Raw genomic sequence first — 121896 nt, 5'->3', positions numbered from 1 at the left:
TTGTAATAAAGTCAATTTATTCCTCCCTACATGATATTTGAGCTCCTAATTTTGCTAAGACTCAAAATTATTGTGCTTTATTATTGTTACTGTTATATCCACTGGAATCTTCCTGTAAGACACTTGGAACCCAAACTAACCACAGAATCCAACATAAAAACCCTGAGTTACTCCAATTCTTCATTTGTAAACCCACACATGTACAGCAGCAGCCTATGTGTTACGAGGGAGGGCTCTCTCCATCACTAAATGATTTTAAATATCTAAATTGTTCATCAATAAGAGGAAGTAAACATTTTATATTTGAAATTTTATGGGCAGTTTATTAAGTTCAATGTTGAAAGCTATCAGAAGAATATTCTCCTGAAAAATATGTTTTTTTCTTAGAAAAAAATGAAAAGAAGATCCAAACGCTCTCAGCATAGCCACAGATGCTGTGGCAGTCACGCCTCTGGAGTCAGGGACAGTCTGTTAGTCTGAGGAGTCGCTCCCTGGGGCCACAGGATTGTAGTCGGGGTCGTCCTCAGCATCCTCCAGTTCCAAGTCATCCATTTCCTGGAACAAGGACTCATCCACCTCCACGTTGTTCCCGGCTGTGAAAAGCAAGACAGCCTCGCCTTACACTCCAGAACACACAACCACGGTGTAGGGGGTGAGTGGTTCTCCCAGGCTCCTGGTGCAAATCTTTCCTAAGTTCATCAGCAGAGACTCTGACAACACAAGAGCAACTGCAGTCTTCATGCTCATCGTGTTTTAAAAAGAAGGCTCACAGAACACTTCAATGTAGCATGTTAGAGTAGAAAACAAGACTCACTGTCTTCTACACAGTGGACCATCACTGAGCCCAGCCCCCCAGATCATCTCATCTAGTGGTGGCGGATACACATATCATCAAGCTCTGCTGCAATTCTTAACTTTCTGTCAGATACTTGTATGCTTGCCTAGTTCCCTTTACATACAACAGAGGGCAAAGGTTCTAATGTGGAACCCTATGAGAGGCACTGGCCAGGCTCTGCTTCAGCATCACCACCCTGAGACAGCCTGAGGGAGATACAGTAGGATCCACAGCACTCCCCAATCTGCACAAATGTTATCTTCCTTCCCTCTCGGAGTCTAGCTAATGTTATCTTCCTTCCCTCTCGGAGTCTAGCTTACTGACATTCAATCCATAAGAACAGAGAGAGCCTTGAGCAGTTCAGAACTAAAACTATAATGTACCAAGTCCAGGCCAAAGAATAACGGACTTAGGAGTAGCAAAAGCTTCTCAAATATCTTCAGGGAACATCTAACTCCACCAAGAATGAAGCGATTCTAGACGTCTAGAAAAGGCAGAAGAAAAAGTAAGATCTTCATACTTCTAACAAGACGACAAGATTCTTGAGGGAAAATACCTGGAGGTAACACAGGCAAGGCCAGACTGAGAGACACTGGCGAGTCTTTTTCCCCTAGCGACAAACTTTAAAGTTTTACGTTTAAATAGGAGTTTCACCTTCTCAGAGGCAGAGCAGTAACTAGAGACTACTGAAGGTCCTGAGAAGGAGAGATTCAGAGGCTGCAGAGAAGGTAAGAGCACTGGCTGCTCTTCCAGAGGACCCACATTCAATCCTCAGCACCTACATTGTGGCTTACAGCCATCTGTAACTCCAGTCTCAGCAGATGTGGTGGCCTCTTCTGGCCTCCATGGCAACTAAGCACACATGCAGTGCACACACATACACACAGTCAAACACTCATACACACAAATAAACAAATCTTTTTAAAAAAGGAGAGAGGTTCAGAGAAATGATTTAGGAGGCTACAATAAAAGTTCAGGCAGAAATAATAGAGTCTTCAAATAAGAGGAAGAGATTGCTGGGAGACATTTCCACAGTAGACTTGGCAGGGCTCTTTGGGAAATCCAGAGATAAAGAGCTACCCTGACCTAAGAGAAGAAAGGAGTCAAGAACAAGGGAAGCCAAGCATGTTGGAGCACACTGCTAATTCCAGCACTTGAGGTGCAGAGGCAGGAGGATCTCTCCAAGTTCAAGGCTCGTCTACAGAGCAAGTTCCAAGCCAGTCACTGCTATACAGTGGGGCACTATGAAAGGGAGGGAGGGAGGGAAGGGAGAGGAGGGAGGGAGAGAGGGAGGGAGGGAGAGGAGGGAGAGGAGGGAGGGAGAGAGGGAGGGAGAGGAGGGAGGGAGAGAGGGAGGGAAGGAGGGGTAAAGATACTAAAGTTCCTAAAGCACAAGAGAATGAGATGAGGCTTTGGGCAGCTGGAATTCCTCAGCAAAACCAGAGAGAACACCCTACTGAATTTCTGCCTTTTTTTGTTTTGGCTTGTCTGAGAGAGTCTCACCCTGTAGCCTAGACAGGCCTGTAACTCACAATGCAGAATAGTATGGCCTCAAACTTGGGCAATTTTGTTCAGTCTCCAAGTACACAGATTACAGGTGGTAAGCTACCATGCCCAGCTTTGGGTTTTGTTTTCAAGACCATAAAAATAGAAACCTTGACCTATCTGCTAGAGAAGGTAGTAATATACATTTGAGGGGAAAAAAAAAAATCGAGGGCTGCCAGTGTAGCTCAAGGACAGCATTTACTTGCATGCACATGGCCTGGGGTTCAGTTCTTACCACCACAAAGAAAGGAACAGGGTGAGTGCCAGTAAGCCCTTGTGAGGTCTAGAAGAATGGTTTAGCAGTGAGCCCCATCAACAGTGCCTACCCTTCTCCAGCAGATAACCCAGGGCATGTCTGAGAAGCCAAACCTAGACAACTCCAAATGACAGGGTAGATGTGAGAGAAGGTTAAGGAGACCTACAACCCTAAGAAAGTGCGACTGTGACCAGGCGTGACTAAGCATGGCGGCCAGTCTGAAAGCACAAGGAGGCTAACAGCTGCGTGAGGCAGGCAGTGGTCCGTGCTACCCTCTGCTGGGCACCGTGGAAGGAAGGAAGGACAGTCCTATAAGCATCTGTGGATGGATGGGCAGCTGGAGATGCAGAAAGAACAGAGGAGGTAAGGGAGGAGCACAGGACAAGATGCTCCTCCAACTGCACACACCAGAGGAAGGGCCGGCTGCCCAGCAGAGGATGCTGGGAGTTCCACACCCGAGGCTCCTCTAAACCCAGAGCAGATCGTGGATTCAGTTCTCCAACGTCTGATACAGACTTGTGAGGAAAATGTCACCTGAGCTACGCTGTCCCAGTTTTCCAGCTGACAAAGGCTCGTGTATTATAACTGCCACCCTGAGAATTCTGAAGTCATCAGAAAACTTAAAAAACACACATCACTATACAATTTAAACATTTAGATAGAGTATATAAATTGATCATCTATTAGAATTTATCTTCAAAATGCCATTTTTAGCAGGTTTGACAGGATAAATTTCCTCTCCATAGATTAAAAGACGACACATTACACCCACAAGGAAGTCTAACGGTATCTTACCGTCCTCCAGGAACTGGATATCAGATGTGTCAAGATTATGATCTGTTTCAAATAACTGTTTCCCTAAAAGAAATAAATATGCTTAATTCAAATGGCACAGCATCCCTTCATCCCCTGCAATCACTTCAAAGGGTAAGAGCTCAATAAAACAAATCTGAACATCTGTATTTCTGGGAATTTCAATAAATTTATGAATTTTGCAGTAGCTTAGAAGTTAAGACCTGTATTCACACTAAAACAGAAAAAACGAAAAACCTAGGTTCCTCGGGCCTGGAAAACTATGGGTTTGATTCTTGCACTCTGAAGTCTTTTGATCCTCAATATTCTTATTCCAGGATCCAGAAAACAAATCCAGAGTCACCAATAGAAAACAAAGATACAGCTCACACAGTAACTATGACTTGTGTGTGAAGAGATACACATTTGCTATGGCAATCTGTCCTGATCACCTTTGCTGTCAGGGAACGGCACGGGGTGCGGGGTGAAGGAGTGACTATGCCAGAGAGGCAGCCATACCACTTAGTTTATTTTTCCCGGCTTGTTCTTCTTCTTTCATCCGTTTCTTTTTAATTTCCAGGAGTTCTGCATCAAACTTGGCCTTCCAACTCAAGAAATTCTCAATCGTAACAGGAGTGCCATGGAACAGTTTCTTAGAAAATAAAAGATACAGGCATCCTGTCAATGAGGCAGTAATTTAACAAATAAAGCCAAGGGGTTTTGTCTTTTAGATGTACCCAACCACGAAGGTGAAGAACATTACTCATTTCTGCCTGGACTAGTTCTCTTTAGTTTCAGCAGCTTACTCTGCAGAAGTCAAATTTTAAAAATATTCTTCTTCTAAAAATTCAAAAATAAAGATACTATGCAATGTACTTCCTGTACTCGTCATAGTTATTTATTATTAAGAAAGCTCTTGGTTGTATTATGTTTTGGATACATATCAACTCACAACACTGCCATCACTTTTTACTTTACTCAGAGCTTGGCTGGTCTCTGTCTAATTAGCAGCTCACTGTGCCAGGGCTTGATAGTTCAATACTACACACCGGCGGCTCAAATGATTTGCAATTCTTGGTCTCACATGATTGAGCTTTACCAGTCTGTCACTTGTTACTCACAATATGTCACCAACCAAAATTTCACTCGTAGTAAAATTTACTTATTAGTTTCACTATTGTGATTTCCAAAAGCAGGTTGCTAAAATTATCAGAAAAAAGAAAAGATAAATATCAAACAAGCCAACAAAGAGATGTGAAGAAAATGAAAAGATTTTCAAGTATACCTTCTCTGCTTCTTCTGCTTCCTTTTCTTTCTGTTTCTTTTCTTCCTCTCTTCTGGTTTTTATCTGATCGACAATCTCATTTAACTTTTCCTGAACGGCTGTCACAAGAGTGAAGATCATCACCATGCCAAGATTCTCCTCAGCCTGCATAAAACAAAGAGCGGTGTCGAGAAACACACTCCTCAGGAAACAAAAGCTGCCCAAAGAACCAAAGTTTAGTATAATAACTAAACCCCATGTTTAGAACATGATTCCTCATTCAGTTATACCATATAATTGGATAAGCGAACATTTAAAATTTGAGTATAGAGCCAGAAGTTGTGGCCTGTAAATCCCAGCACTTGTGAGACGGAAACAAAGGATCAGAAATTCTTGGCTACATAGGGAGTTCAAGGCCACCCTGGGCTACATGTGCCCTTGTCTTTAATGACTAAGACGTGGTCACAGGACACAAGGAGGTATTGTTGTTCTAAAATCTGACAATATAGACTTCAAACCAAAACTAGTGGGAAAGATAAAAAAAGGGTCATTTCTTAATGATTAAGAGAATTTCAAGAGGACATGTATGTCCAGAACATGGATGGGTACATGCAATTTTATAAAAACAAATACTACTAGATGTAACATCACAGACTAATCCCAGCACCACAGAGTAGATGACTTCAATACCCAAAAAGAGTTGTGAGCTGCCTTGTGGGTGCTAAGAACCAAACCCACGTTCTCTGCAAAGATCCAATTCTTGTTTTGTTGATTCTCTGTATTTTGTTTTGTTTCGTTTTGTTTCCACTTCACTTATTGTGGCCCTACATGTAATGATTTCTTTCAGTCTACTGATTTGGGGTTTGGGTTCTTCGTTTTCTATAGCTTTGAAGTATCTTTTAAGTTATTTGAGATCTTGCTTATTTCTTAATGTAGATAAAGCTATAAACTTCCTTCTTAGGACTGTTCTCATATTCTAAAGGGTCTGGTATGTTGTGTTTTCATTTTCATTTGTTTCTAGGAATGTTTTTATTTCCCTCTTGATTTCTTCAAGGGCTTATTAACCACTCAATAGTTATTGTTTAATCTCTATGCATTTGTGTGTGCTCTAGGGTTTCTCTTGCTGGAATTATTTCAGTTTTCCGGTATATTCTGAGACTTCATCTGTGTGCTAATGTATGATCTGTTTTAGAGAAAGTTCCACAGGATGCTAAGAAAATGTATATTCTTCAGTGTTTGGATAGAATGTTATATAGATATTTTTTAAGTCCATTTGATCTATGATATCATTTAATTTAAATATTTCTCTGAAACTCCAGCTCCAGGGGGTCCAATGCCCACTGCTGGTTTTCATAGGCACAGGTATATACACAGTGCAAATACATACATACAGTGTAGTACTGTAAACCTGGTCTAAAGCCCAAGACTGGGGAAGTCACAGATCCTAATGGAGAACCTACTCAGCTAAAGTTAAATAGTCTTCTAAGTATTTATGTTTGTACTTATAGATCAATGCTGTTCCCAATCTTGGAGAGAATCATAACTGCCCAAAGTGCTAAAAATAAGTGACTGCTGACTCCTCATCTCTAAATGGCACATGTATATCAGCCCATTCTATCAAAGTTCAGGGACCATCATGGAAAAAGGTATGGAAAGAGTAGGAGCCAGAGGATAGGGAGGTGTTCTGTGTCTTCTGAACATGCCATGCCACTGAGCTCATGAACTCACGAAAGCTGTAGAGACATACACAAAATCTGTACTAGATCAAACCTGTCAAAATCCCAACACTGAAGGTAGAGGACACAAGGCTCCACCCTCAGCTGAGGAGCTATGGGCAGCTGATAACTTCTACAGGAAAGAGTCATTTTCCTTCGGGGTATGGCCAACGGTGGCTTGCCCATGCTCCCGTGAACAGCCCCTAGCCAGGTGAATAGATAACACTAACTGGTCTTCGTGAGCTCTCTAATGGAAGGGCTATAGAGATGGTTCAGTGAGGTTAAAAGCAAACTGCTCTTTCAGAAGACGAGAGAGCAGTTCCACGCCCCTGCATCAGACAGTCACAACTGCCTGTAACTCCAGCTCCAGGGGGACCCAACATCTCTGTGGGAACCTGCTCTCCACGCACAGGGACACACATACATACACACAATTAAAAATAAATCCTTAAAACAACAAAAAAGGAAGAACAGGATGGGAAGGTGGGAGGGGTTTTGTTAAGAGAGGGTCTGGGGTAGCATCATATACATGCATGAAATTCTCCAAGAATAAAAATCTTGTCTTTCTTAAAGATGCTTTGTGGTTGTGTATCATGAATTCTGATTGGTCAATGTACTATTTACATACATTTAAAAACATTTTTCTAACCAACATTTAATAGTAAGGCCAATAAAATATGCTACTATAAAGCAAAATTATTTCCTTACCTGCAATGCCAGTAATTTTAAAATGTCTGAGACATCATTATCTTCTAGATTTTCCTGGGAGAATATTTCATAAAGGGGAGCTTCATCAGGGTACTTTTCACTATATGTAAACTTGAGAGTAGTCTGGACAGCTAAGGTACAAGAAAAAAGTTTAATGGAAATACATTAAAAATATAAATAAAAAATCAGTGTTTCTACTGAGTCAATAATTTATAAAATGAGTAAAAAGTAGTACAATAGAATTACTAATTTAAACAACAACCTCAAAGAAATGAGTGAAACAGATCAAGGAAAGGCAGAAATCCCTTCCTGCCCATGAAACATATTTACCACCTAGTGGCATTTAACTATACTGAATTTCAGAAGACAGGCAATATCATTTTGTAAAAAGTCCTGGCAAACAAAAACTTAAGTGAAAATAATATTAGTATTTTGTTGTTGTTGTTGTTTTGTTTTTTGAGACAGGGTTTCTTTGTGCAGCCTTGGCTGTCCTGAACTAGCTCTGTAGACCAGGCTGCCTAGAACTAGTCTCACATTCAGACTTTACTAGAGGAAGAGGAAGTTCCCGACTGCAGAGGACTTAGCGGTAGACTGATTCATATTCAAATTCGCACAGTGATAGCAGGATGCTGATAACTGGGTGGCTAGGTGACACATTTTTACACTGGGCAGGTTGAGAGGTTAGCTGGGAATTTTTCAGCTAGACTCATCTATACTAACAGTCTTAACTTTATGCCATTTAAAGTGCAATTGTCATGAGCACACTAGGGCAAGATAAACGCTGCGGCCCGGCACATGGGTACTCTGGTCCATGAACAGTATGAAGGCAGTCAAAAATGATAACCCTCTGTAATTCAACCTATGATCTTTTATTTAGAGTTTATCATTCCTGTTATTCACATGTTTATTATTAAAGCCTAGGCGCTCTGGTCCATGAACAGTATGAAGGCAGTCAAAAATGATAACCCTCTGTAATTCAACCTATGATCTTTTATTTAGAGTTCATCATTCCTGTTGTTCACATTTTTATTATTAAAGCCTAGCAATTAACAAATATATTTCTTTGCTCTATAAGAGGGGGCGTGCCACAAAGCACATGTGGAGATCAGAGAACTTACAGATGTTGACTTCCTCACCATGTAGGTTCTGAGAATCAAACTCAGGTTGGGAGACTTAGCAGCAAGTACCTTTTCCCACTGATCAGCCCCATAACCCACTAATTAAGATGAAATAATTCAAGTCCATGTTGCTCTCAACTAGAAGACCAAAGCCTACAGGACTGATACTGTTTTAATTTTCATGTTAAATTTCAATAAGTATTTGTATGGGCCTCTTGTGGTGGTACAACTTTATAAGCTGAGCACTCGGGGCTGACCTATGCGGATCATGAATTCCAGAACAGCCGCTGGGAATTTTTTTTAATATTAATCAAATTAGATAATTTTTAAAAGCACTAATGATCCAAAGCTGGGAACACAGGCAGCTCAGTGGCAGAGTGCTGCCTGTGTGTTCAAGGCCTTCATTCAATTGCAGTACTGTAAAATAAAAAAGCACTTGAGAGGCAGGCACAGGCAGAGGGGCTGAGTGTGCAAGGCCACCCTGGGTTATACAGGGAGATCCCATCGGACCTAGATGCAAGGTTTCGTGTGCACTAGGTAAATTCTTAACACTGTGCTATAGTCCTCAGCCAATACCAACAAATGAAAACCAGTAACTACCAAGAGATTAAAATCACAAAAAGTAAATTTAACACATAAAATTCACCACAGTCGGCATATTAGTATTTACCTCTACTCTCTGGAATTCTAGAATTTATTGTTTTCATGTTCATTAACCCGAGAATATTTTTAAAGACACAGTGTAAACAACTGCAATGAATTTTATCTTGCAGATACATTAAAACGCACTTAACTATTTTAAGTAGTTAAATTTGTTGTTTGTTTTTAAGTAGGTATTCTTGTTGCTACTGCGTGTGTTATAGTTTCACTGCCTAGCTCAGGCTGACCTTGAATTGAAAATTGCCTTGCCTCAGTCTCCTAAATGACGGGACTATAAGCATGTATTACTATACCTACTAAAAAGCATAAGCTTAAAAAAAAAACAAAACCAAAACAAAACTTACTGCTTCTACTATAAGCAATACCAGATATCCATTATAGAAAAGACATACCTACAATCTCAAACCTAACAGGTACATCATTCCAGTTCCTTCAATATTAAAAATAAGCGAATTTCCTTAAGTATGTCACCATTTACTGGCTAAGACAGAACCAGTATGATTATTATGATTATTATAACATCCCATGCATCATTTACTTTCCTTATAATAATATCCTGTAAGTAGAAGTGCACAGAGGGTTATTTTCTTATATCCCTTGTTCCATGATCTAACAAGGTTAATTCTTCAGTCGTGCTGCTCCATGATCTTACACATGTAAGTTTCTACATCCCTTGCTCCACAATCTAACAGGGTAAATTTTTACATCCCCTGCTCCATGACCTAACAGCTATCCTGTACTAATCTAAACTCAAAACAGCATATTTCTCCTTGCCAACACTGAAAATCTACTGGATAAGATGAAATATCTTCGTTTTAATTTGCCTTAAGTACTAATGACTAGTTTTTAAGTAATCATTTATAACTCCATGTCTAGAAACTATGCATCAATTTCCTGTCTACTCTTTTACTAATTGGTTCATTAAGATGAAGTATAGGCCCAGAACTCAGGAGGCAGAGGCAGCAGATCTCTGTGAGTTCGAGGCCAGCCTGATCTACAGAGTGAGTTCCAGGACAGCCAGGGTTGTTACATAAAGAAACCCTGTCTTGGAAAAAAATTTAAAAACAATAAAGTAAAATGAAGTATAGGAACAAAAACAGCATGATCTAGGTACTGTTTTAAAACAGTTAAGAAACATTTCTCAAATTAAGGATGAACTGTTCACAACTACTATTACAGGAGTGTTAATAGCTCCCAACGAAGGTACTGTTCAAAATATGGGAATGATCTCCAGAAAGTTTAACAAGAAAATTAAATTCTGTCTCAGTGAGCGCTGCCATGCCATTCTGCATACACACACAACATACTGGTTTCACATTGCCAACTGATGCTGGAGATTTGGGGGGTGGGGGTGAGAGCAATATTTATTTGGAACTTTAATATACTAACATTGTAGCAACTTACCTATAAAAGTACAGAAAGAGTAACTTTAACAGTCTTTTTTTTTTTTTTTTTTGGTTTTTCGAGACAAGGTTTCTCTGTGTAGCTTTGCGCCTTTCCTGGAACTCACTTTGTAGACCAGGCTGGCCTCGAACTCATAGAGATCTGCCTGGCTCTGCCTCCTGAGTGCTGGGATTAAAGGCGTGCGCCACCACCGCCCGGCTTTAACAGTCTTTTCATTGAGATTGCAAAATATCTCAATGTGAAACTCATTTTCCATAACATAACAGTTTTCAAGTGATACCACTAAAACTGACTGATTCTTCCTGACAGAACTTGTTACCACCTGAGAAAAACATTCTGGAGACTGTCAACTTATATGTAACTTTCAAAATTATTAACTGACTTAGACCAAAAATAGATAACCTTCATATTCTCACTAAATTTAACTTATTAGCTTACTAGTTTTATCAGGGGGGAGGGAGACAAGGATAAGCAGATAGGTGCACATCCCGCCTGTTTGTAACAGCAAATGCTCAATAAATAATCTACACTTCCAAAGAAAAGAGCAGCATTTGAAAGGCCGTAGTCACTTGACAAATGCTCTGAACAAAAATCTCCACCTTCTCTTCATCTGCTGTACTATCAACCTAAATTCTTCATTTTTAAACACCAAGCATACTGGCCAGACTAGAGAGCCTGGACTGCCTCTGTCCCCAGGAGTCACACCTCCACAGTAAACACGGGCTTCAAACATAACAGTAGTGGCGCCTCAGCACCTCCACCCCTGCGATACCCTGCACAACGGCTGCAGAAGGAGCCCAGAAAAAGCAGAGGAATTTCATCGTGCTTACTTTCATCATTTTCTCCAGCCTCTGACGTCACAGTAATGGTGAAGCTGGGCGGATTTTCTGATAATACTGCAAGAAAATATACGCAGCAGTTAGTAGGATGCTTCTTCCTACAGCAGACTGTAACTAGAGTTTTCCTGCCTGGCTCACAGTCAGGACAAATCTCTTTCACCTGCCAGTCCCCCAGCCACTCAGACCCGACCAAGTAAACACAGAGACTTATATTGCTTACAAACTGTATGGCCATGGCAGGCTTCTTGCTAACTGTTCTTACAGCTTAAATTAATCCATTTCCATTAATCTATACCTTGCCACATGGCTCGTGGCTTACCAGCATCTTCACATGCTGTTTCTCATCGTGGCGGCTGGCAGTGTCTCTCTGACTCAGCCTTCCACTTCCCAGCTTTATTCTCCTCCTTGTCCCGCCTACACTTCCTGCCTAGCCAATGGCCAATCAGTGTTTTATTTATTGACTAATCAGCAACACATGTGACATACAGAACATCCCACAGCAGCAGACACTCCCAGCGGTTTACCGCTGCTCAGCACTAGAAATTCATACCTCACCTGTGTTTTCATTTCAACCAACACAGTCTAACAGAACACTGAAATGAGAAAGCCACCACTTCAATCGGGAGTAATCTTAATCTGCAAAGAAGTACCTTTAGTCAAGCAACTCTCTAATGAATTAAGTATTAGGTCACTTATATTTTATTCCACAATCTACCAGTATTTGAAATGCATTCCAAAAAATCCCAAACAGAATGGTAAACAAAAACTTTGGCATTTTTTTTTCCACCAGCCACACTCACTGATACATTCATGTTATGATGGATTATTATATTATCTTGTTATTTTCTATATGTTTAAGTGAAGTCAAATCTAACCTTTCCAAAAGTCTGGGCCTTTACCATCTTTCACACAATTAGAAAAGAAGTTAAAACTTACGAAGCCAGACATGTAAGTCAACACTTACATAGACAAGGAAGCTTCAGAGACCACTTTAGAACATGTCCAATAACATGTCATCATCTACTCTCACACAAGAGTATTATAAAATGCTTGAGGAACCCCAAATCAGTGACCAGCGGGGTCTGGAAAGTGAGCAAATACTGACTTAATGGACAAAATGGAAAAGGTAACAAAGGAAACACTAAAAACCAAGTGAGAAGTAACCAGGAAGCCTCTAGCTGCAGGGGTGGCGACAGCCTCTAAGCTTTGCTCCGCCCCTGGGAAGCATGGCCTCAAGGTTGACAGCAGCTGTGTGAGAGCTCTAGAAGAGCACAGATCACTCAAGAAGCCACTGTGGAGACTGCATGGCTTCAAACTGCCAGGCACATTCTGAAGCCACCACAGACACGTGTTATCAGTAATGTTTTTAAGATGGAGACCCTCATTGTGACTCAGGTTTAAAACACAATGATGAGTCGGGCGGTGGTGGCGCACGCCTTCAATCTCAGTACTCGGGAGGCAGAGGCAGGTGGATCTCTGTGAGTTCGAGGCCAGCCTGGGCTACAGAGTGAGTTCCAGGAAAGGCGCAAAGCTACACAGAGAAACCCTGTCTTGAAAAACAAAACAAACAAACAAACGAAAACAAACAAACAAACAAACAAACCCACAATGATGCCCAAAAGATGAAGCACTCTCCCTGGACTCAAATTGTCCATCACAGTCTCAGACAATATATCCCTTACTGAAAAGGCATTTGAAGCTTCTTAAAAGTTCCCAAATAGGTTATTACCGATTTTAAATGTTTATTACAATACATTACGTACGTTTCATTATTCTTCCTTAGCATTAACATATCACGAAATGTAAATACTGTGACACGGAAATAAATGACAAACCAACCAACAAGGACTCCAGGAGGCTATTAGCCTAACAAACACAGCCATGCTGACTAAGTACCACAGTGTACTTGTGCTGTGCCATGCAGTTTAACAAAAATCCTTTAAATCCAATACCAAGATCATAGGTTTATACTCTTAATACAGTCCACCTAATTTAAGATACTAAATTAAAAATAATTTACCTTATATACCACTAAAAAAGATGACAACTAAACCATGATACGTAAGTTCTTATGTTAATCATGTTCAAATAAACGACATGCGTCTCAGAAACAGTTACATCCATCATCACCTCAAGGTCACAGATGAGGACACTGAACCGCAGAGCTCTCACATAAATTACCTCCATGCACCTCTGCAGTTGTAAGTGGTAGTGCTAAATAAACCACACAGGGCTTCATTTTAAAAGGAAAAGAACATTTCCAGCTGATGAATTTCAGGACTGTTACTTGAATGAGGCTGAAAGCCATGAATGGCACATTAGGAAGTAAAGGGGAAGGAGGGGATGTGTGTGAGGGTGGCGGATCACAATGGCTGGGAAGCTAACTGTTGTCAACCATGGGATGGATGGACAGACATAAGTGGAGCAGTGCAAGGACAGTTCACAGTGCAAGCCTCGACAGGAACAGCTTCAGCAGCTGGAACAGTGTCTCTGCACAGGACAGTGCATCTAGCGAGTACACAGGATAGGAGGCAGACGGAACCAGGCAGCTTGTACAAGCAATCAGGCACGGCTAATAAGGCCCTGAACTAGGACGGGAGCCATGGGAACAGCAGGAAATTGCGATGACAGCTGGAGCGGGCAGCTGCGGATATGGTGCCACTAAACCAAACAGGAGCGCAGAAGGGATCAGCGTGCTATGTTTGAATAGAGGGAGACCTGCAGGGAGATGTGGGCAATCAAAACAGCCAACAGGAGAACCAATAAGGCCTCAGTTCAATCTGGACCTTCCGGTAATAGCTGAAGCTATCAGACCAAGGAGATCCTTAGAATTAGATAATGGGAGCATTAGAGACACATGATAAAAGACAAAGGCCAACAATTTAGAGAAAAAAGTGAGGGGGGGGGGAACTGGCGGAGAGTAAAAGCGGCAGCCACAGCAGAGAGTAACAAACCATAAAGCAGCAGCATTACACAAATCACAGGACAGGCGTCTCAGGGTGGAGGATAGCCCCGTTCTCCCACCCCACCCCTCTTCCTAGCATGGAGGTTTTATCACACTACCTGCTTTTATAAGCAGTTCTCAGGACAGTCTGGTGGCACCTGCCTGCAATCCCAGCATTTAGGAGGTGGAGGGAGGACAGTCAGGAATGCAAGGATGTCCTCAGCCACAGAGAGCACTGGGGGCTAGCCTGAGCTATGTGAGGACCTGACAAAGGTAGGGAGGGTGGCAAACAACAAAAACTAAAAGCAGCTCTCTATCTGTCCTCAGAGAGTTAGGAGAGACGGGGCTATACAGTCTACACACTAGAAACCCTAGTCCTGGTGAAAACACCAGTCTCTATAGTATGCACTGTACAGTTTGTGCACGGAGGACCTACTGACAGATCAGCTCTAACCCCGACAGGGCCGTCAGTCGTCTGGTTCCTGCTCCCCTGTTAGTGCTCTCTCATTTCCTCATTTCCCACTTCTGACTTCAGGCTCTAGCAATGCCATCACTTGTATTCAGCACAGTGTGTCTGCTGCGGAATGTTTAACTAGGCAAAGATGTGTTACATATGTTTATGCTGCATTTGTTTAACGATGTGCTGCTTTGCCTGCCTAAGGCACCCGATTGGTCTAATAAAAAGCTGAATGGCCAATAGTTAGGCAGTAGAGGGATGAGGGGGCTGGCAGGCAGAGAGAAGAAGTTGGAGGAGGAATCTAGGCTCGAGGAGAGGGAGAGAGAACAAGAAGGAGAGAACAAGGGAGAAAGAGGGAGACTCCTGGGGCCAGCCAGACAGGCAGCCACCAGCAGCCAGACATGAGTAGGACAGACAGTAAAAAGCCCCAAGGCAAAACGTAATGCTGAGAAACAGGTTAAATCAAACTGTAAGCGCTAGTGGGACATGCATAAACTAAGGCCAAGCGTTCATAACTAATCATAGGTCTCCATAAGTCTCCATGTCATGATTTGGGAGCTGGTGGTGGCCAGAGTCCTGCTTCTGCACATGACATCCTTGGGAAAGACTGTTTCCCTAGTTCCACTTAGCTCATCACCTCTGTTTTCCAAAACTCTCCTTCCCTACTTCCCTAGAAGACTGGGTTCTTTAATGTGTAACTAACAAATACTTAGTAAATGAAGATGCCGAAGGGACACAGAGAGGCTAGCAAGAACGACACCGAACAGCTAACCTCCGACAACAGACTAGGGAGGAAAGGCGGAAGCGAAGGAAGAAAAACTACCAATCCACAAGAAACCACAAGAGCCCTGTAAGGGCTGGGAACAAAAAAACACGGGACCACAAAGGTTACAGAGGCAGGAATCTACCTGGCAGTTCTAAGGTGTGCTGATGTCCACATGCAGCAGGAAATCAAAATCATTAGCTAATGCAGACAGAGGAGAATGAGGCCCCGTTACCAGAAGGAGCAGCAACTCACATGGTCTGTTTCTAATAAGGAATATCTTATGCTTACTGAACTGTTATGAAGTATTTACATTTACATTACTTCCCATCAAACACTTGAAGAAATCCAGGCTTGCAAAGGTCACCACACCGAGCTGCCACTTTAAGGGGGGGGGGGGGGGGAGGAAAATAAAGGCTAAGAAAGAGAAATGCCAGAAAACTCTTACGTGATGAGGTAAGTTCCTACTACAAAAATGAAGACAGAAACGCCTTCTGACAGCTACCAAGAAATTTCCTTTAAAAACAGCTAGCTCCCCACCCTAACCCTCCCTCAATTCTTTATCTATGCTGCTGCTGCTACCAACTTGATCAAGACGATGAGACCACACCTTAAGGATGACAAGTCCAGAAGCCCCTTCCTGAAGGAACTTTCCTGAATGGGTGCTGCCATGAGACTTTTACATACAATAAAAATAAACTTTTACTTCTAAAACCTAATTTTATTTAGGTTGTCTGTCACAGCTGAATCTAAAATAAATAAATAATAAAAATAAATAAAATGAGGGGAATCAGGGGATAGTGCCAATGTAGGGATGAGAAAATTACTCAACTGTATTTGCAAAAATTAACAATCCCTAAATTCTGTTTTGTTTAACATGAGATTTCACCATAAAACCCAGGCTGGCCTGGAATGCCCAATCCTCCTGACTCAGGCTTCCAAGTGCTTGGATTATATGCATGTAGCACACCTGGTGGGTTCCTGAGTTCTGCTGATGGAGCAATCCCATTCTAATGCGCTGCTTGCTCCAATGCACGGCTGTGGGTTAGGATATGCCTCGGGTGCTGATGGAGCAATCCCATTTTAATGCACTGCTTGCTCCAATGCACGGCTGTGGGTTAGGATAAGCCGCGGGTGCCAGACTTCTACCACTGTGAAAATACTTTTGAAGTTTATTGGTGTGTGTGTGTGTGTGTGTGTGCACTTGTGTGTGCTTATATGTGTATGTGGTGTATGCACGTGTGTGGTGTGTAGTGTGCACGAGTGTGCATGTGTCCCAGGTGTGAAGAAACCTGCAGAGACAAGAAACGATGTTGGATCCCAAGAGCTGGAGTTACAGGCAGGTGTGGGGCATCTGATATGGGTTCCTAGACAGTGCAGAAGGTGTTCTTAACCCCTGAGCATCTCTCCAGCCCAAGATCAAAGTACTTTTGAGAAAAGTAGTGGGTTTCTGGGCATAGTGGAAGGAATTAATGAACAATCAGAAGAGATGCTAGGTGATACAGAGAACATGTAATAGATGGAATTGAGGATTTTGTTTAAAATATATTGGAGATAATGTCTAAAAGCTATGCCAACAGGCTATATACAAACAATGTTGGTTTCTTTCTCTCTCTCTCTCTCTCTCTCTCTCTCTCTCTCTCTCTCTCTCTCTCTCACACACACACACACACACACACACACACACACACACACACACACACAAAACCAGAAAGCTCCTATTAAAAGAGGTTCTTTGCTTGACAGGGGGTACCTAACCTTTCAGAAAGCATTTCTCAAAAGTCTACTTTCACAACACACTCTCTGCTCTTCCTTTATGATACTGCCGTAACTACTGAGTGCTAATGACTTCTATCAAAGGAGACTGACAGAAGAAATACAGGATTACGTTCGCTCTTGGTAAAGCCAACAGAATTAAGGGAACTTGGTTTTGGTTAACTGAAGGTCAACCACTGACTTCCAAAAACCTCCCCCACTATCATATATTCTAACACAGAAATGGAAATAACTAACTTCTACTAGCTGAGCAGATCTTTGTCAAGTGAAGCACCACTGATAGAGAACGGTATCAAGAGTCTATTTATACTTTGGAAAGCTACTTGTCAGGAGGGTGGGTCAAAGTGCAGCCAAGCTACAGAACAGGCAAAAGGAAGAAACTGTAGTGTGGTGATGGTTCACAGCAAACACAACACTGGACCAAAGGGTCATGGCAAATATAACAGCAGCAGACTCTAAGTTTCAGCGAGGTCCATGGGCCAGAAGTTGCCTTTCTGATATCACACAAGGTCAGGCGTTCCTAACAAATGCTTCTCTCCTAGTTCACAAATATCCATTACAGAGAGGGTAGGGTGAGGCAGGGTGGGATCCAATTCCTTCACCAGATGGAGCATTTGCCAAATCTAGTACTAAATGTGATTCAAAATCAAGTGAGAAATCTGCAAATTAGTGTTCTTGACAAACCGACACAGGGTAACTTTCTTAAACCTAAATGTAAGTATGGAAACATAAATCCAACAAGCCACAAAACAGACCTTAGAAATCCTCACAATTTCCAAGATCAAGCACAGAAATATTTTATTTCAAAGTCCTACCGTTTCCCTAAAAGGTTTCATATGAAAATGATCAAAAGCCATGCAAAAATCCCTAACAGGTATAAATCAAGATGTTTTATTTATTGCAAAATGTGTACGGATGCTAACAGGAATTACAAGCAGGATCAACTGGTAACTATGGAAGCGTTGAATGCATCAAAATAGTCACAAATTGTCACCTATTACCCTGGCTCAGGCTCCTCAGGCACTTATGCGTCTTGACAAGAATTTCAAATACTACAGTTATTGGGACCTAGTAAAATTTGACACAATACTGCTTTAGGACTTACAGTATATCACCTTGTAAGATGCACATGGACAGTATTTAGCAAAGGGTACCTTTACATCAAAGACAAGTTAAGAATATTGTACACCGCATGCATTTTTGCTTCTGCCTACAAAAGGTTTGTGCCTGTTATATTTCGAAAGTACTAGAAAGGTCTAAACATCATGATTAAGACTATCTGACAACTGACCCTATTTTAGTTTGACATCGACATATAAGCAAGGATAGAGAAGGGAGCCAGATTCCATACACACTCACCCAGGTAACGACACTCTCAAACCCCTCTTCACTCATCCCCTTAACATCCTCAGCACAGCTGTACTGCTGGTGAGAGAACATGAACACCACAGGAGCTACACAGGGGTAGCTGAGACACATCTGCCTGTTGGCAAAGCAGAACAAAATTTGCTACCATTGCAAGCGGTTGATCAAAAGGTGAAGGCAAGAAAAAAACTAAACAATGAGAAGGCGGGTTTGGAGTTCAGGAGTTAAAGCAATACCCCTTAGGCTCTTAATCCAGACAATCACTGACAACATTGGGAAGGGCTGTGGAATGTAAATCCCACCAAACTGGAGCCTACACTACGCCTTCAAACTGGCTTCACCTCGACGGCTCTCCAATCCTGAAAAACCATAGACAGGTTATCCACGAAAACATAGGCTCACACAGAAGAATTCTCCTATTGAATTAATTTCTCACACGTTTTCCCTTAGCCCAAATCTGCTCTTCCTTCACCTCAGCTGGAGCTGGATCCCAAACCTAAGTCTGCAGGGTGAAAGAACAGAGAAGAACTGGGGACCTCTGGCAGGAGGACCCAGAGCACAAGCCACTTGCCTTCCTGAGCCTCCAGAACCTCGACGGAGTCTAAGACACCGTGCAATCCTAACACCTAAGATCCACGGCAGCCACATCGTACAGCAGGCATTCTGCAGAATGCCCGATCATTCTTATACTTAAATAAAATAGACAAGCCCGAGTGCTCGGCTCTCAAAACTCAGCATGTCAACCACCACTGCAGGAAAAACAGCTGCTACTTCATAAGAGGGTAAAACGAGGAGAGAGAGAGAGGGAGGAAAAAAAAAAAAAAGAAAAGACACTCGGCGGCGCAGGCGAAACTCATCGCACTCCGAGAGTTTCTTTCCTCGTGCTTCAGTGAATCTCGGGTGGCTGCGGTTACGTGAAACCAAAGCGCTCGGGATCGACTCCAGGGCCTCCGCCGGGCCACCCGGACCTTCCGATCTCAGGACAGGGGAGAAGGGAGCCGGCAGGGTGCTGGGAACTGACTGGGGAGCCTGGGCAGAGGGGCGGCAGGGAGGGCCGCGCGGCCCCGGCCTCCGCCCCAGCGCGGGCGGCGGCCCCAGTCACCTGTGAAGGAGTCGGGATAGATGGACTCCAGAGCCTCCAACTCGTTGCGTTGCTCCTCGCCGTAATCTGTCATCGTGGCCCGCGCGGCTGCCCGTGCATCGGCGCGACACCCTGGCGGCAGGCTGCAGCGGACACCGCGGCCGCCGGCTGCCGGGCGGGCGCACGCGCAGAGGCCCGGGTCGGGGGAAAGGACTGGACCCACGCCTGGCCCCGGCCTCGATGCCAGCGTCGGAGTTCGACTCGTCGTGCCTGGAGTGCGGGCCGCTGATTGGTTGCCTGCCCACGGCCCGCTCGGGATTGGCTGGAGCGTGACGGCAGCCGGTCGGGCGTTCCGGAAGGCCGGCCGGGGCCTGCCGCTGGGCCGTGCGGGCTTCGGCTGGAGATGCCCGGCGGAGCGGCATCCTCATTCTGCGCTCGAGAAGTCTGGCCTGAAAGTCTGGGTCTCGCGTAGGGCGCGGTGGCGTCATCGAGGGCGGGGCCTGGAGGTCTGCCGGCTTCCGCCTTTCCGGGTTCCCAGCCCAGCTCGGGGTCCGCGGCTGGCCGGGTTCTGGGGTCACTGGAGGCCTAGATCAGGGCGGACTCTTGTAAGCCGGGCTGGGAGGTCTGGGGAGCCGCGGGGCGCGTCCGGGGTCGGCCGGGGCTGCTGGGGAAGCCGGAGATCCCCGGTCGAACCGGAGGCTGGACGTCGAGCCCCGGGTTCAGCAGATCTTGGGCGTCACGTGAAAGCTGTGAAATGAACGAGGCGGAAAGCTGGCCTCAGGATGTCTACGGTTGTGTGTCAGCGAAGGGATGGGGGTGCGGGTTTTAGTCACAGTTTTGACATTGTAAACATTGCGGTGAAATGCCGAGGAAAGTACCCAACCCTTGATCTAGTTCCACTTCTGCTAATAGACTGGTCAGCTTCAGATTCATCACAACAATCAAAACGTCAGTAACCGTAACAGCAAAAAAAAAAACCTAGGATAACAGTTTACCTACGTTTTTTGTGAAATAAGTATTCAACAGTTAGTTGGGTTTGTATTTGTTTATAATAAAGGAGCACGTGTTAGCTTAAACAAAATGTGGGGAGATGTGCCTCAGGGAAAATAACCCAACATACTAAAAATATTCCCTCAAGATTTCTTTGCCTTTCTTGTGTATTAAAGCTCGCTTTACTTGTATAGTGTTCTCTTGCTAAATTATGATGGTTCCATAAATGAGTTTTGTAGGTTTTCTAGGTTTTGACTGTGGTCATTGCTTGCATTAATTTTGCTGTCTAGCTTGGGATTGCTAGAATTTGTGATACCCCTAATCTGGCCTCAGTAGTGCCGTGATTGTAGGTTTGAGCCACAGTGCTCCACTCACACATATGATTTTGTTTTGTTTTGTGTTTGTTTATTAGCAAGTATTGCTTACTTACAGCAGAGAAATAAATTATATCCAATGTATTCAGGCACATTTTACTTCTGACTTCTTGTTTCAGATATGTTAAGGGTTGATTTTTGTCCCCTTTTAAACTTTAAAGGAGGGAAAAGGAAACTCTTGAGATACTGAGTATCAAGGTCCACGAAGTAACATTTCAATGATAAGCTGCCTATTTGCTTATTCAAAGGAATTCCAATGATTTGTTACCAGATGGACTATGGGGAGCAGCTACTTCACAGATTTTGGTTTTGGTTTTTTTGTTTGTTTGTTTGTTTGTTTGTTTCCAGACAGGGTTTCTCTGGCAAGCCCTGGCTGTCCTGGAACTCTGTAGACCAGGTTAGCTTTGAACTCAGTGGTCTGCCTATTGAGTGTTGGGATTAAAGGCGGGTGCCACCACCACTGGGCTGCTTCACAGTTCTTAAGGAAACAGTTCACCTGGCAGGTTGGAGGCCAGTGGGGAGCATGCACGGTGAGTGATCTGTGTGCATACTGTGAGGAATTCTTTTTTTTTTTTTTTTTGGTTTTTCGAGACAGGGTTTCTCTGTGTAGCTTTGCGCCTGTCCTGGAACTCACTCGGTAGCCCAGGCTGGCCTCGAACTCACAGAGATCCGCCGGCCTCTGCCTCCCGAGTGCTGGGATTAAAGGCGTGCGCCACCACCGCCCGGCTGAGGAATTCTTGAAGTGTTGGAGAAGTGGCGCAGACTTTGCATCTGAGACAGTGGCATTTGAGACATGCTACTGTGGCTGCCACTCCATGACACAGATCTGAGTATGGAGGGTGCTATGGCCATAAGCCAAGCAAACGGATGCTGATTTGAACAAACATACGGATCAAGTTCAAGGTATATTTTGAAAATAAAAGTGTCAGGATTTGGTGCTGGTGAGTAAGGGAAGAATCAAGATGACTCTGGCTAGACAAACTTGGAAGATAAAGTTCTGACGATCAGAAATGTCAGGTGAAGAAGACAGCGTGCATTTGACAAAGACGATGGCACATGCATGTTTTAATGACCCTGAGTCAAAGGACATGGCAAACAAATCCTAACAGAATAACAATGAAAACAACCTGCCAAAATAGGTGAGGTACAAACAACCAGCGTAAAATTCACAGAATGGCTACTATTTGCGTGTTTCCGTCTTGTAAGTGGAATGGCCCTTTGTTTGGTCACCACTTTATGAAATGAAGTTGTGGTACATCCCTAACTTGTCTACCCAGCTCAGAGACACAGATAAGTATAGTCCTCACCCCTCATCAAAGAAGCTGCAGAGAACAACTGACTGTGGGGTATCCAGCCCCAACTGACGCGTCTTGCACACAGCCCATACACCTAAGGCCCAGGGAACATGGCAGAAAAAGGAGGGAAAATTGAGGGATCCAAAGGACCGGGAAGTCTGCTGCAAGATTGTCTTCTAGATAGGACAAGTATCTATGCCCAGCAAATCTCAAAAATATGATCGCTTAAACAAGGCCTGAACAATGACAATACTAATTGACAAGCCAGCAGGGAAGGGGGAAATCCATAGGGCCTCACTCACCACTTGATGAAAAGCCACAGACAATTACCAGCTGCTGAGAAAGAGAGAATTAGTCTTCCTCACAGATGCACCCTAAATGATTACCCAATCCCAAGTGGTCAGCCCAAAAAAGTACACTTATAAGCAACACTAAATAGACTCAACAGATTGCATTTTTATACATATTCCCATATATATATATATATATATATATATATATATATATATATATATATATATATATGAAACAATAAGGAATAAGAGGTCATTGATTTTAAAGGGTGGTGTGAAGCGTTAGAGAGGGGGAAATGATGTAATTGTGTTTTAATAAATAAATAATAAATAAAATTTTAAGAACTACAATTAGCAAAAAATAAAAGGAATTCTGGGTAAACTTTTTCATGCCTATTATATGTCAGCAAACTAAAGGTTTTTATGAATGATTGTGTGTGTGTGTGTTTTGCTGGAGATCAAACCCAGGGATTTGCACAGACTTGGCAACTCTCTACCACTGAGTTACATCCCCAGTTCTTGAGGGAGACAGTGCCTTAGGAGAGTTCCAGGACTGCTGTTATGAAGAAACCTGCAACTCTTACTTTGTCGTACGTGGATGGAGATTATTAAGCATGTTCCGTTGATCTCTTTTTTTTTTTTTTTTTTTTTTTTTTTTTTTTTTTTTGGTTTTTCGAGACAGGGTTTCTCTGTGTAGCTTTGCGCCTTTCCTGGGACTCACTTGGTAGTCCAGGGTCCAGGCTGGCCTCGAACTCACAGAGATCCGCCTGGCTCTGCCTCCCGAGTGCTGGGATTAAAGGCGTGCGCCACCACCGCCCGGCCGGTTGATCTCTTGATTTCACTCTGCAGTAACGGGCACTTGTAGGACAGGAAGCCCTTAGCTATAATTGTAGAAAAATTCTTGAAGGGGAAATGATCCTTTTAGTGTTTCTGTTTTAACTTGTAGTTAATGATGTTAGGAGCAGGCCTATTTCAGGCTCTGCCAGGCGACAAACGGTGTAATGGAGTGGTCCTCATGGTTCAGGGGAAAGAATCAAGGAATCTCTGCTTAGTCATTTACAGCTACATAAGCTTGTAAGACTGCAGAAAGTCCATGAAGTGCTGTGTATTATGCTGCAAACTCAAAAATACAATACCAGCTTTATTAATAATTTTTAAAAATACAAAATGGACCAGAAACAGCAGGAATAAGGGGCCTGAGGTGAGGTGTTGAGAGGACCAAGGATGATGACAGGTGAAGATGAAAAATGAAGAGAAAAGCAATAGCTGGGACCAGGAAGTACTGCATGTGCTGATGACTCATGCTAAGTTAAGTTTATTAAGAAGTACAACATCCTATTGTTTTTTTATCTGCGGTACAGCACCCTCACCTGATCCTATCACTGCCTCAGCTGCTGACTGGGCCTGTACAGCCACTGGAGATGCAGCCCACCCAGGGGAGCCTTTGTGTCCTGCAGCCACCACCTCAGCTGCCTCCACTTAGGGAGACAAATATTGTTTTAACTAAATCTCTAACTTCTTATTTTACCAATAAAGACTCGGGAGCCAGATGCTGGAGTGAAGACCTGCTAGCTCAGAGAGGCAGAGAAAGCAGCCTGCTGACCTTCCTCCTCTGCTGTTGTCCTAGAAAGAGCTCTCTTCTAGGCCATCTGAAACAAAACCTCCAACCAGATGTCCCTCCCTACTTCCTGTGCCTCTCTCTCTCTGACCCCACTCCCCTCACTCTCTACGGTTACTTCCAGTCAACTGGTTGCTTGCTCCACCTCTCGAACTATGGTTGACTTTATTTAAATAATGCAACTTTGGGGTTCACAGCGTGATCAAATGTCTCACAACATCGTATATACTATTTGCAGAGGGGAAATGGCCAAGGTCAACAGAGAGCTAAGTCAGACAATGTTGGCAAAGAGAACATGATATGTTTATATGATAAAAACCTGTAATCCATAGCAAGCAGGGAAATACGGAGCAGAGGAGTTAGATTGTAGCAGCACCATGGGGCAGCTGCACCGTGTCATAGACTTAGGGTAAGGCTGGAAGCAGAGAGGCCAGGTATGGTAGACCAGATGACAGACAACGCCACCTCTCCAGGGGCTGACAGTGGACAATGAAATGAAATGTCATGTGATTGTGATTAGTGATGGGCCTTGGAGACACCTCAGTAAATGAAACATTAGCCACATGGACTGTTTGAGAACCTAAAAGTAAGCTTTGAAAAGGCAAGGCTCAGTTCTGGGTTTGTGAGCACTAAGGTTGCCTTGGAACCTCACAGCCACAAGGCAAAAAGAAACACCAACTTGGATTGGTGTTTGGATTGGAGTAAGAAACACCTAGAGCATTATTAGTGCTCTGGGATATGTTTGTGAGGGTGTTGCCAGAGAAGACTAACAGCAGGGAAGAACTAGCCTGAATGTGGACATTACCATCCTGCGGGCTCAGGATGAGTAAGAAGGGAGACAGGAGTAACACATTTCCTTCCAGATCCATGGAGATGTGAGCAGACAGCTGTGGCACGCTCCTCCTCCCTTCATTACGCTCCCTGCAGTCCAGCCTTCCTTGCCTGAACTTGCCCATTAGAACCATCTTCATCATGTCCCGTAAGTTTGGGTATGTTGTGTATTTTCACTCAATTCTAGAAAGTCTTTAATTCCTCTCTCAATTTTGGCCTTGACCCATTTTTCATTTAGAGCTGATGTTTCGAGGTCTCTCACCCTCTCCATATTGTCTGGCTGTGGATCTCTGTACGTGTCCCCATCTGATTCACCAGGGAGCTTCTCTGATGATGGCTGAGCAAGGCACTCATCTATGAGTATAGCAGAATGGCATTAGAAGTCATTTGGTTTTGCCCCAGGTCCCTGGGCTATGTAGTTTCAGGTCCTTGGTCACCCAAGGACCCAAGCAGTGTTGGTTATGGGTTCCATCTTGTGTAGTGGGCCTTAAATCAAATCAAATATTGATTGGTTACCCCACAAGCTTTGTGCCACCATTACAATAGCATATCTTGCAGTCAGGACACTATTGTAGGTCAAAAGGTTTGTGATTGGGTTGCTTGTTATTTATTTCCTTTGGTAGCATGCAGAGTACCTTCCTGTACCAAACTCTAGCACATAGGTGTGAAGGCTCTATGTAGGCACCAGCTCTACCTCTCCATGTTCCATGAGTTGTGTAGGGGTGTTGTCTTCAACAACGGGAGCATTGCTGTCAGTTTATGGAGAGCAACCTACAGTCTTGGCAACAGCCTGGGCTGTTTGGGGGTTCCCAACAACTCAATCAGATGTAACCAAATCCCAGTATTGGAAGCTTCATTTAGTGACAAGAGATGATCAGTTAGAACTCTGTCTCTCTATTATTTGGCTGCTGTGGAATAATCCTTCTGTACATTATGAAAATGTATTGCTCTCATTGTTAATAAAAAGCTGATTGGCCAATAACTAGGATTTTGGGGGTAGAGAGAATGCTGGGAAGAAGAAGGGTGGTGTCTGAGGAGTTGTGAGCCAACTGTGAAAGAAGCAACATGGAGAGTTCATAGATGAGGTAAACAAGCCTCAGGGCAGCACATAGATGAATAGAAACAGACACGTCTCCTGGTTAATGTAAGTTGTAAGAGATGTGTCTCCTCACTGCAGCTGGCATGAGACTGAGACTAGGAAGCCATGCTTGGCTCCGTTTTTTGTGTGTTTGAAACCGTTTTTTTGTTTTGTTTTGTTGTTTTGTTTTTACCTTTCTCAGGTTTTATGTGGATCTACGTAGTTCCACATTGGATGCCATATGTAGGTGGCCTTTTCTATCCCTCCAGCCAGTTCCCAAATAATGACACAGAGAATTATTATTAATTATAAATGCTCAGCTGATAGCTTAGGCTTGTCTCCAGCTTGACTACTTACTTCACAGGCCTGCTTGAGTCTCTGGCAGGCTTGACTGGTGGGTTCCCAGGGAATGCCTGTTGGAGGTGGGGCCTGGGGTAACAGGATGAGTGGGGAGAAGGGTTGGAGGAGAAAATATGATCGATGGAAATGGGTCAGAGAGGAGGGGGAGGCGCCAGCATGTGGTTTACTACAGAGTTCAGAGTGACACTGTGGAGGATTAGATCTGGAGGGAAGTGGAAGAGGTGAAGATCTGGTTAGGCTACTTGCTTCTCTGGTTGGAGTGCCTGAGGGTTGCTAGGGAATGCCTGCTGGAGTCTGGAGTCTGGAGTGGGGGTTGGGGGGAGGTGAATAAAGCAATGGGGGTGGGGAAAGGAATCTGTGTGATCCACTGGAGCTGGGGGGAAGGGTGTGTGTGTGTGTGTGTGGAGAGGCCACAGCAGGTGGTCCAGCTACAGAGCTAGGAGACTTGGAGGAGAGGAGGAGAGGTGAAGATCTGAAGTTAGGCTACCTCCTTCCCTGGCTGGAGTGCCTGAGGGTTCCCAGGGCATGGCTGCTGGAGTCAGGGTTGGGGGGTGAGGGGGTGGAGAGGTGGGGGGTTGGGAGGGTGGGGGTGGGGTGGGGAGCTGGGATAAGGCAATGAGTAGGGAAGGGAATTTGGAAGATAAGATCTGTGCAATTTATCCGCTGGAGCTGGGGGCAGGTCCCTGCGGAGGAGAGGCCAGGGCAGCTGGTCTGCTGCAGAGCTGGGGTGAGACTGGGGGATTGGCTTTGGAGGACAGGATGGAGAGTGGAGATCTACAGTTAACCGAGCTGAGTCCCTGGCCGAAGTCAAATGCCACTTTATTTTTGAATCATGCAGATGACGGGGACCTCTCCATTCTAGGCAGCAAAGCAAGGGCCATGGCTGTGTAAGAACAGGAGTGAGGCCGGTAGACCAGGAGTAAAGTGTGCACACATTACTTCTCTCCTGCCTACAAGGGACAACTTCCATATCCTCCCTGACCTTCTTCCCCAACCACCCCCCCACCCCTCTCCCCTGCACCCAGTCTCTGGTTAAAGTTGTGCTTCAAATTCTGGTGCTTAAGAGATCTATAGAGTAAAAATGCCCGTAACCTATAAGCCCCGCTTGCCCAAGGGCTGTTGCTCATGTAAGCTAACAAGCCACATGTTTTTGCTTCCGTAAACAAGCTTGGTTGCCTGGGCTACACAGGATATGCTTGATCACACATAAGCAGGAAGTACATCAAGACATATGCTTGCCCATGATTGGACAAAGGCAGGAAGGCCTTGTGAGTTTTTCCTAAGTCTCTGACTAATGTAATTCAGTGCCATTCTCTGGGAATCCCAGGAATGGACCTGGGCAGTGTCCATTGTCCTGGCCACCAGTATTTAATAAAGCTTGCTTCAAATTTGATTCAAAAAATGTGGTAGTGGTCTTATTCTCACTTGGTGGGATTAACATATTCTCTTTCTCTCTCTCTCTCAAAAACAAAGGAGCAAAAGAACAGGAAAGGATTCGTGAAATGAAACACAAATAGCTTCAAATGCACAGAATGAAAGTGACTAGAGTTCAAACGAAAACTTAAATAGTCAGCCCTTCCTGTGAGGAAAGTGAAGGATCTAGGCAAGGTCATGCCTGAGGCATACAAGCTCCAGCTGGAGCATCAAGGTGGTGGAGAAACACCCCCTCCAGCTTTCCTTGCTCTTGGTTACTTTGGTTTTAGCTGGCTTTAAATGCTCCTCATTTAGAAGGTGTCAAAGCTCTGGCTTCTGGCTTGTGGGAACAGGAGCCTGAGTCATTTCTCAGGAGCATTGAGGCCATTTGATTGAAACTACTGACCCTGCCGTTGGGCCTAAACAAGGGTAAAATTAGTGATTTTTTTTTTTTTTTTTTTTTTTATGTCAGGAAGCCCCACCAAATCTTACTAACACCTTCACTGTCTGTACAGGCTCCCTTTCAAGGGCCATAAAACTGCCTGTATATCCTGTAAACGTATTCAAGCTCTGTCTTGGGGAGAAAGACTTGAGGCTTCTGTCTCCATGCGTGGCCCCTTACAAATAAACTCCTTTGCAAAGTTAATTCGTAAACTGTGCAGTAATAGGGCTCCCTGTCTTTCAAAGCAATTCATTGCATTAAAATGTGTTTTAAAATTGCATGGGCAGGGGCTGGAGAGATGGCTCAGAGGTTAAGAACACTGACTGCTCTTCCGGAGGTCCTGAGTTCGATTCCCAGCAACCACATGGTGGCTCACAACCATCTATAATGAGATGTGGCGCCCTCCTCTGAATAAATTATTTAATAATTAAAAAAAAATCGCATGGGCCCTTGAGGTTCTCATAATGTAGCTCAGGCTAGCTTCAAACTCACGGTCTCTCCTAAATCTTGCGTGGCTGAGATGACAGGGTTGAACCACACGGAAAGGCTTAGAATTATTTTGATGTTGTCACTTCTGTTATGACTAAAGACTGTTTGGACTTGGTTCAAGTTTACAGCCGGAAAACAAACAAACAAAACAAACAACCCACAAAAATACTACTGCAGCCAGGTATGGTGGCACATGCCTTTAATCCCAGCACTCAGAGGCAGGGGAACCTCTGTGAGTCTGAGGCCAGCTTGGTCAGGATAAGCAAGTTTAAATCAACCAGGACTATGTAATAAGACCCTGTCTCAAAAAAAACAAAAAAAAAGAAAAGAAAACAAAAAGAAAATGGCATGGTGGTATACAAAATTACAGATGAACATTTGACATTTAAGAACAGGAAGAGGTGGCTGCTTAGCCTGAACTGGAAGATAGGACATAGACTGTGTGTGTGTGTGTGTGTGTGTGTGTGTGTGTGTGTGTGTGTGTGTGTGTGTGTGTGGTGGGGGGCAGATTATGAGGGTTGGAGATTTTCTCCTTTTTAAAGTGGTCTGCAGAAATTCGAATCTTTCACGTTAGGTTCCGGGGATCCCGCAAGTGCTATCTCTCAGGCTACAGAACGTAGGGTTTTTGTTTTGTTGTTGTTTAGTTGGTTTCTCTCTCTCTCTCTCTCTCTCTCTCTCTCTCTCTCTCTCTCTCTCTCTCTCTCTGTCTCTCTCTCTGTCTCTGTCTCTCTCTCTCCCTTCCCTCCCTCCTTCCTTCTTTCTTTCCTTTCCTTTTAGAGACAGGCTTTCTAGAACTCACTCTGTAGACCAGGCTGGCCTCGAACTCTGAGAATCCACCTGCCTCTACCTCTAGAGTGCTGGGATGTGCTTTCTTGATGGCAGCAAATAGAAATCTTACCCATTATACAGGAAAATGTGAGCGACCATCTATTCAAAATATGCAGGAAGATGGGAGCGATCATCTATTTTCCAAATCGGCTAGATTTGCTACGCGTCTCCCAAACACTTTCTTCAAGCGATGCTCATTGCATCCTGGAACAGGGTCTCTTTTGATGTTGGTTGCAAGGCACCTAACACATCGAGCCAGGTAGGAGGACCTGGGACAGACCAGGGGGCGCCTCTTGCCTCGGTTTCATTCCAGCGTGAGGAAGTCCTTGATCCACCCCAGTGCATTCCAAATTGATCCGTGGGCAGAGAAGACGGCGATCCGACACGAAGACTCTTAAGAAAGCCCCATCTCGGGCTGCTGGCGGCTGGGACAGCCCACCCGGGGTGCCAGGGTGCAGCGGGAACTGAGTGCTGGGGATGCAGAGTTGGCCCCTGAGGGCGTAGCACCCGGGAATCTCTGGCCACGAGGGGGCGTAAAGCCCTCGATCCAAGCTGCTGTGCCACCGGGCTTCACAGGCGTGCTTCACCCGGTACCCAGGACGTTTCAGAGAAAGTTCAAAGGCCAGGACGCTGGGATGGTGAGTGGGATAGAATTCTATAATAATCATTACCTCTTGTTCTGGCTGCAGTAACCTGTTTTTTTGGTTTTAGGGACAGAGGAGAGATGCTTTGGGCTTTATTTTCAGAAAAATAAAATAAAATAAAATAAAACCTTTCTCAAAGTCTTTCAATTAGTCTACTAAGGATGTTTATTTCGCCGGTGGCTTTCTTCAAAGGAAAGGACAAGAGTGTAGTCTTTGCAATAGCAAGCCAGCTTAACGTATGAAACCCATAATCCATATGTCCCACAGAAATTGAGATTCCTTTACATTTCTTTTCTTTTTTCTTTTTCTTTTAATTTTAGCTAGGCGTCGTGGCACACGCCTTTAATCCTGGCACTTGGGAGGCAGCGGCAGAGGCAGGCAGATCTCTGAGATCGAGACCAGCCTGGTCTACAGAGGAGCTCCAGGACAGCCAGGGCTACACAGTGAAACTCTGTCTAGAAAAAACTGTGTGTGTGTGTGTGTGTGTGTGTGTGTGTGTGTGTGTGCGCGCGCGCGCGCGCGCGTGTACATGTATATATGCATTTGGCATGGCATTTGCTTTCCTACATTTCAAAAAATGAAATACATATGATGAAATTAACTTTTAGTACACAGTTCTGTTGATGCTAACTACCAACTAAAAGAAAATATATTTTTAATTATATTTGTAGCTTACAAACGGAGCCTGTAGGCTAGGAGTGATATAGTTCTGTAATCCCAGTATTCGGTCAGCTGAGGCAGGAGGATCATTATTTCAGGCTACTGTGTAGCCTGGGCTACATAGTGAGTTTGAGACAAGCCTTAGCTTCACAGTGAGATCTTGTCTGAAGAGAGAGAGAGAGAGAGAGAGAGAGAGAGAGAGAGAGAGAGAGAGAGAGAGAGAGAGAGAGAACACATCTATGAATCCAATAAAGTTAACATGAGCTCTTCTTTTTGCAGTTTGCAACCAACACCTTAAAGTTGGATTACATTGTAGTTTATTTCTTTACAAACCATTATAGAGATAGATGAAAATAGATGATTGGCAGAAAGATAGGAAATTGATAGGTGGGTAGGTGATAGATTCTAGGAGCAACAATTTTGCCTAAGAGGACTGCCAGGGCAGACACAATATCATGCTAGAAACAGCCTTGACGAGAATCCATAGCTCGTGGATCCCTAAGCTCTTGAGATGTGTTGGTAGTGTCACCACTATACCACACTATCACCACTACAACACATTCCTAGAGACTCTGTGGTTTTAAGAAATGCAAGTTTAACATCTTGTAGTTTATAAGAACGGTATAAAATTCTTGCCAGTCTGACACAGGTTCCCACTGGTCAAAACCAAGCTGTCAGCAGGGCTGTGTTCTCTCTGCTGGCCCTCAGAAAGCATCGACATCTTTGTCCCTTAGTTTCTAGAGGATGCCCACATCCTTTAGCTCATGGCCCTCTTCATCTGCGACGCTGGACACTCAGTGATGACTTTTCCTTTTCCCGCGTGGAAATAGACTCCAGATTGAAACATTTGCTCCAGGAGGGAGGTTCCTCAAGTCTCAGGAAGTGAACATTTCATGAGTCCTGGGCAGCCTCGAAATTTGCCTGATTCACAAGACTTCTCCTCCTCCAAAGTTGCATCAACAGTGAAGACGGTGCAGAGAACCCCAAGGGTCTAGCTCCTATGAGTTTTCACCCATGTATGGGTGGGCTTTGGGTGATGCACAGCCTTTGAGTCAGTCACCCTACTCCTGTAAGCAACCCCTCGCTTATACTCCTATGAATGGTGCCAGTCAATTCCTTGGCTTGCCAAGTTGCACATGGTAGAACTGAATCTTTGCTCTGTTTATTGTTAGTTCCCTATCTGTGATGAGTAAGCATTATTCGTGATTTCCCAGGAATAGCCACACACTTCAATTGATTCCTATTGTGGGGAAATGACTTATGACTACACGGAAATAGATCCTCCTCTAAAAATGTTTAACTTGGCCACATCTGCAAAGTGTCTCCTTTCATAAAAAAAATTACTCTGACAAGTTGCAAGGGCTAGGATTTGGAGATCTTTGAGTATAAATTCTGTGGCATGTGAATGTGTGTGTGTGTGTGTGTGTGTGTGTGTGTGTATGCAACTTTGTAAGGTATTTGTTCAAAATAGGTTTCTCCAAAACTACTCTCCAAATAAGTCTGTGATCAAAATGGTTTACTCAACCATCCTTACAACTTAATCATCCTCTCCTATCTCATATAAAGGAAAATTAAGGTTCCAGAGAGACTTACGTCCATAACGTCGTATGAGTAATGAGAGACAGTTTCCCTGACCTCTGCTTCAACCCTTCATAATCATGGCCTCCTGAAAACAAATCAGATCATAGTGCTGTCCTGACTGGGCCCTTCGTGTGTGTGTGTGTGTGTGTGTGTGTGTGTGTGTGTGTGTGCGCGTGTGTGTGTGTGTGTGTGTGTGTGTGTCTGTGTGTGTCTGTGTGTGTGTGTGTGTGTGAGAGAGAGAGAGAGAGAGAGACAGACAGACAGACAGACAGACAGACAGAGACAGAGAGATACACGAGAGAGAGAACCTGGGACTCTAGGACAGGCTTATGATTACTCTGGGAATGGTAGAATCATTGTTGCTGGCTACTGTGTAGTCCATACAGAGTCGCCAGGAGGTATGAAGCAGCCACTGTGGGAAGAAAAACACAATGCCTTGGCAGTGAACCTTTATGTATGCAGATGAGGTTTGGGTGGAAAAAGGGGGGTCTCGAATGTGATATTGCACCTTCTTCTTGGAGCCAAGGGTGAGTATGAGGTGACTGGGCACACCTACAAGACTTGAGAAGGACCAATGAGCTTCGTCCCTTGCTGCACAGCTCAGCACTACGGAATGCAGGACTGGACGTCATACAGCCGGGCTGCACTCTGCCTTCCCCGCATAAAGTGATGTGACCTTCCGCACAATTTCTTGACCTACCTCTGAGTGTCTCAACTGTTTCATTAATAAAATAGGGAAAGTGACACTGTGAGTGTCAAACAGGCTGGATTCCGAAGACTGATGAATTACTTGCAACCTAGTAAAAGAATTGTACATATAGGAACGTACTCTGTTCATGTCAGACTAAAAAAATCTGTCAACCCTCGCATTATTTAATGTCGTTTTGTGAAGCTGTTCCCTGATATGCGGCCCCATTTGCCATAGTTACAAATCACTGGCACATGGCGAATGTCGTGAGCTCCTCTCCTCTCCTTAAGTTGGGCCATTGATTATTCTCAAGCATTATTATTATATGCTTGAGATCTGAAGAGCTTCAGATGTCAGAGGCTTTTTTTTTCAGGTTTGGAATATTTATGTAGAATTGCTGACTGGGCATACCTAATCCATCGTATTGCTGTTTTAAATGTTTCAAATTTTGGAGCACTTCAGAGTTGTGTTTTTTTGGTTTTTTTTTTAATGCTCAGTCTGTACTGCCGCCACCCACTACAGATAGGTGCATATGCTCGTGTAAACCACTAGATGGCAACAGAGGAAGCCATACGTGAACACTGTAGACTCCCTATCCACTGCATTTAGAAGTCTTGAGCTTAGCACACACAAATGATTTAGACCAAGAATACAGCGGTTTGTCTATGTAGGACCACCATCCGTGGCTTGTCTATGTAGGACCACCATCCGTGGCTTGTCTATGTAGGACCACCATCCGTGGCTTGTCTATCTAGGACCACCATCCCTTGTTCCGTTCAGAAGTCCCATTTGTGCACTTGTCACCATCCACGTCACCTTCTGCTCACACAACTAGTTTAAAATCTGTCTTCCCCCAAGCCTGCCGCTCTTCCCTGATCCTGTCTAAATTGTGGTATGCTGCATTTTGAAACTAAAATTGTGTCTCTATACCCAGCATGTTTTGAGATAGCAAATGTATATGCACTCTGCATTCAGAAAGCCTTTAATCGGTCATGTTATTTCAAAATGTGAATGCTAATGTGCTTGCCTTCTAGTACAAACTGGAGGTAAGGGGAACAGCAAATTCTCACAGGTGTTTCTTTTTTCTAGTGTTTTAAAAATATTCGTGTGTGTGTGTGTGTGTGTGTGTGTGTGTGTGTCCACGTGCACACGTGGGTCATATTTGTACAGGAGCGAGAGGAGAGCAGCAGAGGGTGATGGATCCCCTGGGTCTAGAATTACAGGTAGTTGTAGACTACCACGTGCAGGTGCTGGGAACAGAATGATGATCCTCTGGAGGAGCACCAAGCACTCCTCAATGTTGAGCCTCCACACTGCCGTTTCTAATTAACAATCATTAGTTTGAATTTTTAAACAAAAATACAGCTGGAAATGAGCACAGAGCACAGAAACCGGAGGATGACAACGTGTAAGTTCCCTACAGATCAGCGTCGATGACATAAAGGAATCAGGATCTGCCGTCGCTGAGCTTTGGGAAGGAGGCGATCTGAATCCTGGTGGAGGAGTGAGTGGGGTTGACAAAGCAGCATCAGCAAGTCTGTCTCTGCCAAGCCAGAGTCACTTGGCAGCAAAATACAAGGTGTGTTAGCACATATAATTGTTTTTAATTACATGTTTTATAATTACATAAATCCATTAAGCATAAAGGGAAGTGCCATGTTCTTAATGAAAAAAAGTTTTACCTAACTAGCTACGGAACAAAAGAATACACCAAAAGTGTGTGGTTTGTGTATGTGTGTGTGTGGGGTCAATTTATTTTACTTGAAGTGGATGATACACAGTACAACGAAATCCCAAGAATATATACTTCAAATGTTCATATAGATGCTAAGAATTCTTTGAAGCTGTGTAGATGAGGATTTCTCCATCTCCTTTTACCCAAAGCCATGATCACGCTTAACTGGCTCAGAAGGTAGACTTTCTATGTCATGCTCTGAGTTTGATGTAGAAAGGGCTTCAGAAGGCAGCCCAGGCTGTTTCCTGGTGCTGTCATAGGCAACTGTTAATCTTCCTGGTGAGGTAGTGTTCTAACTTCATACATTCCTTGGTTGTGCGGTTAATTGAAAACCTTACTGAAGAGTCTCTTTTCAAGGTAAAGGTCCTGAAAACTAATAGACTAAATCTGAATATGGTGAAAATGATTCATTTTCTAGCAAGTCCCAGAACAGAGGAAGTTCAAAAGCTCTTGTATCTGTGGAGACTGGGAATTCTAGAGCTTTGAGAGAATTTTGAGAATAAAATAGATAATGCCTTCCATATTTACTAACTTTGGCATTAGAGGGAACTAGAACCAGCGTGGCCTTTCACAGCATATATCATCTTTGTTTTCAAAATTGCTTTTGTAACATTATATCATCACTGAGCACACAATTAGTTGACATTTGAGTCAGCTTTCCCAGACCCCCTGAAATGCTCTTTCAAAAGTAGAATGCTAGTAGATGATTTTAGAGAACGCTAAAGATTCAGCTCGGTGAATAAGCAACATGAGTCTACTATCATTCCAGAAAAGTCTATATACATTAATTCCCCTGTATACAATAAACATAAACATTCTATCAGACTAGGAAGGGACTTCAACAGTTCATTTGGTTCAGTTCCTTACCTTCCAGAAGGTAGGGTATCATTAATTTTTCTTTAAAACCAGAGTTAGTCCCCCAGTGAGATGGTCCGACTTTGGTAAGGTTGATGGTGATGCTGGTGAGGACAGGGCAGTCTCCTGACCTAGCACAGGGTTATACTCAGCAATCTTCTGTTGGGGAAATGCCTGCAAAGGTTTTGTTTTCTCAAAAACCCTCTCTTGTTTCTATCAAGCCAAAGTACCCAGAATTTGACATAAAATATAATCCTCCATAATTGTATACAGACTTATTACTAAGAAATTGGTGGCATTTCAAACAATCCAGTTATTCTGATCTCCTTGAAGGCCAAACTGGCCATTGGCCATTGGTTCACTGGCAATCAAAAATCATTTTGGCTAAAGAAGTGAATGAACAAAAGTTTTCAGATCTCTCTATGGTTCAATGAGCCAGGTGCTTAAGCGAACACGGCAGAAATCGGGTTTGAAGCAACCCTGATCAAGATACACTAGAAGATGTCAGATGTTAGAGGTTGCATTTAGCAAAGCCTGACAGAGAAAAGCTGGCCCCTCCCCCAGGTTCTTTTTACTTATTTTTAAAATTGTGCTCATGTGTGTGTCACTGTGGGGTTATGGTCCTGTGAGGCAGGTACCTATGGAGGGCAGGGGCATTAGATACCCTGGATCTGGAATTTCAGACAGTGTAGGCTGCCTGACATGGGTACTGAGAACCAAACTCAGGTCCTCCGAAGGAGCAGTATTTGATCTTACCCAGTGAGCCATGTTTCCAGCACCACCACCACCCTCGCAGTTCTGAGTTCTAGAAACAACTAGAAGTTGTACTTCACGCTTTAGTTCCTCAAATATATTTTGTCTTGTTTTTGTTTTTTGTTTTTGGTGGTTTTTTTTTTTTTTTTTTTTTTGGTTTTTTTGAGACAGGGTTTCTCTGTGTAACTTTGCGCCTTTCCTGGAACTTGCTTTGGAGACCAGGCTGGCCTCGAACTCACAGAGATCCGCCTGGCTCTGCCTCCCAAGTGCTGGGATTAAAGGCATGCGCCACCACCGCTTGGCCAAATATATTTTGAGCATAAAGGAAAAATTTGGCAAAGAAAGGACACAGCGGGGACCCCTGGTGTGGAGCAGAGAGGGGACACTTTTAGGGTAAACTTTGTAAGAAATTGTCTTACAGACACCTCTGCTGTGATGCTGAGAATAGCATAACACTAATGATAACGTGATGGTGTGTCCTCTTCCCTGAGCACAGGACGACACTCAAAACCTTCCTCACCGTTACCACTTCAGAAATGCCATCTTATTCTACCTTCCCCTCTAGTTGGCTACATATTCAATGTGAGGAAAGAGGAGAAGGTAATAAAAAAGTATCATCTAAATAAAGACGAGGAGTAAACCAAAAATTAGCGTGAGGGAAGACAGTGATAGAAGACATAATTCAGAGAGGAAGGAGGGAAGTGACTTTGGCTTGCATTCATCGTATGAAAAGCATAGTTTAAGTGTTTCCTGACCTTCTCAACAGCCCTCCGAGGTAGCTAATATGGACATATGACAAAATAATACTCAGAAATATTGATTTTTCACACAGCTACCCAGTAACATAACTGAATTCCAATTTGACATGACTTAAAATTTCGTACCCATTTAAAATGAACCAACGTGACACACTAGTCGTTATGAACACATGATGAGACTTCATAAGTATGGGGAGGTTGTCTCTCTATAAATGGATTTTGGAAACAAGATTTTGGATGGACTTCTGTAAGTAAGTGTTAGAGAGATAGCAAAGGAAGAGGTTGCCCTGAAACTCTAGCTTCAGGAAATCAAGCACCCTGAACTTTGAAAGGTGCAGCTCTCAAGGCTTCATTTCAATACCTTCTTGTCTGTCTTCCTCATGTTCCTCAACCACCCTGTCTCCGAGGAAGCTATAGGGACCCTGGGAGGTGTCACCCACACACAGAATATTGGGTATGGAAATCTCTCTCCAGTCCTGGCACGAAGGAATACGGATATGTTTGATGTCTTCACTCCCAGGAATGAACCCAAACACTTTCTTGATGCGATGTCTGATGAGAAGCCGTGAGTGCTCCTCTGCAGCTTGTTCAAAGAGCGCTCTCTCATTCTGGAGGTGGTTGGTCCAATAGTGATGCTGCATAGAGGTGAGGGGAGAGCAACATCTTGCCAGACAGCTGGAGGCCAGAAGAGCAATGGTTGCCACGATGAGCAAAATCCAGCCCAGCATCTACACATAATTAGTAGGAATATAATTAGTAGACTCAAGCATCAATCAATACAGCAAATCTTCAAGAAACAGTCATGGTAGGAGGGAGTCCTACAAACCTCAGAACTAAAATGTGGGTCTTTGCTTCCGGTTTTTTCATATATAATATACAGTGGTGGTCATTTGATGTGGAAATAGCCACGATGGAAAGACAGGTCAAGCCATTTCAGTGGAGCCCTCATATTACAAAGGAATTTGACCTGTTCATGTGGGATGGATTCTAAGTACTGTCCTTGAAGTGATAGACGCTATAAACCACCAATTACCCTTATATAAAATGCTAAAACCTTGTCCTTTGCTTATAACCCGATCTTGCTTCTCAATCATTAGGTACAGACCCAGGCATTTGTTGGGGGCTTAATTAATATTTGATAATGATGCTGTTGTAGGCACTAATGGCAACCTCCCAAGATGTCTTCAGTGATCTGCTACTAAGTACTCACAGACATGCCTTCCTGCATTCCCCTTATCTTTTGCAACCAAAGAAATCAGCAAACAACGATAGGCTATACCTTGAAGCTCCTTATTGTTTTCCATTTTTAGATGAACTAGCTTTATTTTGACTACTTAGTAACTGCTTTTGAAACACTGACTTTTTTTTTCTTAGATTCTTTTTGTTCCTTTCTGTATTATTCTTTAAAAAAAAAAAAAGCATTCAGCAACTGGTAGGTAAAATAAAGAAGATGAGCTTTTAGGAATGCTAAAAGGAGCTTTTAGGAATGCTAACAGGATCCAGTCACAGCTGGGCAGTATGATTGTCCTCTGCATCTGGCCTTTCTCCTACAAGCTTGCTCAAGCTCCTCTGGCTGAGCTGGTTTTGAGACTAGTCAAAACAAACAACAACAAAAGAAAACCCAAAACAAAAAAAAAACAATTGTGACAAAGTATATCTTAATGGAAATTTTCTGATTTTTCTTCAATTGAGTGTATTATTGCAGCATTTCAGGATTCCATGTCCTGACTGCAATTTTTCTAACTGAACAGTATCTATATAACTGAAGGACAGCAGGTCAAAAGCCACAGAAGCCTTTGCAATTAGGACTTTAAGACAGAAGCTGCTTTTATGATACGTGCTTTGAACATTTATTTTAACTCATCCCTTAGAGAAGGTGATGGCTTTTTCGTGCCAAAATGAAAAATTACACTTCTGAAATTGAACCTAAAAGTATCACAGCCTCGTCTCTTCCTCCTATCCCATCCCACTCGCTGACACTAATTTGTCCATGAAGATTGTATTTAGAGCCATCATTGGAGATTTTAAAACATAGTTGAGCTTCCTGTAATTTCAGAAGAGATTCTTAATATAGAAGAACATAAAGGTGAAAACACAGAAAAATGAGATTTAGTAATAGAGCACTATTCTGATAATACTTATGATATTTATAATAACACTGACAGTCATTGTTTTAACCGAGTCTAGGCACAGTCGTGAGCTCTTTAAATGTATTAGTTAATTTTCTCATTCATAACCGTTTAGGTGACAGATTCTATGATTATCTTCCTTTCACAGCTCAGGAAAGTGAAGCATTGAACAACTGTACAACTTAATAACAAACTTGTCAGTTACTAACTGGTAAAGCACCAGGAGATAAGCAGGCCTACTGACTCCCAGCATCCTAACTGTGTGCATGCAGCTTTCCAGTAGAATTCATCCAGATGCATGGGATCTAACCTGTGCTCTGTAGTCAGATAACACGAGCAACAGCAAGCATGCGATATGTTCACAGGAACTGTAATAAGTTTGGAATAGTACAACAACAAAAAAAAAGTCATAAACTTACTTGTGACTGGTACCTGTGCAGAAGAGCTACCTCATCTCTTACTGGAATGACATCAGAAGGAGCTGACGTGTAGCATGGAAATCCAGCTAGGATCTCTTCCCGTTTGCTGGCAGTGACATTGGCAAACATCGGGTACTGGTCCACCGAGGCAAATTCACTCGCCGCACATTCATAGTAGGTGCCTGTCAGCAGGGTCACCGTCAGCCACGTCAGCGGAGCCACCAGTGCCCTCCCGGTGATGTTGAAGAACATGAGGCAGGCCAGCCTCCTCTCCAGAGGGCTGCTTCTCCGGTATGGAGGGGTACAGCTGCAGCAGCAGTATTCGCTGGCAACTGTCCACATCTGGCCTCTTAGAGCATAGCCAGCGATCAGGAGGATCAAGGCAGGAACCAAGAGAAAAGCTGAACCGTAATAGAAGTTTTTCCCAACTTGACACGGACAACTGAATGTGTAAGAGGAGAACAATTGTTGCCCGCAAATAGTCAAAATCGCTATCAAAGTATTGGTGCACGCTCCACCTCTCTGCAGAGACGAGAGAAGACAGTTGAGATTTGAGCTCATCGTGGAAGCTCTGACCCAGCCAGCTGGTGGCCCTTTCTGATCTCTGGACTCCACCAGCTGTGACCGTTTTATAGGAGTGCACTGGTTTAACTGGTTGTATCAAGTGACCCGACATCCTTATATGTTTAAAGGATCCTCGAGTCCTCTCAAGTGCTCTGTGAACCCTGAGCTCATAAATTCACACCAGAGAGGAGCTGGGAGAAAGAGAAGGGATCTCAGTTTTGTCTGAAAGAGAGAACTTTTCAACATCCCATCGTGGATGACCACAGCACACTTGCCAGGCAAATACCCTCCATCTAGCTCCACACCACCTTGTACAACAAGAAATGTTAAGCATCAACCAACGCAGCCTAGGAAGCAAAGCTGAGACACTCTTACCTCAGTGACAAACAGATTCTACAGCCAAAGCATTACAAAACACAGAGAAATAGAAACTAAATATTAGAAGAATCCAAAGTTTCTAGGAGGTCCCATAACATTTTCTAAGTGAGGGGGCCGTGTACAACAAAGCTACATCAAAACAAAGATGTTTCTCGACAGAATATTGCTATGTGTTGATTTAAAAGTCAAATTGCAAACATATAGTTTTAAATAAGAATGAAATGATCAAACATGTGAGCTATTTGTGCTATTTAATTAGGAAACATTTAACATACAATTTCTATGTACCAAGTACTGGACAAGGGTTGGTTGGATTTTAAAAATCTTTTTTCTCAGATTCTAGGGTGGGTGTGGTGAAACACATCATTAGTGAACTGAGACAGTATGCTAAGAAATTCATACAAAGTGCAACACAGAAAGATAAACAATATAGTTCACAAAGCACATGAAGACACAGAAGACAGGCCAACCCCAGTGTGTAATGGGAATTCCAACAGAAAAAGAAAAGGCTAGGCAGAGAAGCAATACTTGAAAAAAAAAAAAAGAATCAAAGTTCTCACATAGTAGAAGGTTGGTATAAAGGAGTATAAAGATAAAATCAGAGAGAAGCTACAGAATGTGAAAACAGCCGTTCTTAAAAGGTATCAGACAGAAAAAGTAGATATTGCACCAAAGTATGACACTTGATCTAGAGTGGAGTTCACATCAATGACAAAAGGGAGTAGAAGACATATATCTTCAGAGGGGTTAGTAGCAGCAAGACATCATTCAAGACAGAGCAAAATAAAAACAGATAAAGATGAAGAGAGTTTGTTCGTTAAGAGGATTACAAAAGGTTGTATTTCAGCAAGAGGTAGATGAAGCCTGACGACAGACCTTAGAGCACAGATAGTGATGAGCCCAAAATGCTAAGCAATTCTCTGTTAGGTGTTGAAGCTATTATTTTTATTTCAAAAAACAGAACTATGTATTATTACAATATTAATATCATATTAATATATAACAATATATTATTATAGCATTCTATCACTACTTATCTACCAAAAATACTGAAAGTAAGATGATTAACCGGCCAGATGTTGCTGAGGTTGTACAGCAGCTGGAGTTCTCACACGCTAGTAGCGGGAATGTCAGGTAGGACAACTCCCTCTGGAAAATGGTGGTTTTCTTAAAAGTAGATCTATTCCCACATATAATGGTCACATGTGTTAGTTATTTTGTAACAGATAAAGGAAAGCATATGTTTACATGAACATTTACACCTGAATATGCATAGAAACTTCCTTCATAAAAGCTGTTAACTAAAAATAACCCAAATGTCCATCACCATATGACAAGCTGGTATATATCCATTATTACTGCTCTCGGAAAAATCAAAATGAAAAAAGCTTGTATATAACAACAGGAATGAATTAAGAATAATTTTCTAGATGAAATAATTAAAAAAATAAATATGTATGATTTTCTTTATATAAAACTCTAGAAAATATAACTAGGCATGTGGTACGAGCCTTGAATTCCAGTACTTGGGATGCAGAGGCAGGTGAATCCCTGCAAGTTCAAAGCCAGCCTGGTCTGTGTAGTTGAGTTTTGGGACATCCAGTGCTACATGTAGAGACCCTATCTCAAAACAACAAGAAAATAAACTCTAGAAATATAAATGTACACCAACGGAAAGTAGACCTGTGCTTGCTGAGACAGTAGGGAAGGAGGGATACAAAGAGAGGTAAAGAGCCATGAGAAATCCTTTTGGACTTATACATTTCTACGCCTGTGTTTGGATTTGTGGAAGAAATGCCAACACTGTCAAAAGATTTATTCTTTTTCTTTCCCCAGGAAACTAGGTCAGAGAATGCCAAGCAGGGTCACACCAGGAAGCATCAGCCTGGGTCAGAAGGTGGGAGAAGGAAGAGAGAGCCTGGGCCAGATCCTTTACTAGGAGATCTGTAGGGAACACAAGGCAGGGCAGGGGAACACCTAAGATCGGCCTTTAAACAAATCAGTGGGCTTTGGGGCATAGAGATTACCCCTATATGTCTGCAACCTGGCAATGGTTGATTTAGGGCAGGACGATATTAAGTCAGTCTGTGAGCATTCGATAAGGTGATGGCCCTGGCGCTTGACCTCTGGCTCACAGGGGAAATACAAATAGCTTATTATCTGGCCCTGTAATTAATGGATACCAAATAGATAAACATAGAACAGGGTGATAGCAATGTTAATTACATTGATTAAAAACTTGATCTATATACTTATCAAACTGTGTATCAAACACATCTTGATAAACCATAAACATTTTAAGTGTGACCACTGAAAAACTAGATTAGATATGCCATCTATAGATCATTTAAAACATAGAGGGAGTAAAAAGAGAATCTTCATAGGAAAGGAGAGAGTAAACCAAGACAAACGAATGATAAAGAGAAAAGACAAAACCACAGTATAAACGAGACCAGACGCATCAACAATAACAACAAAATAACTAACAACGACGGAGTGCTTACTATCTGCTAGGCCCTGTGTTTAGAACACACAATCTGCTCAACAACCTATCTCCAGTCTTGAGATACAACGAGATTAAAGATCTTGCCTAGCACCACACACAGATGAATGGAGGAGTCAAGACTAGGACCCAGGTAGCCTGGCACATGTCTTTAACCACCATAGCAGAACTGGTTTAAACCTGCCCGTGCAGTGTTTTTAAAACAGCCATGCTGCTTGTAAGTGACACTCCCCAAACTATACCACACACGAAGCTTGAAAAGAAAGACATGGAATCATGGACCACTGAGAATAGTAAATGGTATTAGGAGAAGGCAAGACTGGCTATAAGGAAAGAGGTAAAGGGCTAATTGCACACTCCATCATAATAAAAACAATGCATTAGGAAGACATGAAAGTGTCAGTTTGTATGTCCATGATTGCATAACTTTAAAATATATAAAAGGAAGATCTGGCTGAATAAGAAGGAAGAATCCCTTCACAGAAAGATTTTTAATGTAACACTAACAAGTGTGTTGATCAAATAAACAAAAGTAGATAAAAGATAAAATAAATTTAGCAAGTTTTGCCTAAGTCAGATCATTAAAGATGCATGGCATTCTATGAACTAAAAGTAGAGGATAAATACTTTATTTTATAAGTTCCACAAATAATTTCCCGTTAAATTGTGTGGGAGATGCAAAGGATCACCAAGGAAATCTCAGTATCGGCATCCAATAACAAGGAAATGGATTCAGAAATCATGACAACGGTATATTGTAGTGGTGGGGTTAGTAAAATATGGTACAGAAGCCAAATTGCCCACTGCTTTTTTTTGTCTGGCTTAGGAGTTAAGAATGACTTCTGCATTTAAAATGGTTGAAAAAAACTAATATGTGACATGAAAATGAAATTAAGTTCAAATGTCAGTGCTTATTAATAAAGTTTTATTGGAAAATAGCCATGTCTACTTGGGGATGGCTGCTTTTGAAATTGACAGCAGGATGAAGTTATTACTACAGAATCTGTATGGCTGCAAAATCTAACTTACTATCTGGTCCTTTACAGAAAGTTTTGCTAACCTGATGTTAATCTATATAAATAAATTATCTACAATGGCAGGTAGCATTGTGGAGAAACCTCAACAAACAACCTTGAGGGAAAAGTTCTGGCCATGAGATCCGAGCTGTATGGCACCACTCTAATATAAAGTTACAAGTACTATTACATATTCTGTAATGTATCTGGATGGTAATATATGTGGATCTTTAACACATGCATAGGAATGATAAATACAAGGTCCACGGAGTGGTGACCACTAAGCTGGACAGGAAGACAGGGTCTAAAAGAGTCCCGAATATTTTAGCTAGTTCAGCCTGAAGCATATATAGCAAAGCTTGGTAACACATACCACATCCTTCTTCTGTGTTTATTATCTCATATCTTAAAATCCATTTGTTACAGTATCTGGTATATGAGGAAATCGGGAAGAACATTATAGAGCATTCCCGCTGGGAGCTGCGTAGGACACAGTAGAGCGCTGGTTGAACCCTACTAGAGAGCAAGGGTTTTGTTGATGCAGATCTGTAAGGATTTGCTTTGTAGATTCCTTTATGGCATACTGTAGATGAACAGTCTTGTTAAATAAGAAACACAGAGCCAATGCAGAGATGAAAGGCCAAGAGGTCAGAGCTAAAAACCTCACCCTTCACTGCTGCTGTTGTCCTCTTCAGCAAGAGACCTACTTCCTGTCTGTTTGTCTTTATATAGACTTTCTGTTCTGCTTTCTCATTGGTTGTAAACCCAACCACATGACCTCCTCGTCATTGCCCATCTACACAGACCTCCAGGTCTTCTATGGTTGGTATTGAGATTAAAGGCGTGTGTTTCCATGCTGGCTGTGTCTTTGAACACACAGAGATCTGCCTAGCTCTGCCTCCCAAGTCCTGGGATTAAAGGCGTGCACCACCACTGCCCAATTTCTGCTATGGCTTGCTATTAGCTCTGACCCCCAGGCAACTTTATTTATTAACATACAAATAAAATCACATTTCCGTACAATTAAAATATCACCATATTTCCCCTTTTCTATTTTAATAAAAAGAAAAAAGGAAAAAGGTTATAACTAACATAAGAAAAACTACATACAAAAGTACAATAACTGTATACAATATATACAATTAATAAATACCTAAACAATGTCTCATCCATTTGTATTTGACAAATTCAGAGAAAATAATTCCATTATTTATCCTATTTTGGTAAGTACAAAATGTATCTAATTCACTTTCTATCCTAACTAATCTTCAACTATAACTAACTAATCTTCAACTATAACTAACTAATCTTCAACTCCCTCAGAGACCCAAGAACGAAATAATATTACCTATAAAAAATAAAAACAGGAAGTGCATGCAAGCAGCTTCCAAAAAAAATGTGAGTTCACAGAAACAGTCAGCTGCCTGGACAGTCACCTGAGGTTTCTCTGCAGTGTTGGGGCATCATCTTCAGCCTATAGGCTTAGCGTATCTGACAGACTCATTTGTGAAGTAGGATGTACACAAGGTCAACAGTTCAACCTCACATTGGGTGAGAGAAGTCCATGTACTAGAAACACCTGAATTCCACTAGTGTCATGTCATGATTCAGGATTTTAAATTCTGGAAATTGTTGATGTTTTTTGAATTCAGCTGTCCGTTCTTCTCGGCTGTGTATATGTGGCTTCATCTCAGCATCCCGTTCTTCTCCATATCCCTCTATTAAATGCCAGTCTGCTATTGAGAGGCGTGAGCTTAGTTACTCTTCAAGAATAACTGTTTCAGCTGCTGTTCCATTGCACATCAGAAGCCATCGGCCCACTGCCTGTTCAGCTGCCTTCCAAGAAAAGGGCACTGTACCTTTTCCAAATTGCAAAGGCCACTTCAGGGATGGTGCCATATTGTCCTGGCCTCAGAAGATACCTTTTGATAAAGCCATAACCACACTTGTTTTGACAAGAATCAGTAGTCCTTTGTTTCTTGTCCTGTCTGTCCTGTTCGTCAGCAGTTGATTCGAGGATATTTTGTTGTCCAGTGGCTAACTTTTGCCACAATGAAAGCTAACTCCATATGCAGTTTCTTCAATGCCCATATCTTCTCTGAAGTAGATTGGTACTGCCAGGAGCCGACATGTCTCATAGTCATAACAAAAAGAAAAATTTTCTAAGTTATTAAAACATTTTAAATGTCATATTCTGTAGATCTCTGAAGGGTTTGAAGATGACCTGTCTATCTAAAATATATCTGCTCAATATTGAAAACATATCTAATATGACTACAAGTTCTATTGTAATGTCTAACTACTAACTTTCATTTCTTTTTATCCTAATAGTTGGTAATAATAACATTCGAGGATCAGCAAATTGCATTACATTGTTAAATGAACGGTATAAGTACAGTATCTTGAACAAGATTAGAATTATATGTATGGCATTTTCTAACAGCATACCCACCTGTGCTAGCTTTGAGTTAACACTCCCTTTGCCCCTCCTCCACCTACACTTAAGCTTTTCTGCCCCCCATGTTCTCCCATTCACTTTAAAATCATGTGTGCTCAATCACCCCACCTTTGCCTCTCCTAGATGCCTCTGGTGACCACACACATGTGGTCATAATGCACCTGTATGAAAATTCGAAGCTAAAACCCACATAGAGAAAGAACATGCTTGTCATTCTGAACCCGAGTGTCCTCACTTAATATAATACATTCCAGTCCCATACATTCTATAAATGTCTTAATTTTAGTTTTCTTTATTGTTTACTTTGATAGAAATGAATCCCAAAGTTAGTTTGCTGTTGTCTGTCCTTCTTGTAGCTCTCACATGTATACTACTTGGCGAGACCCATTTTCACAATCTCTCTCACAGAGCACAACCAAGTGTATGACTGGGAAAATCAGATCGGAGCATTACACCTATCCTTAGGGGGCAGGGGGCCACAGGACAAATCATATATTAATGTTATATAAGGAAATCAGGTTAAAATAAACACGAAGATCAGCTTAAAGTAGAAATGAGTGTGTGGTTTGTGTGTGTGTGTGTGTGTGTGTGTGTGTGTGTGTGTGTGTGTATGTATTCATGCACATATATATAGAGGCCAAGTCTTCCTCTGTCACTCCTTACTTTCACTAAACTGGATTTTCATTGGTTCAACTAGGCTGGCTAACCTGTGAGCTTGCAGAATCTGCCTGTTTCAGCCTGCCAATGCTGGGTTTATAGGCACAAGTAGCCACGCCTGCCTTTTCAGGAGGATGCTGGGGATCTGAACTCAAGTCCTCTTGCTTTTACACTGTTATCCACTGAACCATCTCCCTAGATCCTAGAGATTTGTAGGAAGACATGAGACTCCATACAGGTGTTTTGGTAGCTGGGGTTGCTACTGTCTTCTGTTAGGATTTTCCCAAGTCTTTATTCAGTTGTCCAGCTGCCTCTGAAAGGACCTGGGTAGAGGTGTGGTCTGAGACACTGTTTACTTGTGTTGACTGGCAGCTGAGAAAATCTGACAAGATTGAAGAATGCTTCTTTCTCTCAATCCCAGCTCCAAATTCTATTCTAGCCAGCGTAACGATTCTTAGTAAAAAGTAGAAACATAACACTTGGGCATTATTTTGAACCAATTCTCTCCTCCCTGCTCTAGTGTCAGGGCAAACATGGGTCATTTACCTTCAGAAGCACCAAACTACATTTTTTCCCTTTTTAAGAGTGGGGTATTTTTGCATAAAAGAAAGGGCCCGGGAAACGCAAGGTGTACTCAGATGTCAAGAAGTGTTGAAGGATGCTGAGTTTCACAGTCTGAAAAAGAGCAAACCAGTGTCCAAGTGACAGTGGCCCACGGCTGTGCTTGCTCATGAGTGTCTGCCAGGCACTCAGCTCCTTCCTCGGTCAGGTCCTGGGTCTGATGTGGAGGGCCATTGACTAGCCAACAGCCTGTCAGCCTGGAGGAAGGTGTCACCTTTTCTGAGGTACCCCATGATGTCTTGAAGCTTTGTAGTGGTCTTGATGTGACCACCACACAGCCATGGTCAGGTATTGTTGTTCATTACAGTGCCACCTTTCCCTCACTACAATCACATAGATCTTTCCTGTTTCTCTCAGGGCTCTCTTACCTTGAAGCCCAAATTACCACCAAATTGACAACGTGCTATCGATTGCACATTCATAGTTGTTTGGTGTCTACTTCTAAAATTTTTCATCAACTATGTTGGAATGTATATGATAGATAAGGGGTGGGTGGGTGTTTGGAATCTGCAAATGTAGTTCTGTTCCCTACCATTTAGGTCAGATCGAAGAGCTTTATCAGTCCTTTTACTTTCATATTTCTATCCTGTAAAATGGCAACAAGTATCTAGTGACTATTTCATTGACTGTAGTTGAATTAAAATGATATAGACAGTGAAAACCATGCTGCAAACTGTGAACTTGCAAATGTAAGTTATTGGTCTGCCCCTAAGAAAGCCGTCAAATCCCAAAACCCAGTATTGCTGATTTCCCTGAGACCATGGTTTCATAGAACACAAATAGGTGTGGAACTACTTCACATGGTATAGAATTCCATCCCATATATCCACCTGTAAGAAGAGCCTGCAGTAATTACTTTTTATACAGTGCATTATAATGTGTTTTACGGTGCATATCATCTCTTTGATAGTCAAATTACTTTGTGAGGTAGGTATTACTATTGCCATTTCACAGATGTGAAAACTGAGCCACAGAGCAATAAAGTGGCTTGTCCAAGGCCACACAGCCAGTAATCAGGAGACTTGCAACTGAATCGGAGCCTCACCAACCATCCTAGGCTCTTTCAACCGTGCCACACTTGTCTTCAAAGTGCTTGCCCGTCTTCACTTTGCAGGACGGGTGCTCCAGAACCAATGGGACTAATTGTCTCAAGATGTAAGAAGCAAAGACTGTCTTCTCAACTGAATTTTCCATGTCTATTTCTGGAACAGCTTTGAACTCCCGCACCCTGCATCTGTCACGATGAGACTTATTTCAACTTTAAGTGTATGTACTTTTGCATAAATAAGGAGAGCCTCCAGTAGCTCAGGAACTATCAAAAGAAAGCTAAGGGCTTACTCTCTGTGCCAGAATCATTATACATTATTAAACTGCGGAGCACCCATTCTGAGCAATAGCTCTGTAAGAAAATATCATCTGCTTTATGACTCCTTAAAATTGCTGATTGCTGCTATGAAAACTTATCTTTTCAAAACAAGATGCTAGGTATATTTGAGTGCTATAAACACACACAGTGGGGGCAGGAAGTGTTCTGGGGACAATGTGAAACTCGTTTGTTGATCAGATTTAAACTCAGGATTTAGTGCCCAAAGATTGCTGATCCTGTCTCTGTAATTCATAGAACAATCAATACGGGAGTGAATAATGCTAACATTTAGATCTGTCTTGGATTGCGAAGGTTTCTGTTTGTGATTTTAAAACAATACCTTGGCATCCGAACAAAACACCACTCATCAACTCCCTGGGGCTAGAGAGTTTTTAGTGGCTTGGTGCTTTGGGTCTGACTTCACACACACTGTGAGCTTTTATGGGTCTATATTACAAGTGAGGCTGTTCCTTGAGCAGGTTACGAGGTACAAGACAGCGCTGCTGTTCCCGAATTTGGGTGGTTTTTTTTTTTTTGTTGTTGTTGTTGTTTATTTTTTCTCTTCCATTCAGCAGAGAGCAAAGGCAGTAGAGAAGACTCCTGCAACAAAGCAAGGAGGAACTTGCTAAGACAAAGGACTAGTGGACTGCTGGTGCATGTCTAAGTCACAGACCGAAGAAAAGAACTGAAGATCATTCCTCACATACCAAGAGAGATGTCTCGCCCTGCACACAAAAAGCCAGAGTATCACAAAATAGTAAGACCTTTTTTTTTTTTTTTTCAAAGAACCTTGCTTCTACTTCCCAGCCAATGTTTCCTTGAGGGATGCTTTATGTATTTTGGGAAATGATGCTAAAAGTAGAAGGTTTCAGTGAGGCAAAGACGGTGTTTAGTGTTTAGTGAATGACCCTGCTGGGAATAGTTACAAGTATCTTTTAATAGTGTAGTGGAATAATCAATTCTTTATACAGATTTTTAGGATCTTCTTTTCTGATGGATGACTTGAATACAGGTATCAAATATTCCTTTTGCCTCTAAGATAAAATATGGAAACATCAATCAATTCTTTGTATTGCATGTTATATTAAATAGCAAATGAAATGTGTGATCAATTATGTGTAAAATTAGGAAAAGACCATCAAAACACTAGGAATCCAAAGATTGTCATTAAAAATACATTCCCTAGTCTTCAATGTGTTCGTATTTGCTGTGCGCTGTTGTCTTTTTTACATCTTCCAAAGTTGCTTATTTCTAAAACTTTTTTTGGCACATTTAATTTGAAGCAATACTCCTTTTTAAAAAAAAAACTCCTCATTATAGCTTTAGTAATTCAGATATTACAGGTAGGAAAACTTACGGTTATGTTTAATGGTGTTTTAACTATTTCGAGGACGGGTGGGCGTTTAGTGTAATTAGGTGATTTCAGACCTGTGTTCTCAAGGATGCATTGACTAACTGGTGTGTACCACAGCTGGAAATGCCTACAAATAGTTCATCTGGCATTATGGAGTCTTGAACCACTTTCCTGTTGAGATATCAAATGACAAAAATGTATACTAGATAATTCATATTGTGCCTAACTCACTACACACACACACACACACACACACACACACACACACACACACACAGACACGCCCAGTAAACCTTTTAATACTGGCGTACCACTGGGAAAAATTACTGGAGTTCTATTTTTCACATGAAAATGATTGATTTTATTATTTTTAAAAACCAAAAGGAAATTCCTGTTATTATTTCTTGGGATCTGTAGTATGGACTTGAGACCTACAAAGATATACTAGATATGCTATTCACAGTACAACCTCTGGTCATGAAGCAACATAAAGACGTGGACCTTTATGGACAGTGTACTTGAAACTCGGGTGGAAGTGAACATGTTTCAAGACATATTAGTATGTGTCATGGGAAAGAGAACCTGAGACTCCAGGGCAGGAATCACCTTGGCACAATGCTCAGGCTGTGACAGACAGGAAGGACACAATTTCTTCTTTCTTCTCTGTACAAATTCTTATTTGTGTACAGTAGCAACAAACACATCCTTGTCTTCCTTTCTCTTCCGCTCCCTCTCCGCCTTTCCCTGTCCCCTCTCCACCCTCTTTCCTCTCTCTCTTTCTCTCTCCCTCCCTCCCTCTTCCCCTCCTCCCATAATCCTTTGTTTCTGTCTCCAGCATTGGTACATAGCAATGCTTAGATTTCTGCTGTTGGGCATAAGCTTTGCATATATACACAAGTATTTGTTGTAGTCTATGTTGAGCCTCTTGGCAAGTTTATATCACAAGAACAGGAATAAAAGTGAGTATTTGTAACCCTCAATGATAGGTTAACATTATTTTTGTTCAAATCTCTTGCTTATATCCCCTATTTCCTGGAAAAAGTATTAACATCTTATTTTCCTAGACATGAGGTGTGTGTATTATTATAATACCAATTAACATGCAATATAAATTAATTTATAATGTCTATTCCACATATACTGATGGCATTTTGTTTCTAGTTTTCACATAAATAGGTCCAGATGTACCAGCTAATATTTAGATTCTTTTAAAATGTATCAATAATAAATATTTTCACTTGACAAAGAGGCATGTTTGTCATGATATAAACCCACATAGATGTCCCCCAGGGGGGAACACTGAGGCATTGGGCTAATTTTGGAATTATTTGCATCAAAATTCATGGTGTTCTATAGACACTATTGGGTTGAATAAATAATTTTATTGTTTTTTAAAAGACATTCATATCCATCTTTTAAATATAAACCCATACATTATCAGGCCTCTGGTCCCCTACCGTATGAAGTTAAGACACTTGATGGTAGAGGTAAGGATGACCCTCCTTGCCTGAAATCCACATTGACCGCTCACGAAAATCTAGTAGTCTGAGTGAAACACGCTCATTTTCAATAGTGGTCCCACTTCCGCCTCCTCTTCCGTTTGTCCCTGCTCCCGCCACACATGTGCCTCAGTGACTGACTCTGTGTTAGAGTTGGAGCCTGGAGTCGGAGGGGCCCTTTGGGCCCCAGGTGGCTGGGCATGTTTCCCCATCCTCTGGGGCCTCCCTTGCTCTGTAGGGTGGACAGTGTAGAAGGCGTTCTCAACAGGCTCCCCTCCCGTTCACAGACAGCACTTCTCGGCGGGTACAAGACCGGCTTTCAGAAATAGGTTGACCAAGCTTAGCTTTCTGCTTCTTTTATTTTCATCTTCTCTGGACTCACTGAAGCATGACTGGACCTCAGTTTTCATTTTTGCTCGTAATTCACTCTAAAAAGTGGAACATAATTTGGAGTTCTATTTTTTAAAAGGTACTAACGTTTATATTTGGGTCCTCTAAAAAATCTCCTCTTTTCTCTAAGCAAAAAGCAAAAGCAGTTCCCACCAGCTTGCTGCTGTGGTTGGGATCATCCTGAAGCCCTCTTTGGTAGATCTGGGATTCAGATGAGGGCTACCCGGACTCACAATGAGTCTCACCAGTTATCCCTTCCAACTGAAACAGGCAGTGTAAAGCACAAGGCATTCCAGAATAATAATAATTGCACCAGAAATGAGTCGTTTAACAAAATCTTCCTGCATGAAAATACACATCAAGGTATGATAGACCAAATGTGTCGGGAGAGGTTCTCATGTGAGAAAACAGACTTCTCAGTTCTTCTCCCAGCCTAGCCATGTGTGAGAATAAATTTAAGTGGTGACTGGAGAGTACAAATTGTTGTAGTCATGGGAGAGATGAAGAAATGGTCTTTGGGTGTGATTAAAATAAATAACACAGCAATATACTGTCATAACTGCCTGTAACAAAACCGTGTGCCTTCCCCCTACAGAACAAAGACCTTTTTGTACTCACTTATGGAGCTCTGGTTGCCCAGCTATGCAAGGATTATGAAAAAGATGAAGATGTGAACAAATACTTGGATAAAATGTAAGTAGATGTCTCTTTGCTGTAGAATATCTATTGCGTGTTAATATCACCTGCGTTTTCCAGCTTCTAATGGCTTGCTCCACCTCCTCAGCTCCTCCTTGGCTTCGACGAACCACATCTAAAAGTGGGACATACATTCTTACAACTCAGCCTTTAAACAATAGGAAGGAACGCTTCCCTATTTCTATCAAATAGAAATTTTTCAGATTGGAAACGATATCTGCATTAGTCACATATGAGCAGCCGACGTGATGAAACCAATGTGTTCTCTTAGGAAGATGATGGATTATTCAATTGGATTTTTAATTTTCACAGTTCCTTACAATGAAAATGTTTGCTTACATAAGCGTAGGCCACCTATTGGGGCCTATGCAGCAAACAAGCAGACAAAAAACTAACAGTGGGAGTTAGATTGAAAGGGGGTGTCTTTTTCTTATATAGCTTTCAAGGCTTGAGTGCTTTTAAAAAGATTTCTAATATAAAACCCAATCTCTCCTTTTTAAGTAAAGCCCATTTTCCTGTTTTATTTCATTAGTGAAGATTCCTCCAGTTTATATTCAACCTTCTAGTTTCCCCCAAATAATTATATGATCACCAAATTATTGTAATATTACCACTATTTGTAACTTTTTCTTTCTTAGTGTTTTGCGAGCATGTATTTATTATGCATAAGAACGGGTTTTATTATGACACTTTCATACATGTTCACAGTGTATTGTGGTCATATTCAGTCTCTTTATCCTCTCACCCCCACTAATCCCCTTCCTCTCTCACCTAGACCTACTTCTTCCATGTCTTTATTATACCCGGTGGGTTTCACTGGGGCTGTTTACAGGGGAATGAGTGCCTTATCAGTGGCTATTCCACTGGACAAAAATGTCCCTCCTTCCTCCACTACTCATTGCCTGCATAAAAGCAGAAGGAAGGGACCCCAGGAGCCCCTCCCCCTTCCATAACAGACTGCTGGTTGGCCCACTGTTCTACAAACTGTGTGTGGGTAGTCACAGCTGCTGTGAGTGTGAATGTCAGCTCATGCCCGGATGTCAGCATTCCCTACCTCTCCCCAGCTCTTACATTCTTTCTGCACTTTCATCTTCAATATCCCCTAAGCCTTGAAAGGACTGATAGTGAGGCCCCAATTTTGGCAGGACATTCATTAGTTAATTATTTATTTTCAGTATTTTGAGTATTAAATGAGTCACTACTGACAACTTAAAAAAAAAAAAAAGCCTCCTTACCCAAACTGGGAGCAGCAGCATTATACTAGTCATACAGGTATAAACGTGGTTATTTATGAAGCGGTTTGATATGTTCACCATGCCCACTTGGCAAAGCGACCACAGTAGCTTTTCTGCTCGGGTCTAGGACCTCTCCAGCCACAGGCTTTTGACTGGGTTTACAGTCTTAAACATGACTTCCTTCCCATGGAGAGGTCATCAGATCCAGTCTGAAAGTGGTTATCACATAACAGACTTGCCATTATGGCACCAGTGCGTTCACCTTGCCTGGCTGGTCAGTATTGTTGTACCCAGGACCCACAGCTGAGTAAGACTGCTAGTGATAATTCTCCCAGCAGCCTGCATAACACCTGGTACTGTAACGGTGGCCAGGAGGAAGGAAGCTTCTAGCCCAGTTTTGGCTTGATTTATCTATGTCTTGCAACTAAGATGCGTGGTGTTTTCACCAATAATTCCTGACTAGGATATCTTAGCTTTGATGGAAAACCTACAGCAATTACTTGTATTGTTTTAGGATGTCAGAGATCTCTATGACCCACAGCTCATAGAGAGGGAGCCCAAATTTGGCTATTTTTGTTTCATAACCTATGGCTTCTGGGAACAGTTTTATCCATGCACATAGGGTACAGTCTTTAAAACTTGTTTTTTAAATATTTATGTATTTAGGGGTGTGTGTGTGCGTGCACACGCGCATGCATGCATGCACCTGACACAGCATGAATGTGGAGATCAGAAGACAACTCTGGGGAATTATTTCACTTCTTCCACGTTATGGGCCCTGGGAATTGAACGTAGATCATCATCCCTGTGCCCTGCCTGTTAACAGCAACCTCTGCCTGTTAAGCTGTCTTGCCAATTCTCCACCTTCATTTCTTATTTATTTTCTTTAGACAAACTCTCTCACTGAACACAGAGCTCACTGATTGTCAAAAATGGCTGGCCAGCAAGCTCCTCCCATCCCATAGTGGTAGAGTTACAGAGTTAACTGTGGTAGAGTTACATGCCACTACGCCTAGCTTTTACATATGATTTTCAGATGTGTTACATTTGTTTATGCTGTGGAATATTTGTTTAATGATACAAAGATGTGTTGCATTCCTTTATGCTGCATTTGTTTAACTCTGTGAAACTGTTTTACTTTGCCTGCCTAAAACACCTGGTGGTCTAATAAAGAGGGAGCAGCCAGTAGCTAGGCAGGAGAAAGGATAGGCGGGGCTGGCAGGCAGAGAGAATATATAGAGGGAGAAATCTGGGAGGAGCAGGAAGAAAGAACAAGAGAACAAGGAGATGAGGACTCTAGGGGCCAGCCAGCCACGGAGTAAGTGTGAAAGTAAGATATACAGAAGTAAGAAAAGGAAAAAGCCCAGAGGCAAAAGGTAGATGGGATAATTTAAGAAAGACTGGCAAGAAACAAGCCAAGCTAAGGCCAGTCATTCATAAGTAAGAATAAGCCTTCGTGTGTGATTTATTTGGGAGCTAGGTGGCAGGCCCCCCAAGAGAGCCAAAGAGCAAAGAGCCAAAAGAGTAAAGAAAAAAAAAAACCAACAACATTTTGGTGCCCAGCGTGGGGCTAGAGTAAAAGAAAATCTAAAAACACGTATGTGCTGGGGATTGAGCTCCAGCCTTCACGCTTACACACAACAGGCATTTTATTGGCTGAGCCATCACCCCAGCCAGTCCATAACTTTATTATTTGACTGGCTTATCAAGTACCAGATTTCCTTGTAGCTTTTTCAGGCACCATGAGCTTTTTGGTTCACCTCTATCACCCCTTCTCTCCCCAACTGACCTTCCCACCTAAAATGTTCTAGCGCTAGAGGATTTTTTTGTTTTAACCTGTTAATGATGGACTCTGAAAAGAGCTATCACCAAGTAATTACTGGGAAATACAGGAGGATTATAAGATTTATTCAGGCAGGGCAAAGGGGAAATTGAGCCTAGGTTTTTAAGAGTATTAAAAAGGGTCCATATGTTTTTTTCAGAAAAATACATAGTAAGTCAATACCAAGGAAAGCTTGGGGGGGGATTAAATTCTTATTTTCTTCCATTTCCATGTATTTATACTCTTCTTTTGGGGAAGTTCTTTCAGTTTAATACACGTAGTTCTGTTGCATTTCTTGATAGTTGTATTTGCAAAGACACAAACTTCCAGACAGCACCTACAGCCTCGTCTCTTTCTTCCGCAGCTGGACTGATACTGTTGGTTATGCTTAGGACACACACATCCGATGTAGCATTTCCAGGACCTACTCCAATTTATTTGACATATGTTGATAATTTTGTATTATTTTGTCGAATGCTGTAGAGGACAGAGAAATTCCCCTATATGATTAAAAAAGTACACTTGGTGAACCGACCTTAACAGATGTGAGTGTACTAGTAGGCAAAGAATAGAGTTTGAGATGCTGTACCAAGGCCTTGCTTAAGAAAAAAATGTTTCACATTTGCTTGTCTTGAATATCTTCTGAGAGCATTTCACATTTTAGATTTCACATATAAATATGAACTTTGTAGAAACATATCCTTTGGTAGAAACCAAATATACACATACAAATACATACATACTATATATGTACAGTATGCACACTGCTCATTACATTCTTTTCATCCCTGTCCCCCATGGCTGAGCCTATATAGACATAAAGATAAATAACAGATATTGGACTGTTTGAAGGCCCCCACTCAACTGTCCTTTGGAGAAAACTCTTACCTCTTTGGCATAGCCTTGAATGACTGAGCTCTCTCTCTCTCCCGCACAGATGCCCTGCTCTTAATAAATAGAATATCTCAGTAGAGCTGGTGAATTATTAAAGACTCTGACCTCAAAGCCATTTTCCCATAACTGCCAAGCTACCTGACATCTTCCCACTTGCGTTTCAAGGCACAAATATTGCCTTGGAAAACTCCAGTGCTGATTTTCATGGGTTTTCTGTTGCTCTGTCCAAGTGGTTTCACTTGTCTGTGAAAGTAAAGGCCATTTTGTTTTGGCTGGTGGTTAGGGAAAAGAATATTCCTTTTTGCTCCTAGTTTAAGGTCTTATTTCTGTAACTGGCTTAGAAGTTCTTTTAAGACGGAGACTCTGGCATCTCTTGGTGTCCTTCTTAGAAATGTAAGTTTCTCAGGCTATCTTGTTCAAGGAGGCTGCTGGGCCACCTCAGCCACTTACTCAGTTATGACACCTCCATAAATGGCCTTCTCAATAGTACGTCGGTTACTGCTACAGGTAGTTGATTGGGAGGAGTTGGTGAGTGAGCTACGTGCCCTTCCTGTACCCATCATTCCAGTTTCTATGGAGTGAAAAATGTGTCTTCTGAAGCTGCTTGCCCACCTCTACACACACACACACACACACACACACACACACACACACGTGGAAATGAGGGGGGATGGAAAGAGAAGGAGGTAAACATAAGAAACTTCAACGCTGAAGCTTTCACTGACAATAAAAGAATCTTTCTCTGCTCTCTTCCCCTCTTCCTTGCACAGCTCTTCCTGTAAAGGCTGCTTCTCCGACACGTACACTAAGACAGGCCCGAGTATCCAGGTGCCACACCGAAAGCAGAAAAGTTAGCAAGCATCTTTCCCCATTTCACAATAGTTAACAATGAGAAACATTAGGCTGCAGGCAACCGCCCTTCTCTGAATTTACAGTCAAGTTTGGGCCAGTCTCAACTCCAGGCAGATTCCTCTCCTTGCAGAGACTAATTCATATTTCCTAGATATGCTGGCCTCTGCTCCTGTGGTCTGTGGAACAGACACAAAACCCGTTACCTAAGACAATTTGACCTGTTACATTGGGCTTAGTTTGTTATCTACTATGCAAATCATACTTTCCTTCATCCACAGGGGTTATGGAATTGGAACACGGCTGGTGGAAGATTTTTTGGCTCGATCCTGTGTGAGAAGATGCCATAGTTATTCAGAAATCATAGACATAATTGCCCAGGTAAATGCATTTCTGGCTCTGTCAATGTGTCTTGAAAACATGTCAAGCATGAGGGTACACAGCTACAGTCCATATAATACTACCATTTGGGAGGGTGAGGCAAGAGGATTGTGAGTTCCAGGTCTGTCTGGGCTAAATAGTAAGTTCCAGGCCAGCCTAAACTAAGTTTTTGAGATTCTGTCTCAAAAATAAGACAAACAACAAAACAACTTGAGTTCTTTCTGAGTTTGGTAGTTTTCAGTTTTGACTAGACAGGTTCCATCTACATATGTTGTTAGGGGATTATGATTGAAAAGCTTTGTCTTCTTCTTCTTCTTTTTTTTTTCAAGACAGGGTTTCTCTGGACAGCCTTGGCTGTCCTGGAACTCATTCTGTAGACCAGGCTGGCCTTGAACTCACAGAGATCCACCTGCCTCTGGCTTCTGAGTGCTGGGATTAAAGGCGTGTGCCACTAGCACCAGCTTAAACTTTTTATTTTCATACATACTCTTATGAACTGAAGACAAAACTTCCAAACTGACTTCATGGTGTGTGTGTGTGTGTGTGTGTGTGTGTGTGTGTGTGTGTGTGTGTGTGTCAGTGTGGTAGTGCATTACAGGGGACTGGGAAGATGGCTTAGCTGGCGATGTATCTATTAGATAGGCATGAGGGCCCAAGTTCAGATCCCCAGCAGGGTTACAGTCGGAAAGTTCTTGGATGACCTCAGAGTGACAGTCAAGAGCAGTCCCTTGTAGAAATCTGCAGAAAGAAGTCTCCAATGGGAACGACATCTCTGGCAGGTTTTGAAGGCTGGTGGTTTTGGAGGCTGGAAGCAGCTGCGGAGACACAGTCTTTATGCAGCCAAAATGTCTTGGAAGCTGTGACAGGAACAATTCTCTCAGTCTGCAGCCACAGGTCAAGTACCGGAGGACGGAGTCATGGGAGCCTGAGCAGACCTCTTGTGCCTCTTAGGAATAGTGAAGGAAGAGATAAGCCAGACAATGAGAGGTCAGATCCTAAAGTTTCAGGCCTCTTCCTCTGAAGAGAGCAGGCCAGGCCTCCAGCCCAGCCTCCTGGGCTCTGAAGTTTTCCTCTCTGCCTCCTCCTACTGGTCTGAGGTGGTTCAGGTGCTGAAGCCCCAGAGGACCTGAATTTCTAGGGGACAAGCTAGGCCTTCTCTGATAGTGTGAACGTGGGTATGAAGGAAGGGTGGAAAAAAATGAGACCAAGCCAAGAAGAGCTTTCAAAACTAGTGGTGGGAGGAGGGTTCTAAACCACCTAAGAGCTTCCAGAGGTTCACAAGTCTGCAGGCCTTTGTGTCTGCAGAAGTAGGGACCAAGGTACTTTTTATAATGTTTTGCCAGTTCCTAGGGGTTTTTGTCTTGTTTGTGTTTCTTTTGCTTCCTTCCCAAAACACACACACTTGGCAAATGCTTCATGAAGGTAAATAGAGCGGAATGGGTAACCTTACAGCAGACACGCCCCCAAACCAGTACCAAATGGGGAAGGGACCAGTGTTTCCCAGCCCCAGAGATTATTGCCAGAGCAATATTTTCCCAAGAGAAAAAGTAAGGCTTCCTGTGCTTGACGTACCATGTGACGCATGCGCTAGAGCCTTACACAATCCTGATGTGTGGAAGACGGCTTGGAATCAGCCAAGAGTAGTTTATCGTTCTTAGAATAACACACCTTTAGCCAGCGTCCTTTCATCTCAGACCTGCAGTTATCAGGCTGGTGTTGTTATGTTGTTAGCTAGTAAGTCGTCGAGGACACAAGAGGCATGGGAGGCCTCGGTTTGCTGCCGAATCCAGTTCACACATTTCGCACAGTTTCCTCCTCTTTTCTTGAGCCCTGATATTTACATGCAGGAGAGGACCGACTGCCGCACAGCACTCTCTCTGGGATTCTGATTGTAGGCACTGTCTTTGGTCCTTCCGTCTAGGAGCATCCCTCTGAGAAGGCAGAACAGGGGTTGATGATTGCTATTTTCCAAATAAAAGTTCTAGAAAGAATATGATGGAAATGAGTAATCTACATGAAAAAAATAAACTTTCAAAACCACAATCCAAATGAAAGTTGTTTCCATATTATTATTATTATTATTATTATTATTATTATTATTATTTTAATGGTTAATGAATCATGAACCTGAGATTGGAAGCTAAGTGTCCTCCAACTTCAGCACAGTGAATTCAACATACCATTAAACAGGTTAAAAAGAACAGAAAAGGAAAGAAATCCCTTTCCCTATGTATTGGCAGAATACAAGCAAGATCCTGCAGCCGTGTGGCGTGTGTTTATTTGTATGTGGGAGCACATGTATGTGTAAGTGCATGTGCATGGAGTCCAGAGGTCAATCCCAGATGTTATTCTTCAGGCAGTACCTCCCTTGAATTCTCAGATAGGGTCTCTCATGAGCATGGAGTTCCCCTGTTCAGCAAGGTGGCCTGGCCAGGGAGCTCCAGGGATATGCCGATCTCTCCCTCTGCAGCATCTGGGGCTATAATATGCTAGCCCATCTGCCTTTCTCACATGCTGCCACACTTGGAGATCCAACTCAGTTCCTTATGCTTTTATGGCAGGCACTGGGTCAGCTGAGCTGTCTCCCCAGACCTTGAAAGCAGAATTTTAAATAACCTTTTAATGGAAGTTTTCAATAACTTTTCATTAAACCAATTATGTGTGTGTGTGTGGGGGGGGGGTTGCTATAAAATACTTGTCACTTTAATGTAAATGAAATACTGTAGTTATTATGTTAACATATATGGCCTTGTTTATTGTAGTTCTGGTAGTAGTTTTCCCAGTCCTTTTGATTAATGTCACTGTATTCCAATAATGATGATTCTGGCATTGCTTTGAGTGTGACTTCCCTTGGCCTTTACCTGAATTCATCTCATTGTCTTAAATGTGCACGTAAAATTAAATATAAAATATGCCTGGGGAAATCAAGCTTATTTAATAATCTAGATTATTAAGACAGAACATTGACTGATAATTTGCAAAGTCATTTAATATGGGGAATAAAATCTCTCATAAAGACATGTTAGTAGAACAGTGGACATCTTGATTTATTCCTCTGGATCTGTTCATATGATCTACATATTTTTACTTAAATAATGTAAAGTATTCATGTTTAAAAGGACATGATTAACAGATAATTTTTAAAAGTCAGTTAAGAGCAATACCCAGTCGTGAGTGGAGGTTGGTGTAGCCTGTTATCGATAACCAGAGGTTATTTTCTGTTATGCACTGAAATACTAGAGCTCATCTGATCTGTAATCAATACTTGGGGGATACCGGGGGACACTGAGGGACACTGGGGGACACTGGCTATTGGTCTAAGTGAGCTCCTATCTGAACAGTGCAGTAGCACAGGGGGCCCTTCCATTCTCTCTGGGTGTTGTTCTTAGCTCTGTGAACCTAGGGTGATGATCCCACCTAGTCATCTAAATCAGAAAAACAAAAGGAAACAAGGCTTCTCTAGTAGGAAAAAAAAAATCCACCTAAGACCTTTGAACTAGGTGTAATGATGTAAACTCTAATTCCAGCATTTGGGAGGTTGAGGCAGGAGGATTACGAGTTCAAGACCAACCTAAGCCACACAGAAATTGAAGCCAGCTTGGGCTACAGAATGAGATCCTCCCTCAAAACAAAACAAAACAGAAAGAAATAACTTTTCCTAATAAAAATTATCCTCCAAGGAAGCCCTAACAAATAATTTATGGAAGTTATTCTTGAAGGTAGCTATGCTGATGGAAGTCTCACATGGAATGGTCTTGTTACTGTGCTCTTGTCTGGGGATTGTTGTCTGTGTGCTGTTGACTACAGGAAGATTACGAAGCCTAAACCCAAAGTAACAATTCCAGAATGAACTATGGTTCATGTTCAGGGGCCCAAGCCAGAACTTGGTACTTGGTAAAACTAAATATTAGTTAGAAAATGAGGGGGAAAGGAGATAAAAAGGAAGAAGAGGAGGAAGGAGGAAGAAGAAATGAAAGCAAGCTTTTGTTTTAGGACTTTGGGAAAAGAGTTTTTCTCTAACAGGGAGGGGCATGGGACTGGTCCTCAGACACCAGTTAGGGGGGGCTCCCTCAGCCCGTTTCATGAGGATCCATGTGGCAAACCTACCCGGTAGTGAAATTAAAGAAGGACTGTCTTAATGTACCAGATTAGAGAGGACTCTAGTGTGAAAAAGAAAGGGGGGGGCCTGGGGGGGGGTGAGAGGGTGGGAGGGAGGGAGAGAAAAAAAAAGGAAGGAAGGAAGGAAGAAAGAAAGAAAGGAGGGAGGGAGGGATGAAGGGAGGAAGGAAGGAGGGATGGAGGGGGACAGGAAGGACCAACAGGAGAAGAAGAAAAAGAAAGTAAACAAAAACAGAAAAAGATTAATATCTCAGTCAAAGAGAAAAAAGGTCCCCAGGTAATGTCCCCACTGTGGGGGTAGTATATTCTGTCTTTAACAGAAATAAAGCGACTTCTACAGATAGTAACCTCCAAGCTGCACCATATTCCACAGGCTGGACTCAAAATTGCCGCGTTTAAAATTACAAATGAGTCAGATGTCTGCTTTCCATCGCTCTCTTCCCTAAACATTTCAGGGTCTCGTCAGTCATCCCGTCGTGTGTAAGTTCTTGTCTCCGTCTTCGGTTCTCAGTGGGGCTGCGTCTCCACTCCTGTACAAGTTCTTCTTAGCAATAAAAAGAACATTTTGATTCTTGTAGACAGAGCGGCTGTCTCCTGGATACCTCTTCCTTCCCGGGCCTGGTTTCCACCTCTTAATCATTTTTACTTCTCCAAAAAAAAAAAAAAAAAAAAAAAAAAAAAAAAAAAAAAAAAAAAAGCTCTTACCTATGGTGATGATGTCACCTGCTTCGGGAGCGTTTTGACACAGATCCAAGGTCAGGCTTCAGCTATGCGCACGCCCACTGATGCTCTCCTTATAATTAGCAGTTTTCATCCAAAGATCTGGCCTTTGGCAGCATTATCTCATTAACCCTGTAAACTCTCTTCAGAGGAAGCAGGTGGTTAACGTGGCTGAGTCAGTTTCAGAGAACTAGGACAGATTCAGAGGACCTTTAATCATAGCTTACACCCCGAGAGCATGGCAGAATCAGGAACGGGAGAGGTAGCTGTGTTTCGCTCAGGGGATCGCTCAGACCGAGCATCGTGCAGAGTTCTCTGCTGAACATCCACATCCCTCCGCCCCCACAGAACCTGTAGTAGCTGTCCTGGTTTCAGAGAAAGGGAAAGGACACATTTCAAGCGAATTTGCGAGAGAGAGAGAAGTTTATGTCCAGACGGGAAAGTGATTTCTCTGAGGGAGTTAGGAGAAGGTTGGGTGTGAACAGATCTCCTGAAGCTGACATCCACCCTGCACTGCTCTGCCTTCAGAAAGGAGGGCCGGCCGCTTCAAGTGATAACAGCATCCTCTTTCTCTTATTTCCCTCACTTTGTACTTTCCAGAGGGACGGTCATCATCCATGGCTAGGCCTCAGAGATGGTTCTTTCCGTGCGTGCAAGAGCTCAGATTTTGCCATCTAGTGGCCTAAAGAAAAATCTCTCACGAATGAGGAGGGTAACAACATATTTTATACTTTTCTCTTCTTTTCTTCTGTTAAAGGAGATGATAGGCTAACTCTAAGTTTAATTTTCTGCTACACTAAAGTAGACCCAGTTTTAAAATGTGACTATCATCTACAAGTTTAATTTTTGTACTTGCATCCGAGTAACAAATATTAACCAAGATGCTTTTATAGCCATGTATCCTGGTTGTTTTTTTTGTTTGTTTGTTTGTTTTTTTTTGTTTTTTTTTTTTTTGTCAATTTAACACAAGCGAGAGCAGCAGTTCTCAACCTGTGGGTCGAACGACCCTTTCACAAGGGTTGACTAAGAACATGGAAAAACACAGATATTTACATCAATTTGTAACAGTAGCAAAGTTATACTTATGAAGTGGAAAACACAGATATTTATATTACAATTCATAACAGTAGCAAAATTACAGTTAGGAAATAGCAACAAAAATAATTTTATGATGGGGGGGTGTCACCACAGCATAAGGAAGTGTATTAAAGGGTCTCAGCCTTAGGGAGGTTGAGAACCACTGGTCTAGAGTTACCTGGGAAGAAGAACCTGCATTGAGAAAATGTCGCCAAGATATTACTTGGAGGTCTGTGGGACATTTTCTTCTTAGTCACTGATGTGAAAGGGCCCAGTCCACAGCTGGCACTACTATCCCTGGGCAGCTGGTCCTGGAGTGAATAAAAAAAGCATGCTGAGCAAGCCATGAGGAGCAAGCCCGTAAGGTGTGCTCCTCCGTGGTCCCTGATCGGTTCCTGCCTCCAGGTGCCCTCCCTGAGCTTCTATAAGGGACTGTGATGTAGAAGTGTAACCCAATCTACCCTCCCCTCTCCAAGCTGCCTTTGGTTGTGTTTTATAACACCATTGGAAACCCAATTAGGACACCGTGGCTGCCACATCTGTAGATTTAACAAGCCACAGATCAAAAATCTTGAAAAACAAATTGTGTCAGGGCTGGGGGTGTACCTTTCATCCCCTCATCATTACATTCCGAACAACACAAGGGTAATAGATATTTATGCTCCGCTCCATTGTTTTAGACCTTATAAGTGATCTGGAGATGATTTTTAAGTAATCTAGGAGGATGTGCATAGGTACACATACTATTTTCTGTTTTGTAAAGTGATCTGAGTATCCACTTGGTGGTTTCCATGGGAACCATGGAGCCAGTCTTCTGCAGATACCACAGGACAGCTGTCATTCCCAGTGGGTGTCAGTACTGTAACATAGCATTGAAGAAACTTCAATAATAAGTAGATTTTCTTCATGAAAGTTCAAAGAACTCTCATCTGTTGCTGATCTATTCACAAGACCCTTGTAGAATTGTTATGAAAGAGCATGAATCATGAGCCAATGGATTGAGGGTGTAACTGAGATGCATATTATACTATCAAACACACATAAGAAGAGGCCCTCAGAATCTAATTTGTTTGCTTCATTCTACTGCTATTTTCTTGGTTTGTTTTGCTTTGCTTTTACAAATTAATTGCCCCTTTAAAACATAGATTTGAAAGTTTTTTTCCTATTTTAATTGTTCTGAGACTGTAAATGAAAATGTGTAAGTTGCAAGAAAATGGTCAGAGCTGAATTCGGTTGTTGTCAAGCAACATTGAAGAATTAATCTGTTGCTTATGGATCACATGTCTTCCAGTTTACTGTAAGGGAAAGTAGGAAATACAGTCATACTTGTCTCTGGTCTCATGACTAGAAACCCTTCCTTAGTGACACAATATATATTGGGTCAGCAAGCACATTTATGGTAAGATATTTTAATTACTCCAAGAAGCTAATTAGGAATTAACTTGATTTTCGAAATAACGATGGTGATGCAGACCAGGCTTGACCAGGGCTATCATCATATTTTAGAAAGTCCCTTAGTGCTGGGGATGCAGCTCCATCAGGACCCTTGCTCAGCATCTGTGAGGCTTCAGTTTGATTCACAGTGTAGCAGTCTGGGAGAGTAACTTAAGCACAGAGGCTCTGTGCATGCTAACCTAACCGTGTCCAGTAATGTAGAGACTAGAAGACGGGCCCCATCCTGCTCAGCCGTAAGCTACTGTGTGATCTCCAAGTTACTCAGGCTGTTGGAGCATGCTTTCCTACTTGTCAGCTGAGACCTCTCTCTGCTGTTAGCCTGCTGCCCGGATATTTTTTCTTTGGCTGGACTCTGGATGCCGACTTCCGGTACACACCTGATTGTGTTAGGCGAGGCTTCCAAAGCCTCCCTCACAGCATCCACATTGTTTGGTTACTGACTGTATTTCTAACTGCTTGGCCTTGCACAGGTTCTGCTCATCAAAATTCAAACAGCTTTTACTCTCGGGTCAGGGTCAATGTGATGATGGTTTCTCTGGGATGCCATAGAGAGAAATTTGAAAATGTCAGAAAGGAAAAAAATGATCATTTCCTTCTATAGTGAGTGTAATTTGAAATTTAGCCTTAATTAAATAACGTGAGCAATGACTATTGTTTGAAGAGTGGTATAAAATCAATGAAATAATTGAAAAGAGATGATCACAAGAAGCGAAGGAATTAAGGCTACAAAAGCCAGGGAGGAATCTTCATAGTGAATGTGGTAAGCGTGTGCTCTGGGGAAGTGATTCTCAATCTTCCTAATGCTGTGATCCTTTCATACAGTTCCTCAGGTTGTGGTGACCCCCCCCACCATAAAATTATTTTCGTTGCTACTTCATAACTGTAATTTGCTACTGTTATGAATTGTAATTTAAACATCTGTGATTTCTGACCCCTGTGAAAGGGCCAGTTGACCCCCAAGGGGTCGTGACCCACAGGTTGAGAAACTGTTGCCCTAGGAAAAAAAGATTTTGGGGACACATTCCAGAGAGGCATCTGCATAACAGAAGAAGTTTATTTTTAAAAAGAAGTTGTCTAGAGTTGAATCTACATAAGAGGAGTGTAGTAAGTCACACTAGTCATATTTAAAAAAAATCCTTCTGAAGTCTCTTATTCCCATGCTTCTTTAGAATGGGGACAGCACCATAACCATAGATAGACTGCTGAGTCAACTGAAGTGTAAAAACTGGGGCTATACAGCCCAGCAGTAGAGCGTTGACTCGCATGCCTAAGGCCCTGGGTTTAATCTCTACCGCCAGCAATAAATAAACAATAGATCACCCAGAAACTGTTATTTGCCGCTTTAACCGGAGCATTGAAGTCAGATGTTATAAGGCAGTTTGGGATGGAAGAGCCATGGATTGTAAGGCCTCAGCATTCCTTGTTGAAATGCTAGGAGACAGGACACAAATTTATCCAATGATTCCCTCAAGGAATGTTAACTATATATTAAAAAAAAGTTTAAACTGTCTACAGGGATTAGGTACTAAGGAAGGAACAACACATATCAAAGACCCTAGGGCTAAGAAAGAATGTACAGAGAAAAGACGCAGTTTGAAGGAAGAAAGCCTGACGCTCACAGTGGAAGGAAGGAAGATTCAGACCACAGACAGTAGAAAAGATTGCCGGGTGTCCAGGAAGAGACTCAGGGTGGCTATGGTGCATGACTTTTCTGGGAAGACATGAATCAACATATGTCCATTCTAGGTATCGTCCAAATGCAGCTCTGTGAACCAAGGCGTTTGCCGGGCTTACGTACAGGGGCCTGGGTAAGAGGTTTCCCATAGGAGCGTGGGTGATTACATCATGGAAGGGCCCACCCCAGCGTGGGTGATGACTCACAAAGGCTGCATCCCTGGAGCTCCTACAAGACTTGCAGGCAGCTACACCACCCAAGGATGCAGCATTTACACACACACACACACACACACACACACACACACATATATATATACATATATATATACACACACACACACACACACATATATATATATATATATATATACATATATATATATATACACACACACACACACACACACACACACACACACACATATATATATATATATATATACATATATATATACACACACACACACACACACACACACACACACACATATATATACATATATATATACACACACACACACACACACACACACACATATATATATATATACACACACACACACACACACACACATATATATATATATATATACATATATATATATACACACACACACACACACACACACACACACACACACACACACAATCTCCTTGGGAAAGGGAGCTCTTGAGCTCACTAAGTCAGAAGTTTCTTCCGAGTTTCATGAGTCTTGTGAGCCTCCTTCCTCCTCCAGAAGGAAGTGTTTCAGACTCGGAGGAAACAGCTACTTAACAGTCAGGCAGGGAACTAGGAGGCAAAGCTGCCCTAGAGGAAATCCTCCGTAAGAAGTAAGAGGTCTGAGGCTGGCACGGTACAAAGGGTGGGTATCCCATGCACTGCCTGTTACCCAAACAGGCGCAAACCGAGCAAGGATTAGCCAGAGCAGGTGCCTCTCCGGCTGTCCCTCTTGCGTCTTCTACCTGTAATGGAGGAATGCTTACACGTTCTAGATGGAGCCTCACAGAGCTGGGGAGGGTAGCTTTGGTGGTCAGAGGGAGTTGAAAGCGCAGAAAGCATGGGCCATTCTGATTATTAATATTTCTATAACCATCGCTATGGCACCTTTTACTTTCATGGCCTTATGTTTGACCTCACCCCACCTGTTCACACTTTTTTTTTTTTTTCAAGACAGAGTTTCTCTGTGTCATTTTGGTGCCTGTCTTGGATCTCGCTCTGTAGACCAGGCTGGCCTCGAACTCACAGAGATCCGCCTGACTCTGCCTCTGGAGTGCCGGGATTAAAGGCGTGCGCCAATGCCGCCTGGCCACCTGTTCACACTTTGACTCGTTCATGCCTCTCTGAGCAACTTGAGCTAGGTAGTGGGAGGAGCAAAGGAAGCCAATTACCCACCCCCCCCTTTTCCAAGAGCCTGCCACTGAAACTGAGTACTGAGGAGTACTGGTCTCAATCAGTAAACTTTTCTTCAGAAATGAAGAATTTTTATTAAACATTGTGAAATTTGTCAAATCTAGCCACTGCCCCTGGTATCTATAAATTTCTTAACTCTAATAACCAATTGTATGCACTCGTGCTTACTTACCAGGTCAAGGTCCCATGATATGGCTGCGAGGGAGGAAACCAGGCCAGGTTGGAGGGGGCCACAGCACAAATGAGGCTGTGACAATTGTGACAGCAATTTTATCGAGAGTAATCAGACTTTTTATACCTCTGTCAGAAACAGAATATAATGGCAGTTGCCAGGATCAATACAGCTGTAGTTGCCAGGATACAGTGAAGTTTGCAAGCTATACAGGGTACACAAGATTAATGTCTAAGACAAATTGTCCTGTCAAGTTTCCTTGTTTCCTTAACTTCTAAGGGAGCACCCAGAATAACACAAAGCAGCCTGCGGTGATTTGAAAGAAAATGGCTCCCAAAGGGCTCTATTAGGGGGTGTGGCCTCGTTGGAGGAAGTGTGTCACTGTGGAAATGGACTCATATATGCTCAAGCCACACTCAGTCTCCCAGACCCGTTTCTGTTGCCTGTGAGTCAAGAGGTAAGAACTCTCAGCTCCTTCTATAGCTTTTTGTCTGCCTGTGTGCTGCCTTGCTTCCTGCCATGACTATAATGAACTAAACAGTCAAATGTTTTCCTTTATAAGAGTTGTCATGGTCATGGTGTCTCTTCACAGCAATAGAAACCCTGACTAAGACACAGTCTGACCGCTTCGCTGTCTGAGGGAGTGCATCAGTTTCTCAGGAACTGGAAGGCACATCGTGTCTCAGGAACCATAGACTCTAACCTGAAAAACCTATGGTGCGTGCCTCTCAAGGCAGCTAGGCCAATCCAACTCCATGGTTCCCTGCAACCAATTATCTCTCTAAATCCCTCTCATGACTATTAATTCCAATATCCATTTTATTATTGTTGGGGTGGTATTACATGGTAGAATGGCCAAGAACCCCAGGGTATGACTGACCAAATCATTTGTACTCTCCTCCCTGTAAGACCAAGGACGTGACTTGCAAGACACAGTGGCAGATAGTATCTGTAGCAGGTGAGTGTGAGCTCTGGGCTTAGACTTAGTGATTGTGTGAGCGCATCATAGATTTTTAAGTCAGATTCACCTTCTGAACCATCTGTCGGTTTCATGGTGGCCAAAGGGTGAGATGGAGCTGGTAGGACAGGAGTTACAGTGTTGAGATAAGCTGGCAAAGATCCACCTTGGAGAGGAAAGGGAGCAAACCCCTTGGTTATGAAAAGCAAGCAACGTGAATATACATTTTGGTCTAAGGTCTGAGAAATACGGTTATTTTGCTTTTGATCTTCCAACATTTCTCTATTGATTGGTTTCTTTTCTATGTATTTCAACTCCCCATCTTACTACAGCGAAAAATGTCTTGGCAAGTATAGAAAGAGCTGGTGCAGTGGTCAGGCTAAAAGTCCCAGCTCCTCAGCAGGTTGATGTGGGGAGGTTGCCCTGAGCCAGGGAGGCTGGGCTGGGCATCAACATGGGAGTCTGCTCAAAGAAAATAGCTTCCCGAGCTAGTATTACGGTGCAGATGAGCTTTGTTTAATCTGGCACGTTATTGGGTCGTCCATTGAAATCTTTCATTTGTAGGCAATTTCATTTCTCTATTATGTGAGTAAGCTTTTTAAAGGGAGGAAATTGTCTACATTGCTAGTGTTCAGCCTGCTGCGCCACACTTTATATAGACTTCATTAAGTATTATTAATGTGAACTCAGGAAAAAATTGAAAACACACACCTCTATGCAGGGTATCTTTTTTCTATTGTGTCCAGACACGGAAAGAAAGAGAGAGACGCGGTCCACATTCATCTACAGTGGAAGATCACCACCCTCTTCTGTTCTGCCCTAATTCCTACCACATGCAAGAGAACCCTCTGAGCCAGGCACTGTTTGCTACATTGCAAACCCCTTGCTCCAGACACACCTGCTAGTTCACAGTAACGAACCACAGTAACAAGATTTAAACTACAGCAGAGTCCGGGAGTATCTGAGTCTCGTTAAATAATAGACAGTGAATTCATCTTGATAATTTCATCGAACTGTTTATTTTTACCACTGCCATCCATATGACTGTGGAAAATTACTGAAGAGAGAGATTCATTCCTATTCTCTGAGGTCAGCCACAATTGCAAAATGTAAACATTAAGTAGGTAATTAAGTAATTACTAATTATATTTCATGTTATTCTGGAAAACATTTGATATGTATCCTAAAACTTATCATGGAGCCAAAATGCAGTAGATAGACTCCCCCAGTTGCCAGCACTGGGGTTTGTCAGGTCATAGGGTTTGTTGAAATATACTCTGGGATGTAAGATCCAGGCCCCCAAGAACAGAATTGGGAAAGTGTTCAATCAGTTTTGTCAGGTTCTTGTGGCTGCCTGCTTCAGTCCCTTTCTGTTTCGGTGACTCATCTGTTAGCTGCTTGTCTCTTCTTGCAGGTAGCTGCTAGTGTATTTCTTCCTTCCTTCCTTCCTTCCTTCCTTCCTTCCTTCCTTCCTTCCTTCCTCCCTCCCTCCATCCATCCCTCCCTCCCTCTCTCTCTTCCTTTCTCTCTCCCCCTCCCTCCCTCCCTCCCTCCCTTCTTCCTTCCTTCCTTCCTTCCTTCCTTCCTTCCTTCCTTCCTTCCTTTTTCTTTTCCCTATGTTTCTGGTACTGCACAGGATTTTCCTGCCTTGGAGCTTTTACCCACTCTTTTTTTAAAAAAAATGTGTGTGCATGCGTGCAGTGTGTGTGTGTGTGTGTGTGTGTGTGTGTGTGTGTGTGTGTGTGATGTAAGTGCAGAGGCCCATGTGGAGGTTAGAGGACAGCTTTGAAGAGTTGGTCCTCTCCTTCCACTGTGAGCTCCAGGTTCTGAATTCAGGCCACCAGGTTTGTGCAGCAAGAACCACTCTTTTCTCTGGGGACTGTTTGTCTTCTGCTCAGTCAATCACGCACTGTGACTTTCTCTGTGTATCACATGTTTGGAGTTCTGAAAAGAACATCTCTAATCTGCCCACTCAATCATGGGACCCCTGGATAAAGTTTTATGCTAGGTCATTTCCAGACCCCTAGAAAAACAACAGACAGACTGCCAGGCTCTCAAATGTCCACAGGAGTCCATTAAGGGTGACCACAACGGCAGGGTCATGAGGCAGAGCATGGCATCATGGGAATCCCTCAGAAATAGTTCTTGGGTATTAAAAACATTCTGGGATTTTCCAGATGGGGCAAAGTCATTGGTTCCACCTGCCTAGGAAATAGTGAAATACGATTCTTTCTTACCTCCTCAGAACCCCCTGTCCACTTTGTTCTTTTCAGGGGCTGCTGTTTGCTTTCCTTTATTCCAGAGGCTAGCCTGTGCAGGAAACCTTAGTGTAGCAGGCTGCACTGGCGCTTACCGTGAGGTATTGCAGCGGAGAGAGCTGCCTTCATTATGTGTTGTGCAGATAATAATCAAGTAAGTAAATCTTTAAAAAAAAAAAAGAAATGCCTCCCCTAGGAAGCAGTCCAAGTGAAACCACATTGTTTGTTGAAAGTAAGTATTTCAGACCATTAGCGGGAGTGGGACAGACATTTCTCAGAACAGTAAACTCAAAGGGATGCTTTGAGAGCAGAGAGGCGGGAAGCCTCCCGAGGAAGGGGACGCTGTGATGCTGACACAGATTGAGTTTTCTTTTGAGTTTAGAAAGGAAGCAAGCGTACTAACTTGCCCTGGTCCTCTAGTCCTATGGGGCTTTTCTTTGTTTCTTTCTCTTTTTTTTTTCTCTTAAATGTTTTCCAGTCCAGTCTGTGGACATTCTGGGTTTTTTTGTTTTTTTTTTTCAAATGATGATTGCCTGAGATGACCTGATTTTTTTTTTTTTTATGTGAATAGGAAAACTGCCCAGATAAAAAGAATTTGAACCAGATTGCTCAAGTCAGAGGCATTGGCATAGCTTGGGTTGTTTAATTTTGTTTTTCTTTTTACATTTTTTTTTTAAAAAAGCTTTTGTACCTTATGCTTCTGTATTTTACTTACTTTTCCTTTTTAAAAAAATTATATTTGGCTTCCTTTACTTTCTAAACAATGAGAATTTTTTTAGTTACTCACCCTGAAAGCTGCTGTATTTCACAATTACTGCTCCCTTATGGTACCCAGCGCTTGCACTCTGTTGCTGTTACTGTGCTGTTCTTCAAGGGCGGTCTGTGTCGGACCTCCAGATGGTCTTTTTTTTTTTTTTTTATCAGGATAGAAATCTCTATTTCCATTTTACAGCTGCTTTCTTTGCACACAGACACACACACAGACACACACACACACACACACACACACACACACACACACCCCTTCTCTTATGACTTATCCTAAGGGACATACTAAGAAATGTAGGCAGAAGGGTGCCAAAGACAGCCTGGAACCTGGAAGCGAGGCACAGTGAAACCACCAAACTAGACCACTCCGTGGGTAGAAAGAAAAGCTTTTGTGGAACACAAACTGCCAGAGAATGGAGAACAGCACCCTGCTGGAAAAGCCTTGTTGGTTTTATGGGGACTGGTAGCCGCAGGCAGAGGGGTGCAGTCCCGAAGAACCGGGGAGCTACCACGGGGGCTCTTCGAGTTAATCAGGAACTATATACCTTTTGTCTGAGGTGGCTGACCACTGGGGACAGATAAGGAAAGTAATGGCCTTCCTGACAGACAGGAACCTGTCTCATGAGATTCCTGAGGAATGCTGAGTTTAGGTCTCTGTTTCGGTTCCGTGATAGCAGTCCTTCCGTTTGCCAGTCAGGGTCCTGCCTGGGTTGGTCTCCAGATGTTGTTTACGACACTGTCAGCAGCATGGCCATGTGAGCTGCTTTGGACCCAAGAGAACCTCTTTGTTTCGCTTCTGTTTGTTAAAAATCTCTCCCTGGTGTATAGAACTGATTTTTGCTGATGATTTTCCCATAACATGACCCATTCCTTCTGCTGTGATTTCATCAGAGCTGGGAGTACATCATTGTGGTCGTCAGCTTCTCCAGGTGATCATGCAACTCCTGTCTTTTAGAGGGGACATAACTACTCAGGGCAGATATGAACATAAGACACAGCACGTTTCCGCACAGCTTGGACCTATCCATCCCGGGAACTCAATGGTCTATCCAGGACAACCTGCTAACGAGGAGGATGGGAGGAGGATATGGAGGGTACCATTTGTTTCATAGAGTTCACCCCAGAGCTTAAATTACTTGGATGTCTTGCCACTATCTTATAGAAGAAAAACTTTGGAAATTATATGCTATTCCATGTGCTTCTCATGCAGCCAAAGATTGGAATAGAAAAGTGAGATACCGAAGTAATACCAAGAACTCTGAGTTTATATTTTTGGTTGTGAGCCTAGCCTTTGAGGGCTGAGCCATCTCTCCAGCCCGAACTCTGAGTTCAAAACCCCGGCAATCTTCACCATGCATGGAGCTGAGGACTTGGGTGGGGAGACCAAGCAGAAGTTCATCTCTTAGTACAAAGAGTCTGGACAGATGCGGAGAATACAAGCTCACAGCAAGTTGGATGGGAACTGAAGGCCGGGTCGGAGAGAGTTCTTCTCAGCACAGTGTAGGCAAAGCAGGACCTCGGGCCAAAGCATCATGGGTGCCACGTTGTAACCCTAGGCTGGGTTCCCCACTTCCTCCAGTTTCCTTCAACTGGAAAAACTGGATGCTGATCAGATTAAGTTTAAGCTTAACATCTTGTTTGGCCTTTGCTGTTTGGCAAAGCCTAACTCACAACCGAAATGAGCTGCTTACCTTTCTTCTTTATTTCCTAACACATATTAAAGTAAGTGGGAGCCCTTGGTAAATGGGAATCGAATTCCATAGAAGTCACGGCCCAACATAACACAGCATTCCAGAGAAGGTTGGCAGCAGAGTCAGCTAAATGTCGGGCCGTTTTCCTACTTAACATTTTTGGGCAGAGAAGAAAGGGAGTAGAAATAAACTAAAAGGAAAGAAAAATTCTTTGCGATCATAAAATTTTCAATATTTAAAAAAAATGATAGTATTAACAGCCAAACTGACTCATAAAATATTTTAAGAATTTTCTCTATTTAGGCTAGAAATGTGGTAGATAGGTTATTAAAAAAAAAAGAAACTTAAAAAAATAAATAGCCACTTAAATTTTCCCCCCATTAAGTAGGAAGAAAAACCTGTTATATAATCTAACACACTCTTGATCTGTTTTGCTCTACGCCTCAGGGATGAGTAGAAGAGAAATGTGGGAAATTATTTCTTGTGGAGAGCATGTGTGTGCAGCCACTAAGGGCTGTGGGGTTTGGAACTCATATTTGGATGGAACCCCAAAACCATATCAGCAGCTTTGTTAGAGTTCCAAGGTGAAGAAAAGGTGCCTTCAGGGAAATTATCCCTACACTATAATCAATATACTGAGAACAATGGTTTCCCTTTGGTCACGGGGAAGTATCTGCTAAGACTTGATTGTCAGTGAATTCTGAGGGCTAGACTGTCTGGCCAGCAAGCCCCAGTGACCTCCCTGTCTCCACCTCCCCTGTTCTGAGAGACGTGGACCACTATTTCTGCCATTTTTATGTGGGGTCTGGGGCTCAAACTTAGGTCTTCATGCCTCAGCAAACATTTTCTCAACAGAGCTATCTCTTTAGTGCCAGATTTTGTTTGTTTTTATAATGTTTATTCTTTCAATTAAACTCATAAAAAAAAGACAAAAAATCTCAGGGAAGCCAAATCTTCATCTCTAAGCCCTTAGGTTTTCTGGTTGTTTGTTTTGAGCCTGAGTTATAACTGACATCATTACAAAATGCCCCTGAACTTATTTAATGGAAGTCTTACAATGCATGGGAACCTGCATTAAGAAATGGAGAACAAAAGGATTGAACACTTACATACTAATTAGAAAAGAATAGTATGTTGCCAAAGAGCAAGTCAATTAGGCCAGGAGGCTGGGAAACAGTAGTTACATTAATGAAGTCTGTGGAGTTTTCTCAGTCTCCATCTTGTATTTGGGGAATCCCATCTCCAGGTTTTAAAAGCAACACGAAAGGTCAAAGTGACATTCTGACCCTTAACTCAAAACACAACATGCCACAGGAACACATTTGGGGAATATGGCTTGGCCCCAAAACCTTTGAAACAAATCTACTCCTGTGGGTTGGAAATAGTAACAGCTTTGGAAGCCTTTCAATGGTGTAGCTGTTTATACTGGATGTCTTTATCAAGAAAAGAAAACTATGGAGCATATATTTTGGGAAACAAAACCCTGCATAGCTTTCTGTGCATAAAGAAGCAGAGATACTGGGAAGACCAGCTGAATTCTGGGCCATCCCTGCTTGTCTGGATTTGCAGTCATTCCGAAAGGAAAACTTGGTCGGGACTTGCCCTGACCATTCCAGGATCTCCAGACAGCGGTTGTCAGCTACAGCTGCCCTGTAACCCTCCCCCCCTCCACCCCCCCTCCACCCCACCCCCCCCTGCACAGCACAGAAAGCCCAGTGCTCAAGGCTAACTTTTGAGCACTTAAGCAATGTTCTCTCAACAGGACAAAGACAATAGACTATTTTGAAGGTTCCCTTGTGTTTCTGATGAGAATTCATGTTTAGACCAACTGTGTCCCATGTCACTGTGGAGCAACTGCTGTAGACGTGAGGTGGAACTCTCGTTTCATGCCCTTTAAATACTTCACATAAAATACTAAAATAAGTTTACACTGAAGGAAAAAGAGAAAACATTCCACAGACGTGACACAGGCTGAAAAGCTGGGTGGAAAGGAAGCACGTTCTCCTGTAGTCCTGGAGGCGGGCCGATCTCAGAGGAGAAGGAAGGACAAAAGTCATGTTTTCTATACATTTACCCCAAAGATGATGGAAACTGTTCAAACATAATTCAGAAACTTTTTTTTTTAACTGCTTTGCTTCGCATGTAGGGTCAGTGACCTAAAAGTCGGCCAACTGTTTAAGGAATAAAACTTTTGTTAAGCCTGATCACTGACCCTTGTGTTTTCTCACACCATGGAGATGCCAACGAAGCCCTTGGGAGAAATAACCTTGTCCTGTTTAAACTGTCAGTGCTTGTGTTATTGAAGAAGCACATTTCTTTATGTTGACATCTAGGGCGCAAATGTTTTGGCAATATGACCTGTTACCATGTTCCAGGACTTAGGTTATATACTCTACCAAGGATGATTACATTTTGAAGTTTTGTCCTTATAACCATGTATTAGCACCAGATTCTCATTTTTTCCTCTTCTTTGAAATGATCCAGTGAATGCAATTAGGTGAATTAATTAATTTTCTCCACTTTAATCTGTTTTTGTTACAACTTATATAACATCATAATTTGTAACTATTTCCTTCTGGTACTGATAGAGCTAAAGGTTTAGGAAATTATGAAAAAATGACCCGGTGAGACAGATAAAGATAGGCATATAAAATTTAAAGTCTAGGGAGAACTCTAAACCTTTTATGAACTTCCTCCCAATGTAAATTTTATCAGCTGTCATTTTTAACTAAGGTAACAAGAATAAACAAACCGAGATCATGACCTCATTAATACAGCAGAAGCAGAGCTGAACATAACTGTCCCAAATGTTCAGACACTGGATGCAGAGGGTCCAGTGCTCCTGATAGAGGCCAAGGCACTTGAAGAGAGACCTTTACTCCCAGGAACAGATCGAAAGTCGCTCCCTGGGAACCCATGTGCTACTGCCCACAATTTAAGGTGGCAGATTGAGAGACAGACTAATTCAAGATCTCCACATTACGAATGAGAAGACACGCTTTTAAAGGTTGCGACAAAAGGAAGCAGGGTGTGTGTTACCAGTCAGACAAACATGGGTTCAAGTTCATTTTCTATACCTTAACAGTGGCCTAACCATGTTAACCTGTTTGAACTTTAATGTATTTTATAAAAAAATAGAAATACTAATACTCTTCCCCACAAGTGTGCTTGAGGAATTTAGGTGAAACAAAAAACAGCACTACAATATTAGCTTGAAAAGTTAATTTAATGAAATACCAACAGGAACAGAGCAGGAGTTTGGTTCTGAGTCCAAAGAATGCAGTTCTTGAGAATGATATAAAGCAAGAGCGTAAGGAGGGGACTCACCAAGTCAGTCTTCCTGACATTAAAGGAAACAGCTCTGCATAATGAAAGAATAGAACCTGTCCAGAAACTTTTACCTAGCTGAAAGCATATTTATAAACATCAGATGTTAAATATGAAAGGTCACCTTTGAGAATATAGGCAAATACCATGCTACTACAGGAATATATCAGGTGTAGAGTCCTAATATCTCTGTCAAGGGCATTCCCTAGAGATCATTAGGAAGTCTTTCCTGAAGGTTCCATCACTTTCCAACAGCACCATAAGCTTATATACAACTCATGTACATGGGTCTTCGGAAAACATTTCAGACCTAAATGCAAAGAATCATCTAAATTTGAATTTGCCTGGTTGCCTTATTTTGCTACCATTTCCTATAAACCCAATTATTGTTGGGTTTCATTTTTAGTAAGCAATACTTCCCAAGTGGTACTGTGTGGTTAACGCTTATCCTGCATCCCAAGACACCAAATGTCTGCTCGCTGTTTTTGAGGATGCTAATGTAGCTAAGTGGCTTCAAGTTGCACAGGGTTTGGCTCTCTTGTTTTCACCTAATAGTTTAGAATTTAATATTTATTGTCTACATCCATTATGTCATTAGGAGTTGTAAAGGCTTCTTTTTCTAGTTCTGAAAAGCAATAAAAAGATCAATAATGGGGCAAAAGATGGCCTAAAATAATAGCTTTCGTGTACTCAGATAACAACCCCTTTGAAGATAGAATGGAAAGAGACACCATTGGCAATAGCGACAAAGAATACTGACAAATAAATGTTGCAAGAAACTTAATGTGAGATAAGCTTTCAAACATTCCTAAAGCATCAAGAGTATCTGTGGACAAATGGAAAGGCCCCCAAGTTCTTGGACAGGTTGATATAACAAAGATGTCTGAGTGAGTAGGTCTGGGGCAGAATCCAAAAATATAACTTCTGTCTAGTCTCCTTCCCCACAATGTCTGGCTCCATGCTTTCCACATCGAATTCTCAAAGTGTGGTCACTGAACCAATGATATCAGCATTGCCAGAGAACCTGCTAGAAATGCAGCTTGTCTTGCTTATCTCTAGACCTATGGACTCGGACACTTGGAAAAGGAATCCAGCAAGCTATATTTTACTAAACCTTCCAGATGAATTCAGCGTGAGCTAAGTTTGAGAAAGGCCCCTCTAAGCTCAAATCTAACTTGCCCTGGAGTCACCTACACACTTTCAGTGCAGACTCGATTCTGCAGGTGTGGAGCCCGGGCTCTAACATCTAACAACCTCCCCCTGGAAGCCAATGCTGAGGATCTGAGACAATGTGTCGAGAAGCAAGATGAGGGCTAATCCACCTGTCTCCAGCTCACTCAAAACCAGCCTACCCTGTAACCGCCCCCCCACCACTCTCACTTTTGACTCTGGTATTAATGACAAATAATAGTTTAATGTATGATTCCTCCCAATACTATGTTGACTTTAAATGGAGTTTAATCTATAGCACGATGTTCTTTTCAGACATAATTTAACCAAAAATAATTTTGAAAATGTATTTCCAGCTTTGGTGGAGATATTCTGGAGAGGCACTGATTCATGTTTATTAAATCATGACATATAGGTTATGGTGCTATTTGGAACTTAAGGAAGAAAATGTGAAAGGAAAAACAAGGGAGGATCTTTGTATAAATCATATCCTTGTGGTTTTTTTTTTAAAGTTCATATTATGTATTATTTCAGGTTGCCCTCAAACTTAGTCACTTAACACAGTAAGTATCTACTTGAGGTCATGGTTTTCCTGGGTCAACAGTCTGAACAGGTCATGGTCCCATAGGAGTGTAGGAATGGCTTACACTGGTTTGGTGAGGGTCTTACATCGAGGACTTTTCAAAGCTTCCTGATTCTTTTTCATGTCATGGCTGCTATATTAAGACCAGGCTTTCCAAAAGGTCTCTTCGCTCACTGGCTTGCCTTGATCTACAATAACTTGGACCACTGGGCCCGTTAGGTTCCTTCTCTCTTGCCCTTACTTCCTCCAGATTCTCCTCTCCCTCTCTCCCTTTTTCTACACTTGTCTAACTTGGACTTTAGCAGATCACTGAACATTGAAAGAGACCAATGAACAAGCTGTCACACCTTGTATTGATCCAGCTTTTATGTTCTATTGTGTTTTTGTTGCTTACTTGAGTCTGAGGAGGAACCTTAGTGTGAAGATTACGGAGTTCCATCTTTCATCTGGAGTTATTAATTCTACTTCATTTACCATGTGTGATGGTTAATTTTTGGATGTCAACCTGATTAGATTAATACTCATTTGGTAAATCCTTATTTGGGAGTATGTCTCTGAGGGTGTTTCTGGGTAGCACTAGTATTTGAATCAGTGGGTTGTATATAAAAGTCCCCCCTCACCTAATGCAAGTGGGCACCATCCACTCTACTAATAGTTTGCAGAATACAAAGAAGATAGATGAGGGAATAGATTTGCATTTTCTCTCTAACTCTCCCATTAACTAGCTTCCTATCTCTCTTTCTTCCTCTTCATTATGCACCCCCATTCTTCCCACTCTTCCTGAAGAATTGGTACATCCATCTCCTGCCCTTCAATATCAGAACTCCAAGTTCTCTGTCCTTTGAGTTATAACATCAGCTCCTCTAGTTCTCAGGCCTTTGGACCTGAACTGAACCATATTAACCCACTTCCCTAACTCTCTAGCTTGAAAATGGACTGCTGTGAGACAATCCGGCCTCCATAATTGTGTAAACTAATTGCCACAGCAAATCTTTTCTCATATATCTGTATATATGCATACAGATGCGATCGATTCTGTTTCACTGATGAACCCTAATTAACACTCAGATAGTAGATTTTGTAAAAATAAGACCTAGATGGGCCAAAACTGACTTGGCTAGAACTATGTACCTCTAAGAAACAAAACAAAACCAGGTGTGGTGGTACAGGTCTGCAACCCCAGAACTCAGAAGGGAGAGGCAAGATCAGAGGTTCAATGTCAGCTTTGGTTACTTGGTGACACAGTGAGTTCAAGGCCAGTCTAGGCTATAGGGCACAAACAAACAAACACAGTTATTATTTCTTCCTACCTATTCATTTAATGGTATCACATTGGCAACTTAAAATTGCCCCAATGCACTTTGTCAAATACTTCTAATTAGGGCTTTTCTCCTACCTGGAGACACAAGGTCTGGTTATAAGTCACTATTCAAAAATCAGATAGTATTGCAAATATCACAAATTCATGCCCTTAACATTAGCATGAATTCCTTGAAAACAATTATGTAAATAGTTTTCAAAATCCTAAGGTCTGGTTCCAAGAAAAAAAGTATATCAGTATATGTGGAGTGGGCCCAACACTGATATTTTCAAAGCCTCAGATTATTGCAAAGTACAAGCCACACTGAGACACACTGACAAACACAGATCTTTGGATCCAGCCTCAATGTTTTTCTTAATGAGTTTGGGATTATAAAAGAGGCAGATCCAAGTCTCACTCACAAAGAAACTAAATATTCTCTAGCTTGTACAGCAGAAGACAAAGAATGTTAGGGAATTCAGAAACACAAAAGTCTAAGTGGAATAATACTATGCTACAATCTGCATCTGCAATATCCTTCAAAAGCCCAGGAAAGGTTTGCGCTGCAGTTTTTCATGGTGTGGAGATGGTGTTGGGAAGAGGTGGGGCATAGTAGGACGACTTTAGGTTGTTTAAGGCGTGCCCTGAGTGGGAGTGGGTGGCACAGCCCATTGCTCTTCTTTCTCTTGCTTCCTGAGCTAAGTGGCTTTGCTATGCCATGTGCTGCCTGGCCACATGCCTGAAGTGGGACACGTCTGTCATATATGAAAACTCCCAAAATTGTGAGCCAAGACAAACCTTATCCTTTTGAATGCTGACTTCTCTTAGGTGTTTGTTAATGACAGTTAATAGTTGAAATACCTGAAATGAACCCTGGGAGGAAAGGTATGAGTTTTCTGCCATCTGGTGACTCTTAGAGTCTTAACCAGTTTTTATGGTAAACCGCTGGATTGTTGGGTGTTGAAATTTTGTACCACATTTCAAGTGGACAGCTTCATCAGTTTCCTGACTAGATTTCTACACACTTAGTGGTGTTTTAAATGTAGAAGAAGAAAATAATATATATTTAAAAACATTGTTTGAAAACATATAATATTTGCAAAATAATCTTGGGCACACTATATGAAATTCTTTAATTATTTCTCTATCAAGCTTACTTTGTAATTTTTGCTATACACTTTTTTTCCATTTCCATTGGAAATTAATAAGCTGAATGCATCCTAAAACTACAAGGCTTGTTAATTGAGTCTGAACAAAAAGCTAGGGATACGTGGGAGAAAAAGAACCTTACATATTTGCGACTAGTTTCTCATGGGATAATTAAATTAGACAAAAGGAAAATGGAGTATCTGTGAATTTTCTTATGTCGATCCTTTGCTTGGGGGGCATCACATCCTTTCTCGAGGTGCCCCATCCTTTCCCTGTTACAGAGCGGCAGTGGTGGGAGAAGGCAGCGGCCCACATTGGCTGCTGTGGCTGCAGGGAAATTAGAAGCTGGAAGAGGCAGAGAGCCTGGGCTTGGGATGTCTTCCATTCACATCATTTCTAAGTCTAAAGGAAAGCTTCCCAGCAGACCTCGGGGAATCCTCTGACACCTCCAGATATCTAATCCTAGGTGTCCCCGGAAAGTCATACTGAGCCACTGGCTGCTCCTTGCTTGGGAACTTCTCCTCCTGTTACGGGAAAAAGTCTTGTCTTACCTGGAAGAGCTCACAACCTCATCTGAAGCCTTTGGAGCTAAGGCAGATGGCCCAGCATTTGCTAAGGGATTGGTAGGGCTGACACCTTACCTGTAACCCCATCTGCTTGCATCTGGCATGCTCGTGGGTCTTTCCTGAGCTCACTCCTTTTAGGAAGTCATTTATACAAGTTTGGGGTTCTTCCTAGGGAACCCCATCTACGATAACAAACTGCCCACAGTTCTAAAGTTCTCTACAGAGACCATCTTGTCTCCCAATCTCTGGAGACCTGCACCTTCTGGACACCAAGGAACAGGTACCAATTTGCTCTCCCTGTCTCCACCCATCCCCTCCAAGGCTGTTGAGGCAACAGATAAGGTGTGTTGAACCTGTTCACCTTCTGCACAAAATACCACTCCGCAGGGATCAGACCAGGAGTCAGGAAGAGGACCTGACTCATCTCAGGGTGACTGGAGTAGGCTCTTCTACTCACTAAGCAAAAAGTCCAGGCTGCCGGCTTGCCGGTTTGGATTCCTTGAACGAGGCATCCATAATCCCGAATGTACTGAATCTAGAAAGGCTCTGAGGTAGAGGGTGGCGGACATGTGCCCCAGTGATTTCTCCTCACTCCTAAGCCTCCTGTAACTAAGCTACTTTTGTAGAACTGCTGCCTCTCTACCTTCGACCCAACGCAAGAGAAGCATGGCTATTGGCTGGGTCCTATCTGCTTTCTAGCTCTCAATAGACACTCAGTGGTGGGCAAGCCCCTAGTCAAGGGGGGCTGAGGAGAGCCACTCATTTCCCATACTGGTTGATTTATCCCATCTGACACCTCTGCCTTGTCTCATCCATAATCTCCGTATCCCACAACACACACTCCTAATGCTGCTGCTCTGAAAATTGAAGGAGAGTGTTTTATATACATTTCTGTATCAACAGTTCCTGCCTACAAGAGTAGCTGTTTTCCCTTATACTGATAAAGTCTCCAATGTAAAGTGAGTGTCCTATAATTCAAATCATTTCTGATACTAATTGGAGTTAAGCATGTGTCCCATGCAGGTTTAGAGCCCATGTCCCAATAATTGTCCCTGACTTTGGATGACATTTGAATGAGTGATTCTGGATGTCATCCACTAGCAGTAGACTCCCAAACTACTTACAACTTGTGCTGGGAGCAGCTACCAGTTAGAGGTGCTCCTGATTCTTTCTTTACGCTGGTTTATTCACTAGAGTAGCACATGACTCAGGAAAGCACTGTATGCATCACCTGTTTGGATGTTTCCATTACCTTTGGTATGTGTGTGTGTATGTGTGTATGTATGTGAGTGTGTATGAGTGTGTATGTGGATTGTTTATGTGTGAATGTGTGTGTGCGTATGTGTGTGTATGTGTGTGTGTGTGTGTATGAGTGGTGTGTGTGTGTGTGTATGAATGGTGTGTGGGTGTGGGTGGGTGTGTGTGTCTCATGATTGCCCAGCCAGTTTGGGAGCATAAACTTTGTAGATGACAACAGCATCATGTTGCGATGTCAAAAGAGTTGGACATTCCTGCCAGAATCAGTTCAACGTTCAGCCCCTGTCTGCTCTCTGGAGGTCAGAAGATGAGGCTGAAAAGTTCAGCCTTTTAGTCATGTGGTTGTTCCTGGCAGCCACCCCCCATCCTCAGCTGTTTAGGAGTCATTTCATTCATAAAAGGACACACGGTAAGAATCCAAGGGTTCTAGAAGCTTTGCACAAAGGGGAGACATGAAGGCCAAATATACTTTTCATATAAATCACAATCTTAAGATTTTCTGGAGGTCTTGGACCTGTAGGATTCTCCCACAGTCTTTCATCAACTTTTATGTTAATGAAGACCTAAGATGAAGCCTTTTTAAATCTGGAGATGCAGAGAGCTAGTGACGTAAGGTGTGAGTTAGTGACAAGTGTGGACACTGTGCCTTAAGCACTGATCTACTCAGAGATTTATGGGGATTTACACACAAACACAGACAGGCAGGCAGACAGACAGACACACACACACACACACAGAGTAAATGTTACATAGTGGAGAGTAACACACATTATTTCCATTAAGTATAAAATAACAACACAATTTTATGCTAGGACTACTGAGGACAGCCTCCCAAGACCTGTATCAAGTCATTATGAGTCTACTCTATAGTATGTTTATATAACTCTGAAATTCATTTGATAAAACCTAACCTCAAAGGTGATGTCATTAGGAGGTGGGTCTTTCTGGGAGTCATTCCATGAAGGCAGAGCCTGCAGCAGGGGCTGAGTTCCCTCAAAAAAAGATGTCTTAGGGAAGCTCATTTGCCCTCCTCATCACATGACCCTTCTCACCACATGACTCACAGTGGGGTATCAGCAGTCAGTGACCTGAAGAAAATCCCTCACTAGGCCCTGCCTGTTCTGTTACCCTGACCTCAGACGTTTTAGCCTCTCAAATTGTAAGAACTATTGTTTGCAAGCCACGCCATCTGTGGCATTTGGTTAGGGTAGCCCAATGAAACTGAGACACACCCACAACATAGCAGGCACCATGCCCTGGGCCCACAATTTTAGTAGGGATCCATGGAAGTGATTTTCCGTCTTAAAACAGTAAAAATGGAGTTTTTATTGAGAAAAGTGTTTTAATGTGCAATATTAATGGATTTGTCTTTCTATCAGTGTAGTCTTGCATGTGGCTCTTATATGATTGTCTTTTAGAATGTAGAAGTGGGCTAGGAAGGCATGAGTGCCTTCAGTATATACCAGTCATGAGGCAGCCCTGCCCCAGAGGCAGACTTTCAGTATTTGGGGGAAATGTGGGAACCTCTGATTTTTAGACATGATATTCTTTCAGTTGGTGACTTTTGAGAATGCAGTTCTTCCAAGGAAAGGAATGTTACATGCTAGAATTCCTTTCATAAAGTGTTGGATATATTTGTGAAAGGGTTCCTGCGGGCCACTCCACAGATGCCACTGTGCACAGACCTCGCCTCCAATACCACAGTAGATACCTGCAGAGAGTGGCAGACCACCTTGCCAGGGTCTGGGGGCGCTGAGTCATAAAATCTTAGAGCTTAGAGTAACTGTTGGGTCTCCTGGGCCCAACGCTTCACCAACTCAGAGTGTCTTCGTTATCACTCAGCATCAGTGTGAGCACATCCAGACACTGCACTCAGATGCTTAAAACAGTTCCCCACTGCGTTATCCTCTTCTAAAGAAGCTCTGATGGTGAGAAAATCGGAGACATAGCTTGTCGTGGAGACGGCAGGTGACTCTCGGAATGAGTCTAGCACTGGTGATGGTGAGTGATTCACAGACTCTGGGCAGTGCCCACCATGATCATTGTTGTCTCTTCCTCTTGAGGGGTTTGTTCCAAACCATCGTCTATGACCTTGTGGAGGGCGCTGTAGTGTTCACGGTCTTGGTAGAACGAATGTAGCTCGGACGCAGCCTCCCAGGCAGCAAAAGAGGGCATGGGAAAGGGATCTGGTCTCTTGTTTTCAAAAAAGCACTTCAGGTTCCTCTCACTCAGCTTGTTGGCGCATTCCAGGAGTTTGTTCTCCAACTGTTCCTTCTCCCTTTGTGCGTACGTCTTCCAGAAACTCAGCTGCAGGTAGCTGACTTTAGATTTGCAGCGTGCGTAGCAAGTGGTCAGCAGAGAGAAGAAGGATGCTGAGCAAATCAGGCACCATCCTAGAATCTTAGCAAGAAAGAAATATTGAGGATGCAGAAAAGCAAAATGGCATCTCAGAGGGCTGGGTAATATTGGGAGAGTATGTAACGACATTAATACCACAGTCATTATGACCATCTCATTTGAAATTATTCATTTTAACTGTAAATGCCTTTGACAGTCCAAATAAAGATAAAGTTGACTCAATATCCATTCCCCTACTCAACATTGTTGCTAAGCAAAGGAATAACCTGAAGGCTGGCAAATGGGAAGAGTAACTATCCAATAACCAATAGTATTAGCAGAAGAAAGAATTCTTTCTAATGGATCACGGGGGTCATTTGAATGAATGAGTGGTGTGTTAGCCAGGTGTCCAGGCACTCATCAATGCATTCACAGACTCCTGACCAGATTTTCCCCTGGGACTTTGTTTGTAGAGAGCCGCGGCCACTTTATAGATCAAAAAATTTATTGCTCACAGTAAAGAAAAAAAAAAAACCCACAATACAGTAATACACAGAAACTTTAAGAATTTAAAGCCTTTCTAAATGTTGAGAGAGGGGGAAAAAAAGGGGAAGAGGATCTTTTCAAACTTTGAGAATTATTTGTTCTTGATTTTCTAAAATTAGAGAAAGAAATTCTTTTCTGAATATGAGTGATCCTATTGGTGTTTTAACTTTAAAAGCAAAAGTCTACAGCTAACATATCTTCTAAGTTTGTTGCTCCAATTTAACTTTCATAATTTGAGTTAATTTAATATTTGAGCAACTAATAGATTTCTTGAAAGCATCTCTTGATTTCAGTTCAAAGGACCCTTAGCAGATGGGCCCAATTGAAAAAAACAAAACAAAACAATAATCTGCAATTGGTCCACTCGGATTATAACAGAGCCAAAATTAGCTTTAACTCAGTGGTTCCCAAACTCTGAGTCAGATGTAGGGTCTCAGCCTACATAAGTGCCCATTTCTGAGTTGGCATTCCTCAGGCTGAACACCTTTCTCCTCACCATGGGTGTTCCCTGTACCTCAGGCTCTAATATTAAGGTCACCCATCTCAGAGGATATTTGGGGAACCCAGTGAAATGATGCTGGGTAAGAAGCTCATGGGTCCCCTCTGTTACCCACCTGTTGGCGGGTGTCTCTTTCTGTTCTGTGATAACCAAGTGAGGCCCAGTCACTACCCTGTGAGAATCTTCCTGCTCTCCTTCAGCCACCAGTGAGCTGGACGCCCTCAGTCCTTCCTTTCCTTCAGCATCCCCTTCTTTCCTGTGACCGGGCCTCCTGTGTAGAATCTGTTCCCCCTCTTCCTGAGCTCATCCCGATGAGTTAGAAACTGTTTGATCGGCTTCAGATTTTCTGTTGCTTTCTCTCCAATCTCTCAGCATTGAAGATTTCTCACCCGACGGCTGAGTCTTGTCTTCCTCCCAGACCCACAGCACCTAGAATTCCAACTAGAATGCAATGATTGTGCCCAGCCCAACCCCTAATTGTATTCTATTTGCCTCTTTCCCCAAATCCTGCCAGTTTTCTCCTCACCTTGGAATACTTACTAATGTTCTAGAAGCTTTACGCCTCTTTATGTCCATTATCTCTAAATAACTTCCCACAGTAGGTGCCACCATCCCCCACTATGAGAAAACTGGGGTTCAGAGTTCTAGATCACAGAGCTGGGGAGTGGCAGCATCAGGATTCAAAGCCAGCTGACTCCAAGGCTGAGCTCTTTCCACTACTCCATTCCACCATCCTTAAGAACACAGAGTCACCCAGCTGGGTTTCTTGTTGCTCTGCCGCACCCACCCATGAATGAATGCACTTTTCCACCTCCGCCCACACGCCCAATTATTGTTTTGGACTGTGAGATGCCGGCTGCCATCTGAACATCATGGTCAGCACCTGCTGTTGCTACATCTTCTTTCATCCACATCTCTTGGGTATCCTCCTGTATGTCTCAAGCCCAAGTCTGTCCTTACTCTGCTGAAAAGTCAACAGATCATTGGGGCCGATCTAAGTTATAACCAGATGTGCACATTTTTCTTTGGGTTTATATTTAACAAAAGGCTTCTACAGTGATGAGTGTTGGGAGTTGGCACTGGCTGAATGGAGCCTGGTGCCTGCAGGGGGGTAGTCCGTGTGTCATTCCCACTATCATAACATTAGTAATTAATACCTTCCTTCAACAAAAGATGGAAGGCACTCAGGAGCCTGACATGGTCCATCTAACTGATGCTTTGTGTATCAAACAAAGGAGTTTATTTAGGGACATTCTTTGGCTTGTTAGTTTATGGAGAATATGATTTTATCATTAACCATTGTAGACTGCAGGAGTCAGCTTTGCTTTGATGTGTTTGTTGTGAGGGCAAGTCCTTGCTAAAAAAGTAAAATTACAGTGCCCATGTGCCTTCATCCAGAAACTAACAGTATTCCTGAGAAATGATGACTCTGTTCATCTACTCCTACTGCTGTGCCTTCATCCAGAAACTAACAGTATTCCTGAGAAATGATGACTCTGTTCATCTACTCCTACTGCATCTTTTGGCCTCAGAAATAGGAAATGAACTTCATCTCAAGGCCAGGCCAGGGCTGTGCATCAAGACCTGTGTTCATATACCCGGCACCATGACAAGTTACTTACTTGTACTGATTAGTTGAAGCTGTAAATTACTTCTCACAAGTAAAACAATGCTCCAAATTCTGAGCTTCTAAAGTATCGTGAGAACTTCTTTAGCTGTATAGCACAGAGAGTGAAAAGTCATAATCTCTCTAGGGAATATGGTCACTCTTCACTGAAGGCCATTTAAAGACCGCTCAGTCCCACTTCATTTGGGAAACTCTCGATCCCGACAGCATGTATGCACACAAATAGCAGTGGCCGCAGCAGTCCCTCAAGTAAGTTTCCCTGCTAATTGCACCACATGCTGCTCTGAAAAGTAGTAGCTGTGTTTCAGTGGATGAATAAGATGTGTCTGTGTTTTTTTTTTTTGAGAAACCAGCTCGAAAATAAATAATCGATAGAAGGCAGTAATGCTTAATTACCACTCAGGGTTAGCACTCAGTGTGTGGTTTTGTGTTCTGCATTATTTACAAAGTCAACCCAGAGAGATGGTTTAGAGCACTTAAGTATTTACATATGCATAACCCAGAGGGTATTTTCTTTTTGGAAACGGAGACTACCCGATCCAATCAGCAATTTTACTGAGCCACCCTGTCCCTAAAAAGCTTTTCCTGAGCATTGTCTTAATGCCACGTCGTGTTCCAGTTTCCACTTAGCGTCAACATATTCTGGCAAGACTCAAGACTCTGGCCGGGCAGAAAGCAAGACAGAGAGAAATTTCCAAGCTCACTCTGGGAGCAAAAAGTCCCATTGGTCCTTACCTGAGACTGGGCTTGCAGAGACAGCTTCACCTCTTCGTTTTCCACGGGTGTCATGCTACTTTTGCCACAGGAGACTTTGTACAGGTCTTCCTGGCACTCTTTGGGCTTGCCCTTGCAAATCAGTTCCAGGAGCTTTTCGCTTCTGGTCCCGCTCATGGCACATTCATAAAACGTCCCATTCAGCAAAGCCACGGAGAGCCACATCACTGGTGCCACCAATGAACTCAGTGTGATGTGTCCCAGGACGTAGAAGAAGCGGCAGCGGTGTCTCCTAGGGAAGATTTTCTTGGGGTTTATACAGCAGCCAGTGAAGAGTCTCCACGCCTTGTTATTCAGGAAGAATCCAAGGATCAGTAACACCCAGGCAGGGGCAAAGAGGAAAACCAGCCCATAGGTTGTGTTCTCAGTGCTGCAGGGGCACTTAAACGCCACGAGCGAGAAGAGACGCTCACTTCCCACGGTCAGCAGAGCCATGAAGCTGTAGCCAATCGCGGTTTTTTGGTTAAGGAAGAATTTTAAAATGCTCTGAAAAGCATCCATGTTGGAGACCCACGGAGAGGGGAAAACGTTTGCCTGGGTTTTAACACAGCAACTGTGGCTGGGGCTGAGGGTGGAGCTCTTTTGAAACAACAGTCCTCCTCTGTCTGCATCCAGCCAGATAAGGAAACAATGTCATTCCCCAGGAATGCTTATTTCCCAACAGCGTTCAGATAATGCCTCCTACTGGTGAATGCTGACACTGGCGGGCAGTCAAAACAGTGAAGACCAAATGCAAAGCACATAGGTTCCTTTTAACATTCCTTCAACGTGTTTTTTTACTGCAAATAGAAAATTCTCACACAAATTAGAGTATAGAAATTTTCCAGTAGGAAGCCCAGCACTAGGAGAAATGGGTTTCAGCCATTGACTGGTAGCCAAATTCAGTCTTCAAACCCAGCATTTCATGGTAAGTTTCTTCTCTTGTTCTAAGCCCTAAGATTTGGTAGACAGGGATTCCGCCTTCCTAAAAGGGCTCACATTAAAGACTTGAAACAGGGTTTAGGATTGGGATTATTGGAATTTATGAGGGAAGTGTAGTAACTGAGCTTTTAGAGAAAAAGAGGAGTCCTCACATGATTCATATCACGATCGTTTTGACACAAAGAAAATCCTTCTAAAGCAGATGTGGAGTCTGCATTAGGACATCTTCAGGCCTCCCAACTGCCCACCAATGGGTAGATTTGGACCTTTCCTGATCCTCAGCACGGTGTTTCATGCCGAGACAGGGCTAAAGTGTCTCTGCCCCTTCTTCACCCCACGTTGTCCACTTGGCAAACGCTAGTTCACTCAACGCTCATGTGGTCTAGGTCTACACATGGTGTCAAACGTAGATTCGAAACTCACTCAGTAGCTGGATTTGCAAGTGGCTACCGAATCTGCAGTGTGGTAGGCGCTTCAGAGCAATCCTCCACGGGAGCCTACGAAATGAACCAATGAACAAATGAATGGACATTTTTGTACTTCAAATTATAAATAATTTAAGAAAATTGCTTCCATTTCTCTAACGCTGCGCTTAATTTTAAAATTAAGTTAATTAAGGCCTTTGAAGGATGGCAACACACCAAGCTGACAAGTTTCCATTAATAAGCTTTGAAAGCTGGGCCTGGGTGTTTGGGGAAAAGAAATTGCCTTGGATTAGGAGCCAAGGACCTAAAAGGCCACAGTCTCCGCTGTCATTTCTACTTCTCTAAACACCAGATTACACATTTGTGAGACTTGTGCTTCGAAGGAAAGAGTGAGATGACTGGTGGGGTAAAGGTGCTTGGCGGGAAGCCCGAGACTCTGAGTTCTGTCCTTAGATCCCGAATGGAGGGACAGGGGAGCCAGCTCCTCATCGCCCCCTGACTCTGTGCCACGCACCCACACACACACACAAACAAACAAACAAAAAACTAAACGGAAACTAATGTTTCAAAAAGAAGTGACTCCTAGGAGGCTTAAGATCTGCTTGAAAACCAAGGCAGGAAGAAAGAAGAGGCAAGAGTGAGGGAGACTGCCTAAGGTTTCTTCCGTTTCTCTGTGGCGGGGTTCTTGGAGTCCAACACCGCAGCAGACACTTTGGACAATTGCGTTAACACACATTTACATAGTCCCCACCGCTACCCCTTGCTCCTGCTCGAAGACTTGACATCTACAGTATGGTAATTCCGTGTGTCCAAAAACACATTCTTGGGTCTCATCTCTCCAAAGCAGCCTCTTCTCAAACCAGTGCCTTCCTATTGTGAAGCAGATGCCCCGGACCCCTTGAAACTCTGCATCTTATGGTCTGCCGTGATCAGTGTGGTATATACCACGAGGCTGTGTGGATGATTAGTAATCTTGTCGTTTCTTGCCATCCTAAAGCCTAAGTGTTTTCTTCAAGGATTTTTGGAAATAATATTTTTTACAAACCATGTTGTTCTACAAAGCCTAGCACTTCATGATATTCTATAAGAATAAAAAAATAATTTAAGAGTCTCTCATGGCATAAGTCAAAGAAACGTGTGAGCACAAACATCTTGGCTGCAGACTCAGCTTGGCAAGCTTGACGATGTGCTGAGATGCCTGGGACTGGGTCGTCTGAGTAGACTTCCGTTTGAGACTAAATGCTGTCATTTTCTCTCTCTTTATCAGGTTGCCTTCAAGATGTACTTGGGAATCACGCCGAGTGTGGCCTGTCACAATTCAAGCAGAAATGAATTCTCCCTGATTCTGGACAAGAATCCTCTGGCAGAGTTCGTAGAGGAGCTCCCTGCGGGACGATCTGCGCTGTGCTACTGCAACTTACTCTGTGGGGTCATCAGAGGAGCCCTGGAGATGGTAAAGCACGTGTTTCACCTTGTCATGCATGTCAGCCATCCGGTGCTGTCCGCAAAATGTAACAACCTCAAAGCAATGCATAGTCTCTAACGATGGGAAGTCCGGGACCAAGCAAGACCTGTTATTGCAAGCCTATCATCTTGGCTCCTTGGGGGGTTAAGCTAGGAAGATCAGCATCATAAGTTCCAGGCCAAGTTTGTGCTATATAAAGTGAATTCAGCATCATCCTGGGCAATTCAGGTCGGTCGCATATTAAATTTTAAAAATAAAATGGAAGACTGAGGATTTGTGGCCATGAGAAAGAAAACAAATCTGGGAGGTGGCTTGGCATGTGCCATTAAGCCTGACAACCTGGTTTCAGTCCTGAGAACCCACATCATGTAAGGATAGAGCTGACTCCTGCAAGTTGTAACTTTCGTTCATACTCTATGGTACATGGGCATGTGGGTGCACACACACAGACTAGATTGCTTTTCAAAAAAAAATTTACTCCAGGAGTACTTTAGGTAGCTGTGCTTGATAGTGATCTTCCACAGCTTAATTTACATGCAGCCTCAGCTGTAGCCTCTGAAGACTTGCTGATCCTAGACAAACCACTCACAAGTTCACACAGTCTCAGTGCCTTGCAGGCCACTGTGTGGAAGCTTCATAAAGCTCCTTGCCGCGTAGACCTCTTAGTAGATCTAATCACAGCGTGGTAGTCTGAGCTGCCAATCCTGGTGCTGTGAGGGAGGGGAATAGCCGAGGGCATGTGTTACAGGAAGTACAGGTCAAGGCAGGTCATTTTTGAGGTTGACTTCCACACCTAAGTTATTTGTTGGTTTAACTGATACAGTTACTAACATCTGTAAGGTGTCAGTGACTGAGCCTACAAAGATGGACAAGATACAGATGCTGCCCACAGAGAATCTCCTGTCTAGTTCAAGAAGTCCTGTGCAAAGAAACGTGATAAAGGGGAAGAGGGGGGCCTAGAGTAAGAAAGAATCCACACTGTCTTGACAGAAACTCTGAACTGGCTTTTTGAAGAAACAATGGGAGTTAGGTAAAGAAGGCCTTTGTAAAGAGGGCAGGAAAAAAAATATTTTAGGTAGAAGGATCAGAATGTTCAAAGGCCCTTTAAAATGAAAGAACCAGAAATTCAAGTTAGTTCAGAAGGACTGACATGAGGACTATAGCCAATAGAGTAACAATAACATAACCAATAGAATAAACTAAGAGGGTTGCAATGGACGAGGGGGGAGCTCAGTTTTGAACCTGCTGATGTTAAGATGTTTAACAAATACACAGTGAGGATTTCAGAAAGAAGTTGTTTGTTTTTCATTCATTTATTGATAGACAAGGTCTCATTATGTAGCAGAAGTTGGCCTCGAACTCATAATCCTCCTGCCTCAGCCTCAGAGTTCTGGGATTACAGGTGTTTGCCACCATGCCTTGCCCAAGTTGTTTGTATGTGCCTGCCAGAATATGACTGAAGAGCTGTCAGAACTGACAGAAATACCTGAGCAGAGTCTGTGTAGCAGGAAGAAAAGGGAGCACGATTAGAACAACACAAAAATATGAAGTTAAACAGAGCACCCAAAGACTACAAAGGATAACAACATGGAGTACTCGGAAGTAGGAAACTGATAGAGAGTGATGGGGTCACAGAAAACAGGAAGCAGAGTCCTTCAAGAAGATTAACAAGACCAACTCAACACAGTTAACCCCACTTACCAAGGCTTTGGAGATGGTCTTGGTAGAGACTGTGATGAAGAAAAGACGAGGGAGAAGAGAATCTGTCAGACTTGTGAGGCTACAGCAGCTGACGAAGAGGTAACAGTCAACAGCCAACAGTCTTGTTTTTCTAGAATCTTCTCTATTTGGATGGTGAGGCCAGCTCTTAACCATTCTAAACTCATGTCGTTGACCTCCTCGATAAAGGTCCATGCATATAATTTTACTTGTGGAAATTAAGGAAGGGCTAAAGTAGCTGATACCCCCAAAGTGTAAAACAATGGAGATGATTGCATGCATCTTCCTTGCGGATCCTTCATGACGTAGTACCGATTTGATCTGTGTCAGTAAGCATTATATCAAGGAAAGGGAAGAGAGGAAATGTAGGAGGTTACACTGAAAGGGGTAAACCGTGTAACTAAAATAAAAACAGGATAAAGAAGTCTCCAGCTTTCATGGGTAATTTTTGACCATATGTGCTGACCATGAATGTCATAAGTCATGTGGTCTCACATATCCAAAGAGCTTCAGCATAGTCTGTGTGTTTCTTCAATGGATTTTCTGTTATATTTTCTAAGACATAAAAAAAAATATAGGGAAGAAAATACAGAGATTAATTATAGACCCTGTATTTCAAAGCACAGTCTACTCTCTTTCATTGGATGGTGGGTGCAGTAGTTTGAATGTAATTGGTCTTCATAAGCCTATAGGGAATGGCACTATTAGTAGGCATGACTTTATTGGAGTAGGTGTGGCCTTATTGGAGGAAGTGCGTCACTGTGGGGATGGGCTTTGAGGTCTCATTTGCTCAAGCTTTGTTCAGTGTGACACACAGTCAACTTCCTGCTGCATGCAAGAGATGGGACTCTCAGCTACTTCCCCAGCACCATGCCTGCCTGCACGACACCATGTCCCACCATGATGATAATGGACTGAACCTCTGAACTGTAAGCCACCACCCCAATTAAATGTTTTCTTTTATAAGAGTTGCCATGGTCATGGTATCTCTTCACAGCAACAGAAACCCTAACTAAGACAGAAGTCAATACTAGAGACTGGAGTATTGCTGTGATAAACCAGACCATGGTCTTTGTTTGGAGGAATTTGGACTTTGATACTTTAGGTTAAGAAAACAGTGGAATGCTTTGCTGCTTAATGGGTCGTACTAGTAGGGGCATAGAAGACCATGGTGCTGAGTGTGATTTGATGAACTGTGAGGGCCTTACTGAAGAGGTTACATAGGAGAAGAATATTAATACGTGGCCTAGAGATCACTCTTGTGATGTTTTGGTGAAGAATGTGTGGCTGCTTTTTGCCCTTGTCCAAAGAGTCTGCCTGAGGCTTCAGTGAAGAGTTCTGAATTAATCCCATTGGCAGAGGAAGTCACAAAACAGCCTAGTATAGACTCTGTCCTGTGGTTATTAGCGTTAACTCTGATGAAGATCTATAATAAAAAGGAGCAAGCTGAGCATGGAAAATACAGAATGTACAGATTGGGAAAAGAGGCACCAGGAAGTGGGACAGAGCTAAATCCTGTGTTCAAGGAGATAAATGGAACAAGAAATGGAATAAGGGGAGTGGTGACCTCAGGGCAAGACCCCACCCAGCTAAGTTTCCAACTTGTGAAAAGGAATTGAAGGAAAGCTTAGAGCCAGGTGTTGTGTGCATGCCTTTAATCCCAGCACTCCAGAAGCAGAGGCTGGCAGATCTCTGAGTTTGAGGTCAGGCTGGTCTCCAGAGCAAGTTTCAGGACAGCCAAGCTTAGGCGGTGAAAGACAGAAAACTGGTGAAGATGTAATTGAATGAGGGGACCATCTTTCAGCCCCAGCAAGCAGCAGAACTTGGCAGCTTTGGTCACATGGTTCTGGAGTTAAGGATAGCAGAAAGGAGCTATGGAATTTGCCCCTGAGACTAAAGAAAGCCGCTGAGGCCAGGCATGTGTCCGGGGTGTCCCTGAATGAAGGCCTAGAGAGGCCATTGTGTGAGGCTGTGAAAGTTGAAGCCTAGATTGCCTTGGAGAACCCAAGATTTTGAAGATGGTAGAGCTGGGGGATACTTGCTGCGGAAAGCTGCTGACAGGGAGTGGAACCAGTAGCTCAAGAGAAAGAAGTGTGTTACAGTCAACAGAGCTGAAAGGAGTTGGAGATCTGAAGAGTGTTTTGCCCTCAGACATGGAGATGCAGAGTTTGGAGTTTGCCCAGATGGTTTTTGGTCTTGTTTTGGTCCAGTATTTCCTCACTATGCTCTCTTCCCTATGTTTTGGAATGGCCATTATATGTTGGAAGTATGTGATCTGTTTTTCTTTATTATTATTTTTATTTTGACATTATAGGGAATTACAGTAAAGAGACTACATGAATCTCAGAAGAGACTTTGACCTTTGGGCTTTTAAATACTGTTGAGACTGTGATAGACTATGGGGATTTTTGAAGTTGGACTAACTGCATTTTGCTTTATGATATTATTATAAGCTTAGGGGAGCCAGGGACTAGAATGTGTTAGTTTGAATGTAATTGGCCCCTATAAGCATATAGGGAGTGGCACCATTAGGAGGCGTGGCTTTGTTGGAGTAGGTTTGGCCTTGTTGGAGGAAGTGTGTTACTGTGGGGTGGACTTTGAGGTCTCCTTTGCTCAAGCTTTGTTCAGTGTGACACACAGTTTACTTCCTGTTCCCTGCAAGATGTAGGACTCTGAGCTACTTCTCCAGCACCATGTCTGCCTGCATGCCACCATATCCCACCATGATGATAATGGACTGAGCCTCTGAACTGGCACCCCAATTAGGTGTTTTCCTTTATAAGAATTGCCATGGTCATGGTATCTCTTCACAGCAATAGAAACTCTAACTAAAACAGTAGGTATCACAAGGCAAAGGCTTTGCGTTCTCTATGAGCCAGACAATCTGACATTTGGAGGCCTGTGGTTTAGAAAATCCAAGCTCATTGCCTAGAAGTTCTTCATCTGGGAGGGGGTGAGTCAGGTAAGGTTGAATAAATATTAATTAATTGCCTGCTAGGCCCAGGAGCTTTTCACTTACTACTCCTCTTCTACCAGCTACCCTCACTTATTTATCTTCTTTATCCCAATGACTAAAAATAACTCTGATCAGAGACTCTATTGAAAATAGGTCAACAGTACCATGCTGCTCTCACATGAACACGTTTTAATGAATAGAGAAGTAAACCCTTGAGCTTTCTCCACTGTCTGGGAAATGGGAAATGCTTTCAGGCTGAAAAGAAAGCCTGGCCATCAAATATTCATGTCTGTAATTCAATATCTAATTTTATATTTATAATGTATTTAGTCGGTATTTTTCAAAGCTCTCAAAGCCATAGGCAATTGCTAAATGTTGTTAGAATAAGCGATCATATTGTTTCGCTAACGACAGAATGCTTTATGGCAAGTCAGCTTGAGAGGAATCCTATAAAGAACCATTTCTCCTCTGCAGTTCCACTTGGCCAAGCACCCAGAGTGAGATTTTTCTGTGAGTCAGGAATTTGAATTCTTCCTGAGATGGGTAGACAAGTCTGGGCCCCTCCTGAACCACTCATCCTTCCTCCAGCCTTCTGCCACACCACACTGATGACATGTGGCCAAGATCTCTAGAGAACCCAGTCCAAAGGTCTTTATTCTCAAAACAGATGTTTCTTATCAAAAAAGAAAGATGGGGAAAAAATAGATTGTGAAAAAACATTTTTTTTTAATGACATAAGCCTGTTATTTTTTCCTTTCTTTTTTTCTCTCCTAGGTTAATTTGGCTGCTGATGTTACATTCTTGCAAGACAGACTAAAAGGCGACAGTGTGACAGAAATTGGAATAACATTTCTAAAAAAGCTGGACGAGAAAAAATATAGACGGAAAAAGTGAAGACTGGCAACCACAGTGCCATGGGTGGCTAGCTGAACAGCGAGTATTAACCAAGCACACAGCCACGGAAGTTTTGCATCGCCTGATGGCATGGGCTTTGACAGGCTTATGAATCTTAATGTGCATCACACATTTTCAGGATTTCAGATACAACTAGCTCCTTATAAAACAGCAAGCATGAATTCCACATATTACTCAATCCAGCCTCAGCCAGTCTCTCTATCCAATTACCTGTGGCAATAGGAAAAAATGGATGAAATGATACAGCATTAGAGAGAGACAGACTCAGCCAGGTGGTGGTGGCACAGGCCTTTAATCAGGAAGCAGAGGTAGGTGGATCTCTGTGAGTTCAAGGCCAGCCCGATCTACAGAGCAAGTTCTAGGACAGCCAGGACTTCACACAGAAAAATCATCTTGAAAAAACAAAAAGAAAAAGAAAGAAAAAATTATATACGTGTATTTGCGACATTCATCTTAGTTTTTATAAACGATGAATATGATTTTTCTCATATATTGTCTTGGCTTATAGCTTCAACCACTCTCTATGTATAACCACCAAGGCCAGCTTATCTGGATGCCAACTCTTAAAGCATTTAAAACCTTATTTAATTTTAATTCATTTAGCTCTCAATTTTACTTCCTCTAATTTGGAAATAGCTGGTATTGACCAAATCTCATCAGTGTCTCATGGTAGAACACATGGAGACCCAGTCTGAAAGCCCTGCACTTGAAGTGGCACTCTCTAGCTCTCCTGAGTACTCACTGGGCCCTGGAGTGGGCTCCTACTTGCCTATGCCTTCTCTCCTGCTCTGCCAACCTAGCCGGCAAACCTACCACCCTGATGACAGCTTTACCTGTTCTCAGTGACGCTGCATCTAGAGCTGGTGGTGGCACCAAAGGAAGTATCAATTTTTAACTTTTGATTCATCAGCCTAGAGAGAGGAGTATCTCGGCATTGAACGTATGCTATCGAAGGTGACCCATATATCTACAGAATGGCTTTCTTGTGTTCACTGTTTCATCCTGAAGACTGTGAGATGCTTGAAAGCCACATATATAGTTCACAATCCCCCTTCTTCTTCTTCTTCTTCTTCTTCTTCTTCTTCTTCTTCTTCTTCTTCTTCTTCTTCTTCTTCTTCTTTTTCCTCCTCCTCCTCCTCCTCCTCCTCCTCCTCCTCCTCCTCTTCCTCTTTAATGAGATGTCATGTTACCCAGTCTGGTACTACAGTCCTCATCCTCCCATCTTGGCTTCCCAAGTGCTAGGATCTCAAGCATCACGCTCCAGCTAATTTAAAAATTTCCAGTACCCACATTAAATAAGTATAAAGAAACTAATGGCATTCATTTTAATAATGAATTTCATTTGTATTTATTATCCCAGATTATGAGTTTTAGCATGGGCATTTTATACTCTTTTCTGAAATAGTCTTTAAAATCTACTTTATTTAGCACATATCAATTCAATAAGTTTAAACTAACTGAGTTTAAATAACTCAACAGAATTTAAAGTAAAATCTAGTCCTTCCAAAATAATAAATTTAAAATTAGTAGCATTTAAGAGCTTTGGTTTTTAAAATCTGAATCTGTTAAACTAAATAGAAACAAATGCTTCAGTAGTCACCCAGTGAGTGTTTAGAGATGACGTGTGTCTTGCATTTGCTGCCGTGGGCTGCACAAATTCAAAGTGGAACGTTCAGTGGGTCTCCTTCCATTGATCTGGAAAGCCAGCAAAAAATGACACAGCAGTCCATGCCAAGATGTCCTCGATACCTGAGTGGTGACCCGGAGAAGCAGTAAATGAGGGTGGCGCCAGTGTCCCAGTTCCACTGTCGTGGGAAGATCTATCATTTTGGCGAAGGGCTACGGGAAGTCTTTTAAACAGCAACAGGGTTTTGTTGTTGTTGTTGTTTTTGTTTTTCAGAGCTGAGGACTGAACCCAGGGCTTTGCGCTTGCTAGGCAAGTGCTCTACCACTGAGCTAAATCCCCAACCCCCAGCAACATGGTTTTATTATACTTCCATTTCACAAAACCCTTTAGCTTGGCCCCTGAACTTTGATCCAAACAGATTCTTAATTGAATGAAGAAAAAAAAAAAAAAGAAAGAGGAAAGGCCATGGCTGCTTCTGGGTGTGGTGGAAGACAAAGTTTACTATAGATATGTGGGAGAGCATGGTCAGAGGCAAGGACATCTGGGAGAGTCCAGAATGGACATGACCCTGAGCCATGTGAGGAGAGAGGGGAGTGGGAGGGGGAAAAGGGAGAGAAGAGAACCAGGTGCAGCAGCCAGGAGGCCCAAAAGGCCCAGGTAACCAAAATGTCTGGCTTATATAGAGAAGGGCATCTTGGGGAAGGGCAGCCCAGCCCCTGGGCTGAAGAAGTTCAGGGTAGCGGTCAAGGTATGCCAGTCTGGAGAGCCCTGTAACAGGTAGGGACTGAGGGATGCTGGGAGAACTTGGTGCCAGGTTCTCTTTGATATGTTAGATAGGCACCTCAGCCATTTCTCCCAGGTTTAGGACTTAACACTTATCTTTGCCAAGCCAAAGGCAAAGAAAAGAATCAGAGGGGCGTTGTTCCGATGACCCCCAAGTTGCTGTCTGTGTTCTTTCCCTGTTTACTGTGTGCAGTTGTGGGGTGGGGTAGGGGAATGGGCGGGGCAGGGGGATGGGCGAGGGTGGGATGGGGTGGAGGGGACAGGGGCGTGGCATCATCTTCCCCAGCACTTTGGGCTCTTATTTCTTATCCTCTTGAGTTTCCTGCTTTCCTAATTTAGCTTTGGAAGTCCAGACCACGTCAGCAGTTGGGCTGTTGGGAATGAGTGTGAAGTTCCCTGTTGACATGATCATGGAGGGCCAAGTAGAAATATGGAAAAACAAGTGTATTATGTGAAGGAAGATGTTGCAACCCAAGAGACTGGTTCACCAAAGATCTGCTAATTTTTTAAACATACAAAAAAAATCTGTTAAATATTTACTAGCATACTAATGCCGAGTATAGCTGTTATTCCCTGTTAAGGGCAAGAATTCAGCTGGGATTATAGATTCTAGGTAGTGCAGATATTTCACAGTTTCATCACCTAGCTGTGGAAGCTAATTAACATCTTCTCAATAATACTGAAGGAGCCAGTGATAGAGTAAGTTTCCCTGCCATGGAGCTTGGTACAGCAAGAGACCTTCTAAAAACATTTAAGAAGGAGACAAATTTACTTTCCTCACTCGCATATTTCTTGTGTGTCTCTGCTCTGTGTGTGGTACGAATGTGTGTGTGTGTGTGTGTGTGTGTGTGTGTGTGTGTGCGTGCGCGCGTGTGCGTGTGTGTATATGTATGTGCGTATGCGTGTGTGTATGTGTGTGTGTATGCATGTGGAAGCCGGAGGCTGGCAACGGGAGTCTTCTCTAATCACTTCCCATCTTATTCAGTGAAGCAGAAACTCTCAACAGAACCCAGAGCTCAAGGATGCTAGTCTGTCTAGCCAGCTTGTTCTGCCTCTGCCTTCTGAATGCTGGGATCGCAGACAGGCCTCCATGCCTGTCCAATATTTATGTGGGTTCTAGGGATCTGAATTCCTGTCTTCATGCTTATACAGCAAATACTTTACACACTGAGCCATCTCGCCAGCTCCCGTATTTCATTAAAAAAAAATCTGTCTAGTCACTGAAGTTCCTGTGTCCACAAACCTTCCAGAATTTTAGCTGAACGTGATCAACAGTCAACCAAGAGTTTCTATGGAAACCATCAGCTGACAGAAAAGTGACGTTAAACACGCAGTACAACCATGTGTGATCTGAGGAGAAACTTAGTTCTCACACAGTCCACAAGTGCCGCCTTACTGTTGAAAACACAGCCACGGCCACAGCAGTCAGAAACAAGATTATATTTCTCAAACGTTTGAATATAAAAAGAGTGCTCTGTCGTGGATACCGCACATCAGGCTCTTGGACTGCTCTGCATGCAGAATCCACATCAATAGGGAGGGAGTCCAAACCAAGTAAAGAGTTGCAAGGTCTTCCCCAAAAAAATAGATGTCATGAGACAGTTTCTTGTTCTCCAACTCAGCCCCATCTTTCCTCATTAAGTTTACCACCATTCAAGGGGCAGTAAGGAAAGAACAGCCCTCAGAAGGCTAAGATTCCAGTCAGACATGTAGAGGGAAGGGTCCTGGGAACATGAAGTCAAGTTACAGAAGAGTAACCAGAGGTGTTAGTTGTTAGGAACCAGATCTGCCCCCAGCCCACCTTCAGAGACTCAATGCCTGCAGCCAGGTTATCACTAGCCTCCAGCATCCACCCCCAACATCACAGCCTCCTCTCTCTGTCTCTCTCTGCCTGTCTCTGTCTCTCTTTCTCTCTCACTCTCTTCATCTCTCTTGTCCCCACTCAGAGGTGGCCTTTCACTCTCCTCACCTCCCCCATCCCACCCCCAATAAATCTCTTGAGTGAGATCTGTTGGGTGGTATGATCCCTGCAGCCTTCCTTGACCCTGATCTGCCAAGGCACTCTTCCACCACAGAAACCCTAACATCAATCCACAGAAGACTCAAAAGAATTTGACCAGAAAAAAAGATGTTGGAATTGGTAACGAGAAGGTCTTTGTCTCAGAGCAACTTCAGGACATTGATGGATGCAGGATGCTGTTTATAGTGGCTGGAGGCATCAGTGGGAGATGAGATGGGATTTTGCTTGTCTGTTTGTTTTGTTTTTAAGAAAACTGGCTGTAAAATGGAAAGAGATGGGGTATTCTGCCTAAAGTTCTGCTGTTTGCCCCTTTATTGTCATAACAATGTAGGGATTTGAAAATATACATGAGGGAGAATACAGGCTGAAATAGTAATGAGGAGATGGATAAGGCGAGGATCCAGATCACGGAAGACAAGCCTAACTCAGAGCTCCAGAAAGCGTTCCCTTCTGGAAAAGGCTTCATGACACTGAGTAGTCATGGAGCAGATGACATCTGAGCTTCAGAGGAAGAGCTTGGTTCAGCTCATGAGCATTGGCCACATCAGTCTCCAAGAGACAAGATTCAAGGTGTTTATGGAGATGGAGGTGAGCTGAGGTTGAATGAAAATACACTGTTGTGGAAGAAGGCTCATGCTTGGCTCTAACATCCTAAAAGCAGCAAACTATCTTCATATTGAAAGCCACACACACACATTTTGAGGGATGGGAGGATGTAGCTGAAGTTTACCTGGTCCTGGCCTGGCTCCCATGGCCCTACAGCAGCTTGGACCCAAGTAAACACACAGAGACTTATATTAATTAAAACTGCTCGGCCATTAGCTCAGGCTAACTATTGACTAGCTCTTACGCTTAAATTAACCCATAATTCTTACTTATATTTAGCCATGTGGCTTGGTACATTTTCTCAGTTCTGCCTTCACATCTTGCTTCCTCTGTGTCTGACTGGCAATTCCTCACTCAGCCTTCTTCTTCCCAGAATTCTCCTCTCTGCTTATCCCACCTATACTTCCTGCCTGACTACTGGCCAATCAGCATTTTATTTATCAACCAAATCAGTGCAACACACATTCACAGCATACAGAAAGACATCCTCAGCAGGAGGACTACATATGCCTTGTGTTCCACTGAGTGATTCTCCACTTTGGTACCCACACAACCAGGATGGCATCTTCATTGGACATGCCTACCTGAGAGTTTCCATTGATCATGAACAGCATTTCCCATCTGAAGGAGATGAATGCAGCAGTGTGGTGATGTGCTGTCTGAAGGACCTCTTCCAAGCACACATCAGATTGTAGCTGTGAATTTTTCTCAGTGTCTCCTGCATTCTGGAAACACTTACAGTAATATGCAGAGAGGATTGCTGAGGAAAGTGACAGAAAGAAAAACAATTAGACAATGAAGAATGAGATGGTGGCTTTAGCTTTTGTCACTACGACAAGGCATTTACAAGAGGGCAGACTAACTGGGCTCACAGTTTCAGAGAGTTCACTGTGTGGTTGTGGGTTCTGTGTTTCTGGGTCTGTGGTAAGTGAGCACACCATAAAAAAGAAGGGCATGATGAAGTAAAGCTGCTCAGTGATGACAGCTAGGAAGTTGAGGGGAGAGAGAGAGAATGTGTGTGTGTGTGTGTGTGTGTGTGTGTGTGTGAGAGAGAGAGAGAGAGAGAGAGAGAGAGAGAGAGAGAGAGAGAGAGAGAGAGAGAGAGTGTTATGATGAATATGAATGGGAGACCAAGGATAAGATATAATCCCCAAAGTTACAATGACCTGCTTTCTCCAACTAGGCTCATCTTCTCAAAGTCTATTGAGCTATGGATTCAGCAACATGTTAATATATCAGTTAAGTTAGCACCTTCATAAGCCAATCACCTCTCAATAGCACCACCAGATGGGAGCCAAACCAACATAGTAGCCTTTACAGGGGACATTTCCTTTCCAAATTGTGCGATGGTATTGTCCCAAAGTTGTAAATATAATAATAGTAAGAAAGGAGGGGAGGGAGGGAGGAAAGAAGAGAGGAAGGAAGGAAGAGGAAGGAACGAAGGAAGGAAAAGAAAAGAAAAAAGGGAAAATACCCCCAGAGAAATCTGTACAAAAACCTGGAGCCAAGAAATAAAATAGTTCAGAGACAATTTTATTGATTGATTGATGTAGCCATGCTAAGGGTTGAGTCCAAGGCTTTGTACTTGCTGGTCAAGCATTCTACTACTGTGCTACATCCCCAGCCAATACAGTGACAACTGTTATTGCTATAAGATGCTTAAAAGCTGAAAGAGAGAAGATCCTTATCCTAAACTGCTAGCAGACACCTCCCGAGCTCCAGCTGTGACTGTCTATGGCTGCCTAAGACATTTTGCATTTCAATTAGAAAGAACTCCAGTTCAAAACAACGTTCTTTCTAACCAACCAACCCAAAAATGAAGTGTTATATTACAATTAAAATAATAAATAATGTCTAATTTACTGCAGTTTGTGATGATTTTTATAATATGTTAAGTAACAAAGTAAAGTAGATAAAATGTATGCCATTAACATGGGAGATCAAATTAAAAGCACTTTTTAAAAGGTTACTCTTTGAGGTAACCTTTTGAAAACTACCTTATAAGTTGTTGTAAACACCTGGTGTGTGGAGCCCTCTGGAGGATGTTGACTCAAAACAAATGGATGGGGGACAAATTCCCCAAATGGGCTGCTGTGGTATAGACAGCTCCAGGGCTGTTCTTTACTAAGAATGCAAACTCTCCAAACCCTGAGTGTAAAAACTGAGTGTAGTGACACCCATAAGGTGGAAAGTGACATCTGGTATCAACCTCTGGCCTCCACGCCCATATGCATGGAATTCAAGCACATACATTTCCTCACACATGCAGATGTCACACACATGCACACAAAAGAAACAGCCAGTAATAGTTTTGGTGAGAATGTAAAGACCAGGCCTGGCGAGCCTTTGGTGAGAGTGTAAATGGTGCATCTGCTGGAGTACATGCTGTGCTGGCTCGTTAGCAAGGAAACAATAGAATTACCTGTTATCCATCGTTTTCACTGCTGGTTAAATATAAAAGCAGTCTTGAAATGATCTTTGTGTACCCATGGTCATAGCAGCACTCTTTGTTATAGCCAAAATGTGGAATCAGTCCAAGTGTCCATCAGTGGATGAATGTTAAAGGTGGCTGTTTTAATATATATGGACATATCTACAAGGAACTTTCGTTCAGCATGAAAGGAAGGACATTCTGACACATGATAGCACATGGATGGACCCCAAGGGTGTTAGAAAAAGATGCACCACGTGAATGAACTTAGAGCTATTGAAATATGTACTTAAAGATGAGCAAAATCATAAATCTCGTGGTATAGAAATTTTACCACAATGTAAAAATTTAAAAGCAATGTGTTAAGTATCCACAATAAAGGATCGATTAAACAAAAAGACATTTAAGGAGTATTCTAAGTTTTTAATATATGGTCTTTATATGAATCACAATTCAAATGACTGATACTTTCATGACACAAAAACGCTGTCTGTGTTCTAGAATGTCAGAGAATTACTGCTTCTCAGATGCAGTGGTGTGAGCTTTGGTGTCTTTCCCTTTAAGCATATACTATGTAAGTACACACATACATGTATATATTCACAGATGAAATGATGTTGAAGACATGCCTGAAATAACCCAGCAGCAGAGGAAACAGTGGTACCACAGATAAGGCAGACAATACACTGATGATTGTTGAAGCTGACATGTGGACACGGGACTTGATAATATATGGGGTATGGGTTTATTGCTACCATTATTATTATTTTGCCTTTGTTTATTCTTGAATTTTCCCTTTGAAAGTCCTTGTTTAAAAACACTAAATAATGTTTAGACATTTTAACAATGGTTAAATCTATGTTTATGGTGGGTTAATTATATTGTTCTATTTTTTCTATGTTTACATAATAGTCACAGAGTTTTTTTTTAAAAAAAATCCTTTACAAGAATGATCTCTCTACATCTGGCTTAGCTGATAGCAGCTTCTCTGCTGCTCCTCCATTGTCCACAGGGCAGTATTGATTCCTTGTGTGACAAATGAAGCCTCCCGCTCCTTGCCTTTCTCTCTAGTTCTGTACCCAGTGGTACCGCAAGGCTGAGAGAGGTTGATTCCTGGATGCATAGTGCTGGTCCTACCTCCTTAACTTCTCACACGCTGTGAAATGCCCCTCCTTCTGGACAGCACGTAAACAAGCAAGCTTCCAAAAACGTGTTCTGTGCTTATTTTCTCATGCCTTCCCTCATCATCCCTTCCTGTAATTCTTAGTCAATGTATGTCTTGCCTTACTTAATCCATGCCGTGTGATGCTGCTCCTTGAGGATGAACGGTCTGTGTCTCTGACATCCATTGCATCCATTGCATCCCTGGTCTTTCCTGACCCCTAACACCATGGTCATGTAATGAGTACGCAGTCAACATTTTGTCAATACACTAGCTTCTGCTTTAAAGTTTTTGAGTGCCATTGCAAAGAGGAAGAAAATCCAGAACAAGGGGAAATCTAGTAAAGAACAGAGTAAGTTTTCATACCTTAAACCCGTAGAGGAAACCACCACCACAAAACCCCCGAGCTGGCTAAAGAGTCACTGGAACTCAGCACACCAGGAGCTTCTCATCTGGAAGCACACGGGGAATCTTAAACTGAGGCTAATGTCTGTCCTATAGATACAACCATACCAGAAGACCTCTTGAAGAATATTGGACACTACAGAAGATGTCAAGTAGTGATGGGAGCACTGGTATCCTTCCAGATTCTTCCATGTCTTTCAGTGGGTATTTTACAAATGACCCTGCTTCTTTCTTGTTTGTTTACTCTTTAAAATGAATTCATGAAAATAGTTTAAGGACTAAGGTAAGACTATAAACCATGTGCCTTCGTCCTCTCCGTTCCTGACCGCCATGACTGCCACCCCCACTATGATTCCCTGTGTGGTACCAGTACCTCTCCCCTACTACATCAAGCCAATTCTTCTGCTATTTACAATGTTTCTGAATGCGTAATACTCACATTTGTCTTTTGTTGGGATTTCTGTGGGAGGCATGATTTTTCAACTCCTAAATAAAAAGATGAGGTTTTTCTCCCACATAATCCCCACCTCAACCAAATACACACACACACACACACAGACACACACACACACACACACACACACACACACACACACACACGGAAAATTGCTAGTCCTATCTCCTTTATTAGAGGAGGCTTTGAAGACCTTGTCATCTTTTACATTTTCCTCCTCATTTTAGTTGAGCTGTTCAGTCCAGCACACTCATGAGAGAGGACACTGATGTCTACCTCTTTCAGGAGAGAATGTCATGGACTTTGGGAATGTGTTTTAAAGCCACCACAAATGACCTAAATGAGATCTCACTGGTTTCCCAACAAACATTGTAACTTTTTTCCCATCTCAAGCCTGCTGTCTGGGCCGGTCTTATTGATAGAATGGTTTTGCCCTGTAATTCCTTTAAGATGTTTCCTCTCAACTATTATCTGTGGGATTTTTCCCCTCTATTTTCCATGGAGCCCCGTGTTTCTTGCTGCGATTCCTTACCTTTCTTAGCATACTCTTTTTCTAGAAGACTGTGTACTCTCCTGGTGGCCAGGATGAACAGGAAATAATGCTTGTGAAAATACTATCACCCACTTCCAGTTGCTTTTCAGAACACAGTGCTGTTTGAATCTTTATCCTCAGTCTGTTCTTTTTGTTGGGTAAAACTGAGGACTTTGTCCATTGTTTCAGTGCCCTGAAGTTGTTATGCTTCCATCTGGGTGTGTATCCATCCACTGTGCTGACCATAGTCTCCAGTCCATAACTCTTTCCATTTGGAGAAAATCATGGTCTTGAAGTCCATCATACCTCTTTCCATTTGGAGAAAACTTGGGATTGAATTCCTTAATGACATCTTCTCCTATTTCCCTGTTTCTCCCAGAATCATATCAGAAGGCCATTGGGCTGTTGGAGTGGTCCCCTAATTTTTTTTTCACTATTCTTGTTTTTCTGTTTATCTTAATCTGCTACATCAAGGGACTTCCCCCAAAGCTTGTCTTCAATATACTTGATTCCATCTGTTAACATCTTATTAGTTTCCAAGTATTCTTTGTTTTTTAAATGTTTTAACAGATTGCACATATATATAATATGTGTGTGAATACATATAGATACATATACATTTTTATAATCCTGAAGTTGTTAACAATAGGGTTTTTTAAAGTTATATTTAAAATGGGTTGTTTCTGTTACTTCCAATAACTTTTTTTCTGTTTGTTTTTACATCTGCCTTTTCTCAAATCTCTGGAGTTCTTTGGCTCTCCACTTATTTTAAAATTTAAAATGACATTAATTTATTGTGGGTGATCGTATGTGTGTGCACGTATATACCCATGCACACGTGCGGGTGTCACTGTGCTCGTGTGGAGGTCGGAAGACATTTTCAGGAGTTAATTTGTCTTCCCACCACATAGGAACCCAGATATCAAACTCAGGTTGCCAGACTTGACAGCAGACACGTTTTCCTGCTGAGCCACCTGAATGGTCCAGCTGTCTACTTACATTGAATAAAATAAGCAGCTTGGTGGATGCTGGAGACTATGTATTTCAACACAGATAAATGTGAATCCCTTATCATGTCATTTTTATTAAAATCTTTTCCTCTGGTCAGTCAAGTTAGAGACTCTTCTGATAAACTGCATAAGAGAACAAGGGAATCCAGGGAGGGGCTGGCATTCTAGAAGCATGGTGAGAGGGAAAGCCAAACACCTGAGTAGATACATGTCAACTGAGTTTCCGTTTGCTCAGGGTCTTGTCCCTACCTTCCAGCTGTTCCTGCTGCTCCCCTTGGTTAGAAATCTTTTCCTAACAGGTCTAGAGACTGAAGTTCCTCCCTCTGCTAGGAAGTGAAGAGGCAGCTGCTCATCTGAGTGGAGTGGTGACGGGTGACGGGTGACAGTTTCTGAGGGAGATTTCTTTTCAGTTAAAATGGCAGTCCAGCCCCCATTGCCAGAGGCCAGACGCTGTTCCTTCCTGAGCAGATTTACAGACTCTGAGGTGTAATCATGCAGCTCATGGCCCCACTCTGGTGGGTTTCAGACTCCTCAAGTCTGCTGGGACAGAAAGCACCTACTATGTGCTCTGCAGCATCCTCCAGGCCAGGCTTCCTTTTCTTCTCTCCTTGTCTCTGGCTATTTCATGCCACTAGAAAAGCGCCTTTTGCTTTTATTTTTGTCATGACTGAATATATCCTTTTGAGCAACAATTTTATTTGGAAGTTCCTCTTTTGATGGCCTGTCATTGGGAGTGAGCATTTATTCCATTTTGATTCCTTTTTCACAGAAAGGGCCATCATTTATTAAGGCAGTGTTACAGGAAAGCATAGAGACCTTACTTGTGGCCTGGCTCCAAGAGGGCAGGGACAGAGGGAGAGAGAGAAAGAATGTCAATGTCAGATCTCAAATTGCGACAGGAATACTGAGGCTCCAGAATTTAAAGAAAATAAAAACTGTTTGAACAGCTTCACCGTCTGCAAGGAGAAGGAGGCAACCACTAGCTGGGATGGGTGTGCCAATGAGCCTAGAGAGGTTGTGGAATCCTGCAGGTAAGATCGTCAGCAAGCAGACTGAAAAGTGAAGAAGAAATGTGACCTCATTCAGGTCTGTCCTCTGAGCTTGCACATTTACGGAATAACAGTCGCCCCATCAGGAAGTCCTGGGCAGAGCTGGAAACCCAGCGAGAAGTTAGGGTTGTTTTGATTTTTAAGAGGGAACACATATGGATTTGATTTCATGCACTTCCCTGTTTCTGAGTGCATTTGAGTGTCTTTGAAGAAGCCTGGATGACACATGGTGGCCCAGTGGCTGCGAGATGAGTCTTCCTCCCCGCTCCATGCCACCCACTCCATACCCTCCTCACCTCTGCAAGTGTCTGGGTACTCAACAGCTCCCTATCAACTGGTAGCTTTGCTGTGGTCTGAGGTGAGAGCTAGAATACATACATAGACTACACACATGCATGCCAGGGAAGACTAGTGACTCCACCCATGCAGCTGTGGGGAAACCCTCTTCCCGGCGGGTTAAGGCTTTCCAGGAGTGGCTGGTTTGGGAAGGAGTACCCAACACCCCTGTAAATAACCCCTCACTTCTGCTCCGTAAGGAAGCCCAATAAATTCATTGGTTCCTTGGAGTAAGTTTTAGTTTTAGTGTGCTTCAGTTTGTCATTGTGACCTCAGGAAAAGGAGGAGATGTGGCTTACATCTCCATTCTGGAAAGGAGTTTTAGCAGCAGAGAGAGAGGGGACAGGGGAGGAGGGGAGGGGAATGAAGAAGGGAGGGGAGGGGACAGAGAGAGGAGAGGAGGGGAAGAGAGTGGACAGCCAGAAGAGGGGAAGGAAGAAGAGGGGAGAGGAGAAGAGGGGAGGGGAGGGGAAGGGAGGGGAAGGAAGGAGAGGGGAGGGGAGAAGAGGGGAGGGAAGAGGAGGAGAGGAGAAGGGAGGAGAGAGGAAGAGTCAGTCTTAGGAGAAGAGAAGCTTTATTAGAATTAAGTTGGCAGCTAGACAAAGAAATTCAAAGAACTTCTGAATTCCATCTTATTAGGGGTTAAAATTATAGGGCTCAAAATATTTTTGTGAGGCTTCTCTGGAGTCTGATTTCAGTCTTAGCCAGATGGACACCATAATGGTCACTAATTCTTACAATAATCAGTTTTTTTTTTAATGTATTTCAGCGCTGTCCATAAGTTATCACGTATATCAGGCATTCCTGGTCCCTAATTTTTATCCGTCCATTTTACAGAATTGCATTTATGGCTCGCAGCCTTGGTTGGATAGAGCAATGTCTCCTCAGATGAGATGCAGGCTCCTTTCTACTTCCTGTAAAACAATAGTATGTCCAGGTCAGTGTTCTCTCCGGCAGCACGACCTACTGTGTGTGCAAGGGTCTTCTTAGCCGTGTAAGCTATCTCTAAGGAGCTTATGGGTGAGGAGACCCACTGCAAATGTCAATCCTGTGCTGTTGGCTCCGCCAGAGCTGATAACAGCCTCATCAACAGCCCAGAAATTTCATCTCTTCAGCCGGCTTCCACTCTTCTGCAAGAGGCTTATATATAGGCGTATGAGCTGTTACTGTGGCAGAATGTCTGAGCGAAGCAAGTTAAGGAAGGGAAAGGTTGGCTTGGCTGTCAGTCCAGCATGGTGGGGGAACTTGGGCTTCAGGAACCTGAAGAAGCTGATTACATCATATTCAGTTTTGGAAACTGAGCAGCAGTCTCTTCCTCAAACGGCAGGAGCTCAGCCTCTAGATTTGCTGGTATCAACAATCTGGGTCTCAGTCAAAGCGGCAGAAGCAGAGGCGTCTTAGGAAGACTACCACGGTAGGCAGCTGATAAAATAAGCATCAGCTGTTGGTGCAGAGTGAAGAGGCCTACCTTAACATTAGTGCAGCCATGACAGGCTGCAGACTAACAGTACTGGGACTAGGCCTCATCATTACAATAACCAGGAAAAGCCACAAACTGTACCCTGCGGGAGACCAATCAGAAATAAGACAAACAAGTACTAGATGCTCCAACGCATAAAACATAGCTTACATCACTTGTATATAGGTTGCCAATTTCCTGGCAGCAACGTCAGTACCAATCCCTGTTTGACAAGACATCTGTTACCTCACTCCTGCCCAAACAGGAGTTCAACCCCCGTCTGAATCCAGAATTCCCCTACCCCCATCCTTTACTCTTTAAAATCCCTGCCATAACTGAGCTCAATGCTCTACCTGATCCAACCACTGTGTCGGAATGGATGGGAAGCCCAAGCTTAAGCTTGCAATAAAAGCTCTTTGCTTTTGCATATGAACTCAGACTCCTGGTGATCTCTGGGGGGCTCATGACAAGGTCATAACACAGAGACTGGCCCCAAGGGATTTCTCTGCTGTCTTTTGTCTTCTAGAAAATTATTTACCGCAAGCCACCTGGTAGAAAAGATGTAGGATATTTGAAACAGGTTTTCCCAGATGTTGTTCAGCCAGAGGCACTCGGGACATGGTTGTACCATCAGGTGTTCCCTAGGGACTTGCAGTGTTGATATTTTTTAGCCATGGTTTGGGACGGAGAGTGACCATGCTTAATCTATGGTTTCTGAACTATATTATCTTGCCCAGCGCTCATCACAATGGAGAATTCTCTTGCAATAATATATATTTGTCTTTCAGCAAGTTTTAACTACACAATCTCTCTCCTGTGTCTCTCCTAAGATTAAAGTTTCGGGACAGCATAAAGCTAGGGTGATAACGAAGGTTCATCTGTTAAGCCAGCAAATGCACAGCAAATCAGGGCATGGGTCTTGAGTCCATGGTGTGGTCTGTTTGAGGGCAGGCCCATTGTCTTACCCAATGACAAAGACCATGTCCTCACCAGGAAATAATCCTTTTGTGCCTTGGTCACACAATGTTTATTCAAAGATGTCTTAGCTACCTTAGCTGCTGCGTTTCAGAATGAAATGTGGAGTATTGGGCCTTCCTGAGAAAATCTGGGTCTCTGCTCACAGAAGCACCTGGCTAAGAAGGGAACTATGAGAATTAGTAATGAAAATAGCCAAGTAGCTGCACTAAGCCACAGACCCCAACTATGGTTCTACCTTCACTGCCCATGTGACCTTACATGTTCATCCTATCTAGCTTTCAAGTCCTCCGCCTGGAATGTGAATAATGTGTTTCGTGGGTAGCCCACAACTTGTCAAAAATGAACACTGATTACAGATATAAAACTGCTTTGTTGGTTGCATATATCAATAACCATGCAGAACTCTGAATCTTTTCTAATTACACAGTTATCCCCAAGTCCAAAGATCAAAAGTGCATAAGGATTTTTTCTTTTTCTTTTTCTTTTTTTTTTTAATTTTGTTTTTCCAGACAGGATCTCTCTGTGTAGCACTGACTGTCCTGGAACTCGCTCTGTAGACCGGGCTAGCCTCAAACTCAGAGATCTGCCTGCCTCTGCCTCCCCAGTGCTGGGATTAAAGGTATGTGCCCCCACCACCCAGCTAAGAATTTTTTTTTCAATTTTCTACATCAATCTTAACTTCCAAAAGTAACTGAAAGGGTATGCGGCGGCACTGGTGTCTGGCGCTGGATACCGCCCCGGTTTGGTCCGCGCTGGATATTGCTGGAGAAGAGTCAGGAGCCATGTTACCAGAGTTAGAATGGGCTTTATTAGAGAGAAGAGGGGATGGGACAGAGAGAGAAAGAGAGAGAGAGAGAGAGACAGAGAGAGACAGAGACAGAGACAGAGACAGAGACAGAGACAGAGAGATGCAGAGAGAGAGAGAGCAGAGAGAGAGAGAGAGAGACGCAGAGAGAGACAGAGAGAGAGACACAGAGAGAGACAGAGCCAGAGAGACGCAGAGCGAGAGCGTGGGGGTGCATGTCTGACTTTTTGGCTGCTGTCACCCTTATATAACCACATCTGATAATTTAGTGTTTATCTTTATGTATTTTATGAGCATGTGTGTGTTTGCGAATGTGTACATAAAATAACAGAGCTTATGCCAGTAACCCAAAGAATTGTGCAGTAACTGTTTGTTGAGTTGAACTGCAGTATACTGGTGTGGTGAGATTACATTGTGTACAAGATACAGATTAACATTTAAAAGGTCGCAGTGTGACCCTGGTACGGGGCTCCCTCTGAGAAGCGTGTGTTACAAAGGAATGAGGTGTTTTATCCATAGCGTTCTTCCATTATAATGTCTTTATCTTGAATATATTTTTCGAAACTTTCTAGAGTCTAGAAGAAAATGTGGAGCACAAGCCAGAACAATGGAGAATGACACAAAGGACTGGAAACGAAACTAGACATGGGATGGTTTCAAAACCACGTCTTTTAGCGAAGGGAAAAAGGCCTGATCATGGAGTGTGTCCTGCCTAGTTGCTTGTTAAATGTGACCCCCATAACAGGATATCCACCCCTGTGTAATGGAAAAAAAGGGAGACAGACACTGACAGAATTTGCCAGGGGAGGAGAGAGGGCTAAATCTGATGAACGCTTAATTGTTTTACAGTTTAGAGATTTCACATTTTTTAAAACTACAGGAAGCGGCCATAAATTTGGGGGGTGGTCAGAAATGACGAGCTAGATCTTCACAGTTTCAAGGAGCAGTAGTCTGTCTGTAGCTGCTTTCACAGAGTTTTCACTTCCTGCCCGTCAAGAAGCCAGCACGTCTGTGTACAAAGTGCACTTTTCCTGTTTTGATCAACTCAATTCGAGTTCATTCTTCTCGGTTTCTACTTGGGAGGTAAACATGGTTTACCTCCTCCACCCCTTCCACTTTGGCTAATAAGCTGTTATACACACACACACACACACACACACACACACACACACACACACACGTATATATATACCGAATCTCGGTTTCAAGATGCTGCACAATTTGTCCCCTCCTGATTTTCCCAGGTGTCTTATAGCCCCAGCAGTGCTAAGCCCCTCCCACCTCAGCCCTCCACACACTGTGCCACCTGACTGAAATAAATGCTCTGTTCACCTGCTACTTGACACGCCAGCTTCTCACAGGTTCTCCCTAACCCCTAAATCTCCTACTCTAAATTAGATCACAATTGTATTTTTAATTATTTAGATGACATGGTTTTTATCTTGCTTCCCTGTTCTTTTGAAAATGCATGATGACTAGATGTGGGGTGGTGGTGGTCATAATGCTATCCTGTCTGTCTTTGTAAAGAGCTATATTTTTATTTTATATGTACAGGTCTGTTGCTTTCATGCATGTATGTACACCATAGTGGCACAATGCCCAAAGAGGTCAGAAGGCGGCATCAGATGCCCTGGTACTGAAGTTACAGATGATTATGAGCCAATATATGGGTGCTGGGAGCTGAGTCCCCTACAAGAGCTGCAAAAGCTCTGAAGCACTGAACCACCCCTTCAGCCCTCAGCTTCTTTTTGGTATGTGTACTTTAAATTTACCATAGTGGATAGTGTTGGAAAGTTTCCTCTGACCTTAAAAATGAATGCAGCACAGACTGGCAAGTCTTTTTTGTTTGCTTGTTTTACTTTGTTTTGTTTGAGACAAGACTCAGATCTGGTCTGGAACTTGGGGCAGCCTCAAATTCACAGAGTCATGTTTACCTCTGCCTCCTGAGTGCTAGGGTTAAAGGTCTGTGCTATCACATCCAGCCTCTGACTTTAAAAACTCAAAGCATCATTGCCTACAGTTTTCCTTTTTCTGATTAGTTTTCATATGGTGACCATATTAGAGTCATAAATGTCATAGTACTTGAACAATTGCAGTAAGCCTGACTAGAAATACTGTGCTCTCCAATACAGCACAAAGCAAGCTATAATGTCCTAAGTGTTAGATTCCCAATACTCTGTCTTTGGCAAACAACAACGAAGTCCCAACCTTGAAATGAACATCAGATAACCTAACAAAAACATCTGACGTTCAATTGTCCCTTCACCGATGGCTCCTATTTGACACAAACCTAGAATAGAGGTATAAAACTTTTAATCCAGATTGTCACTTTGACTAAATTATTTTCTCTCAGTTTTGTTTAACACTTAATACAAGAAAAAAAAATGGTTAAGCGTAGGTTACAGCTTCAGATCTAAAAGTCTCACAATGTGGAAGAAAGCAAGCAGCCATAAAACATGCTAATGTTTCTTTTTTTTATATATGAAACAACCATTCAAAACGATTTTTCTCCCTGTTCATGTGTAAGATCATATGCTAGTATTCGTGTTGACCATCCCAGAGTCATCTACAAAGCCAAGGGCAGAGACCGCTGCATCTCCTTCCATAGAACTGAGACCCCCAGCTGCCCCCTTTCTATTAACGTACTTGTGCAGCATGCTGTAGAACTGGTTCTTGGAATTGAAAGTGTACAGTGCCGAGATGTGCTGCCACGCTTTACTGCTTGGGGTTTTGCATTCCTGCGGATCACTGCACTCAAAGAAACACCTAACGTTCTCTCGTGCCAACTGGGTCGCATTCTCCGAAGCTTCTTTTTGAAGGATCTGCCCCTCCTTTTCTGTATATATTTCCCAGAATTGTAGCTGTAGATAACTAACCGGGGAGAAGCATCGAGTGACAGACTTAACAGCCAGAAGTAAAATGATGACGACTGCTATCAGGACCCAGCCCAGCACCTACAGAAAACACAACAGGACTGCAGCTTAGTGACCTTTGACATTAGAAACATTTTAAAAGCCTGGGATAAAGTCTAAACGATTTACCAGCTTTGATGATGAACAAGTCATGTCTTAAGTCCTTTAGAATAAGAAGTGTTAGTAAACCACCTCCCCACTCCCTAATACATCAACACAACTACGGTCTTGAAAAGTCAACCAGAGTCCAAGTCATGTCATGTCGAGTGCCCTAGAAGGAGTTCACACGTCACTCCTCTTGAACTGAAAATGTGGAGTTTCTGCGGATCCAGAGAAAGGAGCATCCATTCTAAAGAGCCCGGGGTTTCCTAAGTCTGCGGATAGCGTGGGTGGTGAGTTTGGGTCTGGCAAGACGGATTCTATTGTAAAAATGCTTCTAGTTTCCCCCGGATGTGCAACTTCACCTGGCCTGAGTATTTGCTGCGCAGTGGAAGGGAACACTAAAGAATGGTGCCTAAGGTACACAGCCCAGGTGCGTTTATTCGGGCTCCTACAGCGCCAGCTACGGGACGAATGCCTCCTCCTTTCCCTGCCATTTAAATATTCACTGTCGCTGGTCTAGAGAAAACCCACTGATTTCTTCCTCACCCCTCTGCGCCTCCCCATCGCGCCCGGAGTCTGACCTGAGACTGAGCCTTGAGCTGACTCAGGATGTCCTGCATCTCCGCCTCCTGCTTGTTGCAGGGAACCTGCGGTAGCTTGTCGACGCAGCTGTCGTTTCGGCCCTTGCACAGGCGCTTGGCCATGGACATGCTCCCCGTGACAGCACACTGGTAGAAGGAGCCCCCGAGCAGCGCCACCGCCACCCAGGTGACGGCCGGGACTGTGGCGGCCGCGGTGAGTCGCGCGCACACGAACGCGCTGTGCGACCAGGAGCTGGAACTCGTGCTCCGGCTCCCTGAGCAGCAACCGGTGAGCAGGCGCCAGGTGCGAGCGCTCAGCGCGTAGCCCAGGACGAAGAGCGCGAGCGCGGGCACCAGCAGGAACACCAGGCCGTAGGGCAGGTTCCAGGTAGCGCTGCAGGGACACTGGAACACCACCTCGGAGAAGATCTTCTCCCCACCCGCCGTCAGCAGGGTCACCAAGCCGTAGCCCAGGGCGCTGCGGTGCTTGCTCTGCAGGTCCAGCACTGCCTTGAACTTCTCCATGGAGTCTGCTCACCCTGGGCTCACCCTGGGCACCCCGCTGGGCTCAGAAGCTTCAGCTCTGCTCTGTGTGTCAGAGGAGGGTTGAGTGAACCGGGTCTAGGACCTTACACTCAGCTTTGAAGCAACTTTAGAAAAAGGAAGACGGCTTTTCCGCCCTTTCTGGGTTTCACTTTTCTTTTTCAATCAAGCCAGCTCTAACATAGGCCAACAAATCCGCCCCTAGATCCTTGACCTCCCTGGACCCACTCCACATCCCAAGACTGCAGGGAACAGAGGAAGCCCCGAGTGAGAGACTGTATTTTGATATGGGTAGCCTGTCGAGGACTCCTAGACCAATTAATTGGTTCATGGTAAATTGGCAAAGCCATTACCCGTATGGGTCAGGGTCAAAGCTTTCCTTGGGAGTCCGAGAGTGCGTGTTTATCATACGTTGATCAGTGCGCGCGAAGACTAGAAACTACAGCTTTCTCCTGGAAGTTTACAGGCTGTGAATGCTGGCCCACAGAGATGGCTTTCCAGCCTAACCGCTCCTCCGTGCTGTACCTAACACACACGCTAAGGTTTGGGGAGAACCCCACCTGATCCCAGCTTCATTGCCTGGGTGTCTGTGTGTCTGTCCTTTCTCCATTCCATAGCAGCCTCTAGCCAGCCTTTCTGGATCCAAACTGCAAAGGACAGAGCAGAAGGCCGAAGCCCTGGTCACATTGCTCCCTCAATTCTGGAACTCTACCACAAGAGAACTGTTAACTCTGTTCCTTTGTTAACCCAACATGACCTCTTACAATGTAGCCAGCTGATCAAAACAAGAGAGCTACAGAATTTCCTTCTATTGTAGCAATCCAAATTCCTAAGCCAAAACCCAGCTACTAGAAATAGGGCATTTACAGGAAGCAGAGACACACTTTTTCATTTTTTTTCTTCATAGGCTAAACCACAGCAAAACTGTGATAGAAGTATGAAGTCAGGTTCTAGTTCTTCTGTATGATGCACCCAACCTCCAGTACAGGGGTGCCAGATTAGTCCCTGCTGACTCCTCTCTCTGTCTCTCTGTTTCTCTCTCTCTGTTTCTGTTTCTCTCTCTCTCTCTCTCTCTCTCTCTCTCTCTCTCTCTCTCTCTCTCTCTCTGCCAGTTTTTGCCAGAAACACCCTCACAGATGTGCCCCAAAGTACCCTATACTAAGGTACCTCTTAACACAGCCATCTTGAAAATTAACTGTGACAATCTCCCATGATTGCCATGGCAGGAAGGATTCTGGATGGTCTCCCGGTAGCCATGGAATGCTTCAGCACAGCCTGTGGTCCAGCTTACTGCAAGAGGACAAGGACGTTCAATCCTCTCACTGGCCGAAGAAAAGAAGTGGCTGTGGGTGTTTGTTCCAGTTTCTGGTGTCTGTTTCACTCATTTCCTCCCCTAGACAACAATATCCAGACCAGTCACAGTGTGGTGCTCACAGCCCAGTATCTTCAGATAGAGTATGGTCACCCTGACATTATGTCACATCTTCATGCAGTCTTTCTTGGTTGACAGATCTGTAAATTGATAATAATAGATTAACCTGTTCTCTCCAAAAAGTATACAGTGAGTAGATCTATGTGGGCTGTGAGCTTGATCGTACAAACCTTTCTTGATTCTACGTCTTCCAGTTTCTTGAGGATTTTCTCCTCAGCTACATACTGCACTTCTGGGCAACTAAGCAATTTTTTTGGTCCCTGTGTTATCTGTGTAATGCTAAAGAAACTTATGTCCACTTGAGCTTATGATTTCTCAACTTTAAATCCCTCCTAAAATTACTGTCTTATCGCTTCGAATCCAGTCAAGTGTGCTTGCCAATGTTTGCATTTGTTTTGGCAACATTGTTTCTTAGATCTATTATATTCTTTTGCTTTCTGGACCCGTATCACTCCTATTCACCCCCATGGCCATAACATGTAACCTGAGCCTACACGGGTCTGTGATTCTCTGTGAAAAAGGCACACTTAATTTTATCTTTGTCCTGAGTGTTTATCCAGTAGAACACTTTAATACTGTTAGTCCTGAAGTGCCTTGTTTATTGAGAGATGTTACCAATAGGTCTAGAGGCCACATCATACTTTTAATTTGACCTTATCCACAGGTATTTTAATGGGCTTTGCCTTTCAATGATGTGTTGATCTCTGTCAGTGTTTGGAGTCTCTAACACCTGTAAGGATTTGTAATTTTGCAAAGCTCCAACATCTGAAATAGCTCTGTTCCTTTCTTGTTTGTTTATAAATTAGCCAATTCCCTTTGAGCTTTATGTCTCCTTGCCAGAACCTAACTGATAACAGCCACTACACACTAGGAATGTTGTTTTCTTCTCTTTTCCACCAAAAGCCACATTCTCCTTAGTTCCATAGCCTTTGGTCTCATTTCATAACAAGAGTTAGTTTCACTAATCACCCCAAAACATGATTGTCAACTCTCTAGCCTCGCTGATCAATTTCTAGGATGTCTTATCACTGGCTGCCAAGATCCTGCCAAATATTATAGGGTTTTTTATTAGGGAAGCGGCCTGCTCAGACACCAACACTGGTCAGACGCAGTCACAGACTTCAGCTACCCACAAGGGAAAGGGGAGATGTGGTCCATGTTTGGGACTTCACGGCATGAGTGAGAACAGGGAGTTTCTCTCACAGCACCTTTTCTGAGTCTCTCACAGGCCTTGTCTTCCTTTTTAGCTCCCTCTTTGTTTCCTTGTCATGGTGACGGTTTTGTAGAAGTTAATTTGATGTTTACTATTTTTTTGTTTATCTGCCCAACTAGATTATAAACTCCATGAGGATGAAGATCAAGCTTGACTTAATTTAATCACCACAGGGGCACCTAGAATACATTGATGGCTGATAAATGTGTGTGGGAATGGTTTGTAGATTAATGAGGAAAGGGCAGATTTAGACTTTCTCTTCTCCTTTTGCCGTCAGAACTGTGCCTGTTTTCTTCAGCTCACAGCTCAAGCCCTTTGTAGAGCTCATGCCTGTCTGAGCATGCTACTTATCTCAGAGCTGAAGACACCTTGAAATGTCAACTCTGTGACCAACAGTGACAGCCTATCCACAGAGGGACAGGGCAGCATTCAGAAGACAGAGCCCTGGGAAGGTCCCAGGTGCAGGTGAATAGCTGCCTGCACACCCACTCCCACTCACCTCCGTCAGTCACCAGTGGGGGCTGGTGGAGCTTGAGGCATGGGCAGAACCAGGCATCTCCCACGACTTCCTCCTTCGAGCTTGCCTGCTTCTGTTTTGTTCACTCAGCACAAGTGTCTGCCCGCTGGCTCCCCTGTTTTTCTATACTTCCCATAACTACACATAACTCAGTCGTCTAGAGACGGATATTCATTTTTCCTTGAATTGTAGAAAGTGACCAAAGAACAATAATTATTTTTTTTGTACTTTATTTTTAGATTTTTTTTTTTAAAAAAATAGGCTTTATTTCCTTTCCTGGAAGCAATGAACCGAGACAGAAGAGGTTTTACTCACAGCTGAGCCAGACTGCATGGGACTCTACTTTGGTAGTACCATGCACCTGCAGTACTTTCTTTATTAAGCTAATCCAAATTTGGCTACAATGACTCTCTTCCTGGCTCCTTGACGATGGACCCAAGTCTCCTTCCCAGCTCTCTGCCTCCTCCTACCATTAATATTGCCACCCACCAAAGTTCAGTCTTTACCCGACTAATATCCTCGTGGCTCCATCACTAGCTGTGTCAACTTGGACAAGCAAGTGACTCTCCCTGTGCCTGTGTTTTCTCATCTGTAAAATGAAAATGCATTTATCTGGTCCATTGGGTTGCAGAGAGCAGATGAGTTGGTATATGTAGCAT

General features: G+C 43.0%; 5 protein-coding genes across 5 annotated transcripts; 1 reads left to right on the top strand and 4 right to left on the bottom strand.

Moving 5' to 3' along the window:
* Positions 1-295: 295 nt before the first annotated feature.
* On the bottom strand, positions 296-19733 carry Rwdd1 (RWD domain containing 1). Its single transcript, XM_059272553.1, has 7 exons — positions 19544-19733; positions 11128-11193; positions 7116-7246; positions 4714-4857; positions 3948-4080; positions 3432-3494; positions 296-593 (listed from the first exon to the last, which is right to left on the bottom strand). The coding sequence occupies exons 1-7, from the start codon at positions 19614-19616 to the stop codon at positions 472-474; spliced, it is 732 nt and encodes a 243-aa protein (XP_059128536.1). The 5' UTR covers positions 19617-19733; the 3' UTR covers positions 296-471.
* Positions 19734-37105: 17372 nt separating this feature from the next.
* Calhm4 (calcium homeostasis modulator family member 4) lies at positions 37106-40316 on the bottom strand. The gene is made up of 2 exons (XM_059272978.1): positions 39756-40316; positions 37106-37935 (listed from the first exon to the last, which is right to left on the bottom strand). The coding sequence occupies exons 1-2, from the start codon at positions 40314-40316 to the stop codon at positions 37549-37551; spliced, it is 948 nt and encodes a 315-aa protein (XP_059128961.1). The 3' UTR covers positions 37106-37548.
* Positions 40317-50033: 9717 nt separating this feature from the next.
* Positions 50034-98259, top strand: Trappc3l (trafficking protein particle complex subunit 3L). The gene is made up of 5 exons (XM_059272977.1): positions 50034-50075; positions 53157-53254; positions 58339-58438; positions 92493-92678; positions 98140-98259. Exons 1-5 carry the CDS (start codon positions 50034-50036, stop codon positions 98257-98259), a joined length of 546 nt encoding a protein of 181 aa, XP_059128960.1.
* On the bottom strand, positions 85424-90634 carry Calhm5 (calcium homeostasis modulator family member 5). Its single transcript, XM_059272976.1, has 2 exons — positions 89841-90634; positions 85424-86496 (listed from the first exon to the last, which is right to left on the bottom strand). Exons 1-2 carry the CDS (start codon positions 90378-90380, stop codon positions 86107-86109), a joined length of 930 nt encoding a protein of 309 aa, XP_059128959.1. The 5' UTR covers positions 90381-90634; the 3' UTR covers positions 85424-86106.
* Positions 98260-116436: 18177 nt separating the features above from the next.
* Calhm6 (calcium homeostasis modulator family member 6) lies at positions 116437-118276 on the bottom strand. The gene is made up of 2 exons (XM_059272974.1): positions 117533-118276; positions 116437-116891 (listed from the first exon to the last, which is right to left on the bottom strand). Exons 1-2 carry the CDS (start codon positions 118055-118057, stop codon positions 116466-116468), a joined length of 951 nt encoding a protein of 316 aa, XP_059128957.1. The 5' UTR covers positions 118058-118276; the 3' UTR covers positions 116437-116465.
* Between the last annotated feature and the right edge of the window lie 3620 nt (positions 118277-121896).

This window comes from Peromyscus eremicus, chromosome 8b (genome assembly GCF_949786415.1).
Source record: "Peromyscus eremicus chromosome 8b, PerEre_H2_v1, whole genome shotgun sequence".
Taxonomy (NCBI): domain Eukaryota; kingdom Metazoa; phylum Chordata; class Mammalia; order Rodentia; family Cricetidae; genus Peromyscus; species Peromyscus eremicus.
Note: the sequence above shows the minus strand (reverse complement) of the source record. Positions and strands in the feature narration are given on the sequence as shown.

Excerpts from the sequence above, each read along its gene's own strand:
- Trappc3l (XM_059272977.1), top strand. The coding sequence starts at position 50,034 with ATGTCTCGCCCTGCACACAAAAAGCCAGAGTATCACAAAATA. Across the intron at positions 53,255-58,338 it reads AACAAATACTTGGATAAAAT|GGGTTATGGAATTGGAACAC; the intron begins GTAAGTAGATGT and ends CTTCATCCACAG. Across the intron at positions 58,439-92,492 it reads TCATAGACATAATTGCCCAG|GTTGCCTTCAAGATGTACTT; the intron begins GTAAATGCATTT and ends TCTCTTTATCAG.
- Rwdd1 (XM_059272553.1), bottom strand. The coding sequence starts at position 19,616 with ATGACAGATTACGGCGAGGAGCAACGCAACGAGTTGGAGGCTCTGGAG. Across the intron at positions 4,858-7,115 it reads TAAAATTACTGGCATTGCAG|GCTGAGGAGAATCTTGGCAT; the intron begins GTAAGGAAATAA and ends TGTTTTATGCAG. Across the intron at positions 3,495-3,947 it reads CGGGAAAAATAAACTAAGTG|GGAAACAGTTATTTGAAACA; the intron begins GTATGGCTGCCT and ends TATTTCTTTTAG.
- Calhm6 (XM_059272974.1), bottom strand. The coding sequence starts at position 118,057 with ATGGAGAAGTTCAAGGCAGTGCTGGACCTGCAGAGCAAGCACCGCAGC. Across the intron at positions 116,892-117,532 it reads AGCTCAAGGCTCAGTCTCAG|GTGCTGGGCTGGGTCCTGAT; the intron begins GTCAGACTCCGG and ends TGTTTTCTGTAG.
- Calhm5 (XM_059272976.1), bottom strand. The coding sequence starts at position 90,380 with ATGGATGCTTTTCAGAGCATTTTAAAATTCTTCCTTAACCAAAAAACC. Across the intron at positions 86,497-89,840 it reads CTCTGCAAGCCCAGTCTCAG|ATTCTAGGATGGTGCCTGAT; the intron begins GTAAGGACCAAT and ends TTTCTTGCTAAG.
- Calhm4 (XM_059272978.1), bottom strand. The coding sequence starts at position 40,316 with ATGAGCTCAAATCTCAACTGTCTTCTCTCGTCTCTGCAGAGAGGTGGA. Across the intron at positions 37,936-39,755 it reads TGCACAGGTACCAGTCACAA|ATGCTGGGCTGGATTTTGCT; the intron begins GTAAGTTTATGA and ends AATTATGTGTAG.